Source organism: Globicephala melas, chromosome 5 (assembly GCF_963455315.2).
Source record: "Globicephala melas chromosome 5, mGloMel1.2, whole genome shotgun sequence".
Classification (NCBI taxonomy): domain Eukaryota; kingdom Metazoa; phylum Chordata; class Mammalia; order Artiodactyla; family Delphinidae; genus Globicephala; species Globicephala melas.
Window position 1 is genome coordinate 19,726,838 of NC_083318.1, and position 144,179 is coordinate 19,871,016.

The 144,179-nt window shown below is 40.6% G+C and overlaps 1 protein-coding gene and 1 long non-coding RNA gene across 2 annotated transcripts; one reads left to right on the forward strand and one right to left on the reverse strand.

Annotated features, from left to right (window-relative positions):
• Positions 1-24,243: 24,243 nt before the first annotated feature.
• On the reverse strand, positions 24,244-49,100 carry LOC115857334 (uncharacterized). Its single transcript, XR_004041224.2, has 4 exons — positions 48,261-49,100; positions 28,839-28,949; positions 28,291-28,347; positions 24,244-27,278 (listed from the first exon to the last, which is right to left on the reverse strand). It is a non-coding gene; the product is annotated as an uncharacterized lncRNA (long non-coding RNA).
• On the forward strand, positions 49,001-78,934 carry ANXA5 (annexin A5). The gene is made up of 13 exons (XM_030863951.3): positions 49,001-49,146; positions 49,332-49,379; positions 61,290-61,374; positions 62,680-62,774; positions 63,940-64,053; positions 66,041-66,131; positions 68,919-68,998; positions 69,436-69,492; positions 73,935-74,028; positions 74,935-75,030; positions 76,576-76,634; positions 76,842-76,964; positions 78,405-78,934. The coding sequence occupies exons 2-13, from the start codon at positions 49,371-49,373 to the stop codon at positions 78,462-78,464; spliced, it is 963 nt and encodes a 320-aa protein (XP_030719811.1). The 5' UTR covers positions 49,001-49,146; positions 49,332-49,370; the 3' UTR covers positions 78,465-78,934.
• Positions 78,935-144,179: the final 65,245 nt, after the last annotated feature.

A 144,179-nucleotide genomic window follows, 5' to 3' on the forward strand; every position in this document is an offset into this window, starting at 1 on the left:
TGTGAACATAGTGTTCAACCCATTCAGGTAAATACCAAGGAGCACAATTGCTGGATCATATGGTAAGAATATATTTAGTTTTGTAAGAAGCTACCAAAGAACATTTACAGATGAGGTAAGGTATTTAGCGGAGGTGTCTGTTTAAATCTTTTGCTCATTTTTAAATTGGGTTTTTTCTCACTGTTGAGTTTTAGGTGTTCTTTACGTACTTTGGATATAAGTTCTTTATTTGCAGTTACGTCTTTGCAAATATTTTCTCCCAGTTTGTGGCTTGTCTTTTTGTTCTCTTAACAGTATCTTTTGCAGGGCAGAAGTTTTTAATTTTAATAAAGTCCAACTTATCAATTTTTTTCCTTTATGGGTCATGATTTGGTGTTTTATCTAGATTTTCTCCTATGTTACCTTCTAGGAGTTTTATACTTTTGCATTTTACATTTAGGCCTATGATCCATTTTGAGTTGATTTTTGTGAAAGGAGAAAGTTCTGTGTCTAGATTCATTTTTTGCATGTGGATGTCTAGCACAATTTGTTGAAAAGTCTCACTGATTTTTAAAAAACAAAACATGTCATTGGAGGATGAATCCTCATCTCTTCATGCTCCAAAGTTCTACTCATTAAATTGCCTGTCTGTTTTTATCTCTTTTGCTAAATGATTGACATATTCTGAACCTAATGAATTATCAAGCCCTTACTGGATTAGACTGCTTGTCCTGCCTATTTCTCTCTTGCCTTTTGGTTGCAAGTAAGAGAAATCCAAGCTCAAACTGGTATAAGCAAACAAAGAAAATTTATTGACTGAATGACCTAGGGGTAGATTTAGCTGAGGTACAGAGATTCAAACAATGTCATTAAAATTGAATTTTTCCTTCAACTTTTAGCTCCATTTTCAGATATTTAGCATTCAGTCATATTTATTAAGTATCTACTTTGTTCCAGACATTGTTTTAGATGCTGTGGAAGCAGTGCAAATAAGACAAGGAAGGAAGTTCCCTACTTTCATTGGGTTTACATTCTAGTAAAAGTCTTGAGATTCACTCTGATTGGACTAGCTTAGGTCATGTGCTTACCTCACGACCCAATCACTTGGCCAGCAGTGGGCTGATCAGGCCTAAGCCTGGGTAATATGTTGCATCCCTAAAACTAGGGATGGGCCTGCACTGGACCACATGGACTAAGAGTGGGATAGGGCTGGATACCCAAATGAAAACCAGGGATGTTGTTGAGAAAAGGCAGAATGGATGCCGGGAAACAAGTGACAAATGTTCCTTTTAATTATGTCTTTGGGATGACTGACTATGAAAATTCTCCAAGAAGCTATTTCTTTAACCATGATTCTTGAGGGGCTAGGCTATATTAGGGCCAACCAGCTAGCTCTTACAACTTTAATATTTCTTGAGCCTCTATGGAAGAAACCTGATTTTTTTCTGAGTTGTACACGTGAGACTCCCTTGCCAATGAATTAAAAGCAAACATTGCTGGACAGTGTTCTCTCTTTAAAAGGAGAAAGTGCTAGGACATGCCCTATTGCCCTTTCTGCCTTTCTCTTTCCTATTGCTTGAAGCATGGTCACGGTGGCCTCCACTCCAGCAGTGCCCTGGAACATTAGCCCACCTTTATGATGGAAGCTTGTGCTGAGAATGACAGGTGTGTACGTATAGGATGGCTATAAGAAGAGTGCTTCTCATGTCCATCTATGTATGTATAATTTCATGTGGACAGAGTCTGTTCACCTCAATTTTTAAATGAGAATAGCTCTGTTCATTTCAAATTTCTCAGGTAACAAATGCCTAAATTACTCAACATATTTATCCCTCCTCCATACTATTAATGTATTGGTGTTTCTGAATTCTTCAAGATTTGGAAAAGATGAATTTCCAGTCAACATAGATGCTAATTGGATATGATTTATGCTAACAGTAGATTATCACAGTGTTAATTTTTATATGGGACCTGAAGTACATATAGGCTTTTTATTGGACTACCCATAATTATTCATAAAACCATGATAAAATTTGATAAGAATCATCTGAAATCACATTGTAATAGCCAAAATGGTTTTCTTAGTCATTCTATTTACTGAGTTCCAAACACTGCGTAGTAAACATGATTAGGATTTGGAGTGCCTTGAGGGACTCACTATGTGCTAAGGTTTCTGGGAAATATATTTGTTCCTCAACAGCATCCCGGGAGAACAAAGATTAAGCAGTCAGTGAAATTCTTTGGAACTAAGGAATAATTGGAGAGGTTTCTGGGAATGTAAAGTGGGCAATATAATGAGGTTTTCTTTTTAAAGTGTTTTTCTTTTGATGTTTCAATATGAGCTTTAAAATATGTTATTTAATTACGTGGCCATTTCAGTTTTTGTTGGCCTTGTACATGATTTTAATTGCTCTTATTTCTGTCCTAGAGCCTTGTACCCAGATGTGAAAGTACTTAAAAAGTTAAAATTGCACTCACAAATATAAGTTATCGATGTCATGACCATATCATTATCCTGCCGGTTTTTGGTCTGAGGCAATATCAAAAAAGGCATAATCTTTGAAGGAGAACAAATAAAAATAGGAATTTTACATATCACAAATACATATATGTTTGGATTAATTTAGTAATTCCAGTAATCCCCTCTCTGTTGCTCTGGATGACATTATCTCCTAAACTTATTAATTTTGTGTGGATCATAGATTTTCTTCAGCTGCTTCTAAGTTTCTTAAAAATTGTTTCATGTCCCCTCTGTTTGGTTGAAATTCTAACAAAGGGGACACAAACTCAGATTCCTTCAAAGGTCAGGTAGGTGGCATAAAGGCATAAAGCTATGTGTGTTTGTGTGTAGGTATGTGGTTATGTGTGTTTGTGTGTATGTATGTAGTTGTATATATATGTGTGTGTGGTTGAGTGTGTTTGTGGATTGTATGTGCAGTTGTGTATGTTTGTGGTTGTGTGTATATTTGTAGCTGTGTGTTTGTAGTTATGTGTATACTTGTAGTTGTGTGTGTATGTGTGTATGATTGTGTGTGTTTTTGGATTGTACATACAGTTGTGTGTATATGGTTGTGTGTGTTTGTATGGTTGTGTGTATTTGTAGTTTTGTGTGTGTATGTGTGTATGATTGTGGATTATATGAACAGTTGTGTGTGTATCTGTGATTGTGTGTTTGTGTGTATGTGTGTAGAGGTATGTGTGTGTGTGTGTGTGACTGTGCACACTCACATGTCGGTGAGGGGTGCACATGGGGTGAGGGGTGAAGACTATGGCTGGCTGCACGTACCGGCTCTACTTTTAGATGTGCTTGTCCACAAGTTTGTAAAATACCATGCTGGCCAAACAAAACATCATAGGAAACAAGTCTTTATGCTCAGACTAAAATGCCTTAGTATTGCAAGGCTGTTTAAGTTGTCCTTTATTTATTTATTTGTTTGTTTATTAAAATTTTTATACAGTTTCAAAGTTATTACAAAATATTGGCTTTATTCCTCATGTTGTACAATATATCCTTGAGCTTATCTTATACCCAACAGTCTGTACTTCCCACTCCCCTGCCCTTACACTGCCCGCTCCCACCCCCCCAACCTGGTAACCACTACTTTGCTCTCTATATCTGTTGAGTCTGCTTCTTTTTTGTTATATTCACTAGTTTGTTGTATTTTTTAGATTCCACATATATGTGATATCTTGCAGTATTTGTCTTCCTCTCTCTTATTTCACTTAGCATAATGCCCCCCAAGTCCATCCATATCGCAGCAAATGGTGAAATTCTGTTCTTTTTTATCTCTGAATAGTATTCCATCGTATATATACACCACATCTTGTTTGTCCATTCACCTGTTGATGGACACTTAGGTTGCTTCCGTATCTTGATAATTGTAAATAATGCTGCTATGAACATTGGGGTGCATGTATCTTTTTGAATTAGTGTTTTTGTTTTTTTTCCTTATATATTACCAAGAGTGGCATTGCTGGGTCGTATGGTAGTTCTGTTTTTATATTTCTGAAGAATTGCCATACTGTTCTCCATAGTGGCTGCACCAATTTACATTCCCACCAACAGTGCATATGTGTTCCCTTTTCTCCAAACCCTCTACAACACTTGTTATCTTTGTTTTTTTAATAATAAGCCTCCTAATAGGTGTGAAGTTATATCTCATAGTGTTGATTTGCATTTCCCTGATAATTAGTGATGCTGAGCACACTTTTATATACCTGATGGCATATTTGTATATTATTTTTTGGACCATAAATTGGAACCTACTCTGTATGTTGTTTTTCTTATTTGCTTTTCTTATATAACGATGTTTTTGACAATTTTTATTCACATTACTTTTTAACTTGGACCCTGTTATTTGTAATCACACCAGACGTTTCTTGAAAATAGTTTAATGAATAGCCTGTCTCAGAGAAGTATCAGAAAAGATAAGTTACTAATTATCCAATACAGCTCTTCATGTACATATTCTCACTCTGCTTCAAAAGTTATAGCTAATGCCATTATAGCCATGGCAGTCAAATAGCATGGCTTTTATCCTTTTGTAGATTCTTTTTAGGATAATAACAGTAAAATGTTCCCTATTCTAACACACTTGCTATAAATTTGTTCTGCTTTGATCTTCACCTTTACTTCTGTCTGCTGCTTTTATTAGCTTCACTATATAGCCTTGGTTGAAAGCAGTAAAATTATTAGCAGAGGTTATCATAGACCAAAATAGAGACTTTCAAACAGTTTTGACCAAGATTCACAGTAAGAAATGCATTTTGTCTTGTGACCCAGTACACAGACATGTACATGAAAATAAACACATTTCATTATAAAGTATACTTATGTGAAATACACTCTGATATTTTCTATTTTAATCTAATTCTCTTCTAGTCTCTTTTATGTCATTAAAAAATACTGCTTGCCCCTTCCCACTCTATCCACTAAATTGATTTCAGGACCCACTCCTGGGCCTTGGTCTGCATTTTATAAAACAGATTTAGAAGGTAACTTCTGCCTTGTTGGTAGAGGGAATCCATATTACCTATGAAAATAAGTCCAGTGCTTCTTAGAGATTGTTCCTATCCCAGCTATAATCTAAATTATTAGTGTTTAAAAGCTAACCTTGATAAGATCTTATATATTTAGAAAAAATGTTTTGAAACATAATGTATAAGAAATATGTCTTGATATTGAGAGAAAAGCTATTCTCATTTAAAAATCTTCCCTGAAGTTTTAAAATTAAGGCTGATCACCTTATATGTTTTTATTTTGAAAGTATATTAAAGAAGGTAATTATGTGATTGTTTAGATACCTGACCTTTCTCCACTTAATGGGATTCTTACTGCTTTATTTAAATCCGTGGTTGTCTGGGGGTCCTTCTTATCACCCTGACACTTCAGGACATGTTCCCATTTGCTTATCAAAGTGTTTTGTAACAGATTACTTTTTCTTCTTCAACTCTCAGCTTGATACTTTTCTTTTTAAATGGCACTCTAAAACAAGGTACAATAGTTAGTATAAAAAGCTGCAAATTTTTGTGCGTTTTAAATTCTGCATGCATCTAAATTTTGTTGTGTCCCATAAGCAGCAACATATGTTTTGATATACAATTTTGGACTAGTTAAGGTGAAATTCTCTGCATTTCCTTACTCCTTTGTCTTTGAACTGTCAAGAGTGGATGGCAGAAGCTAAACCTGTATTACGGAACTGTGGTAAGATCAAGGGAAACCAGCAAAGGCTGGTGAAGTTCCCCAAGCGTAGTGACAAGGGGGGGGCCGAAGCTGTTATCACCCCTAGGCCTAAAGAGTAAAGGGAAGTGTGGTTACTAGGACCTAGGAGTAGTGGCAGGACAAGGCCACTTAACAGAGGCTGAGGTCTTTGGAAGAGGGCCACAGGCACCAGGGGTGACTCAGCAGAGAGGAAACAGGATGAAATACTCAGATTGTACAATCTGCCCAACTATTCATTTCCTACCAGTTCCTCCCAGCGACCAAACCCAGCCAGAAGCCAGAGACAAGGCAACCCATTCATGCCGCTCCTGGGGCACCAGGCAGGGTGGACAAGGGTGAAAAATAGAGCTGGGGGTGGAGTAAAATGGGAAATAATCCAGCACACAGATCTACTTCAACATTTTAATGGCTACATGTATTCCATCATACCTAATACCATAATTTACATAACAAACTGTGCATAGATGGCAATTTAGATTGTTTTCAATTATTCATTAGTATAAATGAATGACTTTGGATGTCCTTATTAACTCAGTCATTGTGCATATCCATAATTATTTTCTTAGGATGAATTCCTAGAAATAGAACTCTTGAGTTAGAGCGTGTGCACATTTTGTATTTCTGTCATTGTTAGATTTATTTCCAGAAGGGTTATACCCATTTATACTCTACCCAACGGTACAGCAAAGTGTTCATTTCCTTACACCTTTGCAAAAAGCTTTTATTGGTTTTTTTATATATTTTCCAGTCTAACAGGTTGAAAAAAAACCTCTTACTTGTAGTTTAAAAATTATTGATGAGATTGAACATCTTTTCACAAATTAATTGGCTATTAGACAATTTTTATCTAAGACATGTCATCTTAATATCAGGGTGCAAATAAAAGCTGAGAAGTTATTACATTGTTACAACTACCTTATAAGATGGAGTCAGCTCCTTAGCAAACATGATACCAAAAAAGATAGGTTACTCAGTTGGTATTTTGTCCTATGGTCATTATGCAAATGATTTGAGTCATTAGTATCTTTAGGAACATGTAATAACATGGAATTTAGAACCAGGTGTGGGTGGACTTACTTGCCTTGTAGCTGTGTGTGGGAAAGCAGAACTTTACCCACACTAGAGATGATAAAGAATAATTTGAATTCTTTCACATGTGGGTTCTTTAAAATTTCTCTCTTCTAGATTAAACATCTGAAGTTTCTTTTAGAAGATGCCGTACTCTACCATTCTGTTTGCTCTCCTCTGGAAGGGCTCCAATTTGATAATATTCCACTTAAAAAGTGGTGTTGTTGGCATGGGTGTGGGTGAGAGAGTCCTCTCATACACTCTGGCAGGCGTGTGAATCTGAACAGATACATTGGAGGGCAACTTGGCAGTATCTACTAACATTGAAACTGCACATAAGCAGTAATTCTGCCATTTCCTTTCTCTTTTAGAGAAAGACATAGACATGCAATAGATAACACTGTGTGGGCCGTCAGTCCATTGACAATAGGTCAGTGGCTGGAACTAAAGGAAGCTGGACCAGTGGGTTAGAGCAAAGGGTAAGCCTCCAGGACACACTAGAATTAGAGAGGAAGGCGAAGCAACTGGGCTAGAAGCCTAGTCATAGGGTCTAGGCCAACACAGCAATGAGTAGAAATAGGCAGTCAATCCGAATTTTACTGGCTGTCCGGTCGGTGACAGAAGGACTGATTCCAGATTCCCCATTGCCAGCACATCCGGTGTGCTGAGATGGTTGGTACGCTTTCTAACCTGGCGGGCACAGTGGATTCTAGGCAGGAAAGGCTGGCGTTGAAGGAACAGGAAACCATTGATTTACATCTAGAATATTATCTTCACCCCTGCAAAAAGAGAAGTATGATTCAGTGGTTTTCAGATGGCTTCATTTCTAAATGCTCACAAACTAGGTTTTGAAATACAGAATTTTGATGTGGGTTGACATTAAACCTTCCTTCATAATTTACAGATTCCTCGCCCCAACCCACTCTGCCTGCTTTTTGAAAACAGGACCATTTTGCCTGCCTCCAAACTCAAAGTTTCCACCCTGTTCTTGTGGTTCATCTGCGCCCCTTGCAGTCTTGGTGTGAAACTGTCTCTGCCAACCTTGGCTTCTCGAACCCAAGCGGAGGAAGGGAGGGCATTTGGACAACAGCTTTCCGGAGAGCCGAAATTGCCAATCTCTACTACATTTATCTCGGTGCCAGTTTTCCGTCTGAACTAAACTGCATTATTATGTCTGGATGTCTGGCCGGGATGCCAATCTTATAAGAATTTCACTTTTCTCTCTCTCATTTTACTTCCAACTGAGATCATCTCACAATGATTCCACTCTGTAGCTTATGAATTTCTCTCAGCCCATATTGGATAGCTCTAATCTGTTAGAGAAACAGTGCTTAAAAACTTGGACACTGATGCCAGAGTGTTGCATTTAAATCCTAGTTGCATCACCTTTCTGTGCCTCAGTCTCCTGTCTGCAAAATACAGATAATAATACCTGCAAAATACCTTGAATATACGTGACCATATGTGACATATAGTAAGTGCTCGATAAATGTTAGCTAGTGTTTCTATTAGACATGATATACTCTTCCATCACCGAGTTCTAGCTGTTTGTCCCTTTTCACCATATCTTCTTTGTCTGACATAGCATTCCTCTCCTTTGGCTAAAATTTCAAGTTAACTTGATTCATAGCCTATACTTTGTTCATTTGTATATAGACATGTGAGGTCCTAGTACTGTTCCCAATTCAATTCCTTGTTTTCTGCCAAGACTTACCAGTCTTCTGTAACGTTGTTGTTCTTCTCATGGTATTCTCCGTATGAGTACAGTTTTATCTGGGCATTTTTCCTTCCCTGCAAATTTCAGGTTGGCACTTTTCTGCCAAACGTAGTTCTTCCAGCCATGCAAAAACACTCCAGCCTCTGCAGGAGTTCACTATCCCAGAAATCCATATTCATCCCTACCCATAAAGAAAGCTGGCTGGTCACTTCTCACATCCTCCTTTATCTTACAAAGACACAGCCTTTTCCTGGAAGGAAGATAAAAGCATATCTTGTGCCCTGAGGTCCTTCAGCTTCCTTCCTAGAACTTCAAAAATTCGCAGAGAGACATTTTGGACAGTTGTGGCTATGGTCTATAAGCCCAGATGAGCCATTAGAAGTTAGTACTAAAAGGATTTGATCAACAGCAGACTCTTTGTCTTAACCCAGATATAATCGAGAGCCAAAAATATGTGGGCACATAGCTAATGAGTATCTGAGTGGTCGGGGAGGAAAGAGATGCAAAGTTGGACTCTACTTCCAGTGTGAGCTCTCTGATGTTCAGGAGGGTCTGAAGGGTCATACATTCATTATGCTTGTGAGGTTTCTGCCCAGCAAGGTGCTGGAGACACTCCGAGTGTGGGTTGTGTGATGTAGAACAAGGGGAGCAAGGACTGAAGTGTTTTCACATTCATTATACCTAGAGATTTTATTCCATGTAGAGACTCTCAGAATTATAATCGAAGCCTGTTCCATATGTATAATCTTAACTGGGTCCTTTCTCCTGTGGGAATTTATGATATGTAACAAGATGTGAGCTCAGCCCTCAGATAAGAGCTTCTCTCCACATTCATTAAATTTCATCAAATTCGTAGTCTCACTCTCTGTTTTCTCATGTGAAACTTCTGTGCTGGGAGAGGGAGTCTACCTTCTGTATATCAGATCTGCCCTCGACAACCACAGTTCCCTTTAAAAGTGGAGTTTGGGTTAGTCTTTTATTTCCATGGGCTCCCACCACATGTCTTCATCTTAGACTAATGATAATAAAAGCATCTACTAATATTAAGTATTTACCATGTGGCAGGCTCTGTGCCGATGACATACAGTTACTCAATCCCGGCATCAGGGATTGAGGAGGGCGCTGTTTTCAGGCCCGTGTCACTTTCCCCGCACCTCCTTTCCTTTAAACACTGTGTGGCCACAGCACAGACGGCTCCCCCATTTGCCCTTAGCCTTGGGCCCTGGGGTCCACCATTGTGACCAGAGGACTCGGCACCCCCAAATATATTTTGGGGGACACATTGCCACCCTGACTGACCTTAACTCTTTATGTCCACCAGGTGGGAGTATTGAGATTTTAAAGAACCCTCCAGAAAATAGACTCAGCGTGTGAGGTGAGCCACCTCAAACAGGTCGCTTGTGATTTCAGTGGGTGAAAAGGCTTATCAAAATCAAAACCAAAACCAAACTTCTTTTATAAAAGCATATTTTAGCTATTTCAGTGATACCAGAGAGTGGGATATATCAGAAACACTGCATTGTTTTGAAGATTTTCTGGATGTAATAACTCCATACACATTCACCCTTAAGCACAAACATTCTTGGATTTACAGTTCTTGTTACTAGTTCTAATGGTTTCCATGAAAGCTTGGATTATCATTTCCTGGGCTGATGCTTCTCCAACTTGCTCCCAACGGCAGAGGAGAGAGAGTAAATGTGTACCCCAAGAACTACAGACTAGCATAAAGTGGCTCTTTGGAGAAAAGCAATGTCTTCGAAGTCCCAGGTTTCATTTTACAAGTTGTGTGGATTTTGCTTTCTATTTTTTAATATATGTAAGTGTTTTTAATTTCAAAACTAGCATTAAGTAACATGGCCATGACTGGGAAATGTGGCACGCTTAACCTCTGGTCAGTCTGGGAGCGTGGCGTTATTATTTCTGGAAAGGCAGGAAGGGACTGGACATGCAGTGTCCTTCAGTATGGAGAGCTCACCAATCTGTGTCTCCCTAGGGATTTTCCTGTGCTTATCTTCTCCATGTTTGACCCCTCTTTGCTGCTTAGATCATTTTTCATTCTGCATTTTGGCCCTCCGTATTTGTTTCGATTAACATTTTGATTATTTTTCAATTAAATGTGGTCTTGCAAAAACAGGGCTTCATTTCTGGCCTTCAGCAGTGCCCTTTCTTCCATACCTGAGGCTGCCACTTACTCATGATAACTCCCAGACTCTTCCCTGAATTAAACCTTTCTGATTAAACTTGGGTTTATCTTAATTCTTTCACACTCTCATTTTAGTACTGTTCACATTGTCAGATTTTGTTTTAAAAATAACTAAATAATATAGGTATGACAGCCTTACATCTTCTACCAGAACAAATTTAAAGTGATTCCTATAACTACATACAAAAGCATCACACATGGGAGAAGGAGAGAAACATGACTAATAAAAATTATACTATTCATGGTATCTATAATGATGATGATGATGGTGGTGATGGTGAATAAGAGTGGTAAACATAAGAAGCAGTGAGGGAGAATGTTAGTTCACATGGTCTTACTTAAAGGCCCAGTCTTTATCTTCAGACATCCCTCCTGAATGTTTGCCAAACTCAGAGTAGAAATGCTGCTGATGACTATAACCACGTTTGGGTGAATTTGGAAGTGTGTTGCTGCTTCACTGTTTTATTTATAGCTCTCTTTTACTGCCCTCATTTACCCCCATCCCCATCATCCTTTATTAAAGTTGAGATGTTGGAATTAGTAAATGACTGAAGGAAGAGTGTTGCTGAATATTTTGTCAGTTTGATTGACACAGGAACTTACTTTCATACAATTACAGTATAGGATTAACTCAGGGAAGCTAAACATTTATTAAAGATGTCAGATTCTGGAGGCCTTCCCTGGTGGTGCAGTGGTTAAGAATCCGCCTGCCAATGCAGGGGACACAGGTTTGATCCCTGATCCAGGAAGATCCCACATGCTGCAGAGCAACTAGGCCCATGCACCACAACTACTGAGCGTGTGCTCTAGAGCCCTCAAGCCGCAACTACTGAGCCCGAGTGCGACAGCTACTGAAGCCTGTGCGCCTAGAGCCCGTGCTCTGCAACAAGAGAAGCCACCACAATGAGAAGCCCACACACCACAACGAAGAGGAGCCCCAGCTCACCACAACTAGAGAAAACCCATGCACAGAAAAGAAGACCCAATGTAGCCCAAATAAATAAATAAATTTATTTAAAAACCCCCACAAGATGTCAGATTCTGGACCTTCCTGTTAGCAGTTGTGGTAGATTGTATCATTTCTTCAAAACATTGCCTGCCCCTCTTATTTTTTTTTGAATTTTATCTTATTTGTTTTTTATACAGCACATTATTATTAATTGTCCACTTTATACATATTAGTGTATATATATCAATCCCAATCTCCCAATTCATCACAGAACCACCACCCCCACCCCCGCCGCTTTCCCCCCTTGGTGTCCATAAGTTTGTTCGCTGCATCTGTGTCTCAGTTTCTTCCCTGCAAACCGGTTCATCTGTACCATTTTTCTAGGTCCCACATACGTGCATTAATATATGATATTTGTTTTTCTCTTTCTGACTTACTTCACTCTGTATGACAGTCTCTAGATTCATCCACATCTCTACAAATGACCCAATTTCGTTCCTTTTTATGGCTGAATAATATTCCATTGTATATATGTACCACATCTTCTTTATCCATTCGTCTGTCAATGGGTGTTTAGGTTGCTTCCATGACCTGGCTATTGTAAATAATGATGCAATGAACATTGGGGTGCATGTGTCTTTTGGAATTATGGTTTTCTTTGGGTATATGCCCAGTATTGGGATTCCTGGGTCATATGGTAATTCTGTTTTTAGTTTTTAAGGAACCTCCATACTGTCCTCTATAGTGGCTGTATCAGTTTACATTCCCACCAACAGCGCAAGAGGGTCCCTTTTTCTCCACACCCTCTCCAGCATTTGTTGTTTGTAGATTTTCTGATGATGCCCATTCTAACTGGTGTGAGGTGATTGTGGTTTTGATTTGAATTTCTCTAACAATTAGTGATGTTGAGCAGCTTTTCATGTGCTTCTTGGCCATCTGTATGTCTTCTTTGGACAAATGTCTATTTAGGTCTTCTGCCCATTTTTGGATTGGGTTGTTTGTTTTTTTAATATTGAACTGCATGAGCTGTTTATATATTTTAGAGATTAAGCCTTTGTCTGTTGATTCGTTTGCAAATATTTTATCCCATTCTGAGTGTTGTCTTTTTGTCTTGTTTGTAGTTTCCTTTGCTGTGCAAAAGCCTTTAAATTTCATTAGGTCCCATTTGTTTACTTTTGTTTTTATTTCCATTAATCTAGGAGATGGATCAAAAAAGATCTTGCTGTGATTTATGTCAAAGAGTGTTCTTCCTATGTTTTCCTCTCAGAGTTTTATAGTGTCCAGTCTTATATTTAGGTCTCTAATGCATTTTGAGTTTATTTTTGTGTATGGTGTTAGGGAGTGTTCTAATTTCATTCTTTTACATGTAGCTGTCTACTTTTCCCAGCACCACTTATTGAAGAGACTGTCTTTTCTCCATTGTATATCCTTGCCTCCTTTGTAATAGATTAGTTGACCATAGGTGTGTGGGTTTATCTCTGGGCTTTCTCTCCTGTTCCATTGATCTATATTTCTGTTTTTGTGCCAGTACCATATTGTCTTGATTACTGTAGCTTTGTAGTATAGTCTGAAGTCAGGGAGTCTGATTCCTCCAGCTCTGTTTATTTCCCTCAAGACTGCTTTGGCTATTCGGGATCTTTTTTGTCTCCATACAAATTTTAGGATTTTTTGTTCTAGTTCTGTAAAAAATGCCATTGGTAATTTGATAGGGATTGCATTGAATGTGTAGATTGCTTTGGGTAGTATAGTCATTTTCACAATACTGATTCTTCCAATCCAAGAACATGGTATATCTCTCCATATGTTTGTATCATCTTTAATTTCTTTCATCAGTGTCTTATAGTCTTCTGCATACAGGTCTTTTTTCTCCCTAGGTAGGTTTTTTTTTTTTATTTATTCATCTAATTTGCCGCTATTCCTCTTTCTTTTTTGTTTTTTTTTTTTTAGAAGATGTTGGGGGTAGGAGTTTATTAATTTATTTATTTATTTTTGCTGTGTTGGGTCTTCATTTCTGTGTGATGCCTTTCTCTAGTTGTGGCAAGCAGGGGCCACTCTTCATCGCAGTGCGCAGGCCTCTCACTATTGCGGCCTCTCTTGCTGCAGGGCACAAGCTCCAGAGGCGCAGGCGCAGTAGTTGTGGCTCACGGGCCTAGTTGCTCCGCGGCATGTGGGATCCTCCCAGACCAGGGCTCGAACCTGTGTCCCCTGCATTAGCAAGCAGATTCTCAACCACTGCGCCACCAGGGAAGCCCCCTAGGTAGGTTTATTCCTAGGTATTTTATTCTTTTTCTTGCAATGGTAATTGGGAGTGTTACCTTAATTTCTCTTGCAGATTTTTCATCATTAGTGTATAGGAATGCAAGAGATTTCTGTGCATTAATTTTGTATCCTGCAACTTTACCAAATTCATTGACTAGCTCTAGTAGTTTTCTGGTGGCATCTTTAGGATTCTGTATGTATAGTATCATGTCATCTGCAAACAGTGACAGTTTTACTTCTTCTTTTCCAATTTGGATTCCTTTTATTTCTTTTTCTTCTCTCATTGCCATGGCTAGGACTTCCAAAACTAGGCTGAATAATAGTGGCGAGAGTGGACATCCTTGCCTTATTCCTGATCTTAGAGGAAATGCTTTCAGTTTTTCACCATTGAGAATGATGTTTGCTGTGGGTTTGTCATATGTGGCCTTTATTATGTTGAGGTAGGTTCCCTCTATGCCAACTTTCTGGAGAGTTTTTATCATAAATGTGTGTTGAATTTTGTCAAAAGCTTTTTCTGCATCTATTGAGAGGATCATATGGTTTTTCTTCTTCAATTTGTTACTATGGTGTATCACATTGATTGATTTGCGTATATTGAAGAATCCTTGCATCCCTGGGATAAACCCCACTTGATCATGGTGTATGATCCTTTTAATATGTTGTTGGATTCTGTTTGCTAGTATTTTGTTGAGGATTTTTGCATCTATATTCATCAGTGATATTGGTCTGTAATTTTCTTTTTTTGTAGTATCTTTGGCTGGTTTTGGTATCAGGGTGATGGTGACCTCATAGAATGAGTTTGGGAGTGTTCCTTCCTCTGCAATTTTTTGGAAGAGTTTGAGAAGGATGGGTGTTAGCTCTTCTCTAAATGTTTGATAGCATTCACCTGTGAAGCCATCTGGTCCTGGACTTTTGTTTGTTGGAAGTTTTTAAATCACAGTTTCAATTTCATTACTTGTGATTGGTCTGTTCATATTTTCTATTTCTTCCTCGTTCAGTCTTGGAAGGTTATACCTTTCTAAGCATTTGTCCATTTCTTCCAGGTTGTCCATTTTATTGGCATAGAGTTGCTTGTAGTAGTCTCTTATGATGCTTTGTATTTCTGTGGTGTCTGTTGTAACTTCTCCTTTTTCATTTCTAATTTTACTGATTTGAGTCCTCTCCCTCTTTTTCTTGATGAGTCTGGCTAATGGTTTATCAATTTTGTTTATCTTCTCAAAGAGCCAGCTTTTCATTTTATTGATCTTTGCTATTATTTCCTTCATTTCTTTTTCATTTATTTCTGATCTGATCTTTATGATTTCTTTCCTTCTGCTAACTTTGGGGTTTTTTTGTTCTTGTTTCTCTAATTGCTTTAGGTGTAAGGTTAGGTTGTTTATTTGAGATGTTTCTTGTTTCTTAAGGTAGGATTGTATTGCTATAAATTTCCCCCTTAGAACTGATTTTGCTGCATCCCATAGGTTTTGGGTCATGGTGTTTTCATTGTCATTTGTTTCTAGGTATTTTTTGATTTCCTCTTTGATTTCTTCAGTGATCTCTTGGTTATTAAGTAGTGTATTGTCTACCCTCCATGTATTTGTATTTTTACAGATTTTTCCCTGTAGTTGACATCTAGTCTCATAGTGTTGTGGTCAGAAAAGATACTTGATATGATGTCAAATTTCTTAAATTTACCAAGGCTTGATTTGTGACCCAAGATATGATCTACCCTGGAGAATGTTCCATGACCACGTGAGAAGAAAGTGTATTCTGTTGTTTTGGGATGGAATGTCCTATAAATATCAATTAAATGTATCTGGTCTATTGTGTCATTTAAAGCTTCTGTTTCTTTATTTATTTTCAGTTTGGATGATCTGTTCATTGGTGAAAGTGGGGTGTTAAAGTCCCCCACTATGATTGTGTTACTGTCAATTTCCCCATTTATGGCTGTTAGCATTTGCTTTATGTATTGAGGTGCTCCTATGTTGAGTGCATAAATATTTACAATTGTTATATCTTCTTCTTGGATTGATCCCTTGCTATTATATATTGTCTTTCTTTGTGTCTTGTAACAGTCTGTATTTTAAAGTCTATTTTGTCTGATATGAGAATTGCTACCCCAGCTTTCTTTTGATTTCCATTTGCATGGACTATCTTTTTCCATCCCCTCACTTTCAGTCTGTATGTGTCCCTAGGTCTGAAGTGGCTCTCCTGTAGACAGCATATAGATGGGTCTTGTTTTTGTATCCCTTCAGTGAGCCTGTGTCTTTTGGTGGGAGCATTTAATCCATTCATGTTTAAGGTAATTATCGATATGTATATTCCTATTACCATTTTCTTAATTGTTTTGGGTTTGTTTTTGTTGGTCCTTTTCTTCTCTTGTGTTTCCCACTTAGAGAAGTTCCTTTGGCATTTGTTGTAGAGCTGGTTTGGTGGTGCTGAATTCTCCTAGCTTTTGCTTGTCTGTAAAGCTTTTGATTTCTCCATCGAGTCTGAATGAGATCCTTGCTGCGTAAAGTAATCTTGGCTGTAGGTTCTTCCCTTTCATCACTTTAAATATGTCATGCCACTCCCTTCTGGCTTGTAGAGTTTCTGCTGAGAAATCAGCTGTTAACCTTATGGGAGTTCCCTTGTATGTTATTTGTCGTTTTTCCCTTGCTGCTTTCAGTAGTTTTTCTTTGTCTTTAGTTTTTGCCAATTTGATTACTATGTGTCTCGGCATGTTTCTCCATGGGTTTATCCTGTATGGGACTCTCTGCGCTTCCTGGACTTGGGTGGCTATTTCCTTTCCCATGTTAGGGAAGTTTTAGACTATAATCTTTTCAAATATTTTCTCAGGTCCTTTCTCTCTCTTCTCCTTCTGAGACCCATATAATGCGAATGTTGTTTCGTTTAATGTTGTCCCAGAGGTCTCTTAGGCTGTCTTCATTTCTTTTCATTCTTTTTCTTTATTCTGTTTCGCTGCAGTGAATTCCACCATTCTGTGTTCCAGGTCCCTTATCCGTTCTTCTGCCTTTGTTATTCTGCTATTGATTCCTTCTAGTGTACTTTTCATTTCAGTTATTGTATTGTTCATCTCTGTTTGTTTGTTCTTTAATACTTCTAGGTCTTTGTTAAACATTTCTTGCATCTTCTTGATCTTTGCCTCCATTCTTTTGCTGAGGTCCTGGATCATCTTCACTATAATTATTCTGAATTCTTTTTCTGGAAGGATGCCTATCTCCACTTCATTTAGTTGTTTTTCTGAGGTTTTATCTTGTTCCTTAATCTGGTACATAGCTCTCTGCCTTTTCATCTTGTCTATCTTTCTGTGAATGTGGTTTTTGTTCCACAGGCTTCAGGTTTGTACTTCTTCTTGCTTCTGTCTGCCCTCTGGTGCCTGCCCCTCTTTAGTGGATTTATTTCTACAAAATCCCTCCCTTGGGAATGAGTTGTATTTGTCAGGCTTGGCCACATAACTTATTTCAGCCAGTGAGCTGTGAGCTGGAGTAACATATGCCTCATTCAGGAAGATGGTGTAAGAGCCATCCTGTGGTTTTTCCATTGCTCTTTCCCTCTGCTATAAGAACAACATGCCCCAGTGAGGGGGCATCTCCTTTAATGTGGATCCTGGAATGAGAAAATCATGTGAAACAGAGCTACAGTGTACCATTATGAGTGACAAACAAACCTCTTTTGTTAGCCACTGAGATTCTGAGGTTATTTATTACAGCAACATAACCTAGCAATAGCTGTGTGACGAGCCAGTGAAATCTTGTTTTTTTATAATTTAATTTATTTTTTATACAGCACATTCTTATTAGTTATCCATTTTATACATATTAGTGTATATATGTCAATCCCAATCTCCCAATTCATCACACACACACCCGCCACTTTCCCCCCTTGGTGTCCATACGTTTTTTCTCTACATCTGTGTGTCTATTTCTGCCCTACAAACTGGTTCATCTGTACCATTTTTCTAGGTTCCACATATATGCTTTAATATATGGTATTTGTTTTTCTCTTTCTGACTTACTTCACTCTGTATGAGTCTCTAGATCCATCCACATCTCTACAAATGACCCAATTTCATTCCTTTTTATGCATGCCAGTGAAATCTTATCAGGCAATTTTACCTAACCATGAGCAATAGTAGATGGTCCTTGATATAGTGTATCTATTATATCTTTAATATATTAGTCATGCAAGAACAAGTGTAGCTGGAGTCTATAGCCCTTGATTATTTTCAGCAAAATCCTTTCTTAAATTTTATTTTTTAATAAATAAGGACATGTACATTCTATTATTTTGGTATTCTTCCTTTTCCACTAAGAATTTTAGAGAAAACCCACGTATGAGCTCAGTGTACAGATATATAGTACATTGTCAAATGAACTGGTTTTCCAGGTACAATTATAAAGGATTGTTCAGTAGTCAAGATTCCTGGGTTTCAAGGGATGGTAGGTTGGGTTCCCTTGGAAGAAGAATCTGAGATGGAGATTAGTGTGCAGGAAATTTAAGGAGAACCCCTGGCGTCTATACTTTTGGAAGGGAAGGGAAGGGAAGAAAGTGTGACTGGGAAGAGAGGAAAGTTGGACTGCAATGCATTCTGGAGAAAGGACTCAACCAGCCTCACAGGGAGCTCTGAAGCTGGGCTGGCCCTTCAGAGTTGTCCCAAGTTGAGATGGGAGGCGGGTGTGGAACCTTTATACTACATTAACCCGTCTTGGATGTGAGCTTTCTAAGGGGGTGTTATCTTGGGCAAGGCAACTCTTTTCAGCTGAGGCAGTTCCCCCAGGGAGCTGACAGTGGAGTCCCCTCTGCTGACTGCACTCTCAGCTGCTGGGGGAATAAGTTCTTTTGTCCCAAAGGGTATCTGTGTGGCACATGATGACCTCCACTAAAGTCTTCCCCTTGTGCCACTCAGAGTCATTTCATTATGAAAGTTCTGGGAGCATATCATCCAGGATTTTGATGGGCTTCTTTTCCTGGGGAAACTTATGAGAACAAAATTGGTGGATGTGAACAACAGCACCTACTGCTGCCATTGGTCTTAGGGCTGCAACCAAAATCCACTGTCCCGCTCCCGTATGATCCATTCTAGATTGCTCTCACTCTCCACATCTCCACTGGTCTTTGTGGCCTCCCTAGCATCATGATTTTGCCGCTGGTAACCATGCCCTTCTCAGGCCATGGCTCATATACTTGTCCGTTTACTATCAAAAGTCGATGATGGAGTATGTGGAGGTGCCTAAGTGAATCACCAAATGTTGACATTTTCCTCCCTGGGCCCATTGTGTAACAGTAGCTGTTACCTCCTCCTGATGATTTGGGTCAGTTATCCCAGCCAGGTTGGTTCTCTATCTCTCGTCTGCTGGTCTCTTGGCAAGAGGAGCCTGAAACGCCCAAGAGGCAGCTGTAGCTTATGGGGCTCTTGCCATGTCCCCTGGAGGAACTGTTTCCCCTTTGTGAACCACGATCTCTAAACCCACAGAACCCAGAGTTAACAGGACAGGAAGCACAAATTCTCCAAGTATTGATAGCTCACTGGGGGTGATAGTAAACGGGCTGTTTCTGCTTCCATCCCTTGAATCCTAGGCTCGTGGATTCCGCCTACTGGGGAACACAGCACCACAGAAGTCATCTGATTTCCAATGTTTATTGCAGGATCCTGGAGGATGATGCCCTATCCCCGCAAAACTTTAGATAGTCATATGTGCTGATAAAAAATAATAACAATAATAAGGCAGGGAGGCAAAGGGAGTATAGGGTGGGATAGTTACAATTTTAGATAGGGTGGCCAGGGCAGGCCTCACCAAGCAGTGACATCTGAGTACAGATCTAAAGGAAGAGAGCAATTTAGGGTGAGATCATTCCAGGCAGGCGGAGCAGAAAGTGCCCTGGCCTGTGGCAGGAGTTTTCTGGGAGTGCTCAAGGCACAGTGAGGTGATCAGCATGCCAAGGGTAGAGAGAAAGAAGCAGAGAATTGGTAGATGAGGTCAGACTGGTGGTAGGTGACCATACTATGTAAGGTCTTAGAGGTCATTGTAAAACGTTTGCTTTTACTCAGAATAAACTGAGAAACCACAGGAGGTTTTGAGGTGAGAAGTGATATGATATATGTTTTACCAGAATCTCTGTGGCATCACTGAGGACAGACCAAAGGGGAAAAGTTGGAAGCAGAGGTACCAGTGATGAGGCTGCTACACAACTAGCAAGAGATGGTGATGGTGGGACCAGGATGGTGACAGTGGGGGTGATCTTACAGAGCAGGCTTCCAGAGGCACCTGTCACAGTACATTCAGTGTCAGAGGGGCCTCTTAGAATTGTGTAATGTGGTAATACCGGGTGAGTCAAATTTTGCTACAGTTTAAGGCAGGGGCAACCAGATTTGATGATACAGAATGTGAGAGGAAGAGTGGTGTGATGGACGGCTCCAAGGTTCTTGGCCTGAGCACCTGGGAAGTTGGGGTAGCCATCCATCGAGATGGAGGAGACAGTGCAAGGAGCAGCCTGAGAGATGGGAGCAATAATGGGAACTCAGTAGCGGACACATTAAGCTTGAGATGCCTGGGACTTCCCTGGCGGTCCAGTGGTTTAGACTTCGCGCTTCCACTGCAGGGGGCGTGGGTTTGATCCCTGGCCGGGGAACTAAGATCCTGTATGCCTTGCAGCGCGGCCAAAAAAGTTAAGCTTGAGAACCCTGTTGGACATCCAGTCAGCAACCAGATATTGAGCCAGGAGACTATGGCAGGCTTCAGAGTTATGCATTTGGGAATCATTAGCATTTAGGTGGCATTTGAAGCCATGAGAATGAATGAGATGGCTTAGTAAGTGTGGTGAGAATGTGTGAGATCACTTAGAAGTGAGAGTAGGTAAGAAAAAAAAAAAAACCCGAACCAAACCAAAGACTGGACCTCATGCACTCCATGGTCAGAGTGTGGGGAAATGAAGAGGATCCAGTAAAGAGATAGAGCAGGATCAGTCAGAGAGGTGGGAGAAATCCAGGCCAAAGAGCTATCCTGGATGCAAATGAAGAAGAGCTTCAAGAAGAGCCCCAGGAGGAATGAAGTAGCCAGGCATACGGTCTCAAGGATGTTCCCTGGGCTATTTGAATCTGATCTACATTAGCCAGCATCTAGACTTATGCCAATGAAGTATCATAGAATGTGCATCCTGGCATCCCTTCAGAATGTTGGCAATAAAGGTCCAGCTCATCATTTCCAAAGCAAGCCTGGTATTCTAGAGGAGGGATCCAAGGGTATAGAAGACGTTTCAAAGCATTTGGTCAGGACTGTAGTTCTTTCATTTCTATCTTTCTGAAAACGCCTATTTTAACAAGTTGTTTTTGGAGTCTTGCCTGGAAATCTAAAAAGAGCCGGAAGCTGCCTGTTGTCCAGAGCCCACAGCTGAGCACAGTACATGAGAGGATGTGTGAATATCCATCGCTGCGCTTGTGTTGAGGCACTGCTAGAGCCATGCCCGGAAGCGGCAGCAGCAGCTAAAACCACCCTGGAACTTCCATTTGTTACCAACCAACTTTGAGAATGCTTTTCTGTTTTCTTAAATAAGACTTTTGAGGAGGGGGAAGCGGCAATGGGAATTTTAAAACAAATATTTTCAGGAGAAAAAGGATTGTCATATTTTGTTATTAGTAACTACAAGCAGAAATGTGAAAGCACTTTTTAAAGATGTGGTGAAAACGACTCTTTTCTTGATAAGAATACAATATTTGGGGAGAACGTGGATCAGATATTTCCTCCTGAATTACTGCATCATAACAAATTCTGTATGATTTCGCTCATTTCAAATATATTTTAAGACAGGGAAATGGGGGAGAAGGAGTTAAATAAATGAATATCCAAAGCAGTTTGAAGTAATGAAAAGTTTCCTTTTCCATAGGATATAATATTTTTTTAAATGTTTACTTTTTTTAATGCTGTTCATTTCAAATTTAAATGTTATTCACAGGATAGCTATTGGAAAGTTTGTACCTCTGAGCAAATTTTTTTTTAAAGTTGGAGAAAACAAAATTGGGGTTTTTTGTTATTTTGCTTTTGAATAGCTTGTTAAGAGTAAGCAACTTTGTTAAGCAACTATCATTTATTTCTAGCATATTTTGGTTAGTTATGAAAATTAATGGTAACTAACTTCTTCAAACCCTGGGTTTAAGCATTATCTGAAATAACTCAATGTTACTGGATTATTGTCCCAACCTACACATTATTGGCCCCAAGTCCCTTCCCTAGCTTTCTTTAGTTTCTCAATGAGTCTCTCGGTGAAGGCAATGATTCTTCTCTTGCCCCATAAGAAACCACTTGGGGACGACATCTCACCACAGTCCTGGCTGCCTGAGCCCTGAGAAAGAGGTGAGTCTCTGACACCCCAGACCTTGGGTTAGAAATTGCGAGAAGGCAGCCCCCTGCTAAGCTGTTTCTCTTTTGCCATCTCTGCCCTGAGGCAGCTCTTTCTCTTTGTGAAAACAGTTCCTTCACCTGTTGCTCAAGGCTTCTTTCTCTATAGCAGGATTTTTCGAAACATGAGCTGATGAGTTGTGAAACCAATTTAGTGCGTAAGGAGGGAGTTATCAATAATTACATGGGGACAAGAGGCATAAGCTGGGACTGCCCTGGACAAAGCAGGACATGTGCTCACCCGCTAGCTCAAGATCAGAATTAAAGAAAGTGAAGTTGAATCGGAAGAGAAAATATCAGTGTGTCACATATAGAAAGTGTAAATAGTATTTTATGACACTTTAGCTGGGAGCAGGTCAAACACATTTCTTACTGGAGTCAAGGACAAAAACATTTGAAAATCACAGCTCTATAGGGCTGAGACTAGTCTGCAGAGGGGACTTTGGGTAAGGCCATTATGCTTTCCTTCTAGGTTGTTCTCCTCTACTCTAGCCTCCTTTTGCCCTAAATAAGGCTCTCAAACAATGCAAGTCTTACAACTAAACTCCTCCCACTTGAACCCCAGCACTGGGCCTGGAGTAAGCCAAGTTCCCTGAAACATCATGTCTTTGCTTATAGGATAACACTTTGCGTGTCTGAAATCATTGAGGAATGTAAGCGGTTCATCTATTATAAGGGTATCTAAATGCGAACTTTCATGGAATAGAAGCTGATATAAATATATTTTTTCTCTGCACGCTCCTTAAGGATAAGAGCCTTCTGAGAAAATAGCAGCACCCTGACAGGTAGAGGTCCTCAGTAACCGCTCATTGAACTTTGCTGGTCTGATGACTGGGTTTTCTCTCCTGCCCTGTCCTGTGGAAACTGATACCCACATGTTGTTTCTTGGGTGGTATAACTGCCCTCTTTGTGGAATGTCTTCAGTATTTTCTCTCATAACAAGGATAAATCTCTAGCAGGAGAAAATGTACACTCTGGAAATAATAGTGCACTGGGGAAAGGTTCAGTTAGAGAGTTCACATAAAGCAGTTGGCACAGTGCTGGGTACCCGCTAAGTGCTCAGTAATGTGGACTGTTGCCATTATTAAGTAAACAGTGTAAAGACAGAACAACACAGAAAAAAAATTGTTGGCTCTTTTGTCACTTCACAAGAAGAGCCAGGGCCTTTAGCACTTAGCTGGGTGGTTCTGTTTATTAAGTAACCATTAGTGAATTGATTTTCTTTTCTTTCTTTCTTTTTTTTTTTTTTTTGCGGTACGCGGGCCTCTCACTGTTGTGGCCTCTCCTGTTGCGGAGCACAGGCTCCGGAAGCGCAGGCTCAGAGGCCATGGCTTATGGGCCCAGCCGCTCCGCGGCATGTGGGATCTTCCCAGACCCGGGCACGAACCCATGTCCCCTGCATCGGCAGGCAGACTCTCAACCACTGCGCCACCAGGGAAGCCCTAGTGAATTGATTTTTAAGTGATACCATGGATTCTCAGGACCCCTGACCCCCCACTTTTGTATGTCTTCTCTGTGCACTCTCTTTACCCAGATAATGCAGAGCAGGCTTTCCACCAGGTTGTGAAGCAAGAGCGGGCTCATGAGCTCTGGTGCTGATTCCTCTGAAATTGCAATCTCTGTGGTTTTGTTCAGGGGGGCTCTTGCCCTGGACTTGGATGGTATTCTGAGACAGAATCATGGCTTCCCAAGCAGTTAATCAGGGATTCTCAACCTCAGCACAACTGACACTTGGGGCAGGATAATTCTTTGCTGTAGGGGTTAGCCTGTGCATTGCAGGATGTTCAGCAACATCTTTGGCCTCTGTTCACTAGATTCCAGTCGCATCTTCCTCCTCCACCAAGCTGTAACATCCAAAACAGTTTTCAGACATTACCAAATGGCCCCTGGGTTCAAAATGGCCCCAACCAAGAATCACTGAGCTAAATTAAGGACAAAAAGGCAAGATAATAGTCTTAAAATACACCAGTCTTAAGTGACTTTAATTAGTTACATATATTTTAGGACTTACCGAGTAGACATGCTTAAAGGACACTTTTGCAAGGTTTATTAGTATTGTGTCATGAATAACATAATTTAAAATGTCTCACCTTTTAAAATGCAGCGTGAATCAAGAAATCACTCAACCTGATTCCCTCACACTCCACGCACAAGCCTTGCCTTCTGCTTACAACGTACTTCCCTTTCTGGGCAAACTCCTACTCACCCTCCAACACCCAGCTCAAATGTCACATCCTTTTAAAGAATTCCATGTGTTCCAGTGGTATTTTATGTATATCTTCTACCACCATATTTACATATTATTATAATTATTCATAGGTCTGTCTCCCCAGCAAGGGTAGGAACTATGTCTTACTCACTTTTCCACCTCTAGCCCTTGGTACAGTGCCTGTCACAAAGCTTTTCCACAGCTGGTTGTCAGAGAGTCAGTGTGGAAGCTGCAAATCTGAGTTTCAATCCTACTCCGCTCCTTATTAACTATAGGACTTTAGACAAGGCATTTAACTCTCAAAAATGCTGTTTCTCCACCCATAAGATGAAGATAATAGTATTTACAACTTGATGGTTTTAGTGATTTCAAAACAATGTTGTGATTTAAAAACACCGAGTTACATCAATGCCTCTTTGAGAAATGAGCTGTGGCTGACCATGGGTTAGAATATATGAAGTCCCTCCTTCGAGTTTTGTAGCTGGGCAGAGTGTAGTTCAGACACCTTGGGGAAATGTTGTGCGTTATTACTTAATTATGATTGTGTAATAATTTAATAGTGATTTTCATTAATATATTTTTTCAAAGAATTGTGTACTTCAACTCCCAGAAATATATCCAAGGGGCTTCATTCAGGGCTGGAAGGAGGCCTAAGAACCACCATTATTTGTATGTTACTGTTCATGGGACCTCATTAGCACCACAGGCTGAAGAGGCCTGGTGACACTGGCTTATGTCCTCATAAATTGGGTGCTGCTCTAGGGAACATTAATCATACTCCTGTGATTCATCTGCTCTCTGCTTGTTCCATTGGAAAGCAACCAGGAACAGAAAGCTCATGGACTCTGGGGCCAGATAATCCACTTGTTAATGTATAATCTTTAGTAAATTGTTTAACCTCTCCAAGCCTCATTTTTCTCATCTTTTAAAAATGGGATGAAGAATAATTGTTCTCATAGTTGTTTTGAAAATGAAAAGAGGTCACATACAATGGATTTTTGGCACAGTGAAACTACTGTGTATGATACTATAATGATGGAGACGTGTCATTATACATTTGTCCAAACCCACAGAATGTACAACACCAAGAGTGAACCCAAGTATAAGCTATAGTCTTGAGGTGATTGTGATGTGTCAGTGCAGGTTCATCAGTTGTAACAAATGTACCACTCTAGTTGGGGATGTTGATAACTGTGGAGGCTACGCATGTGTGGGAGCAGGGGGTAAACTGGAAATCTCTGTACCTTCCCCTCAGTTTTGTTGTGAACCTAAAACTTCTAAAAATTAAACTCTATTAAAAAAAAAGAGGTCACATATATAAAACATCTAATACATGCCTGGCTCATATGAAGTACTTGCCCAATATCAGCTACATTTTGTTCACAGATGACATAGTGCATTTCAAACATCACTCAGCTGTCTGTCCACCATGTGGAATATATCTGGCTTGCCTCCTTACTGTCAAAGGCTCTGGTATAAAGAACTTGAACCCATGTCAGGAATTATTCCAGTATTAGTAGCGGTATTATTATTGCCTAGTAATAATAATCATATTAATGACGATATCAACCACAGTGAACAGGTATTAAACATTAGTGTGCCTACATTTTTCTACATGCTTCATACACACTACTCAACAAACCTATGCAGGAAGTTCTATTCTTAACCCCACTTAACAGATTAACTGAGGCACAGATGGGTTAATTATGCCATGTCTCACAGTTGAAAGGTGGGGCAGCCAGACCTGAAAACCACAGACATCTGCCACCAGAGTGCATCTTTTTAACCACTGGGCCTAACTGATGGCCGTTCATTGTTTTGTTCACTGGCTCAACAAACACACAGTGAACAGTTATTTTGCTCTAGGCACTGAAACTCTGGAGATAAATAAGACATAAGTCCTCAAAGAGTTCACAATCTAGTGTGCAGGACAGATATGTGAACAGATTTTCCATGAAATGGGATAGGAACAACAACAGAGGTCGATGTTACATACAGGGGAAGCACCCTAGTGGCAGTGGTGGGTTCTCTGGGTTATACCCTCCTGAGAAAGGGCCCCTGGAGTGGATTAAATAGAGGAACAGCCTGCCACAGCAATGAGTACTTGGCAGCTGGGGTGGCTGGTCAGACACAGGTAACCCCTGATAAACTTAGTCTGAAACCGACTTAGAGATAATGTAGCTTGTCATTAGTCACTGGGCCCATAATTTTACTACTTGGTATCTTTGTCTGGGAAAAGAACAATAATCAAATATCATGTGACTCAGAAGCTAGGCAGTTGCTTATATTGTTCTCATTATCAATGGAACTGATAAACTGTGAAGCAGGTACTCAACTTGTTCTATAGAAATAAAAAAGTGCTGTACTTTGACGTGTACGTTCTATGATGAGACTGTGTTTTCCGTGGTAGGCTGCAAAATGGTGATCTCAAGGTTTGTTCTGAGCAGGAGGGAATTAGAAAGAAATGTTTCAGATTATGTCCTTCCTCTGTGAGTGCTTGTTTTCTGAGTTGTTAGGGAAAATGTGAAATGGCAAGACTCCTCAGGAAGGCTGCCCCACCGAGCATATGTTTGTGCTCTTCTCATTTTCAGTGATGTCCTGGAAGAGAACTGTGACCTTGGAGAAAAAGCCATTGTTCCAGGAACGCCCATCTATAATGCATTGTGGCTTTCAACCAATACATCACTTAAGGGATGGAAAATCCGTATGCGTCCTCAGTGCCTCGGGGTTTCCAAATGAGCAGAGAAATGAGCTTCTCTGGATTCCAGTGTTGCAGTTTGGCAATACAGGCCTTTCCCTGCAAAAAAAAAAAAAAAAAAGAAAGAAAGTTGTGAATTTAAGGGAGACTTCTTACATAGATCTCCTTGGTAGCTGGGTTAAAATGTGGAGGAATTGTAAGCATTTAAAAACACCAATAAGAGCTAATTCCAAGCATGGTGAATTTGCCTTCATTATGAAACAATGTCTTGTGTTGTGAAGGGAGATATTACACAGGGATGTGATGGTGACTTGGAAAGAAGAGGGGCTGATGAGGGAACAGGAGGACTGCTGAGGGGGAAAGCCATGCAGAGCTGATGCTTTCTGTTGTAGCTACAGACTCAGCATGGCAAGGGGCTTTTTTTTTTTTTTTTTTTTTTTTTTGCGGTACGCGGGCCTTTCACTGCCGTGGCCTCTCCCGTTGCGGAGCACAGGCTCCGGACGCGCAGGCTCAGCAGCCATGGCTCACCGGCCCAGTCGCTCCGCGGCATGTGGGATCCTCCCGGACCGGGGCACGAACCCATGTCCCCTGCATCGGCAGGCGGACTCTCAACCACTGCGCCACAAGGGAAGCCCGGCAAGGGGCTTTTAAATGATCTGGACCAGTGCCGCTCCTCTTTTTTCTCTGCACCAAACACTTGACAGACACAAAATATTTGTAGTAGAAATCATTGCAGGGCTGGGTATCAGAACCGGGGTGGAGGTGGGCGCATTGGGAGGAAAGGGATGAGGTGGGGAAGGGAAGCAAGGCGGTTCTAAAAACAACCCAGCCAGGTGAGCGGGCACTTGCCTCCTGAGCCTCCCAGGAGTCATTACTGCTCCAGGGAGCCGCTCTCCTTTGGGACTGCTGTGACTGAGGCCACCACCCCTCAAGGGTTACACTGGGTCATACGTAGGCCACTCCTCCACGTCTGCTGGCCCTAAGTTCTCTGGAATTCCGCCAAACACACCTGCTATCCCTTCCTACGTGACCGTTCTTCAAATACCAGGAGTCAGATCCCTTCTAAGACTCCTTTTCTACATGAAACTTCTGCTATTTTTTTTTTTCTTACCCATCCTACACTCTCATCCCTCAGGACGCCGCTATGTGCCAGGTGAGGCCAGGTAACCTGAAAAACAAATCCATGAAACTGTGTCAGTCAGTGGTAATAAGTTACTCTTATGTCTACAATCGCAAAACAGGAAGAGGCCTTAGAGGTCAGCTCAACCCAACTCCACATTGATACGTGGAAAAAAATGGAGGTTCAGTTGTTGGTGGGTAAATTAGGACCAACATGCAAATTTCTGAACCCTCAGCATAGCAGGGCATGTGCCAGACCACATTCCCGGGAAACATTTTAACAGGCAGCAAATCAAAGTTTAAGGCGGGATTAACTAACAGCGCGATAAAGAATCCAGCCTGCTGTAGTTTTTGCCTCTTTCGGCACACTCCATATAATTTACTTTTACAAAATAAGATCCTCCCGAAACTAGTGGGTCTCCTAAGGATGTTTTTTTCTTACTATTAACCTGATAGTTTGTGGTTGTTACTGTTTTGTGGGTAAAATACTCACACAAAGTGAGTTGTTCTTCCCCTTGTTTTCGGTTGGTGGTATTTTACCTTCAAAGACGTAGCTCTATGGATGCAACTTATTTCCAAAATTGAAAAATCCTCAAAGGACCAAATAACAGTAAAGTGTGGGATTGTATTACGTAGCAGGTGTATCATTCCCTATGAAGGAAGGAGAGAGGAAAAAAATTCAAAGCAATATTATTGGTGTGAACAGTTTGCTGAAAATACACAAAAAGTTCATATAATTCTTTTAAATGAACTTTTAATTTAGAATAGTTTAAGATTTACAAAAAATTGCAAGGATAGTACAGAGAGTTCCATATAGCCCACACCCAATTTCTCCTATTATTAACATTTTACATTAATATGATACATGTAACACAATTATGAACTAATATTGATGCATTATTATTATTAACCAAAGTTCTTTCTTTATTCAGATTTCCTTTGTTTTTATCTAATGTTCTTTTTCCGTTCCAGGGTTCCACCCAGGATATAACATTACATTTAGTCATCGTGTCTTGGCTATGACAGTTTCTTAGACTTTCCTTGTTTTTGGTGACAATTGTGAGAAGTATTGGCCAGGTGGGTTTTTTTCCCCAACTTTTGTGGTTTTTTTGGCCACGTGGCGTGGCTTGCAGGATCTCAGTTCCCCGACCAGGGATTGAACCTGGACCATGGCAGTGAAAGCCAGGAAAAGCCAGGAATCCTAACCATGAGGCCACCAGGGAACTCCCACCGGCCAAGTATTTTCTGAGTCTCTCAATTGGGACTTGTCTGATTTTTCCTTATGATTAGAGTGGGATTATGGGTTTTATGGAAGATGATCTAAGAGGCAAAGCGCAGTTCTCAGCAATTGTATCAGGAGTATATGCTACCCACATGACATAGCTGTTGTTAATCTGGATCACTTAGCTGAGGTAGTATTTATCAAGTTTTTCCACCATAAAGTTATTCTTTTTCCCCCCTTTCCATACTGTACTCTTTGGAAAGAAGTTGCTATTTGTAGCCCACACATAAGGAATAAGGAGTTATGCTCCGCCTCCTATGATCCATTTGGAGTTAATTTTTGTGAAATGTATAAGGTCTTTGTCTAGTTTTATTTATTTTTGCATATGGATGTCCAATCGTTACAGCACTGTTTAAAAACTATCCTTTGAATTGCCTTTGTGCCTTTGTAAAAATCAGTTGACTATATTTGTGTGGGCAATTCATTTGACATTGAAGGTACACTTGAGAGTGATTCTTGAGAAAATTAGTTGACTTTGATTTTATTTCCACTAGTCTGTGTAATTTCATTTTATTAAAATCTTTTATCTCCACACAGGTAACTGTCATCTCAGCCTTTGCAAGTGGCTTCTCTTAATAAGAAACGAAAAATCTTCAATTTTCTCTTCCGTAGGTAAGATTAATAGAAAGGAATTTTAGAAAACCTCCACTCTCCCGGTATTGTTTATCTTTTGAGAAAAGGGAAGATGCCTGTGAATGACTTAAGATCAAACAGCTGGCAAGTGGTAGCACCACTAACCAATGATCAATGATTCATCGAGGACTCCAGCCAGGACTGTCACCCCGCATGGTCTCCTAATTTGAACAGAGGCTTCTGTCTCTTCAGATCATTTTCTCCAGTCATACTAATTCATAAATATACATACTTCTCAGGTGACTGAGTAAACAAATCCTCCACAAGGCTAACCAGAAAACTAGCCCAGGGGAAATCACCCTGGGAAGGTTGGTTAGAGCAAAGCACTAACGAGGCAACTCCTGAGTTCTTGCATCCCGGGAGACAGCTTATTTTTGATCTGCATCCAAATGGCACCTATAAAATCTCTTAAGTTTCTGGTCACAAAAGGAACTCAATGAGAAAATGCTGGATTTTATATGTGCCATCCACTACTATTATTGGGAAATATAGCTCAATAGCTCAACGGGCACATCCTGTGGATACTGTTAGGAAGATAATTTTCACATGAGAAAAACAATAGTGCACCTAACCTTGTGTGGGTGGGCATTATATTAGGTGAGTATTTTGTTCACAAGCAAATAGACATATGGAGAGATGATGAACCACTCAATAAATGGAAGGAGAAACTTGACATTTTGATTCCACAGAATTTCTTAAATATATTAAATAGATTTGTGAAGCTATGAATAGTTAGGTCTGTATGCTAAACAGTTAGATCACAAGATGCTTCCTAGTCTTTCATACATCATCCAAAGCAGCAAAAATGATCTTGGACGGTGAATGGAGGGGTTAATTTTATTCTTTCATTAAACTTTATTCAGATCTACTGCCCTAACCATCTTGCCAATTCTTTTAAAATATATTTGACTTTAAAACATTTCTCCATTATCTCCAAAATCATTATAATTAATTATAAAAGTCATCATTTGTTAACCCCCTACTGTGTGCATAATATTATCTTAAGCATATTTATGCTCATTAGTCGCATGCAGTCTTCACTTCAGTTCTATGAGGTGCATTACATCATTGTTTTCATTTTGAGTGATTAAGAAAACGACAACAACCCTGTAGTTTATGTTCAAAATTGTTTTGACTTGTGCTTACTGCGTCCCAGTCAAAACTCTAACTTCTTTATGTCCCTGATCACAGCTAGCTGCCCACGAGATTGAGTCATTTCAGTAATTCATACTACTATGAAAATGATGACAGATGTTTATCTGTATAGAAGATTTGGAGAAATCAAATCTAATGGTAGATTTTTATGTCAGTGAAAAGACATTGTTGGCAAAGGGAGTGCAGGAGACAGAGAAGGATTTCATACCTTCCTTTCAAATACACTTCTTAAATGTTTACCTGGTAAGATGGAAAACCAGGTATGTGTGTCTATCAATAAGAACAGCGTGTATTAGAGAATGAAGACTTGGCTTCTTCAGGGAGTACTGCTGGAAAGAGTAGAGACCTATGTATGTGGTGGGATTTTCTGTCAAGGGTTATCTACCCACAGGTGGGATAAGTGAATTAACTGTAGTTCTGCAGCTAAGAATTCACAGGTTACAATTATAATAATTAGAGCATGTCCAGGAAAAGGTTTACAAAAATAACTTAGGTGATGGTTAGTATTGGGTACTATTTTTGGTCAAATATACATCCTTGTTTTTATTTTCTATTTTTCTTCCACTTAAAATTAGACACATTTCTTCTTGGTCTTTTGTACTTTAGACAGACATTATTGGGCAGCGTGGATTCAAAAATACATCTCTATTCAGTTTAGGCTAAATTGGAACTCTCACATTCTTATGGTTTGGGGCTATGAGAAAACAGAAGAACATTTTGGTGACCTGAATAATTTGACCTGTCGGGATTCTACATCATTTTAACCAAAACATATACTATCTATGGCTACTGTAGTTGTACAAGACGCATACCGTATATAGTGTTGTGATTAAAAGTGAGGGCTCTGGAGTCGGGACTATCTGAGTTCAAATTCTAGCTCTGCCATTTACTAGTCATGTGACCATAAACATTTGTTTAACTACCTTGTACCTCAGTTTCCTCATTTGTAAAGTGAGAGCAATAATAGTACTTTTTTCATAGGATCGCTGTGAGAAATCAAAGAATCACTTAGAACAATGCTTGGTACAAAATAATCATTCATGTTTGTAGCCACATAATTTTGAAAAAGATGAGACAAATTATTAACAACAGGAAAATGTGATCGTGATGAAAGTGACAATAGGGCTTATAATTATGAAGGCAAGTTGTGGAGTTATAAAAATCTTTCCCTTATAGAATATTCTTGGTTTGGTCACATACACACACACATAAAAAGAGTTTGGTAAATTCCAGCTATAGTTTTTTCTTTAATTCAACAACTATTTATTGAGCATCTACTATGTTCAGGCATTTTATTAGGCACTGGGAATTCAGCAATGAAGAAAGCAAACTCCTGTCCTCATTGGAGATTATATATATTAAGGAGAGATATAGAAAATACAGACATGAATAATGGGAATTCCCTGGCTGTCCAGTGGTTAGGACTCGGCACTTTCACTGAAGTAGCCTGGGGTTCAATCCCTGGTCGGGGAACTAAAATCCTGCAAGCTGCACAGTGTTGCACTCCACAGTTCATATCTGTAGTTTTAACTAATAATATACATTCTTTTCATCTATTTTTCTTGAGCATGTTAATCATACTTAATATCTGGATCAATATCTCTTTGTATCTTTTGTTTGCTTTTTGATTTACAATGTTGTGTTAATTTCTGCTGTAAAGCGAAGTGACTCAGTTATACATACATTCTTTTTCATATTCTTTTCCATTGTGGTTTATCACAGGATATTGAATACTGTGCTATACAGTAAGACCTTGTTGTTTATCCATTCTATGTATAATATTTAGCATCTACTAATCCCAAACTTCCAACCTATTCCCCTCCACCCCCCTTGGCAACCACAAGTTGGTTCTCTATGTCTGTTTCTGTTTCATAGATAAGTTCATTTGTGTCATATTTTGGATTCCACATGTAAGTAATATATGGTATTTATCTTTTTCGGACTTACTTCACTTAGTATGATAATCTCTAGGTCCATCCATGTTACTGCAAATGGCATTATTTCATTCTTTTTTATGGATGAGTAGTAAACCATTGTATATATGTCCCACATCTTCTTTATCCATTCATCTGTCAATGGACATTTAGGTTGTTTCCATGTCTTGGCTATTGTAAATAGTGCTTCTATGAACATAGGAGTGTATGGATCCTTTCAAATTATAGTTTTGTCTGAATATATGCCCAGGAGTGAGATTTCTGGATCATATGGCAACTCCATTTTCAGTTTTTTGAGGAACCTCCATACTGTTTTCCACAGTGGCTGCAGCAAATTTTAAAATTAATTTTTATTGGAGTATAGTTGCTTTACAATGTTGTGTTAGTTTCTACTGTACAGCACAGTGAATCAGCTATATGTATAAATATAGCCCCTCTTTTGTTGGATTTCCTTCCCAGTTAGGTCACCACAGAGCATTAAGTAGAGTTCTATTACTATCTTTCTCTTTATGGTTTTAGTACTTGTTTCTGTGTCCTGCAATGCCTGGGAAATTTTGATCCAATTTGATCCAGACATAGTATTTTAAAGATTAGAGGGCTTTGGGGTAAAATCTTCCTCCAGAGAGGCTTTACCCCTTCTACTAGGGAGCTGATTACTTTAATCCAATCAGAGGTAGAACCAACTGCAGGCTGCATTACAGATTTTTATATTTAGACTTTATTTTTTAGAGCAGTTTTAAGTTCACAGAAAAACTGAGCAGAAAGTACTGAGTTCCCATTTGCCTCTTGCCCGCACCCTTGCATAGCCTCCTTCATTATCAACGTCCCTCACCAGAGTGATACATTTTTTTTAAATTTATTTTATCGAAGTATAGTTGACTTACAATGTTGCATTACTTTCTACCGTACAGAAAAGTGATTCAGTTATATATATACAAACATATATATATAAACACGTGTATATATATATATATATACACACACACACATATATATATATGTGTATATATATATATATATATATATACTTTTTCATATTCTTTTCCACTGTGGTTTATCACAGGGTATTGTATATAGTTCCTTATGCTACACAGTAGGAGCTTGTTGTTACCTATTCTACATATAATAGTTTGCATCTGCTCATCCCAAACTTCCTGTCCACCCCTCCCCCACCTCCACCCCCTTGGCAACCACAAGTCTGTTTTCTATGTCTGTGAGTCTGTTTTGTAGATAAGTTCATTTGTGCCATATTTTAGATTCCACAGATAAGTGATATCATATGGTATTTGTCTTTCTCCTTCTGACTTACTTCATTTAGTATGATAAACTCTAGATCCATCCATGCTGCTGTCAGTGGCATTACTTCATTCTTTTTTATGGCTGAGTAGCATTCCATTGTATATATGTACCACATCCTTTTTGTCCTAGAATGGTACTTTTTTTTTTTTTACTAGGGATGATTCTACATTGACACATTATTATCACCCAAAGTCCAGAGTTTATGTTAGGGTTAACTCTTGGTGTTGTACATTCTACAGGCCTTGACAAATGTATAATGACATGTATCCATCATTATAGTGTCATACAGAGTAGTTTCACTGCCCTAAAAAATCCCTTGTGTTCCACTTATTCATCTCTCCGTACCCCTAACTCCTGGCAACTACTGATCTTTCTATTGTCTTCATAGTTTTGCCTTTTCCAGAATGACATATAGTGCATTACAGTTTTTGTGAGACTCTTTTACATCTCTGATCTGTCCCTGTTCCTAGAGAGTAGCCCTCTGCTATAGACTGAATGTTTATGTCCACCCCAAATTCATATGTTGAAACCCTAACCCCCAATGTGATGGCAATAGGAGGTGCAGTCTTGAGAGGTGATTTGGTCATGACGGTGGAGCCCTCATGAATGTGATTAGTGCCCTTATAAAAGAGACCCTGCAGAGCTCCCTCATCCCTTCTGACAAGGGAGGACACAGCAAAAAGATGGTCATCTATGAACAAGGAAGTTGGCTCTGGCCAGACACTGAATCTGCCAGAGTCTTTTATTTATTTACTTATATTTTGGGCCGTGTTGGGTCTTCGTTGCTGTGCACGGGTTTTCTCTATTTGCGGTGAGTGGGGGCTACTCCTTATTGTGGTGTGCGGGCTTCTCATTGTGGTGTCTGCCAGAGTCTTGATCTTGAACTTTCCAACCTCCAGAACTGTGAGAAATAAATGTTTGCTGTTTAAGTCACACAACCCGACCCAACTAAAACACCCTCCTGGAGTTCCACCTGAGGACTTGGGGTGCTCACTGTAGCCCTGTCCTCCTGTGAGTCTTTTAAGTTTGCAAAATCTCTGTTCTACTTTATAGAGACTTTCTATTTAGTTTAACATCTTGATCCATGTAGTGTCAGAACCTGGGAAAACAGGTCAAGTGTCAGACTCGGTTTTCCAGACACCCTTCTCACTGGCATCCCAGCCTCACAGGATTCTGATTTTTCTCTCCAGCCCCACAAACTGCCGACAATTCTGCTGCCTTCTCTGCCCCTTGGTGATCTCCTGCCCAAATCTCTGGCTTAGATTCCTGGCCCCTTGCCAGGTACTCAGAACTGGCAAGTGCCCCCAAAGAAAACTCGACTGCAGAATGCCAGCACTCCTGTCCAAGTTTCGTCTTTCTCCAGAATCTTATTGCTCAAGTCTGAGTTTCCCCAGCAGTTCTTCAATGCCTTCAAACAGGTACTGTTCTGGGTATTTTGTCCAGCTTTTCTAGTCATTCTCAGTGAAAGCATTGGCTTTCATCTCAGCTGAAAGCAAAAGTCTTGACATACATTCCTGACAGATGCTTCTGTATTTTCTCATTTATTCTGTTAAGATTGACAAATAATAGAAACAGTTTAGCCAAGCAATCTACCTACATGCTTGATTTTATGGATGATTTGTCATTCACAAGTATAAATCTGTACTTTAATTTAGGATGTTGCTATATTATTAACATATTTGATCATCTGTTGTGTAAATACTTATGAATGTTTTCATGAATTTATAAATGAATATCTGGTGGTGAATAATCACCATATTTGTGTACTATACATGAATTTCAACTGACCAATAGAAATATAATTTTTTTAAACTGAGGTATAGTAGATTTACAATTTTGTATTAGTTTCTGATAATTTTATTTTATTTTTTTGTAACTCAAATTACTTTCAATCTTGAGCTTCATTTTACTTGGGTGGCAGAAACTAATCTCAGTCAATGTGGGGATTTCCCTAGGACTGTGTTTAAATAATGAGGGACTTACATAGTGTCAAACCATCAGGGATGGGCGGGATCTCAGTGTCATCTGTCCATGATGTATCTGCCACACGGGCATCATCTGTTCATGATGTATTCACTGACATGGCACCATCCTGTCTCCCCACTCAGTGGTCTACTCTGGCATTTCTTGACCTTCATTCTTATCTATGAGGCTCCTTTAGATCCACTGGCTCTCTCTGTTTACCTTGTTTTCATCCATGAATGCAAAGGAAACTTCCCAGGGCTCCTGAACCATTCCAGTGGGATGAAATGATCCCAACTGTCTAGACACACTATCTATTTTTTCTATAGGACTTTGATGCCTTCCTGGAGCTGAGCTCTGACTCTCTTTTGGATCAATCTTCCAGATTTATGGGAGAGATAGAGGTATGCTTCACAATGCTTTGCTCCAATATTTTGTTTATGCCGTAAGCCCTTTGAATTTTCCTAACAACCGAAACATTTGAAACTCAAAATCCTGGCAGAGTTTGCTTTCTGTTGTCCCATGCATTCCCTGAAGCCATAATAACAGATTAGTCTAGCTGAAAAAGGGAAAATGAAATACTGGAGAGAAAAACAAAGCAAAACATTGGTTACTATTTCAAAAAAAATTACCGTGCTACGTGTGTTTTCATTCCATAAACCCTTACTTTCTTACTGAGCACCTCATCTACGCCAGGCAATATGCAAGACACCAGACTATCATGATAAATGAGACACAGTCCTCAGCTCAGCTACCACCAGACGGAACACAGACAAGAAAGAGGCAATTTCAAGACTTCTGGTTAAAATATGGCAGAGTAAACATGTTTACTCACCCTCCCTCCCAAAATTACATAAAAGTAACAGTAAAGAGTTTTTTAAGAAACCATGAACATATAAAGACAAAAAATGAAATACTTGTAAGTAGAGTATATGGCAGCAATGGAATGTTGGAAACTAGAAAGAGATGGACTAGTGATAAAACTGATTAATAATTGAAACCAAAGCTGGCAGTAAGGAAAGCTAAGAAGAAGGCTAATTTGAACTACAGGATCTCGGAAATATTTAGAGATATTAGAGTAGGGGGTGCAGGTGTTGCTGGCAATGGGAGGATTCATTGCTGGTCTATAAAAGAAATGAACTGGCAGCCAAACTTCTTTTATACTTTCCTGGTGAGAGTGTGGTTGAGTCATCTGTGGGAAGCTAGCTAAAAACAAAAGCAAAGAAACAAACAAGAAACAATGTAAAACCTAGTCAGACCTGCTGTATAAAAAAAAAAAATTAAATTAAAAAATTAAAAAAAACAAAGAAACAAAAACCTAGTCAGATCACCTACAGGGATGTATACCAGTCTATTCCAGGCAGTTTTTAAAAATTGCTTTATTTTTAAATATGAGCAGACAACAGTGTTTTAAATTGTAATGTAGTCAAATGCATTAGTTTTCCTCTTATGATCTGTTATTCGTGGTCTTAATTTCTTTGTTAATGTAATGTCAAAACAAAGTAGAGTGAAACAATTGCTAAAAAGCACGTGTAGTATGTTACTAATTACATTGAAATGGAAACATATCAAGAAATACTACACATTGTTTTTCATTAGATACATGAATATATAAGGGATAATAACAATAGTAATACTATTCTGTGTCTACAATATTTTATTTCTTTATTTTAAAATCTGTTTAATTAAGGTATGAATTGTAACAAAGTTTAATTGGGAACAAAGTATCCCTTTTTACTTTTCTATAATTTGAGATATTTCATAGTTAAAAGAAGATAAATAGGCAGCCACAATACCCTGAGGCAAGGCTTACCATAGAGGAAGGTACTTGGTGTTGGGGAACCCATAGAAAGGCAGATTGCTGGGTGGCTAGGGAAGAGTTGGAAGGGAGTGATGGCATGCAGTCTACAACCCAAGGGAAACACTGGCAGTGCTGGAGCGGGGGAAGCGGGGGCGGGGGGGGGGGCACCAGGAGTGGTGGAGCTGTGTTTCCCTAAGAAAGTTAGGGGCATTTGTGGTATGTGTGTTGGGGGAAATAGTGAAGATCCTATAAAACCAAGTTCTGTGAGTCTGGATCTCATCCCCAGGAAAAGGTGAAGCATAAAGAGGGCTGAGCATCAGGGCCAGGGAAGGACCCTGGAGACCTAGTGAGGAACCTGGTGTCAGTATGTAATTGGCAGGAGCTCAAATTCTTTACAAAGGGGTTTTCCCCTAACATGATGCCTTCCTGTCTCAGCGGGCTATAGTGTTTTTGCCTTTTCCCCTTCCCCACAGCAGAGGGGAGGGAGGAGCCCTTGTTCCTAATTGCTTTCCCCTCGTGTCGCAGCCCCTGGCCTTCTAAAGTCTCCGCTAAGCGTGCCCAATGCTCCCTTCCTGTTCCATCAGCCGATCCCACCTGTCTCTCAGGCAGCCCCAGTTTGCAACTGTGAAGGCCTTGTCAATATGTTTTTTCTTTCTTAGTCTCCTTTCTAAGCCCAAACCCTTCCTCCTCTGTCCTTGCGGGGTTCCTGCACGCTGAGTCGCCCGCGGAGCCCTCTAATTCCTGCCCACTGCCCTGACTCCTTTGCTCTGCCTGCCGGCCTTTCTGCTGCATGGCAGATCCCCTTCCTGCAACGTGTGCTTGAGCAGAGCAGTGTCCCAAGTGAGCAGAGGTAGACGTTGATTTTCCTATCCAAGCCAGCTTGACAGACAAGGCAGGGCTTGTGCTATGAATCAGAGGGTATTTATCATGGCTCAGGGGCTGGGGTTTACTTTTCTCAAAGGTAATTTTGGGAAAATATTTGGAAATATTTACCTTCTTTCACTTGTGTGATGTGAAAGCTCTTTCTATTTGGTGTTCTGAATTCCCTGTTTACACCTTCTAAAAGAGAGGTTATCCATCCAAAGGGGAAACATGATTTGGTTTTGGTGTTATGCACTACTTTTTTTTTTTTTTATGTTGTCTTTTTTAGATTGAGGTAAAATTTACATATAGTAAAATGAATATAAGTAAATTGTGATTTTTAATCAATATCTACACCCATGTAGTTATAATCCAATCAAGATAGAGAAGCTTTCCATCCTTCCCAGGAAATTCTTTTGCTCCTCTTTTAGTTAACTTCACTCCTACAGCAAACTACTCTTGATTTCTCTCAGCTTAGCGTAGTTTTCATGTTCCTGAACTTCATAAAAATGGGATCAGATAGAATCTGTCCTTCTTGTGTCTTGCTTCTTTCTCTTTTGTTCAACACGTTTTTGAGATTATTCCTGTTGTGTTCTTTTTTTACTGCTGAATACCATCCCATTATATGAATATACCGCAATTCATTTATATATTCTCATTGTGATAGACATTTCAGCTGTTCCTATACACTAGTGTAAACTAACTGTGTAGAAAGATGTAGAACTTTTCTTTATAGTGGAGAGTGTTCTTTATAAAATCAAAATTACATTAAAATTACTTGTAACTAGTAGTTACAAGTGAGGAAAGTGGGAGGAGCAAGAGGGTAGGGGATTAAGAGGTACAAACTATTAGGTATAAAATAAAATAACCGGGCTTCCCTGGTGGCGCAGTGGTTGAGAGTCTGCCTGCTGATGCAGGGGACGCGGGTTCGTGCCCCGGTCCGGGCAGATCCCACATGCCGCGGAGCGGCTGGGCCCGTGAGCCATGGCCGCTGAGCCTGCGCGTCCGGAGCCTGTGCTCCGCAACAGGAGAGGCCACAACAGTGAGAGCCCCGCGTACCGCAAAAAAATAAAAAAATAAAAAAAATAAAATAATCTACAAGGTTATATTGTACAACACGCGGAATATAGCCAATATTTTATAACAACTATAAATGGAGTATAACCTTTAAAAATTGTGAATCACTATATTGTACACCTGTAACTTATATAATACTGTATAGCACCTATACTTCAATTTTAAACAATTACATCCCTAGCTGATTATCTAACATACTGGAATTAGAGTCTCTGTATCTTATAGACTCTTCTATTATTGGAAAAATAGAAGCTTGAATGTCAAGATCCTTGTGGCCCTACTCCCCAGTTTCCTGAGTCAGCTGGCTTCTGGGAGTTCCCTGGCGGTCCAGTGGTTAGGACTCCACGCTCTCACTGCCAAGGGCCCGGGGTTCAATCCCTGGTTGGGGAACGAAGATCCTGCAAGCCATGCGGCACGGCCAAAAAAAAAGAAAAAGAAATGTCTTGATGTTTCCTCAACTCCCATCCTGAGTCTTTAAGGCCATATTAAATAATAATAATAGAATTTTGAACTGTTACTCTGCATATTACTGTATGAACATTGAGTAGTTAATCCACTAAAAATATAATTAGTTTTACCGTGTTTCAAAAAGAAACTGGAGGAATAAAAGACAGTTCCTGGGTATTGTTTAAAGACCCCTGGAGGCTTGAGCTAGGAGGACTGAGCACCCCACACTTGAAACTTGGGTCTGGAATTTCGTTCATGCTGACCTTTGCAGGTAAACTGTTTGAACTGGTTTTCTATTGCTCTGTCACAAAGTACCCCAAAACTAACTTGGTGACTGAAAACAGTAAACACTTTTTATTTCATCATTTGTGTGGGTCTGAAGTTCAGGAGGAGCTTAGCCGGGTGGATGAGCTCAGGGTCTGTTGTGAGATTGCCGTCAAGGTGTCGGCACACGTGGCCAGAGAGGAGCCTTAAGAGAAAATTGAGAAGAAGATGCTTAGCGATGGGCCTTGAAGGAGGAACGGCAGCTCACCAGGGAAACTGAAAGAAAGAATGTGTTTGAGGCAGGCAGAGGCGGTAAATGCAAAATAAGAACCTTTTTTTTTTTTTTTTTTTTGTGGTACGCGGGCCTCTCACTGTTGTGGCCTCTCCCGTTGCGGAGCGCAGGCTCCGGACTCGCAGGCTCAGCGACCATGGCTCACGGGCCCAGCCACTCCGCGGCATGTGGGATCTTCCCGGACCGGGGCACGAACCCGTGTCCCCTGCATCGGCAGGTGGACTCTCAACCACTGTGCCACCAGGGAAGCCCAAAATAGGAATTTTTATGTGGTTCATTAGCAAGAAAGTAGAGAGTGCAGTAAAGTTGGAGGAAAAACTCAGGAAGGCCACAGTAACATCTTGCTAAAGAATTCTGAATATTTCCCGCAAGCAATTTGGATCTGCAAAAAATCTGTTGATTTCAAGCATGAAGTAACACAATCAAATGCGCATTTAGAAGACAAATTAGAGAGAGGGAAAATTAAGAGGCCAGTAGAAAATGATTGCAAAGCAAATGGGTGGAAGGGAGCCGGAACAAGACAAGGAAGGGTGTTATTAGAATCTACCGCCTTAGATGTGGTGGTGCGAGGGGCTGGCGAGGGAAAGTGAAGGATCCAGAAGTATTGCCGGGATTCTGCATCAGTGACTGCTTAACAGTGATGTCTTTAACCAGGACAGGGAGTGTGGAAGAAGCTGGTCTTGAAGGAAAAATGGTAAGTTCGGTTTGGGCATGTTGCTTGTGAGTTACCTGTGGCCCATCCTGGCTGAGACATGAGAAGCAGGCAGGGAGCATGTAAGCCTAGAGTGCAGGAGAGAGGTCTGAGCTGAAGATGAGGATTTGGAAGTGTCCTTTGTTGTGGCCGGGCCTGCTGGAGGCTGGGTGACACGGTAATGAATGAACATGGAGCTGTGGCTCAGCAAGGAACCCCTTATATAGGTTAGTGGTTCTCAGCTGGGGACAATTTTGCCCTGCAGGGGACTTTTGCCAATGTTGGGAGACATTTTTATTTCTCACAACAGGGGCGGTGGAGGGGGTACTACTGACAGTGGGTAGAGGGTGGAGAGGCTGTTACCAGAAAACTGGGTTTGCCTCTTGGTGGGTATTGAGCCAAAAGACACAATCAGCCAAAGAGCAGGAGAAAGAAAGATTTATTATTACTTGCAGCAAGTAAGGAGAACACCGGGGATCTGTCCCAAAGGTCCTGGGATATCCTGGGATATCTCCCAGGATAGCAAAATTGGGGAAGTTTTAAGCTAAGGGTACATGCAAATTAATGAAGGGGCTTGAGCAGAGGAGAATTCAGTGTAGAATTGGGGCAAAGGTTGACGGAGTCCAAGCTTTACTTGACTGAAGTCAGAAAACGTCAACATCATCATTCCATCCTCCGCCTGGGTGGGTGCTTTATTTCCTGCAGAACTCAAAGATATATATCGGATTGTTATGTGTATCCCTGGAGGAGGACCTAGGACTCTATTTCATGCTGAACTATTATTTCTTGTAGCCATGTTTTTGCCACAAGAAGAAAGCTGGTCTCTGAGAGAGGAAAATGAGACAGAGAGAGCTAAGAGTGTGTGATCAGTCATACTTTCCCTTTATTGGCATTTCTGTTTCTGTTTTTCTTTTTTAACTTCTATGAAATTAATGTGGGAAGGAAGGATCCTGCTTCCATAAAGTTGAAGTTAGCACTCACTTCCCAAGACCTTGAAGTATGACTGATGACATGCTCTTAGCTCTCTCTCTTTTTACCAAAACTAGCTTGAGCTGCGTTTCTGTCACTTGAAACTAAGAAAGTCCTGACTTAAACAGCTTTGTTAATTTAGCCTGAGAAGAAGCTAGTGAAAGGAAAAGATTTAAATACAGATGAGAATAAGATCATTATCCTGGAGGATGAACCTTAAACCTTGGGTAGGAAGAGGGTCCTCTCACCTTCTGAGTAAGAAAGAAGGAGGTAAGAATGGGCATGGGTGAAGATGAGTTTGTAGGTGTAGGGTGAGAATTCAGGGCAAGGAGACTGGCTGAGTAGGAATTAATGTCATCTGCTGGGAGAAAGGATGAGGGCTAGAATCTTAAGGAGAGCAGTGAAGATTAAAATAAATATGATGGAAAAAGAGCTGAGCAGGGACATATTAAAGGGTCACTAAGAAACGCCAAGGGCCCAGTTGAGACGGAAGACTCCAAATCTGTTTCATGGCCACTCTATGGTATGATTTTGTTGTGTCCAACTGTCCTCAGCAGCCTGCATGTAGGGGCAGATGATGATGGGGTAGCAGTTACTTGGATGTGTGAAGAGAGTAGACTGGAGGAAAGTGACAAGACTGTGGGGAAATGACTTACTCTATAGGCCATAGGTAGGATAGACAGGGAACGAAGCAGGAGAAAGGATGGGTGGTAGTCTGGGTGGGAAGAGAGGCTAGGGGTGGGTGAAGTCTGAGAGTACTAGCAGATGTGGCTGGAATGCCAGGAGAACATGGAGGAAAGGAGGGAGCTTCTGGGGGTGGGAATTAGTAAGGTTTTAGAGGAGGAACCGTGTAGAGAATGGCAGTGTTCAGGGTGTGAGAGAGCGAACCCTCATTCCCTCTCATCCAAATAATAAGGTTGCATAAAGGGGAAAAAAATAACACTACTTCCATCCATCTCGTGCCTTGATATCCCCGTTAGGCTGACTTCTGGGAAGGACACCACCCTCCTGCCCTCCTTCTCCCAGCCCTCCACGCTGCACATACACACCCACCCGGTGGCAAAGGCTTTCCTTGTTTAAGCCTACTTCCTACTCTTACCTCCTACCCTAAGGTTAACAGAATTCTGCTGTGTCATCTCATTTAATCTGCTAGACTGAGCACTGTAATTAGACAGATTCTATCTTTTCTTTTTTTTTTTGAATCACTGTATCCTGAGTGCCTATGACAGGGTGTGGCACACAATAAAGTTGTTGAATGAATGAAGATAAACTTCAGATAAAGAAACCAGTGCTGAGAGTACCATAAACTGGCCCCAGAAATGGGAGTGGGCTGGGGGTAGGGGACCAGTGCTGAGAAGCTGGCTGTTGATGGGTCAAGCCTGCTGCAGTGGAGCAGTGGATGCAGAGGGACTTAATTTGGGTTTTTAAGTGGGATGGGTGGGGACTGAATCATCAGCATGGAAGAGATGAGGGTGGGGTTTCGTGGTGAGAGTTTTTTGGAAGGAGAAAGAGGGATGAGAAATTGAAACCAGTCTTCCTGTTATTTTTAGGCATTAAACAAGTGAGCTCATCTAATCCTAGCCACCACCCCAAATTAGGAAAAATCAAATCATTGTCCAAGGTCACACACTACTAAGATCATAAAGCAAAACTTTACCCACCCGGGGATGAGTCCTCCCCAGAATTCAGAATCCCTGTCTGGGACTACATCTATTCCACTGGCAAAATTCTCTCTTACAAGGTTTCCTTTTCACTTTTTTTTATATCTTCCTAGTCATTTTGAATATCAACGGTTTGCAGTTAATAACCCACACCACAGTGGATTCAGTCAGCCATTCACGCATCCATTCAAAACATTCACTGCGCTGCTATGAGCAGGTACTGAGTGTTCCTAAGGGCACTGTGCTAGGTGTTGGGGACTCAGCAATGAACAAGAGAGACAGGATGCTTGTCCTTTTATAAACAGGCTGAGTAGTTTGGGGTTTCTTTTTACTAATTGCTCTGAAGATCTTAATCAAGCTTAAAAATCCTTCCTGAAAGATTCCTATCAGAAACTTTTTTTACCTAATTATTTACCCAAGACCTATATTCCAGTCTCCTGCTAGGGAAGCTGACTTACATGTTACTGGATAAACACAAATATTGTTTTGAATAAAAACAGTGGAAGGCCTTCTAAAGATAAAAATCTCCTGAGGAGTCTCTGCTTTTAATTTCTGGTGAGCACGTGGATCTCAATAAGGGGAGATTATTAAAGAGTCTCCTCATAATTTCACGCTGTTGGCTCAGGATGAGTTTCTGAAAGTAAATCTGGACCTATTTCTCCAAAGGACATTACAACCACTTTAAGTCTAAAGGGCAAGGTCGGGGAGTGGGGTGGGGGGGCACTAGAATGCTGGCTACGTTCCAGTATTACTTCTGGGAGGTAGAAGTGATGGTGAAAATGGACAGGGCAGAATCTGCAGAAGAATGAGGCCTCACCTTCTCACCCTGGGAGGTTCAGGGATGGATGAGATGAGGCCACGTAGACGGCTTGAATTAAATTCCAAATGGTGCTTCTGGAGTCTTTGGCCACATCAGATGGGGGCCGTGGGAGCCTGCATATGGAGAGGAGTATAGAGGGTGGGAGTCTCATTTTGCTGTACTTGATAGGGGCCACTGATGGGAGACTCTAGTAGAGGAAGGATAGGAGGGAACCAGGAAGCATCAGCTTGGCCCTGGAGAGTTGGGGCCTGCCAGGCCTGAGGGATTGGCTGGTGATAGGACAGGTCCTGATGCATGGGGCAGTGGGACCATCAGAGAGTAATTTGTTTTAAATGTGAGAGTAGGGGCTGAATCATCAGGTTAGGAGCCGAGAATGGTAGTGAGGGTTTTTCAAAGGAGGAAGAACTGTGGAGGAATGAAACCAATCGTCTTATAATTGCTAGGCATTTTTACAAATTAGCTCATTTAATCCTTAATTTCTTGCAATTCACTATCTTGTCTTCTTTTCTTCTTCTTTAAGTAATCATAATTTGTAACAACTATATTTATTCAATGAAATAAATTTAAAAAGAAGACTAATTGAGAATTTTATATTCTAAAAAACAAGACTAACTCTTCTAGAATTAGGGAAAATTGTTTTACTTATACAAAGCCTAATACTCATTTTTTTTCTCTTTATGCATCAGTATAATTAAGGGAAGCAGTAGGTCAATGAATATATGATGAAAATATTAGATTTGAGACATGTAGAAATTACAACACAAGGAAGCTAGACCTGTTTAGAATAAATTGGCTAGTTCCTGAATGATCCAAATAATTGAGGTAAAGAGGGAAATCAGGAAAGTCTCCAGTTTACAAATAAATTGAGGTTCAAAAATGTGTTTGGGGACTTCCCCTGGTGGTTCAGGGGTTAGGACTCTGTGCTTGCACTGCAGGGTACGTGGGTTCTATTCCTGGTCGGGGAACTAAGATCCCACAAGCTGCGTGGCTTGGCCAAAAAAAAAACAAGAACAAAAATGGGTTTGTAAATTAGTTATCTGAGATTTGGTACATTTCCCCAATGGAAAGAAAATTTTAGGTATGGCTGTAACCTGATAGCTGATTATCTCATCAGAAAATAGCTGAAATCCATTATTTGTACACAAGAACTGTACAGCAAACAAACCAAAATTATCACAAAATACTTAAAATTAATGCAACATAAAGACAACGCACTAAGAAGACTTTAATTTTAAATTCAAGAAAGAGAAAGTTTAATTAGGAGGTTGAAAGAGTTAACTGAAGAATCTGGTGGAGAGTCTGAGGATGCCCTTTGGACACTGAGTAGGGACTTTTGGGCTAGATGACAGATACTGTTTTTAAGACATAATAAAGGAGATTTTCTGAGTGCCCATCATTTATACCACCCAGTAGGTAAAAAACACCACTCATTCAAAATCCATCAATTAAATATACCATTCAAAGCAGAGTCTTTAGGTGGTAGTTTTTATGCACTTTGCACTCCAGCCATTTTAGAAATTCAATTCACACACACACAAAGGCACTCTCCTTCTTTTGGTTTTGCTGTTCACTTAACCAGATCACCCTTTCTCCTCTTCATTTCCTGACAAAATATCCTCCCTCGAAGCCTAATTCAAATGACACATCCATCAATTTTTTAAAATCCCTTGACAAAATATTAGCTGTCTCTCTTCTGAAACCAGTTGCATTTTGATTACATTTTATGCATCTCATTTATGATTTACAGTTTGTCTCCCATTGTAGTATTTGTATTCATGCTCTGTCTGTAATGTTAATGGGAGTAGACTCTTGTGTAGGCCTTCTCCACAGCTTCAGACCACCTTTGCAAAACAGTGTTCCCCTCAGCCTGATTCCCCAGCTCCATTTAATTTTTTTTATAGAAGACTTCATACTGGACATAATAGGTATTTTTTATTGTCTGTCCCCTCCCCCAGAATGTATGACTTATGAGGGCAGGGACTTTGTTTCATTTACTGCATTACCCTATCCCCAGTGCCTAGAACTGCACCCGGCCCACAGTAGGAACTGAATAAATCCATGTAACTGGAAGTGAAAGAAATACCAACTGGGGTATGTATATCAAAACACTGAGTCTAATAATTCATTAATTCTATCACTATTTACCTGCAGGACACAGCAAGTCATTAACCTGTGATGGGCATCATTTTCCTATAAAATCAACAACATCGTTAAACATAGGATTGCTGAGCTCTGGTGTCATTCCATTACTCTGAGAGTAGAAACTGAGAGAGATGATGAAGTAAAGGACTTCAAGTAAGTGGATGTGTGAGGGGAAAAGAATGCTCCAGGCCACACTGAAGGAGCTACTCTTGGTGAAGGTCAGAGAGAAAATGATAAGCAGAAGTGAGGAGAAAAAGATGCAGAGGAAAGGGCTGCCTTCAGACTCCTTTGCCTGTCAACAGTGCTCTGGGAGAGGTGCTCAAAGCAGAGAGGAGATGTGCTCAAACTAGGGAGCCTGAGGCCACGTAGAGAAGCCGGCTGCTTGGGAAGAGGCTTCCAGGGAAGAGGAAAGGCAAGATGAAAGGGGAGTGTGCGCGCGCGCGCGTGCGTGCGTGTGTGTGTGTGGCGAGCTCCACATGCTTTGCAATTTTGCCTTCTCTCCAGCAAACAATCACTCTGCTGTGACTTTGTCAAGGCCTGATTAAGCGTGTGGCTCATATGTGAAAGCAAATGAGAAGTTCTATCTATACAAAGAACACATTCGTTCTACATTTAATTTATGACAAAAGCTCTTCTTTATTCCCCAAAGCAGACTAGATTCTTATCTCTTACCTTGAATCTCCACAGCACTTTGCGCTTCTCATCCTAGAATATCTTACTGCGTCTAGGGTTGCCGGCTTCTGTCCTCTTGCTTCCCGGCGCCCGCCCGGTGCCGCCCCTCTCGCCACGCTAGTAAGTCTGAGGAGGGCACTGTCTTTCTGTCTTTGCATTCTCTGCACCAGCCTAGTACAATCTCCTGTAGTGTCTGTCTCCGTCTGTCTTTCTCTCTCTCATACTCATGTATTTTACGTTTAACTAATAATAGGGAATGGCTCAAATTTAAGTTATTTGAAAGTTCTAGGCTGGTTCTGAAAATAGGAACCGATCCCAGGCGGAGGTTTCTAAATTTCCCAAGCAAGTCACCATCGAGATATATACATTTAAGAGAAGGCCATCTAGGAAGCAACGATTGACACTTTTTTTTTTAAACAAACTTAAAAATAAACTTGGGAATTCTAAACCGTGGTCAAAGACGCGCTGTCCTTGCCCGCAGAGACTGTCTGGTCTTCACGCCCCTACACCGTTAAGGCCGAGCACCGGGTGAGGCCCGCGTTCCTGCGGCCACAGAGGGGAGGGAGGCCCCAGCGATCCCAAACACGGAGTCCTGGACAACTCCCCACGCCCTCCCGCTGCGCGAAGGCCAGGCTGTCCCCGGGGCCCTCAGGGAGCCGCGCCCCTCCCAGGCTGCGAGAACTCGGACCGGCCGGGCTCCACGCAGGCGCACTGAAGCCCGGGCAGGGGCGTGTCGGAGGCACGCAGGGATGGGCCGGCGGGGGCGGGGCGGGGCCGATGCCGTTTCCGTTGCCTGGAATCCCCAGAAAGCAGCTGCCTGGAGCGTTCTCTGCCCGCGTCTCTGCCAGCCCTCTGCGCCGCCGCTCTCCCGGAGGTTCAGGTCTGGGTGAGTGAGAGCGCGCCTAGCCCGCCGAGGGCAGCGGGGGCGCCGGGGTGGAGCGGACGCTCGGCGGAGGGCTGTCCCAGGAGCTGCGGAGAGGGCGGGTCTGCGGCGGCGCCCGGGGGGCTGTCTGGACGCCGCGGCGGCGAAGTCCCGCTCGCTGAACCCGCCATCTCTCTCTTCTCTTGCAGTCCTGCATCAGTCACCTTCTCCTGACCTGGGCAGTCGCCATGGCACAGGTAAGACCGTGCGCCCCCGTGCAGCGCTCGGATTTACGAACTTTGTAAACTGTTCAGGAGTTCTAGAATTTGTTGGAAAGCCAGAAGAGTTTAGGAGTAAACTGAATCTGTCTTCGGGAATTTCTTACACTTTCTGTTTCCCCTTTGTTCCCCTTCCTAGGGAGCGCCCGCCCGAACCTGCTCCCACCTGGCGCTGCAGCGCAGCCGCCGGTGACGTGGCCGGATTTGGGGGGCGCTCCCTCTTCGTGAGTGAATGTGTAAAAGGGAGCCTTCCTAAAAATCCAGAGAGTGGCTGAAATTAGAACCAGAGCAAGTACAACTCCTTGTGGTCATGTGAAGCGAACGCATTTCTTTTTTTCTTTTCTTCGCTTTATTTATTTATTTCGCCAAGTTTCCTGTATTTGAATACTATGAGTGGGCGTTGGCTTTTTCCAGTAGAGTTGTAGTGGAGCTTTTTCCAGTCGCTCAACCCAATTTAACTAAAAGGAACATTTCGTCGTTGGCACAGATTTTTTTTTCCCCCCCAAGCAAAAAGATTAAACCGAAGAGCTGCTTTTCCTAAGTAACGAACTCGCGGAACGAGTTATGAATTGAATCTGCCTTGGGACTGTTTCAGAATTTGATTACCTAATAACGGCTTTCTTTGCTGTTCTTAACATTTATCAAAAATGTAGGGAAGAGAAAATCATTTAATTTATATAGCACTCTTTAAAAATTGACTGTGTTGTACAATCTTTTGTGAATAAAATATCGGTGCTTACGACAGCTCCACCCCGAAACTAATTTTACAAGATCTCATCGATCTAACTGGCTTGTCAGAGTCCAGAAACTTTTTTTAAACAAGTGGTTCAACTCAAACAATGCCCTCTTTCATGTATAGTTCACTTAAAAAAAAATCAGATTGACTTATCAAAATTGAATAAGGTTTCATGATCCTTTCTAAGACAAGATGGGAGGATTAAGAGGAGTTGGTAATTTTATTAAATTTATACAGTACTTCCATTCTTACTTCCTCTTTTGCACTTAAGAAGTGTTACAAAAAACCAGGTCTCATATTACTTCAAGTGGAAACTTCGGTTTAGATTCTTCAACATATAAAAGGATACTTTTATATGGAATTAACTTTGCTGAGCATTATTTTTCCAATCTTGATATGCTGGTGTGGTGATGTAAATGATGATTTCGCAAGCATTAAAGAATAATTCTCTTTATCCTAGCTCTTTTGGCTGTTTCTCTTTTGTAAATTTACCCAGTGATTTCTGAAGTTTTTCAGTCAGTTCCTTTAATTATGTAGACTCTACCCAAGATAGCGTAAGTGAACACATTTCCCCAAATGTGGACATTGATAATTTCAAAGGATGAAAATAGTGTAAAAGCCCTTATATATACAAAACCTGGGAGAATGGTGGCTTGTATTATAGAATTTTGTACATGACCGCTATTACAATATAACCAGGACTGTTTTCTATCCAAGCCACAGTTTTTAGTTATCATAAAAGTTACAAGTACTATTAAGAAAGATAGTGTTGAATTTTACACTAGCTTTGTTATTAGTTATCCTTGGAAACCATGGAAGTAAAACATTTTGTTAAATATTTAATATTAAGGTGAAGTTTTGTTGGCTTTATACTTACATTTGATGGTGTGCAGAATGCCTACATTATGGAATTGCACTTTTACTGTCTAAAATTTCCTTTGGACCCCAGTGTAAGCTGAAGTACTTCAGTGTTGGGTTTCAAACAGTTTCCATGGTAGTACCTTTTGTTGACGTGCGGTATGGGCTTCCACTCTCTGGCCATCTGTAGAGTAATGGCATCATGGCTGAGTCTTAGGGGTGCACGTTCTGGCAATTTAAAATATGTTGTTAAATATTAATGTCTTTTATTTAATGAAAAGTGAAAATATAGCCTTCCACAAAAGTGATTCTTCATGTTTATGAGCTACATCTTCCATACCAGTGGTTTTCTCTTCTTACTTAACATTGGGACCACCCTGCAGATAACAGTTTGCAGATATCCAGGAATCAATTATCGCATATGTAGATCACGGGCACGACTGTCTTATTACAAATTTGATTGATCTTTGACAGATACATTGGAGTTTCTTTTTTTATGTAAACAAATATTATTATATTTTACACTCTTATGAATATTTATATTAATATATTTATAAGTAAATTATACATTATATTGTAATGAATGTACTTCATGTCAATGCTGCTCTTTTTTAAAATTTTTTTAAATTTATTTTTTGGCTGCGTTGAGTCTTCGTTGCTGTGCACTGCACTTTCTTTGGTTGCAGCGAGCTGGGGCTACTCTTCATTGCGGTGCGTGGGCTCTAGGCATGCGGGCTTCAGTAGTTGTGGCATGTGGGCTCAGTAGTTGTGGCTCGCGGGCTCTAGAGCACAGGCTCAGTAGTTGTGGCGCACGGACTTAGTTGCTCTGCGGCATGTGGGATCTTCCCGGACCAGGGATCGAACTGTGTGCTCTGCATTGGCAGGCAGATTCTTAACCTGCCTGGCAATACTGGGCAAATATTGGGAACAACATAAAAAGTGACTTATCATGTTAGGTAAATACATTCAGAGTTGGAGGCATTTGTTGGGTACCACTACTTGAGCTCTGCCCTTCTTCTGGTCCTAATTCTTATCCATTAGTATTGAAATATGTGGGATTCAACCAGTTAACGGTTATTTGGAGAGAAATAGTCTAACCTGAGGCTTCCCAGTTTTTCTCAAAGAGAGCACCCTGGTTAACTCTATCTTCTCCATGACATACAAGAATATAAATTACAGATATACCTGCATGTAAACAGTCCCTGGACAGTACTTTTTTTTACAGGTTTGAAACTATTCATTTGAATGGTTTTATATTTATCTGGTTTGAAACCACAGCATCCATGTTATTTTAGCATAAAAGGCTAAATGAGTAATAAATTATTATGATTATTGGATCAGTAACAAAATCTACTATGTTAAATTTGGGTACAAGCTAGTTGAATATATTTACTAAGGAATAGCCAAAGAGCTGTTAAAATTGCCTGAGTTATCTATATATAGTAAATATTTTTGAATCCCTTCATCTTTTTTCTCTCAACAATCAACTTCTGTTTATGTAAGTGTGAATTTTTCATTAGGTTTTAGGGTCATTTCTTTAATCTGACTTACAGTATTTTGGGTTGGATTTCTTAAATAGGCTTCTGACCTATTTCTCTCCTATAGCTTTACTTGCTTACACAGGTTTGTTTTTTTTTAAATCTAAGTATTTAGCTACAGCCAAATTATTTCATAGATATTCTAATTTATTTAAGTATTTGAAAGTACATTGTGTAGTTCTGTGTTCTTTGGTTTGAAAAAATCAAGAGTTGGCTATATTTCATAGACAAATGATCCATTTAATACATTTTAATTCAATTTAAGGCTTTTATGTCTTTAATTTTCTTTAGGATAATGAAACTTTAAAAAATTACATTTTGGGCAGTCTGAACCTCGTTTAATTTATAGTGTTGTTTACAAAGATTTAATGTATTCAGGGCATCAGGAATGTCATGAAGCAAAAGCAGGGTACATAATTTTTGACTAGAAACTTCATGAACATCATAGCTATCAGCCTGATACATATTTAAACTGTACAAAATTTGAAGAGAAATTTTTTTGGTTGGCTTGAAATCACTGCACTATGATCATTTACAAGGGCCCTGAGCAAGCAGGATCAATATAAATAAGGAAATTTGAGATGAGGTTCATTCCAGAGGAGTTGACTGGAGGTTGAGACAACTAAAGATTTGAAGCTAACTTATTTCTTCCCTTTGTCTAGGACCAGCCAAGTTCATTAGATTTCTGTCTCTCATTTAGATGCAAAAGGAAGTAAAGTTGTGAATCGATGCACACTCTTCTCTAATATGGGAAATCTGTAAACTTGATTGTTTTCTGAAGCATCGATGTGAATGAATTGGTTAGTGAAATAGCTTTTCACGTGCTATGTGCAAAATGGCCAATTCAACAACTAGGTAAAATAGCCCCTTTGGAGGTTAATACATTTGCCCGCTTTACCGACTCAAAGGTATCACCATTATTCACGGACAGTTAAACTTTCCACTTTATTAGTATTTGCCAAGGGAAGGCATTCTTATACTAGCAGGGAGGTAGCCATAGGAGCATTAAAGAAACACAACAAAAATCTAAATAATGTTGACAAAACCTTTATTAAGTTACTAAAAACTTTTCTACCACTGTGCACATAATGTATAAACTATTTTATAGTGATGCTTTTTTTCCTTACATCTGACTTTGAGAGGTCAGAGGTAGTTGGATGATTAGACAAAATGGAAAGAAGCAAAAATAAGGAGGATGAAAGGGAAAGGAAGTTATGTGAAAGTTAGCAAAAGTTATAGACCAGTTTGAATTTGAGGCTTTGAACTATAATTTTCACCTCTTTTGATGGGATTGAGCAACAGTGAAGATTAGGACTTGAGATCTTATTTCTGACGCCTCATGGTATGTGTTTGTGCCCCTCGGTCCTCTTGGAGGTTCTAGTTTTTTCTGATATTTAATTTACTTTGCATCTCAAATCACAATCGTGTTTCCCTGGCTTTTTCCTCCTTTCTTGCTCATCTCATTTCTTTCCTAGTACAGTGATTTTCAATTTTTTTTTTCTTTGCTGATCAGTGGGACCCATCATCAAAGGAAATATTAATGGGCCTGTTCTGTATTGTGTCCGTCAGATAAGACCTGAACTGCTCTGCCTGGAGAAGGAAGGCAGAACTCTGCCCTTGGCCTCCCCACCCAGCCCTTTCTTGGGGGAGGGGGGGAAAGACTTTGCGAAACCTGAGCCTCAGAAGAACCGTAGGTAAAAACCATTGTACAATGGCCATCATCAAAAAATCTAGAAACAATAAATGCTGGAGAGGGTGTGGAGAAAGGAGAACCCTCTTGCACTGCTGGTGGGAATGTGAATTGGTACAGCCACTATGGAGAACAGTATGGAGGTTCCTTAAAAAATTACAAATAGAACTACCATATGACCCAGCAATCCCACTACTGGGCATATACCCTGAGAAAACCATAATTCAAAAAGAGTCATGTACCACAATGTTCATTGCAGCTCTATTTACAATAGCCAGGAGATGGAAACAACCTAAGTGTCCATCGACAGATGAATGGATAAAGAAGATGTGGCACATATATACAATGGAATATTACTCAGCCATAAAAAGAAACAAAATTGAGTTATTTGTAGTGAGGTGGATGGGCCTAGAGTCTGTCATACAGAGTGAAGTCAGTCAGAAAGAGAAAGACAAATACCGTACGCTAACACATATATATGGAATCTAAGGAAAAAAAAATGTCATGAAGTACCTAGGGGTAAGACGGGAATAAAGACGCAGACCCACTAGAGAATGGACTTGAGGATATGGGGAGGGGGAAGGGTAAGCTGGGACAAAGTGAGAGAGTGGCATGGACATATATACACTACCAAACATAAAATAGATAGCTAGTGGGAAGCAGCCGCATAGCACAGGGAGATCAGCTCGGTGCTTTGTGACCACCTACAGGGGTGGGATAGGGAGGGTGGGAGGGAGGGAGACACAAGAGGGAGGAGATATGGGGATATATGTATATGTATAGCTGACTCACTTTGTTATAAAGCAGAAACTAACACACCATTGTGAAGCAATTATACTCCAATAAAGATGTAAAAAAAATAACAATAATAAACGCTTTACATGTTAATATTAAAAAAAAAACAAACCATTGTACAGCTGCTCAGCTGTAGTGTTTTGCTTAATGATTTCTGGCTCTTAGTTAGTAGTATGTGGAATGGTGGGTAGCTGTTTAGGTGTTGATTTTATTGAACTGGATGACAAATTTAAAGATGGTTTATTTCCTCTCTTAAAATGTTCCAGACCAGGTGATGTTTTCTCATCTTTAAATTTGAAGTGTTATTTCTGTATTATTTTCCTGTGCATTTAAATTCTGTGTCTAGAAAAGCAGCTCTTCACTTGTGTTTTGGTTTAATTTTATTCGTTTTATTTTGGCATAACTAGTCTTTGCAGGCAAAGAACTTTTTCATTTAAAGCAAACAAGTGAAAAAAGCCAACAAAATTATAGAGCCAAAAGAATGGATAATTTTGAAGTTGAGAGTTAACAGACCGAATTATATGTTTTGGCCACGTACTGTCTGAGCATATATAATAATTCCCTTGGTACGGCTCTGGTGGCAGAGGATTGAGGTAAATGAGGGTGAACTGAGGCTGGGTGAAGGGAACAGTAGCTACTTACGGTTGGAATTCATCTGGGGAAGGTGTACTTGTTGAACACCTTGAGGCCAGTGGCAAAGATGGGAAGCAGGGGAAGCCCTCTCTGTGAGTCATGTAGAGTCCCATTTGCCCAGTGTAGATGGTTTTGAGTGGGTGGGGATGGAGCTTGGACAGGATGTCCAAACAAGGGTTCGCTCTGTGTGAGTCATGTCCTGCGATTCACATCTGCTCCCTTACTACCGCTACATGGCTTTGCTAGCTTTCACAATGACTGATCAAATGGAAATGTAGCAAGAATGTTTCCCAATCTTTAGAAAGCTCTCAAAAATACAATCAGCAGTTATGTCTTCTTCACAGTAACTGAGACTCAAGGATACTTCTCTTCTTTCCATTGTTCACCTCATTTCCTTCAGGCTCAGGGGTCAGATGTCTCTTCTCTTTAAGGCAAATTCCTCCTGTCTTCTCTGTTCTTAACCTTTTCGCTGTTTCTCTATCTACTAGAAACTTCTTCAGAGCCTAAAAGCTGCAAAATATTTTTAAAGTGTGTGTTTTCTTTTACGTATTTAAAAAAAAAAAGCCTGTTTGTAAAATGGGAGTTCACAGAGATGCTCTGCCTCTCAATTCACTCTTTAGTGTCCTCCAATCAGGCTTTTACCGCCACCAAAGACCTCCTAGTTGCCAAATCCAGTGGACCCTTTTCCATCTTCCCGCTTACTTGATTGCCCTATGGTTCGGGCACTGCCTGTTCTTCCTTTCCTTGGAATACTTTTCTCCTTTGTCTTCCATTCCATCACCTTCTTTGGATTTTCTTTTTGCCTTTGGGAGGCTGTGTAGAGCCCACAGTTAAGAGCCCACAGTCCCATGGCCTGTGTTCAGGTGCCGGCTCTGCTACTTGCTTGGGTTACCTGGGTGATTCGCCAAACCTTTCTAAGCCAGTGTGTTTCTTTATCTGGAAAATGGGGTTTCACTGAGGTGGTCCATGTGAAGCTCTGAGCTCATTGCCGCCCTTAGCTGATATTAGCTGCCATTCCAATTGTAGGTGACCTTCCCTCCTCCAGCTCTTCTTTCCATTCCATTAATATTGCCTTTCGTGAAGCCTCCTCCCACAGCTCTAGTTATCACTTATGTGCCCCAGTAACTGACAAGCCTGCTTCTCTTTCAGTATGTGGAGAAGTGCAAAACCAGCCACCCTGTTCCTTATCCAAAAAATGAATCATCCTCAGTGGTTTCCTTCTGCCTTGGCCCTGTTCCTGTCTGCCTTTTCCTTTCCATTTCCACTGCTCCTGACTTAGATCAGGTCCTTTTTATCCTTCTTATGTTTAGTAGTTTTTAAAACAGTCTTTCTGACTCCACACGTGCACAGTTCTGTCCTTTTGTCTCCACTGCTGCCCTAGTGATATTACTGTGCAGAGTCGACCTTGTTCCTTGCCTGCTTGCTTAAACGCCCTCCAAGGGCTTCCTTTGCCAGCGGGGTGAAGGCTGCTCTTCTCAGCCTGGCTTCCAGCTGTCCTCGCTCCCCACTGTGACCTTTCCCTTGTTTTTCTATCCAATCTTACTGCTTGCTCTAGTCTGTTGAAATACTTAACCCTTTGTCCAAAGCACCACATTGTTTCCTTCTTCCATGTTTTTAATCCGTACTGAAATCGCTGCCTGCCCTTTTCTACTTTGCTGAGCCAGCCTGGCAAAATTACAGGCAACTTTCAAGACATTTTGGGGAAGTTTCTCTGATTTCTTTTCTTTCCACTCCTCCTGTCTCAGTCCCTCCTTTATGTGCTCATATTACCCTGAGGAAACCTCTGTGTGTATATACTCTACTGCGCTTGATTACTTACATGCCTATCATTTTCTCCTGACTTAAGAGATCTTGACTTTTTCCTAGTGATTAGTACAATACTTGGCAGTGGAAGGCATTCAGAAAATGGCTGTTGAGTGAATAGATAAGCAGACAGGTGAGCTAAGTCATTCAAGTTCTCACAGTGAGAGAACCCATGGTATTTGTTCATGTTTATGATGATACTGATGGTGTCTTCCTCATCAATCTGAAGTGGTCTTACTAAACAGAGAGGAACTGCAGTTTGCCTTGAGAGAAATAACTTTCCTAACCCATACCAATTTTGAAGGGCCATCTCCTCAAATCTTACCAGTTTCTCTCCCAACCTATTGCTCCTTTTAATTATGTTGAGCCATTTGAAGCTGCCGGTATTCAACCATTCACTTTCCTATGGTCAAGCTATAGAACAAATGGCAGGGAGTTTATTGGCCCTTATTGCATCTGTGCTTTTTAGATAGGGTGGAAATGGAGACTAGCCTGGCTTTGGGTGGATTTCTCAAAGGGTTCTGAACCCACTTCTAATGTGGGGTGTGGTTTCCACACACCAACAAGCAGTTCTCCTATACCAGATGGGTGTCTTGCTATTCAACTCAGTTCTGCCATTGTCTGCTGCAGATAGCATCAGCTCAGCCCACAGGCTGAGGGCTCAGTTCTGCAAGACCACCCCTCTTCATACTCCCACCCCCATTTCAGACGCCAGTTGCAAGGCCAGATTGTCACCTCTGATTCTGACTGACTGGCTATAGATCGGAGTTTCCAGTGACCCCATCATTGGCTCACAGAACTCAGAGAAACATTTTACTTACTAGATCACTGGTTTATTATAAAAGGACACAACTCAGGATCAGCCAGATGGAAGAGATGCATAGGGCAAGGTGTGTGGGAAGGGGCAGGGAGCTTCGGGGCCCACTCCGAGTGAGCCACTGTCCCTACAACGCCATGTGTTCACCAGCCTGGAAGCTCTCCAAACCGTGTCCTTTTGGATTTTATGGAGGCTTCATTACATAGGCATGATTGATTAAATCATTGGCCATTGGTGATTGAACTCGATCTCCAGCCCCTCTCTCTTCCCTGAGGTGGGGTTGTGGGTGTGGGACTGAAAGTTCCAACCCTCTAATCACATGGTTGTTTCCCCTGGCAAGCAGCCCCCAAGCCCCCATCCTTAGATGCTTCCCAAAAGTCACCTCATTAACAGAGTCAGGTGTGATTGAAGGGGGTTTGCTATGAATATCAAGCTCTTATCATTATGAAATTTATCACTCTTATCATCTGGGAATTCCAAGGGTTTTAGGAGGTCTGTGCAGGAAATGGGGACAAAGACCAAATATATATGTTTCTTATTATAAATCACAGTATCGCATTTTCCCACTTAGTAGAATGAAGAGCTCTGGCTTAGTTTCATGACCTCCCCATGAGATAAGTGAGGCTTCCCTGCCCCTCCTTTTCCTACTTGGCCACAATCTTTTGTTTGGCTGTGGGCGTGTGGGGGGGGGTGGCTTGAGGGGATGAAAGCTGCTACCAGTCAACACTCTGGGGCTGGGAGATGAAACTGGGAAAAAACACCTCTTTTCTTGGATTGTATGCTTTTGGCCACATAATTACAACACTAAGGTTTTCCTGTAGGTTCTCTCAAGGCTGACTCTGTTCAGAGGAAAGAAGAGTCTTTCTTCTTTCCTTGAACAAGAGGAGACTATTGTTAAAGCAAAAATTATTCTCGTACTTGTTAAATGGTAAAGAAGACTTTCAAAACTACTGCAGTAAAGGTCATGCCTATTGCAATGGAAGAGAAGAGATTGGGTTCAAGTCCAAGTATAGCAAAGGCAGCTGGGAACTTACAACCAGTGAGCAGGATGAAGGGGGTCAGTGGATGGAAAGTTACTAAGAGGAGACATTAAGGGTAGAGGGATTCTTGCTGAACTGGCCTAATAGGATTCTTGCTTAAGGCAGCCCATGGATTTATACATCAAAGATGGAGGATGAGGAACTTGAACAGATATTAAGGTTTGCGGGATTCTCTGTAAACTGACTTTAGCAGGATTCGTGCTACAACTGGGCTTGGCAGGCTAGAGACCAGTCCTAGTCAAAAAGTGTGCTCTGAGGAGCCTGTCTGAAGTTTGGTCAAGGAGAGAGTCTGTCTCCTGGAGCCCTGAGTGCTACTTTTTCAGGAGGCGGAATGCAGTGCCACTGAAGAGAGGTCTCAGAGCTGACCTCTGGTGCTTTGTCCCATGCAAGTTCTTCCCCATGGATATGTCTCTCTGTTGTCTTTTTTTTTTTTTTTTTTTTTTAATGTGGTTGGTGTTAAGATACTGTAGGCAAATGCAGCAGTTGGATGTTAAGGTGGAAGAGAAATTTTTTTCCTTGTAGGTGATCGTGCTTCCTTGCATTCATAATAAAACAGAAGTGATCGTAAACCAGACAAGTCTTCTCAGTCCCCAACCCTTATAGCTGTTTATTTCTCAGTTTTGGATGGAACCTTGACAGGAGTTGTGAGGTACTTCAGGAACATTTATTGGTAAAAATAAATCCTGGGAGCCTCCCTTTATCATAAGATAAAAATTTATGGCTCAGTATTAATAAAGCTTTCTGATTCTAAAGATTTATTGATATTACAAACAGTTTTTGGAGGTATTAAAATATTTGGATGATTAAAAGTACTAGATATGATAACATAAAATAAGAACTCTTACAAACAGTATCTTCTAATATATCTTTAAAAGTTCTAAATTCAGAAGTTTGTATTCTTCTGGCACATGAACTACTGAAAATCTTTTCAGGTTTTGCCAGGTTATCTTAAAATCCCTAAATAAGTATAAGGAAACAGGACTAGATTTATTAAGAGCATTGCTTAGAGTTCAGTGCCTAGGGTAAGGCCTCAAGTTTTTTTTTTTTTTTTTAACATCTTTATTGGAGTATAATTGCTTTACAATGGTGTGTTAGTTTCTGCTTTATAACAAAGTGAGTCAGCTATACATATACATATATCCCCATATCTCCTCCCTCTTGCGTCTCCCTCCCTCCCATCCTCCCTATCCCACCCATGTAGGTGGTCACAAAGCACCGAGCTGATCTCCCTGTGCTATGCGGCTGCTTCCCACTAGATAGCTGTTTTACATTTGGTAGTGTATATATGTCCATGCCACTCTCTCACTTCGTCCCAGCTTACCCTTCCCCCTCTCTGTATCCTGAAGTCCATTCTCTAGTAGGTCTGCATCTTTATTCCCGTCTTGCCCCTTGGTTCTTCATGACCACTTTTTTTTTTTTTTTAAGATTCCATATATATGTGTTAGCATACCGTATTTGTTTTTCTCTTTCTGACTTACTTCACTCTGTATGACAGACTCTAGGTCCATCCACCTCACTACAAATAACTCAATTTTGTTTCTTTTTATGGCTGAGTAATATTCCATTGTATATATGTGCCACAAAAGGCCTCAAGTTTTAATGCAGGCTCAGCATGCTCCCAGATCAAAGTGGCGAGAGACTTAACGGGAATGAAGCCTGCAAGGAAGTGCCCTCCGTGAACCAGGAGGTGCTGGTGGAGCTTGATCACTGGGGCGATGCCTGAAGGAAGAGGGCCTTGGAAGCCAGCCTTCCCGCTAATGGTATCGCAGGTGGGCCAGGAGAGCTCGTGCACTGAATTGGTGCACTGCTAATCCACATTGTAATGGTCTGTTTCCCATTTCAGATGGGGTTATATTGATATATCTTATCAAATGATAAGTTTATGTAAAGTCTGAACATGAAACAGAGCAAGCAGCTTACTGTTTATGTTTATCGTAGTAGTCATGCTGTGAATAATATTGCTGTTTTCCCTGTGTCAGGCGCTCAGAGGCACTGTGACTGACTTCCCTGGATTTGATGAGCGGGCCGATGCAGAAACTCTTCGGAAGGCCATGAAAGGCCTGGGTAAATTCAGCCTTCTTTTTGTTCTAAAAAAAAATGTGACATTTGTTTTTCTGAACAAAAAAGTCATTGTTTTACAGTAAGATTAACTTTAGAATATTTTGAGCTGAACATATATAGAGAGAAACATTAAAGGAACAAAAAAAATGACTGACCACCCCTAGTATTTAGTCTCTAGAACCAAACAGGAGTTAAATTCAGCCTCTTTGTTTTTTTAGCTTTTCAGCTTTACCCATACGGTAGCTGACTGAGTAGATAAACAGGCATTCCTGAGGGTGATCAGCTGTGCAGCCTTTTGCTCTCAGTGTCCAATCAGATATCCGGTTCTATCAGTTTCTTACATCCCACTGTCTTCACTTTCTCAGCTTTCCTTTTTTGCAGTTTAAAAACCTCTCTTCTTGAGGACTTCCACATATAATTAATCCTCCTGTCCTCAGGCTCCTTCTGTACCAGTGTCCATGTGAAGGGATTCATCTTCCTCAAACTTGGCTCTGACCCCATCACTCTCCATTCTGAACATCTTGTGAGATTTCCTGTTGTAGCAGGATCGGGTGCAGGCTTTCTGGCCTTGTAAGGCCTTCCCTGGTATTCCAGCCCACCTTGTCGGTCTCAGCGCACATTACTGCCTGATGTGTCCTCTGATCCATCCATGCCAGGTGATCTGCTACTCAGGAAAGCTCTGTATTTTCCTACTGTTGAGCTTTTCCTGGATTCTAAAAGCCTGTCTTTCTTCCTTACATCACTGCCTGTCAAAATCTTTTCATCCTTCAAGACTGTTTTGGGTGGGTGTCACCTTCTCCATGAAGCTTTTCCCAAAACTGTCTTCCGCTGCCTTTCAGCTACGAGAACCTCCTCTGAACCCCATTTAACACCTGGACCTCTCCTGAGGCCCTTGTCACATTCTGCCTTACCTCACACAAAAAAATTTGTATTTTTTACCCTAAATTGTTCATAACTTGAAACCAAGGTCTATATCTTTTCTCCTTTCTCAACCCCCTGGAACACCCAAAACATCATGCCTTGTGAAGAGCTGTTATTTGAGTAATTATTTGTTGCAAGAAAAGCTAGGTGCACTCAGTTTTTAAAAAGTCAGGAGAATTTTTGCGTCTCCTTCACAATGTGTAGGGGTAGTACGTATTGTTGGAAACAATAACATTTTGATATTGTAAATTTTATAGTTTAATAAATTATTTAATAAAATATATTTTATGAGGCAAGGAATTAAAGTGACTGGGGAGCTGGTTACAAAGGTTATTGAGAGAGTGGGCATGTGGGAGCCTGGATGTAATGGTTGGAACATAATTGCAGGCACCGATGAGGAGAGCATCCTGACTCTGCTGACATCCCGCAGTAATGCTCAGCGCCAGGAGATCGCTATGGCTTTTAAAACTCTATTTGGCAGGGTAAGACTGTACTTCATCCCAAGGTGGAATGTGAGAGCAGCTTTCTCTTTTAAGACTAGTTTGAAATCTACTAATATTCTTTTGTAAATATCATTAATCTTATGATTCTGACTTTTCCTCCTTTTTTCTTTTCTAGTTTGTTTCTTAGTTATCAGCTGTTGGTTAAAATGCTCACTCAACTTATCCTCATATGATTGTTTTTCCTCACTTGACACTGTATAGGTGCTGAAAGATCCCAATGGGGATAACTGCCCTTCTTTCCTTCTGTGTTTCCCACTCAGGATTGTTGTATTATTTTCCAGGTGTAAACCTGTATTGCAATATGTTTTGCTCTGACACAGTCACAGTCTTGGTTCCTTTTGGAGTGATATTTTAATAAATGAGTTTTTAATTCATTGATTTAAATGTTCTTATTTGATTAACAATTCAAAGTAAAAATTAAATTTGTCACTAAATGAATTAGTACAGACATGAAAAACTTAAATGTAGTTTTATTCTGAAAATTTTTGTTCATTATTTCGAGAAACAAATGCAAAGAAAAAAAAAGCATGTATTTTAAACACAAATTCTAATTGCCTGTGTGCTGAAACTGAAATGGATGAGAAATACTGCTTTTATCTTTATAATTATGCAAGTTCCCCATAATAGCAGCTGTCCTGCAGTAGTCAGGGGCATAGTAATGAACATAATCTATTATGTATGTATTAGAATATTACTAGATATGGAGAGAAAAGAAAACATTGTTTTGTTTAGGTATGATAGGCCAAATTTTGTCCTTTGTAAAAATACATTATGATATTTTGGGGAAATTATTTTTTTGAGATAGACATGTTTCTCGGAAGAGTATTTTTAAAATATTTTAGGCTTATTTTAAAATATTTTAAGATAAATATTTTTTATAAAAAGCATTCATTTTTTAAAAACTCTGAGATTAAGAAAAACATCTTAAAAACAAGTACCTTGACACATGAGTGGCTTTGCTTTAGCTTAAGGTCAGATGTCAAAAGTACATTATTAAAAGCCACAGGGTGTTGTTTAGCTCATGTGTCTTCTACTTGGAGATAGCAATGTAAAGAATTCATTAGAGCAAAGGGCTATCGTTCATATTTAAGAACCTCCTTAAAATTTCTGCATGGTTAACCAATTTATATTTTCTGTGAGTTAGGACCTTCTGGATGACCTGAAATCAGAACTGACTGGAAAATTTGAAAAATTAATTGTGGCTCTGATGAAACCCTCTCGGCTTTACGATGCCTATGAACTGAAGCATGCTCTTAAGGTGAAAGGATGAATGCGAGGAATATTCCTGTCATGTGTATAATATTATTTTGTGTTGGTAATTACTATATGGTATTTTTATTTTTATTTATTTATTTTTATTTTATTTATTTTTTATTTTTTTGGAACATATAAATCATCACATCAGTCTATTACAGTCATTAACATGACAATTAGCTGTTTTAACAACTATTTCTTTTTTTTTAATTTTATTTAATTTTTTTTATACAGCAGGTTATGGTATTTTTATATTAAAACAAATTGAATTATTTCACTGAGGGTTTCTTGAAGGACAAAACTGCATAGGAGGCAATAAGAAAAGGAGAGAGGAAATGACAAGTGTGTCATTTAGTCTTTTTGTGTAGTTAACTCAGTAGTAGTGGGTTTTTAAAATTTTAGTGTATTTTACAGCCTTTTGTACTTTATTTTTATGCTTGTTTTCTAATTTTGAGATTTTTTTTTTTGTTTGTGTTTTTTTTTTTTGTTTTTTTTTTTGGCGGTACGCGGGCCTCTCACTGTTGTGGCCTCTCCCGTTGCGGAGCACAGGTTCCGGACGCGCAGGCTCAGCGGCCATGGCTCATGGGCCTAGCTGCTCTGCGGCATGTGGGATCTTCCTGGACCGGGGCACGAACCCGAGTCCCCTGCATCGGCAGGCGTACTCTCAACCACTGCGCCACCAGGGAAGCCCTGAGATATGTTTTTAAAATGTTACAGATTAGGTATTTTATCATTTAGTTTAGAAAGTTGCCTGATTAGGGAACCAATAATACTGTTAATCGTTTTAGCATAAAAGATGAAGCTTTGGAGAGAATTTTGAGATAAGAAAGATTTTCTAATACCCTTTCCTTTTTTCCTGTACTTCTAAATACTAAAATGAAGCAGCTGGTAAACTTGATATAATTTCATTGTAGCAAGTAACTAAATGTATATTCCCTTGTCTGGTGTTTGCAATGTTGTATAAATGTGATTACATTGAATCATTTGTTTAGACTTATGGGACAGGGAATAACTCAGTCACTAGTAGTTAGGTTTTGAATGGACAAACTGAAATTAACAACAAGGAGATGATGTAGCTCAGGTGGAGGGAGGAGAGGGTTTATCAAGTTAGGAACCTTTCTGTGCTTCTTCATTTTCCTACAATGATTCTTCGGAATAAATAAAATCTTAGGTTATTGGAAATGGGCATTTTTGCAGCCTTCTGAAATATTAGCAGTGGCTAAAATTCTGCCCGAGCATAAACCTAGTTCTTTCAGTGTTTGATTTTTTGGTAAAGCAACAGAAATATAAGGAAATTAAGGCTTAAATATGCTATCTTTTAAAGTTAAGTTCAGCTATGTCATTGCTTGTATCTTCTAATTTAGTAGTGTAGATATGACTTATAATCAGAAAAAGGAAAACCAACTACAATTATTCTTTAAAAATCCAGAAAGCAAGTCCTAATTCCTTTATGCTGATCCAATAACTGATTCCTAATAACCAAGCCATGCTATATTTATTTTTACCTGTGTTGCAGAATTTCCCTGTGATCCATAGAGAACTTAATTTGAGGGCAGGGTTGTTTATGTTTTGAGGTACATATTGTTTAAGTATCAGTGTTCTTCCATGTAAATTTATGTAAAGTTTTCATTTTTACTATTTCAGCCTTTTTATTATTTCCTGTTTCATTAAAATGTTTCCCTTTAAAACTATTTAGAATTAAACTAATAAAATTACAAATTTATGTAATCTGTTATATGTCATATATGTAGACACATTCATACAATCAACATTTTTTTCATTAGGCAAAAAAGGATAAAATTGTCTTTGGAAAGAAAACTAATTTGAAATTTCGTATTTCTATAACTAATAGAACTCATATAGAAAGTGAACATTATGTTGGATAATATATATATATTTATGCAGTTGGGGTAACATCTGTTCTGGGAAAATCACTTTCTTTTTAATCTTATTAACATGTTTTTTTCTTTTAAAAATAAATCTCCAAACAGGGAGCTGGGACAAATGAAAAAGTCCTGACAGAAATTATTGCTTCAAGGACACCTGAAGAACTGAGAGCCATAAAGCAAGTTTATGAAGAAGGTAACTGTTTCGAAGTACATCTCCCTTCACTTCCGCTGTCACTTTGTCATTTCTCTAAAGTGAATGGAGTTCTTTGGAGTTATAGGAGGGCAGGCCATACGTGATTTCTGGATGAGTGAAGGAATGAGTAAACAAATAAGCAACCATTCAAGCTAGTTTCTCTTTCAGTAGGGAAGAGACTGCCTTTTTCTATACCTATAACTACTTTGGTATTTGTAAGAAACTTCTGTTGAGGATGGGACTTATTTTCATATAGGATTTACAGTCAGTGTTGGGATATACAGGTTGTCTCTTTCACTTTACATTTAAGATGTAAGTGGTTTTTCTTCCTTAAAAATTTCAGTTTTATGTTGGTAGAAGTTAAGAATTACTAAAAAGGAAAAGAAACCTTGTCCAAATCAGAGTCGATAATGTCTGTGTAAATGTATGTCATTCTAGCTAAGGGGGGTGCTTGACTACTCTGCATTTTGACTTTCTTTTTGGTGTCTTTTCTTTTGCATTTTTAAATTTTTTGTGTGTGAAAAAAACCCTATATTTCAATCTGAAGCATATCCTGTTAATGGAACCAAGAAAATGTAATAAAAAGCAAAAGTAGGGAGTTCTTTTCTCATCAGATTTTCTGTAAAAGACTCTGCCCTCTGCGTGACTTAGGAGGATCAGACTGTCCAGATGGTCAGCTCAGTCAGCAGACCTCCAAGCCTAGTGCTTGCAGCTAGGAAAATGGGTCCCTATCTTGGCATTAGTTGGTTAATCTTAGAAATGACCCTGTAACCCAGCAAGTTAGAATGGTGTGAAATTTATGGCCACTAAACAATTACCTTTTTTTTTTTTTTGCGGTACGCGAGCCTCTCACTGTTGTGGGCTCTCCCGTTGCGGAGCACAGGCTCCGGACGCGCAGGCCCAGTGGCCATGGCTCACAGGCCCAGCCTGCTCCACGGCATGTGGGATCTTTCCGGACCGGGGCACGAACCCGTGTCCCCTGCATCAGCAGGCGGACTCTCAACCACTGCGCCACCAGGGAAGCCCAACAATTACCTTTTGAAGCGCTGGAATCTTTCTTTCCTGCTCCTCTTTTTGTAGTTGGATAGGACCCAACCACTAAGGCAGAGGTGATACATGTATCTCAGCTGCAGGTGATCACGCTTGAGTTTTTACCTGATATAATATTCACATATCTCCTTCTGGGGTTGTTGACATTGATGAATGAGCCTTTGTGCTGCCGGGTGACAGATGGGGTGCCACAAGAGGTATAGTAACTGTGTGTGGTCCATCCAGTCAGCCGTGCTGTTGTGCACTAGCTATGTGTCCAGCAGCGTACTGGCTGTCATGAATGATGCAGAAGATGCACATAACAAAGCTCCTGTCCTCAAGGAGTTTGCAGTCTATTTAGGGATGACATGACTTAGAAAAAACTGCAAGAGTTACAGGATAGTAAAGTTCAAACATCGAACATGTTTAATGAAAGAATTCATTCAGAGAAGAGAGGTCATTTTGGCTTTGGATGTCAGGAGAGACTTCTTCACAGTGCAGTCAGACACTGAGCCAGGGTTTCAAGACTAGATAGGTTTCGAGTGGGTGAAGAAGGCATTTTTGGTCAAGGTCCACCCACTGTCTGCCATGGCATGGAGACCAGTTTGAGAAAAGTATACTGAGGGAACAAAGAGAATGTGACTGTAGTGGAGGGAATGTGCATGTCCATTGTGGAGATAAACTGAATAAGTGCAGTTAGGCTCTGTTACACATGGTTTTGTATGACTGGATTAGAAGTTTGGACTTGGTTCAAAAGCACTGTAAGCTCCTGAATGGATAGTAGAGTATTAAAGGGACAATTGAGGTCAGGAAGAACGTTTGAATTAAGAGGCTGATTAGTTAGCTGTGTTGGAAGAGGTAAGCTGGGCAGTTATGGCTCAGCCTAGGCTGGTGGGAGGTATGAGGCAAATCAGAGAGAGGAGAAATATAAATGGATTTGATGGTTGATTATATATAGGTGTTGGAGTAGAGGAAGGAATAAAAAATTCCTTCAAGGTTTTGTATTTGAGCAACTGATTGAAGTAGATATGTATCTTTTGTATTTTTAGAAGTGTCAAACTTTTAAACTTTGTCTCCTTTCAAATAATGATGAAATGTTTAAATGCCTTAGAGTAATACCTCCTTTCCTTCAATGGCAGCTGGTTGTGAGACGGTGAAAAGTGCCTGTAGACTCTTGTAGATCCTGGTTTTCCCCTTTGCTGTGGCTTTATGTCTGTCGAATAGCTGGAAATGGAGGGGAGAAGGGCATATTTTAAAATATCACTGCTGTCTCTCAGAGTTAACTTTATTTGTTGCAGAGGAAAAATATCTTATTAGGAGAAGGAATGCCCATGCCCCAAAGGAAAAAAAAAACTCAGAATATTTGAGAGTGGAAGACCTTTCGAGATGAATCATGTAAAACATTTGAAAGAAAGGGAAACAAAGTTTAAAATTAAGATTGATTGTATTTTAGAGACTTTCCAGTACGATCATGTATCTGATTAATAACAGATTAATAACTACATTGGTTGAGAGCATTTCTAAATGGCCGAGTCATGATTTAGGTTTGAACTGAGTGCTTTTGGGAGACTTTAATTTCTTTTCTTCCAGCCACTCACCACTTAAAACATTTGCCTTCAGTCTTCAGAGTGCTCAGAGAAGCATGAACTATTATGCTAATCAGATATTTCTTATGTCTCTTCCATTTGATTAATGGGGCAAGATATCCTTTTCTAGTTGAAAGAAGCTGTAAATAAGTGTGAAATTATTCTGTTGCAGAATATGGCTCGAGCCTGGAAGATGATGTGGTGGGGGACACTTCAGGGTACTACCAGAGGATGTTGGTGGTCCTCCTTCAGGTATTGGGTGGAGGCTCTTTGTGGTTTAAAAAATCTGAAGCCGGACTGGTCTGAATCTAGATAAGTCAAGTCACTTAAAATTCTTTTATCTATTTCTGGTACTTGCTTGATTCTGGCTGTGTGGTGCCAGTGTGTGTTTGTGTTTCAGAACATCTGACCTGAACTCGTAATAGCTAACTCATAGTTTTTTGTTTTTTGTTTTTTTGTATATCACTGTCCTCTTTTATTCATAGATTTTAAAATCAAGAGGGTCAGGTTGGTTTTGGACAGTGTTTGTGTGATAATGTAAAAATATTGTAGGATTGATAAGATCTTAATTAATGCATATTATTCCTAAGAGAAAAAGCTTTATGTGCATAACCATTAGGTGGAACCGTTTTTTCTTTAGAACAAAAATACTCATGTAATGCAATAACATGACATATTATCTCTTCTAGGCTAATAGAGACCCTGATGCTGGAATTGATGAAGCACAGGTTGAACAAGATGCTCAGGTGAGTGAGACTTAATCTGTGATGACTTTATTATGACATAAATGAAAAAAGAATCCATGCTAATGGCAAATCATAATATGTTGTAATAGCATCTAAAAATAGTCTAACGGGTCGTTTACAAATCATAAGACCCATGTAAGTAGATGGCCAACAAAATGTTTTATCCCAAGGCTGAAATGAAATAAAATAAATTACATGTAAATAATGAGTTCCACCTGGATATGTTATTTTCCTTTAGATTATGGGACATTCTCAAAATAGAGAATTTTACAAGAAAACCAGGTGTTATGGATGGTACTGCCAATGTGGCAGTCTCTTCGTAGAAAAGGATAAAGAAGAAAAAATACTTTAGTGGTAAATGGTGTTTTATTACATAATAGATGACACGTTATTGTAGAATTTGAAAATGCCTCCACCTTTCCTTTGATAGACTTCTAAACAGGATTGTTCTTTTGTCAGTTGCTCTTTAGTCACTCCCTAATGAAATTTTATGCTTAAGTGGCTTTTAAATTCCATTATTGTCTCAGTATGGTTTATAAAGTAGTCAAATGTAGGAAATAAGTGTTAGGAAATTTGAAACATGAGACCTGAAAACTGGAAAATGGTAATAAAGCAATTACTTGGGTTCCTAGAATCACATAGCGTAGTCCTGTCTCTCTGGTCACATGTTTCCAATATAGGCGTACCTTGGAGATATTGTGGGTTTGGTTCTAGACCACCACACTAAAGTGACTATCACAGTAAAGCAAGTTACATGAATTACTTTGGTTTCCCAGTGCCTATAGAAGTTATGTTTACACTATACTTCAGTAACTATGCAATAGCATTATATCTAAAAAACAGTGTACGTCCCTTAAATAATTCCTCTTCAGGGGTCAGTCCTCAAATTAGCTGCTTTTCAGGTCTCCCTGCCTGACCCCCAGGTGTGTGTCAGGTGCTCCTCACAGGGGAGACTATAGCATCTCAAGCTTCCTGCCACAGTTCTTGCCACCTAATATGGAAGCTGCCTATTTACTTGACTGACCACCCAGGGCGCTCTGAGCTGTCAGTTCAATCTGTATCCTTTGTCCCTAGCATATGGTTAGCACTTAGTAACTATGAGTTGCTGACGAGTGACCCAGTGCATAACTCTAACATAGAGGGGATCATTTCTGTCTTCTAGATAAGGAAACTGAAGCTCAGGGGTTCGAGAAACAAGCCCATGGCCCCCACTGAGTGGGAATGGAGCTGGAATTTCCACCTGGGCCCATCTGACCCCAAAGCCCTTCCTCTTTCACTAGACAACAGTCTTGGCGTTCTTACCTGTTAGCTCCTTTCTCTCCTTTCCGCTATGGTAAAACAGGCTTAGTAAGTATAGATTGGAAGGAAAGATCTCGCTTAACCCTGCCTGCTTACAAACCCGTCCTCCCAAGCTGTTAGGGGCTTTGCTCATTGCTGAGCCGAGCCTGTTGCTTTCCAGGCTTGCACTGTCTGTGGGTCTGTAGGAGATGTGCTGGTTCTCACACTCCTGCTCTCAGGACTGGGACCTCTGGATGCTTTTCAGCGGTCGTGGTCACGGTGAAAGGAGCAGCTTAATAGTCTCAGACGACTGCAGTGAGGCCTGCATTAGCGGGCGGTGGGCAGATTTCCCAGCACAGCTGGTGGTGTGACGAGAGCACTGCTGCAGTGTGAGGCTACTGAACGGGAACAGTACATTTGTACCTCGTTTTCATTGATTTCTCTGCTTGGAGCACTCACTGTGGAGCAGTGCTTCTCAGACTTTAATGTGCCTATAAATCCTTTGGGGATCTCCTTAAAGTGCAGATTCTGACTCAGTAGGTCTGGGTGGGGCCTGGGATCTGCATTTCTAACAAGCCCTCAGGTGATGCCCGTGCTGGTCCTGGGGCCACACTTGGAGTACTGAGGCTATATAGGCATCACTTAACCTCTGCTGCAGGGGATATGACCATTCAGAACCCTGAAGGGGAAACTTTGTACATCTGAAAACTGACTTACGAAGTTACTTTAACCTACCCCTGAAATAGTATCCAGGCTTTCTTTACCTTTTCAGTGACCAGGGACAACACAGAATACAGGCTGGCTGTTGATCTTTGATTCATAAAAATCTTATTAATTAATTCAGCCTGTTGAAAACAATTACCCTTTCAGCATTATAAAAAAGGAACACACCCATTTATACCTTGTAGCAAGGGTACCTGGGCTGTTATCACTGATGGGAATTTCAGATTTCTTAATTGAGAGTCATCCAACTAAGGGGCCCTTTTATAAGCATTTGAATTTTTTTCCCTACTGATACCTGGCACTAAGAGGAGTCCTGTTATTTCAGGGATTTGATAAGCCTCAATGAGTCATTCACCTGGGAATTGAACATTTTGTAGTTAATTCACTTAACTTTTTAACATTTTTGATGCGTTGAACTGATTTTTCTTTCTCCCCTACCAAATCCTTGTGTTATGCTTTCTCTGGAGAGAAAGTTGAACTCTTAAGGAAGGAGGGAGAAGGGAGTCAGTGCTTATTGAGTACCTGCTATTGATTGCCTGACACTGTTCAGTGCATTCATTATGTGAGTTATATAATCTCCATTAATAACTCTATAGAAATATTATTCCTACTGTGTAGGTGAAGACACTGAGCCTCAAGAAGAGATTAAGTAACTCATCTAAGACTCACAGATAGGACAGGACCAGTTCTGTTTTGATTCCAAAACCTCTGTACTTTGCACTGAACCAGAGGTTATCAAACTGCTTGGGCTAAACTGTAAAGCCCCCTCTGAGGGAAGGGGGAGGGTGAGGAGGTGTGAGGGTCCCTCATCCAGAAGAGCTCCGTGGATATTGGGCAGCCTCATTTAACCCTTACATTAAGACAAGACAAAACAAAAGACTTTTAAATATTGCTGTATATGATGATACCGTCATTATTATTGCATATGATTCAGTTAGTAGTAGTTTTAGACTAGGTAATGATCCCAAACGTAATTCTTCCAAGAAAATTAAGAGATTATAGTTAAAAGTAGCCATCTCACCAGGTTTTTCCATACAACTGCTACAGCTACTAGAGAACATCCCTAGAAATAGAGAACAATTGGTAAGAAAGGAGGCTTCAGCAGCGCTTGCAGTATTGTACAGGATGAGCCCTTCACCACTTTTAGGCATTAATGTATACGTATATCTCATCTGTGTGTGGAAAACATACTAGAGGTAGTAGCCAGTATCTTTGGGATGTTGATATTCTTGGTAATTTAAATTTCCTTATTTATGTTTTTTTCTCTGTTTTATAAAATTTATCAATGAACATGTGTAATTTTTGTAATTAGATTAAAAAAGTTATCTTAAGAGAGGTGTACAGCACCCTGATATAGTTCTAAGGTTTAGATACTTGCACGACTTTCGTAGTAACACTCTTTTTAGTTTTGAAGAGCATGCTCACATGACCAGGATTGATGTTGTGTATTCTTATCATTAAAATAAATTAATTTCAATATTGAGCGTAGAGATGATTCTCTGGAAGTGTAATACAAAATAGATCTGTAGTAGCGTAGTCTATATTCTTAAACATACTGTGATCAAAATTCCTACATCCAAACACGTGCTTTGATCACCTCGTATCATTTGTTTTGCCACTTGTGGCCGTAAAGGCAGCTCGGAGTAGTAGTCTCAGCAAATTGCATTTGGCTTGCTTTAATAGGTATACTTACCTTGAAATGATTAAAAGGGTAGTATAGACATTTTAAAGATTGATGCTTTGGGTTTTAATAAATAAGCTACAACCCAATAAGTGGACTCAGAGTTAATGATGTTTGTATATAATTTTTTCAGCAATGATATGGACATTGGAAAGCATATATTCTTTTCCATGTAAAAAGGTAAATGTAGACACTCAAACTACTCAACAAGTATATGTTAAGTGCCTGCTGTATGCCAAGCACTGTGCTGTACTCACAATGTTTTAAAAATTCGTTGTGATCTCTTAAAAATGGGAAAACTTTTTGTAGCTAGCATTGGTTAAATTTCAGCTGTAAAGAGAGAATATGGAGTTTTATCATGTATTACTGAACAGCTACAGAGCAAGCAAAACAGAAAACGCAGACCCCTTAGCTCCTAGTTAAACTTTCCCAGTCTGTAAATGGATGTATCAGCAGTGAGGTAGGTAATCAGAACTTTCCACCAACCATATCATTGCTCCTGGAAGTCATGGTAGACATTTTGGGAACATTTAACCTGGCACCATCACTCTGCTTTATTGCTTTGCCACAGTTTAGTGGCAAGCTCCCAAGTAGCCCCAGACTTAGTGAGCTGAGTTTCAGAGTAGGAAACATCAGAACTGAAAAACGTAAGATGATGAATCAGGCAAATTCATATTCAGGGAGTAAAACCCAAGTGTGATTAAGAACCTGGACATGAGATGGGAGAACAATTTATTAATTGAGGTTGAAATTTTCACAGGCTTTGTTTCAGGCTGGAGAACTTAAATGGGGAACAGATGAAGAAAAGTTTATTACTATCTTCGGAACACGAAGCGTGTCTCATTTGAGAAGGGGTGAGTGATAAAAATGTGTATGATACGTATGGTACTTTGATTAATTTTGAAAGTACGGGAGTCAGTATGCCAGAATACCTGCTGCATAACAGGCCCTTGCTGAATGGATCAGTTTTTAAATTTCTTCCTTTTGGTGACCTTGAGAAATCTCATAGTTCTCTGCTTCTCTTGTAGCTTTTACAAAACTTAGAGATCCTTAGTCCACTCTTTGCTATCAGGGTGATGAGGGAGATAGGCCTCTAGATTGTTACTCATAGTGACAAATCACTAAGCTGTAGCTCACTACAAGTATTTCCTCTGAGATAGTGGTACCTAAGAGCTCACTTCTGGGTATTCATCAGTACTTGTGGTATCAAGTGGGAATAAGTTCACTGACAAGTGACAGAAAACCCTACTAATAGTGGCTTTAATATTGGGCTTTCTGTAGGTAAGATTCCTTGGCTGATTTGGCAGGACGTAGGCTCTTTCTGTTTTCCTTCTCCACTGTCCTTAGCGCTTTGGTTCTCTTTCTCATCTTCGGTACCTCATTGTCACACGATGACTGCTGTTGCTCCAAACATGCCAACCATTTTCACAGCAAGAAGAAAAGAAAGGGGTAAACTCACCATATCTGTCTATTACTTTTAATTGGGAAAGAGAAAGATTTTTCAGAATCCTCTCCCACAGATTTCCCTTTAGATCTCATTGGTTGTAACCAGTAAGGAGGGGCTGGGAAATGAGTGAACAAAGAACACTTAGAATCCAGTGTTTCGGGCTTGGCACGTTGAGGCTCTGAACAAAATCAAGGTCTGTCAGCAAGGAGAAAGGGGAGATTTGTGTTTGGTAGGACAGTGCCTGGTTAGAGGAAGTATCTTTCTGGAAAGAGTGATTCTTATGTGATTCATAAATTGTTGTCCTGTTTTCTAGTGTTTGACAAATACATGACTATATCAGGATTTCAAATTGAAGAAACCATTGACCGAGAGACTTCTGGTAATTTGGAACAACTGCTCCTTGCTGTCGGTAGGTAATTTTATAATGTATGTAATATTCATGGTGTTAAGAGTTAAAGTATTTTATTCAGTTGAAGCTGTATCTGAAAATAACCATCTATTTCTTTATTAAAAAAGAGCTTATCATGATATTTGGGTGAAGCAAACTCCTAAATTTCCAATTCAAAATCTGTCTTGATGTTGGAAATACGTGAACTATCTGGTTATTTCATTTAATCTTATGGAAACATTAAGAGAATTGTTTAAAACTCATTTTGAAGCTGCATTAAAAGCATTACTGTTTCATTGTGAACCTGAAATGTGGGCATTGTAATCTCAGGCTTGTAAATGTTACTTCTGATATCTGTGGAATTTTATTTTTCTTTAGAATACCATCCTCACAGTTTTGAAGCAGACTGAGAAATTGGAATCTGATTTAGAATAAGTATCTTTGACATAGTGGAAGATGTGTGATAGTGGTTATTTTTCTGAGTAAATAGTTTAGAATTTTATTTTAGCTAAATATTCAGAATAACCTGGAAAAATTGGAGAAACGAGTTTGTGCAGTTTATTGTCGTATTACGTACTCACCAAATTCCAGGGAGAATCTAGTTTGTGAGTTCCCTGTGGTCCCCGTTTTCATATGGATTTGGAGTGAACCTCTGTCTGCTGTTTGTTCTGAGTATCTGGTGTTGAGCTGAAGCTTCTGTGCTTTCTGTCTTCTGGAGAATAAGCTACATGTGTGCATGTACCAGCACTAACAGTAACCTTTCATTTGAGTCCACAGTTAATGCATTTTAACAGAAATCTTTTAGATGACCCCTTCATAATAGAATACACATAAAAGATATGACAGATTTAGTTACTGGTGGCTGTTTTCTTAAGCATTGGAGAAGAACACACCGCCCCCAATCAAGGATTTGTTGTTTTTGTATATTAGGGAATTTTTATGATAGTTTCTGAAGCTAAGCAGACTGAGTTCTGAGGAGCCCTAACATACAATAGATATGTGCGTGTTCGGGGAAGATACTCTTTTCTGTTACCAGTTTATCTGGATGTTTCTACCAAAATGGGTGAGTCTCGTGCTGCTCTGTGTGAATCATGGGCGTTATATCAATAGAATACCTATATTAGGATTACAGACAGTCTAAGGTTTGTCAGATTAGATGGGGTAGTAATCTTACATTATTTGCTTGAATATATTGGAATGAAAACTCCCAGGAGGTTTGTAATAATTTACTGGGGATGAAGAAGGTTGTGGCATAACAGCCCAGGCTGCCAAAACTGTTACAGCAAAAAGGTGCTCATAGAAGAAAGGGGCACTGAAAAACTTGCAGCCCCTGTCCTACGTGCCTTTCTGTGTGGAACTCAGAACTCTAAGGAAAACTCAAGCCAGTATCTATGGAGATTCTCTGTAGTCAGATCAGAGCAGCTTGCAAATGAGCAGCTCTTGAGCCTGTGTTACTTTCATACTGTATTTAAGTAGAGCTATAAGCGTCAGGCAGCTTTGATTTTAATTACTTTATCCTTTTCACATCAGAATAGCACGTGACCATTATATTACTTATTTTTGTAGTGAAATCCATTCGCAGTATACCTGCCTACCTTGCAGAAACCCTCTACTATGCTATGAAGGTAAGTGCATGCCTTGAGTCTTCTATCTAATTAATTTATCTCTCTAGTATGTTTTAGATGATAGACTTTGAGGCTTTTTTCCTCCTTAAAACAGGTAGTTCAATTCTACTAAATGGTTTTACTTGATTGACTCACCCCAACTCAGGGGAGTTTGATGCTATAATTGACATTTTTAAACATGTGCCTGTCTTTTGTTCTTTTTTAAAGGGAGCTGGGACAGATGATCATACCCTCATCAGGGTTGTGGTTTCCAGAAGTGAGATCGATCTGTTTAACATTAGGAAGGAGTTCAGGAAGAATTTTGCCACCTCTCTTTATTCCATGATTAAGGTAGTGGAACCTTTCTTTAAATGTTGAGAAATCCACAGCTGACCAGTGCATAGCTTGCAAGACATGGGTGGGAGAACCTAATTCCTGTGTTAAGTTTAGAGTTTTAGGGATGTGATTAGAGCCGTGAGTTACAAAGTTTGGCATCATGTCCCCTGAAGTATGGGTGATGGCTCCTGAGTGAAAGACTGGCTCTCGGTGAAGGCCGAGGCTCCTGGTGAGCTTAGAAGCATTATTTAGTAGTGGTGACAGATGACTCACTAAACCCAGTCTTGTCCACGGTAATAATATGTTGGTTCTTTCTGCCTTTTATCAGTTCCAGCTGTCTTGATTAGTTTCTCCTTTCTTTCATATCAGTGTTTGCTTTCTTTATTGTCTGTTATCACCTTATCTCTGGTTTTGGTTCATAGTTCAGGAAAGAACCAAACAGGTCATATCAGGAGTAAGTAAAGAGCTTAAGTATTACTGTCATTTTCATCCTTTTAAAAGCAAGGGACACTGTGGCCTATAATTAAATTTGGCTTAAAGCCTTTTGACTTCCTCATTCTTTCTTTTCCTCTCTCCCTCCCTCCCTCCCTCCCTCCCTCCCTCCCTCCCTCCCTCTCTCCCTCTGTCTGCCTTTCTGTCTTTTTTTGTCTCTCTGTCTTGGTCTTTCTCTTTGATAAAGGGGAATGTGGGCTGTGTGCAAAGCAGCATCTCAGTTGAGAAAGCATTGAACTTTGTGCGTCGTGTGCTGGGCTGAAGGGTACTAGAGAGTTCTCCCAGTGACTCATAGCTTGAAACGTTAACTTATCCCACACATCTGTGCATGACACAAGCAGAGGCAAAATGTACCTTACCCTTCTGTCTCTGAGGCAAAGCCATAACAGCCAGGCGGTCCCAGCATTGCCCCCCATAGCCAGCCATATGCTATGTGATAAGACAGGGGTCCCCAACTCCCGGGATGTAATGCCTGATGATCTGAGTTGGAGCTGCTGTAATAATAATAGAAATAAAGTGCACAGTAAATGTAATGCCCTCAAATCATCCCGAAACCATCCTCTGCCCCCCGGTCCTTGGAAAAATTGTCTTCCATGAAAACAGTCCCTGGTGCCAAAAAGGTTAGGGACTGCTGTGATGAGAGACTTAGAGTTTGTTTAGAAACCTTGACTTGAACATGGTTGTAAAAGCTTCCCTGTTCTCTGCGTTACTAGAGGGAAGAACATACTTCACTGTCTTAGGTAGAACTGTGCTTTTAAGGGGTAAAATTAGAAAGTTAAATATCAGTTGCATCAGTAGGAAATTCTCTGTAAAGCATTCCTGTTGTGAAAGGCACTCACAGAGAGATTACCCACATGGGGGAAACGCCATGTGAATAAAACCTGTTGCCAGATATGTCTTAGTTTTTTATTTTCTTTGGCTTCTGTGAGTCATGGGGGTTAACGGAATACATTTGGGTTTCAGGGGGACACATCTGGGGACTATAAGAAAGCCCTCCTGCTGCTCTGTGGAGAAGATGACTGATGTGCGCCTGGAGAGAGACCCTGCACCGTGCCTGCCACCGTCACCACTGCCTTCCTGCAGCGCATCTCACTGCACTTCTTGCACGCCAGAGCGTGGCACGTTGCCTTATTCATGCCAGCATGCTATGACCAAAACATATATGTTGTAGAAGAAAATAGTAGTGCTCCTTTCTGATCTTCGCTTAAAATCCTTCTCCTTGACTGTCGTAGTCCTGAAGTGTACTTATGTTACTAAGACTAAAGTCTGGATCATTTATATTTTCCTTTAAGAGATCAGACTGCTTTCAGCCTTTTTTAAAAACTTCATTTATATTAAATTGATAACCGCATTACCTTAACCAGAACCTTAGCCTTGAAATTGTGAACTCCTGGAAACGTTATTAATCAAGTTTGCTACTAAATTAAACCTGAAACATTATGGAGGTTGCATTCAAAGGGTTAATGAATAATAAACGTTTCCTTCCTCCTGAATTACGTGTGGGTGTATGTCTAAAGAAAACTTATTTAATTTACCTACTTAACAATGATATGTTTTTTCAAGCTAGTCGGTTGACAGTGTTGTCAGTTGACAACTGAATTTATAGTTGGCTTTTGGGTGAAAAGCTTGAAATACAACATGCAAAATGAATTGTCTGTGCAGTGTGGAATGAGGGAAGAGTTGAAGGGGGTCTCTGATTTATTGGTGGCGTGTTTATGTGGGCATCAATTAAAGCAATGCTTATGTTAGTTGCTTACTAGAAAAGCTGATTTTAAAACTTAACCTAAAATTTCAGAGTGTTACTTTTCACTTTCCTGTTATCAACTTGTTTTTCCTGTTTTCATCTACTACCTTCTTTGAGATAAAAAAGCAGGCAATATAGAGGCAAAAAGAGAGAAGTGGCTTCTTTCTTCTAATATTTACCTTTCAGTTTTCTGCTTTCAAACTGCTTCTTGAATTGGTGTCAACTTCCTTTTTTCACTTACTCCCTTATAAATGTGTGTTTTTAAAAGCAAGTGATTGCTATTAATAAGACATTTTAATAAATGGACTACTCTCCTACTGGAAACTCTTAATTAGTGATATTGTTCTTTTCACAAGCTTGGCTGGTCATCAGAATAACCGTGAGAGCTTTGAAAATTATGTGTGTGTATATATGACATGCTATTTTTTTTTTTGCAAAAGCTCCGTAGGCAATTCTAATGCAGAGCCAAGTTGAGAATCAACTGCCTCTACTGCCCCCAGCCCCGCATGCTGAGATATAATTGACATACAACACTGACAGGTTTAAGGCGTACAGCATAACGGCGTGACTTAGGTATGTTGAAAAATGATTATCACAGTAAGTTTAGCTAATATCTATCATCTCATGTAGATTAAAAAAAAGAAAGAAGAAAACGTTTCTCCTGGTGGTGAGAGCTCTTAGGGTTCTCTCCTAACAAGTTCCAAAAGGCCAGACAGCAGTGTTAAGTATAGTTACGTTGAACGTTACATCCCCAGGACTTACTTATCTCATAACTGGAAGTTTGTACGTTTTGTCCACTTTCTTCCAATTCCCCACTCCCCACCCCTGCTTCTGAGAGCCACAAATCTGACCTCTTTTTCTATTAGTGTGTGTTTGTTTGCTTTTTAGATTGTACATATAAATGAGATCGTGCAGTATTTGTGTCTCTCTGACTTATTTCACTGAGCATAATTCCCTCAAGATCCATCCACGTCGTCCCAAATGGCAAGAGGTTCATTTTTACGGATGAATAATATTCTGCTCTGTGTGCGTGCGTGTGTGTGTGTGTGTGTGTGTGTAGCTATCACTTTTTCTTTGTTCATTCATTGATGGATACTTAGGTTGCCTCTATGTCTTGACTACTGTAAATAATGAACATGGGGGTGCATATGTCTTTCTGAGTTAATGTTCTCATTTTCTTTGGATAAGTACCTAGAAGTGGAACTGCTGGATCATATGGTAGTTTTAATTTTTTGAGGACCCTCCATGCTCTTTTCCATGGGGGCTGTACAAATTTACATTCCCACCAACAGTACACAAGGGTTCCCTTTTCTCCACATTCTCGTCAACGTTTGTTATTTCTTGTCTTTTTCATAATAGCCATTCTAACGGGCAAGATGATATCTCATTGTGGTTTTGATTCACATTTTCCTGATTAGTGACGTTGAGCACCTTATCATGTACCTGTTTTGGCCATCCGTATGTCTTTTATAGAAAAATGTCTATTCAGATCCTCTGCCCATTTTTTCATTGGATTATTTTTTGTTATTATTATTTGAATTCTTTATATATTTTGGATATTAACCCCTTATCAGACATATGATTTGCAAATATTTTCTCCCATTCTGTAAGTTGCCTTTTAATTTTGTTGATGGTTTCCTTTGCGAGGCAGAAGCTTTTAGATTGATATAATCCCACATGTTTATATTTGCTATTGTTGCTTTTGCTTTTGGTGTCCAAAAAGTCATCACCAAGACTGATGTCAAGGAGCTGACGACCTATGTTTTCTTCTAGGAGTTTTTGTGGTTTCAGGTCTTACATTCAAATCTTTAATCCATTCTGAGTTAATTTTTGTGTATGGTGTAGTTTAGTGGTCCAGTTTCATTTTTTTACATGTGGCTGTAAATTTCCCAGCACTGTTTATTGGAGAGACTGTTCTTTTCCCATTGTATATTCTTGGCTCCTTTGTCAGACACTAATTGACCATATATCCCTAGGTTTATTTCTGGTCTCGATTCTGTTGCGTTGATCTGTGTGTCTGTTTTTATGCCAATACCAGACTGTTTTGGTTACTGTAACTGTGTAATATAGTTTGAAATCAGAAAGCATGTTGCCTCCAACTTTGTTTTTCTTTCTCCAGATTGCTTTGGCCATTCGGCGTCTTTTGTGGTTACATACAAATTTTAGGACTGTTTGTTCTATTTCTGTGAAAAATACCATTGAAATTTTGATAGGGATTGCATTGAATCTGAGGATTGCTTTGGGTAATAGGGACATTTTAACAATATTAATTATTCTAATCTATGAACATGGAATATCTTTCCATTTATTGTGTCCTGAATTTCTTTCATCAATGTCTTGTAGTTTTCAGTGTAGAGGTTTTTCACCTCCTTGGTTAAATTTATTCCTAAGTATTTTATTCTTCTTGATGCAATAGTAAATGGAATTGTTTTCTTAATTTCTGTTCCTGATAGTTTGTTATAGGTGTATAGAAATGTAACAGGTTTATGTATATATATTTTTTATCCTGTAACTTTACTGAATTCATTTATTCTAGCAGTTTTTTAGTGGAGTCTTTAGGGTTTTCTCTTTAGTATCATGTCATCTGCAAAAAATGACAGTTGTACTTCTTCCTTTCAGTCTGCTGTCTGTGTGCTGTGCCCTGAGTAGGGGTAACCAGTCAAGGATTATTTGTTTGTAAGAGTCCTGTGGGACATATGAGTGCAAGCCCCGCTGGCCACCAGAGCCAGGTAACCACGAGATGTCTCCTGATCAGTAGCTGCAAAAATTGTTGCATCATACAAGTGCACAAGCTCCTTCCTGGGAGAGACTGGCAGTCTGGAGCGAGGCAGAGTGAGTGTGCAAAGATGTCACCCACGGGCATCCTTCCCCAGAGAGCACCTCTACAGGTCTCTATAATTGTGCCAAACCAGAAGCCTGCCCTCTTATCAAAGCTCCAAGATAAGCAGATAGGCCTCTTACGCAGAAAGACTGGGGGTGTGTTTTTGTCTGCTCTCTGTGAAGTGCCCTGAGAGTGGCAGTCTGCCAAGAACTATCCCCACATTTGTTACAGCCTCAGGAAGGCGAGCAGCGCTGACCACCAGAGCCAAGGGATCAAGGGGTGTCCCCTGGGCGGCATCCACAAAAACCAGGGCACCAGACTAAAAACTGGGGCACCAGATATGTGCCCAAGCTCCCCTATGGGAGATACCGGTAACCTGGACCGTGGCAGAGGGAGAGCACGAAGATAGTGCCTGCCCTCCAGGGTCTCTGGAGAGAATTACAGTTAGCTCTAAGCTGTTGTGTTCAGTTAGAAACCTGCCCCTCAGGATGCAGCCAGGAAGATATAATAGGCCTCTTTCACAGAGAGACTGGGTGCCTCAGTCTTTTGCATCTCTGCTGTGCGCTGCGGGTAGCCAGTTAGGAGCCCTTTCACCATTTGTTACAGTTCCACGGGACCTGTGCATGTGAGCTGCGCTGGCCGCCAGAGCAGGCGATTTAGATTTGGACACATCTGGGCAGCAGCCGCAACACCTGGAGCACCAGATGAGTGTGTAAACTCTTTTCTGGAGATACCAGTGGCCTGGAGCGAGGCACAGGGAGAGTGAGGTACGGTGCCTGCTGGCCTCTATCTTTGGAGAATATTTCAGGAGGCCTTTAGAGGTGTGTTCAGTTAGATGCCTGCCCCTCAGGCTGACACCTTAAGATATTCACACAAGTTTCTTTCACAGAAAGTGTGGGTACTTTTCAGTTAGCTGCCTCTGTGCTGGGCCCTGGGTGGGTGATCTGTGCCAGCCTTTGAAGAACTGTTTCTCACTTTGCTGTAGTCTTGTAGGTCTCATGGGTATGAGCCCTATTGGTTTTCAAAAGCCAGATATTTTGAGGGTTTGTCAGGGGTAGGTGTTAAAAATCGGGGTGCCTGGTGTATGGTTCAAACCCTTAGCTCCTCAGGGAGAAGCTTGGGGTTTTGAGTTCTGTCCCCATTGTGGGGTGTCGCTCTGGGGTGGGGTTTATGGTGAGACTGTGTCTCAGCCTCTCCCACCTGCTTCGCTGTGGGGTTTTTCCTCATTTGTTTGATGTGTAGGAGTCACTCAGCTAGGTGTTTTTTTTTTAACCCTACAGAGGAAATTGTTCCCTATGTAGCTGTAGATTTGGTGTGTCTGTTAGGGTGAATTCAAGATCCTCCTATGTTGCCATCTTGAACCAGACTCTTGTTTTTTCTTCTTTTTCTATTGATAAGGTGAATTACATCAACTGATTTTCAAATCTTGAACAGTCTTGCATTCCCAGGATGAACTGCACTTTGTCATAATGCTTTATCACTTTTCTATGTTGCTGGATTTGTTTTGCTAATATATTTTTGAGAATTTTTGTTTCTATGTTCATGAGAGATACTGGTCTGCGGTTTTCTTTTATTGAAATATTTTTTTGTCTAGTTTTGGTATCAGAGTAACGCTACTGTCATAAAATGAGTTGGGAAGTATTTCTATTCTATCTTGTGCAAGTTTGTGTAGAACTGGTATGAAAAATTTCCTTTTATGTTTGGTACATTTTCCAGTGAAGCCTGTCATGAGCTTTTTTTTTTTTTTTTTTTTGGGAAACTTTTAAACTACAAATTCAAATATCTATCTATCTGATTTTTATTTTTTTATTTTTTAGCCATGCCGTGTGGCATGCAGGATCTTAGTTCCCCAACCAGGGAGATTGAACCTGTGTCCCCTGCATTGGAATCGTGGAGTCTTAACCACTGGACCGCCAGGGAAGTGCCACTATCTGATTTTTAATATATAGACATCACATATTTATCACAAACTCAGTGGCTTAAAATAACACAAATTATTATCTAACTGTTCTAGAGGTTGGAAATTCAAAAGCATTCTCACTGGGCTACAATAAAGGCGTTGGCAGGACTGTGCTCCATTCTGGAGGCTCTAGAGGAGAATCCATCTCCTTGTCTATTCCAGCTTCTAGAGGATGCCTGGATTCCTTAGCTCTTGGGCCCTTCCTGCCTCTGCAAAGCCAACAATTAATTCATTGCAATTTCTGCTTTCTGACCTCACATCTTCTCTGTCTCCGACTTTTCCCCTTTTTTAAGGGCCTTTGTTGTTTACACTGGTCTTGCCTGGGTAGTCCAGATGCTCTTTCCATTTCAAAGTCACATCTGCAAATACCTTTTTGCCATGTGAAGTCACGTACTCACAGATTCCCGGGATTAAGACATGGATTTTTTTTTTTTTTTGAGTGGGAGTGGGGGCATTTTTCCGCCAACCACAGATGGTTTCCAAAAAATGTTTTTGTGGTATACAGAGCATTTTCCCTTTATTAGGGTAAGAATGATGCTCTCTATATATAAGTATATATATAAGTATAAGTATATGGTATAAGTGAAACTTCCAAATAATATATACCCTTAGTTAATTTAGCTGACATAAATGGGGAAAAACATTTTATTCCTGGATGTTGAATGTATACTTAATTTTAATGATCAAAAACCTCTGAGAATGTTTTTCCCGCCTTGAACATATGTATGTACACATGCGCTTTGAAGAATCTCCCACCAAGTCTGTGGTAGTCTATCTTGTGACAGTGGGTGGTGCTGTTGGCACAAATTTACTTGCATCACATAAAACTGCACTTCTACTTAACTGAACTTGTTGATTTTTCAGCAGCAGAGGGTATTCCTACACAATCTTCCTCACCCCAACACTCAGACAAAAAGTGAATTTAAAATTTACTTCCCTACTTGGTTACTCATCTGTCACTTGGTGGCTTAGAATCATCTTGTTTTCCCTGGTTTAGGATGTTCAGTGTTTTCTGAAGCACTGGTTTGTCTTTTGCCCCTGAGATGTTTGGTAGTTAAGTCCCACCTTCTCTTCTGCTCCCAGCCCTGCAGTGGAGCATGGAGCACGTCGCCTTCCCTGTAAAGTCTTTGGATATTTTCTGTGGATGATGTATATTTCTCTTCATTTTTCAACCTGACAGCATTTAAGATACAGCCAGAGGTGCACATAGAGAGAAAAAATCCCCTTTTGCAGAATGAATTTGTCTTCTGGGTTTTGATACTTGAAATGAACGAATATTTTAAAAATTTAAATTCACTTTTTTAAACCATTGTCTTTTCATACACAAATGTCTAAAGCTGTATTCATCACACATTCCCACAGACAACTTTGCCCTCCCAAATTCCCTGTTTTTGGTAGTAGCTCTAAAATTCTTCTAATTATTCAGTCTCAAAACTTTGGGACTATTTTTATATCCTCCCTTTCTGTGTCTTTCATGTTAAACTAATTATCAATCAAGTCCCAATAATTCTTCCTTCATTATGTCTATCACATCTGCCCCCTCCTTTCCATTCCTGCTACTCCCCTATTTCTAGAACTAACTTATTACTACACAAATGACTTCCTTTTATTAAAGAAACATTTCTTTATTTTTTATCAAAGCAATAAATGCACCAGGTAAAAAAGTCAAAAAATGTGGAAGTATAAGGAAAAGAAGTCCTTATCCTCTCACTTCCCAGCCTATTCCATTCCCCACTGGGGTGGGTGTCAAAAGCCTTAAATAGCCTTAAAGCCTTAAACGTTTTTATCACTTTCCATTTAAATTTTTCCAGGAAGTTTCATCCATCAAATATATATATTTGTATGTAATACTTGTAATACTACTATGTATATATACTACTCTTTCCTCATTTATTCAGTTCAAGGTTTTCTGTTGGTTCTGTGCCATAGTAGGTGGTGATCAAGCTCATCTACTCCACTTTCCTTTCATCTTCTCTTCTCCCTCCTCTCAGTGTTCTTATGTTGCTCTTTTTTGTTCCTCCCAGGTTACCTATGTACCTTTAAACAATATATTTACATTTTCATTTTTTGTTCCCACAACTGTCAAAGAATCTCTAGAACCCTCATTTGGAAGGTAAGGGTACTGGAGACACTTCACCTCTCCTCTCCCCTTTTCATCTTCCAACTCTTGTCAACTGTAATTTTGCTTTGTAAATGGTCAGGGTTAATGCTATAAACACTCTGGTCTATGATCCCAGTTAAGTCTTTTGTCAGTATATTGATTCTACAATTTGAAATGCAAAAGTTCAGATTATTGACTAATCTCTAACCTAGGTGTGTTCTATGATTTTATTTCCCTCCTGGTATACCTTTTTTTTCACACACACACACACTGTATTTTACTTTTACAAGAGATAAATAAACTGACACCACCTGGTATACTTTTATCTTCCAACCTCATGATATCTGCCTTTATTTTTTCTTAAGTGTCTGTAATATCCAAGCATTGTGGGAACTCTACGGGACCTTCCCCACATTTTTCCTCCTGGGCTTTCTTTCCTGGAGCCCCCATCCTTTGATTGGACTGATTTCTCTCTAGACCTGCTGCATACTGGGCACCTCCAAATCTCAGCATGTGCGTGGCTTGGCTCTGAGTGTGGCCGTACTCACTATCCGACCTGGTTCTCCTTAGACATGCCCTGCAATCTTTTTAAAAGATCTTCCCTCCCCTCCCCTCCCCTCCCTGCCTCCCTTCCCTTCCCCGCTCCTCTCCCCTCTCCTCTCCTCTCTGTTTCCTTCCTCCCTCCCTCCGTCCTTTCCTTCTTTCCTTCCTTTCTTGTTTTGTGGCTGGGGGTAGGGGTAAGGAGGTGGTGAGAGGGGTTCTGAGCTCCAGGGCATTGTGTGTGTATGTGCCTTGTTTCATATACAGATTTTCAATTAATTCTTCTGTTTTAGGCCCTGCATGCCTTTCTCACCTCCATGCTACTTGATATTTGTGAGTCACAATCTTTTCTGGGGTGCCGTGGGGCAGTCTGTCTTTCTCATTGTGTGCAGCCTCTTTTCTGTGTATTTTTGGTTAGGGCTTCATCAGACAACACTTGTCCTTCCCTTTCATTTCCCAGAAATTTGATGACATTTCTCTTGCGCTGATGGCTTCCCCACCCACCCACCCCACATTCTTTCTTTTGTGAGATTTTTAACGCCTTGATACTCATTCTTAGAGTCCAAGGTTCATAACCACTCAGACTGCCACCTAGAATTGCATGTCTTGAAATGACTTTGTAAGTGCCCGTGCTGGTTAGAGCCTCTTCTGCCAGTCCTGCCAATTTCCCGTGCCCTTGCTCTCCTACTTCCCTTTGCACCAGGAGTGCGTCTCCTTTGCAGAAGCCTTGACCCTGTTCCTAATGCGCCAATCAGGTTGATGTAAAGAAGACGGTATCTAAACTGCTTCCCTACCTCCCTCACGGAGGATGGTCCTGCTGGGCAGGATTCCTACTGCTGATCTCTGGGTCCCAGATTTGTCTGAAGACACCACTTCTTCTGCCCCTTCTGCCCCAGGCTCCCAGGACTTCACTTCTGCTTCATTCCACTTTCTAGCAACCTTGTCTTGTGTCAGCCTCTTCTCTCGCCTGTTGGCAGTCTTGTGAGTTGGCCACGGTGTAGCACATCTCCAGGGCGATCGTGGCTGGCAGGCCCCAGTCACCATTTCGGATGCCCTGGTACTATGTTCCGTCTGCCTCGTTGGGCCTCTTGCCTTCTGGAAATCCAGCCGCAAGCTGCTGCCCCATCTGCCCTGAAGTGGCACCTCTTTGAACCTTTCCTTGTCCTCCTGGTTGCCCTTCCTGCTGTTAGCTCATTCTGCCGCCAGATAGCGCTCGGACCTAACACGTTTTCTCTCATTAGGCGCCAGCTTCTCCCTTTCCTTGCTTGCTTAGGTTGCTACGAGGAATACAAAAATACTTTGTACTCCCATCTGTTGATATATCACCCTCCAGTCCTACACATCTTACAGTCTATATATATTCTCAGTGGGGGAAATATCACCCCTAAGAGGGTGAAAGTTGGTTCTTGGGGGCTGAAAAAATTTACTCTTTTTGTGTGTAAAGCATAGATATATACATACAGTACATAAACAGATAAGCAATATATCTGTGGTATTAAAAATTCATGAGGGCTTCCCTGGTGGCGCGGTGGTTAAGAATCTGCCTGCCAATGCAAGGGACATGGGTTTGAGCCCTGGCCAGGGAAGATCCCACATGCTGCAGAGCAACTAAGCCCGTGCGCCACAACTACTGAGCCTGAGCTCTAGAGCCTGCGTGCCACAACTACTGAGCCCACGTGCCACAACTACTGAAGCCTGTTCGCCTAGAGCCTGTGCTCTGCAACAAGAGAAGCCACCACAATGAGAACCCTGCCCACCACAACAAAGAGTAGCCCCCGCTCACCACAACTAGAGAAAGCCCGTGCACAGCAGCAAAGACCCAACACAGCCAAAAAAAAAAAAAAAAAAATCACAGGGAGTGGTGATTAGGGGAAAAAAATGCCTGTGAAAGCTGCTTGTTTGTGTGTTAGGGGACAATAATAAAACAAAAGTTAAGGAACGCTGCTATAATCTTTGCCAGTTCACTTTTTAGGTCTCGTTTTCATCATGTCTCCACTTGCCCAGAAGCCTTCAGTAGCTTCCTGTGGCCAACTCTATAAAGCCTGAGTCGTGTTCTGTAGTTCAAAGCTCTTCCTATTTGGCCCCCAACCATCTTTCCAGTCCTGGATCCCATGTTCTCCTTACATAGATCATCCACTCCAGTTAGATTGCTGTTCATAGCCTCCTAATCACAGCCTCTGCTCTCCTACGTTGCTCTTATCAGCTTGCATGGTTGGCCTTTGGCTGGCATCTGGGAACTTGGGTTTTGAGAAGGTTCTCATCATGGCTACAACTGATAAAAGCAGCTCACTGGATTTGGCTTGTGCTGAACCCCTGCTTTCCTTCTGGGAGTCTGGAATTTGGGTATGTGCTAGGCAGAGAATGCCTGCGTGACCAGCCCCCAAGGAAAACTTCGGGCAGTGAATCTCTGATGAGCTTCCCTGGCACACAACTTTTCACATGTGTTGTTACAACTTACAGCTGGGATAATTGAGTGCATCCTGTGGGACTTCACTGGGAGTGGGCTCTTGGAAGCTTGTGCCTGGTTTTTTCCAGACTTCTCTGCATACAGCTTTTCCTGTGCTGATTTTGCTTTGTATCTTTTCACTGTAATACATCTTAGCTGTGAGTATGAGTATATGCTGAGACCTGTGAGTTCTAGAGAAAGATGGAACCAGGGGTGGTCTTGGGAACCCCTGCAATAACATGACTAGTGGTTTCCATTGTCCCTTTGGTTCTCAGCCAATCCTTCATGAAACGAGAGTGATAGGAGTCTTGTTGCCCAAAGATGTACAATGAGGCTTAATAGCTTTGGAAGGAAAGTAACGGGCAGGACATACGTCCATGGCCTGTGGTGGATTGTATTAGGTTAATTTAGCTAAGCTGAAACTGTGTTTTCCAGAATTCCCTTTCCGGTATGGTTCTGGGTTAGCATAGGTCATGAGAGAGATTTTGCACAGGATTCAGAAGGCAGAAGTGGAACAGCAGTCAGCTTGCTTTTTATTCTCTAAAGCTTAGTGAGGCGCTGTTACAGATAGTGAGTGCTGTCATTTATCCACTGGCTCGTCTGGTTGGCATGGACAGCAGCTGGGCTTGTATCAACTGCAGCTCCTGCCTCATCCTCCTTCAGGTGCCCCCTACCCCCAACTCCTGGGCTTAGGTGTGTGTTTAGCTTTAAGGTGAAGGGCACTGGGTCTCTTGCAGGACACACCCATCATCAAAGTTGGAGACTTGGAGGTGGTGAGAGACAGAGGCAGGTTCCAGCCCATCCATATTGTTCAAGCTCAGCCTCCCAGGAGCGAGGGAGGCAATCCACCATGGGCTAGGAGTGTCCACTGACGTTCTTGTTGGGAGAGCCGAGAGAGCAGGTCTCCTCCTACTTGGACATTTCTCAGGGCTGTGTTTACAGCAAGCCCACCTTGAGGGTGAGATAATATCTTACTTACAGATAAGAACACGTTTGCTTACTGCTTACTACAGTTACTTATTTTGGTGAATTTTCCAAACTCAGAGTGTCTCAGCTGGGATGCAAATTCACTGTATGTGCAGCATTCATCTGGGACCCTCTGCATTGCCCCCATGGGACTTGGGGGACAAGGGGACCCCAGACAAACCTCATGGTCATGCTGCTTGTTGTACTGTGAGTAAACAGTAAAAGGCTAACTTAGGAGCTTGTTAGTAGGTTAAACTCCTAGACTCTGACAGCAGGTTCTGGTTTGTCCTTGCTTCTTCCATTCTGTTTCCATCTTCCCTTCCTAACTGTCGGCTCTGTGGACTTCAGGCACCAGACACAGAAACACAGACTCACATAGATTATTTAATCAGATCCCACAATTGTGTAGGGATAAATCCCCCAAATAAATACCTATTACATATATTCCTCAGTGGATCTGCTTCTCTGATCAAAACCTGATTATTACAGTTCTCACAATTAGGCTAATCAGTTTCCTGAAGTTTCATATTGCTTCAGGTTCTGTGTAAATATAATATTTAATATAAATATCAATATTTAATTAAATATTATTTAATGGCAGCAGAATATTTCACATTGGGTATGTTAGCCATAATTTATAGACCTGAATTTTTGGCACAAAAAATATTTGGGCAGTCTAATTATTCTAAAAAGAAGAGGGATTTGTGAAATTGAATTAGATTTTTGAAAATAACCTTTATCTTTCTGCATTATTAATTTTGTGTAAGTATTGGAATGCTCTGTTGTGTACTATTCTGGTATTTGTTTTTCATCTGTTTAGATCTGTACCACCTGCAATGTAACCTTGGGAGAGAAGAAGAACACTGAATTACAATATTCCAGGCTTTGGGACTACGTTCTTGTTTGATAGGGGGAAAGGTTGCTAAAGGAGAGGGTAATGAAACCCAGGTCAGTTAAGGCCCTCTATAAACTCCATGAACATTTTCATGTACTTACTTGCTATAAGAGTTAATTTTAAGGTATAGTCAACACAAAAACCAACCTGATTCTTGGATGTAAGGCAGTATGAAAATGTGTTTTGTGACAAACAATATCTGCATTTTTTTCCAGTTAAAAAGTTCAAATGACTCTGTTCATTAAATATGATCTTTAAAGAGGGAGAAATCATTATTTGCATTTCCTGGCAATGAAAATGACTGTTATTTTGCTCTGTGCGGTTCTGCTTCTGCGGAGGGGAAACCAAAGATCTTTCGTAGAATAATTCTTCTGGCAGTGTCCCAAGTATAAAAATGGCTTAACTATCCTAACATTGCTGGAACATGATAACACCTATTTTTTTTTTTTTTTTTTTTGCGGTATGCGGGCCTCTCACTGTTGTGACCTCTCCCGTTGCGGAGCACAGGCTCCGGACGCGCAGGCTCAGCGGCCATGGCTCACGGGCCCAGCTGCTCCGCGGCATGTGGGATCTTCCCACACCGGGGCACGAACCCGTGTCCCCTGCATCGGCAGGCGGACTCTCAACCACTGCGCCACCAGGGAAGCCCCCTATTTTTATTTTAAGTGGACAGCAGATATGAGAAGAGATTCTTGCTTAATGTAGTAGGAAGAATGTGACCCAAGAATGATCTTTTCTACTGAGAATGGAACAGAAGTGAAACACTAGACTGCAGGTTTTTTTAAGGAAGTGATTACAACTGTCTGATTTACTGCTATATTCTTAGAGCCCAGCACAGTGTCTGGCACAAAGGAGGTGCTTACAGATTATTTGTTGAATAAATGAATGAAGAGGAACTCAGAGAGAGACTCATCAAGCTTTACCCCTAGAGGGCAGAACCCTCCTGAGTACAGATAATCCAACTAAATTCCTGAATTTGGAATTTAATTCCACAAAGGGCTTATCAGTCTTACTATATATGATTTCCTGATATTAGTGTTTATTATTTTGACTTATTCTTGGTCAGTATATATTCTATGAGTTTTTTGAGCAAGGATGTTTGTGAAATATTTTTAATATCTGTGCATATCTGTGAATGTCATTTTGTTGTCTTCTGCATGAAAAGCAACTTGGTTGGTTGTAAAATTTGTTCTTGTTGAAAAGCTATAGATGTTTCTTTTTTTCATTTAGCACTGTAGAAGAAATTTTTAAAAATGAGACCAATCTGTTACTTTTCCTTCTCCCTTTACCTCCATCAGACCAGAAGTTTATAAGATTTTTTTTTCTTTCTTGTTTTAATTTAAAAATTTTACCAGGCTGTGTCTAATGATGAATTTCTTTTAGTTGGCTTTCCCTGGAATGAGGTGAACTGTTTTAATCTGAGACCCCAAGACTCTTTTTAAAATTTAGAGGATTGCTTAATTATAGGTTTGATTTTTTTCCAATTGTTTTAGTTGCTTCCTGAGAGAAAAATATAATTCTTCGGTTAGATCTCTCTTCTCTCCTTTCCTTGGTTTTCATTTCTTTATCATTTTTCTCTATGCTTTGAGACCATGTCTCAAATTTGTCCTTTCCCTCATGGTCTCAAGTTTTTATAATGTGAATTCTGATCTTTTCTTCTCCCGAAGTTAATTATAAGTGTTATTGAATATTTACTTTCTCTGCAACCCTCTTATCTGGTTCCTTTCCTGTCTTGCCATTTTATTTCAGGATCTTATTTCTTTATGCAAGCTGTACCTTTTCCATGGAGGTCCTGAAATCTGACTTCTTATAGAAGATGCCAAAATGTTCATCACTTTATAAAAAAAAAAAAGTGTATTATTTTCAGAATACTGCTAAGTCTTATTCCTATTGACATAGGCAGTTGCCTCAAGAAGAAATTAAGAAAACAAATGGCAGCTTCACAAAAATTATTCCTTGCTGGCATTAATCCTGCTACCACTAAAACGTGCTGAATAAATATTGGTGAAATACAGTTTTATAAGGGTGCCATGTTATTAGTCTCTCTAGAAGATGCGTATGTTTTATAATAGCCTGATCCTAAAATTATATGTGGTAGGAAGCAGAACAGGACATCACGGTACTTATGTAATTATTTATATCTATAGGTTGTTGAGGTTACATTCTGGAACTTGAGAAGAGGTTTATCGTTTGGAGAAGCTTGAGGAGTCCCTGTGAGTGAGACAGGCCCCAATCATTTACTGGAGATAGAGGGCTGAGCCTTCTCTGATAGTCAGTCTTGGGCAGAATAGAGAAGCTCTGGATATACCGGAGGCATTGGCAGAGTGGAGGTAGGCGTAGGAACTGGGCAACTTACAGGGGACTGGATGCCTGTTCTAGTTAATTGAGGTGGGTCGAAGACTAGGGGGGAAAGAATGAATACGTAAGTGATTTTTGATAAAGGTGGGTCCAGGTGAATGTCAATCTCCTGAAACTTCTGAGTAAGGCTTTTGAGGTCTTTATTATTTCTTTCAACAAAAATACTGTGCCCTTACTCTATGCAGAGCCATCAGTGGTCCCCAGTTGTCTAAGATGTGGTCCCCACAGCCACCAAGTGGTTTGCAGTTGAGTTGCCTTTACTATCAAGTCTTTTACTGTGAGTCAGTTAATGGCGTGTAACTGAGAACCCTGCAGGAAAAGGGCAGGCTGGGAAGCTCCTTGTCCCAGGCAAGCATTTTTAGAATTTATGCTAAATGTTTATGCTAGCATTTTTAGAATTCCATGGAATAATGGCACATTATAATACTAATAACATTTCATTTGTCTTCTGCTTTTAAAAACCTTTTAAGGGTAGCATATTTTGAAAAATAAGAAAGGGAAGCAAAGAAAAAAGTCCTTCAAAATAATAACAACCAGAACAAACCACTCTTAACATTTTGGTGTACAACACTCTCCTTCTGAAATAGCCATTTACCATATTTTCCAATGTGAATAGTTTTACAAAATATGATATATATTTAACTTGCCTCTTTTTTCCCTAAATATGTGAGTCCTTAATTTTGAAGTCAATGCAACTAAATTATAAGTAAGGATGGGACTAGAATTAAAAATACAAACTATTACAGTCCACAGATGACATGAAAACACTATCATTTGTTGGTTCACCAGTTCAGAGAAGAGTTAAAAATATTGTTACATGATTAAACATGTTCATAGTAGAGATATTAGAAAATATGGATATGACAGAAGATATAAAAGTCATTAGTAATCTCAGTGGTAACTGCAATTAATATTTTGTGTTGTGTTCAAAGAGAATGTCTTTCTTGAATTTTTTATGAGTGCAGAAGCATTTTTTTACCAAAATGGGAATCGTAGTTTTACCAAAATGTTTCATAGCTATTTTTTTTTCACTTTTCAAGTTCCTTGCAGTCAATACATATACTTTGACTATGTTTTCTTCAACAACTGCATGGTAATTCCATCATATGACTATATCATAATTTAACTATATAAGACAATTAAATTGTTTCCAATATTTCATTAAGAATGCTGAAAAACATATTCTCTACATACATTTGCCTCTCATTTTTATTTCCTTGATAATAAAATAGGGTTTTAAGGTGATGGAATATATCTGTCAGAATACAGAAAAAATATGATTGATGATTTTATGTCAAGATGTTATCACTCACTGTGTACTGAAGATTGAAAGCTGTTTATCAAGTGGTGTAAGAAAAAATGACAGAATAATCATCTATACACAAGGCTGATACATAACTTGGGAAGTGAGACAATGTGGAAGGACTTCTGCCAGACAACTATATAATCTGTTCTTACATAACATCAGTTAACTGACACTCCGACCTTGGTTTTGAGTCTGGTTACTCCTTAGTTGTTAGAGTTTGTTTGGTCAAAGGTTATATAGGGTTTGCAATATTTAGACCAGCTACCAGATTTCAACATATAAGTCATATAAGAAAGAAAGAAAAGGAAGCACAGAAACTGAATAGAGGGCTGTACTGACTGAACTAAGTGTATGATATAAATCTTGTTCAAGATGGGAAGAAACAGCTACAGTTGGGGATAAATATCTGATGAACATAATAGAACATTATGTTTTTGAGGCAGTAAGTTAAGACTATAAAAACAGTAGTGAACAGTATTACATCTTAGAATTTTACCAGACAAATCCAGTAAATGATGCAGAAATGAGCTGACTCAAGGACCCAGAACCTGGATCCAGACCTCCAATGCTGGAGATGGGCTACAGTGTGCAGCTGTGCAGTACACGGACTCTGACATAGGAGCTGGGACTAAGTTCACCCCAGGAGGATGAGAATGTTTACAAAGCGTTTGGTAAGAGACAAACAGGTAGTACAACAGAGAGACTGTATTATTTTTTCCCCAAATTTTATTGAGATATAATTGACATACAGCACTGTATAAGTTTAAGGTGTATAGGATAATGATTTGACTTATGTATATCGTGAAATGACTACCACGATAAGTTTAGTTAACATCCACTATCTCATATAGATACAAAAAAAGAGAAAAAGAAAAAAATGTTTTTTTCCTTGTGATGAGAACTCTTAGGATTTACTTTCTTAACAGCTTTCATATATACCGTACAGCAGGGTTAGCTGTGGCCATGATGTTGTACATTACATCCCTAGTAGTCATTTTCCTTTAACTAAAAGTTTGTACCTATTGGCCACATTCATCCAATTTTTCCTTCCCCACCTCCACCTCTGCTCTGGTAACTACAAATCTGTTTTTCTTCTATGAGTTTTCTTATTTTTTTTTAAGATTCCACATATAAGTGAGATCATACAGTGAGATCATCATACAGGGAGATCATACAGATCTCATCATACAGTGAGATCATACATGGTCTTTCCTTGTCTGACTTATTTCACTTAGCATTATGCACTCAGAGTCCATCCATGCTGTTGCAAATGGTAGGATTTCCTTCTTTTTTATTGCTGAATAATATCATATATACCACAATTTCTATATCCACCCATCCATTGATGGAACTTAGGTTGTTTCCATGTCTTGGCTATTGTAAATAATGTTGCTATGTACATGGTTGTGCAGATGTCTTTTTGAGTTAGTGCTATTGTTTCCTTTAAAGATATTCCCAGAAGTAGAATTGCTGGATCATATAGTAGCTCTATTTTTAATTTTTTGAGGAACTTCCATACTGGAAGTTTTCCATAGTGGCTATACCAATTTACATTCCTACCAACACTGCACAAGTGTTCCCTTTTTTCCACATCCTTGCCAGCATTCGTTATCGCTTGTCTTTTTGATGATAGCCATTCTAACAGGCATGCAGTGATATCTTATTGTGGTTTTGATTTGCATTTCCTTAATGATTAGTGATGTTGAGCACATTTCCATGTACCTGTTGGCCTTTTGTATATCTTCTTTGGAAAAATGTCTATGCAGGTCCTTTGCCCAATTTTAACTGGATGATGATGATGATTATTTTGTGCTGTTGAGTTGTATGAGTTCTCTATATTTTGGTTATTAACCCCTTTTCAGATATATGGTTTGCAAATATTTTTTCCCATTCTGCAGGTTGTCTTTTCATCTTGTTGATTGTTTCCTTATGCAGGAGACTTTCAGTTTGATGTAGTCCCACTTGTTCATTTTCGATTTTGTGGCTTGTGCTTTAGGTGTTGTGTCCAAAAAGATCATTGCCAAGACCCATGTCAAGGACCTTTTTTTCTGTTTTCTTCTAGGAACTTTATGTGATGAAAATGACATTTATATCTATGGTCTTGCTCCTAAAAATCTGTAACTCCAGTCATGAGAAAAAACATCAGATAGATTGCAATGGATGTGTATCCTATAAAATACCTGACCAACACTCCTCACATTCGTCAAGAAAGTTTGAGAAACTATCACAGTCAAGAGGACCCTGGGGAGACAAGGCAACTAAAGGTACTGTAGTATCCTGGTGGAAAGTTAGTAGGTAAATACCAAGGAGATCTGAATAAACAATTGACACTGTTTAATAATATATCGAGGGGCTTCCCTGGTGGCGCAGTGGTTGGGAGTCCGCCTGCCGATGCAGGGGACACGGGTTCGTGCCCCGGTCCGGGAAGATCCCACATGCCGCCGAGTGGCTGGGCCCGTGAGCCGTGGCCGCTGGGCCTGTGCGTCCGAAGCCTGTGCTTCGCAACGGGAGAGACCACAACAGTGAGAGGCCCGCATACCGCAAAAAAAAAAAAATATATCGATATTGGTTCATTAATTGTGCCATGTACCAAACCAATAGAAGATATTAATTAAAGGGGAAACTGCGTGCAGGATATATGAGAACACTATACTATCTTAGCAGTTTTTTGGTAACTCTAGAATTATTCTAAGATAAAGAGTTATTAAATATAATAAACAGATTTAAAAAATTTTTTAAGTACCAGAGTCAGGAATGGAAGAAGAGCAAGTTTGGTTGAGATGAAACTAGTAATAGGCAGAGGACTGGAGATAGAGCAGATGTTGTACTAGCACCTGACCTGGTTAGGAGGCCTATCTGGCTGGTGGTTGTAATTGTTGTCAAAAACAGTGGCCATTTGAATGCAGTAGCATCAGTGACAAAGTAGATTTTCTGATGCCATTTACGAAATTACTATATTTATATTTTATTAAGCTCTTATCTAGAGGAGGACAGTGGTCCATTTTAACAACTTATTCCTTGAGGGGACTGGCTCTTCATTCTTTTAGAAGCTTTAAACACTTAAAAGTTATCACTTTAGGAGTAGATAAATGTATGAGAAAAAGTTTCAATCAAAAAGAATTCACCTGTGTTCACGCACACATGCAAAATATATACCTATTTAGTCTACAATAGTGCTTACTTCTCCTTCTACCAAAAACCCCACAAAATATCCCAGACTGAATAATGGGTTAAAGAATTATGTATAAAGGACGGAAGGTGTAGTAGATGCATGGATTCTTGCCAAATACAGTCGACCCTTGAACAGCACCGGGTGGGGCGCCGACCCTCTGCAAAATCGAAAATCTGCAGATACTTTATAATTGGCTCCACAGGAGCCTTGTGGGCAGCTTCAACCAACCAGATCATGAAGTACTGTAGTATTTACTCTTAAAAAAATCTGCATGGAAGTGGACCTGCACAGTTTAAACTTGTGTTGTTCAAGGGCCAACTGTAATGTAGTTATGCCTTTGCAGCAGCTTGGTTTCCGTAAGTGCATTATAGATCAGAGTCCTGGATCTTATGGTGTCTCCTCCCCTCCCCGCCCCTCCCCTCCCCTCCCGTCTTCTCTTCCCTCTTCCCCTTCCCCCCCTCCCCTCCCCTCTCCTCTCCCCTTTCCTCCCTCCATCTCTCTTTCTTTTCTTTCTCTTTTTTTTTTTGTCATGGTGCTGTGACCATATATAGAAACCTTTAGACACCCAATCAGAACAAGAAAAGTGGACATGCATAGGGTCTCTAATTCATCCTTGCAGTGATGAGAAAGGCCCCGGGCCTCCACCCTCCTAGCTTATCTCATGTAGTCTCATTACATAAATACTCTCCAGGTGCTGGTTGTATCTCTCGCTCTGACCTTCCCACTGAGATTGAAAGCATAGATCCACCTGCCTACTCGTCATTCCCACTAGACCACTTCCCTCCAACCTACCCCTCTCTCTTACCCAGCCCAGTAAACAACATTCCTACCCCATCTGTATCCATTTGCAACAGATCAGCCAGGGTAAGCTTTTAAAACACAATCCCATCATGCCACTTCACTATTTAAAAACCTCCCAGTGGCTTCCCCTACCATTAAAATAAAATACAGTCAGTTCTACTGTAATGCTTTTTTGAAGAAGTGACTGCTATGTGTAAGGAACAATTTTAAGCATAATGCGAGTTTCACATTTGCTTATGTGTGAAAAACACCAGGTGAATGCAGGAACTGCCCCTGGTGAATGAGGCACACGTGCCCGCACCTCACACACCCAGCAGCCACCGCGGTTCACTGAGGATTGTGAGCCACACCTGTGCACAGCAGGTGTTACAGCTCTTCCTGGGTTTCAGATAACCCTCCTTCCGCCACTCCAGAAGAACTCGGAGCTGCAACCCTTCAGACTCCCGCTTCCACCAGCAAACTTCGGGTCTTTTTAAAGGTAAAGTGCCGTGGTTTTTGTAGTATCTATGTACTTAATTGTTAAAAAATATGCTGCTATGTTAGGTTTCTATCATTTTTTAAGTGTCGCCAAGTTTTTGAGTCTTTTACCTTTAGCCCTTTGTTTTCCCGTGAGCCGTGTGTTTTCACTGTAGGATTTTGCATAGCTCTGTGGTTTTCAGAAATGTGTATGTTGTAGTATAGCAGAACTCACTGTACAAATTCCTTACTTATAAAGACCTGCGTGTTGGCCTCAACTTGTCTCTCCAAGCTCGTCTCCTACCACCCTTCCTTTGGCTCATACCGCCTCAGGCTCTCCTCCAGACTTGTTCTTTCTGCCTGGGAAGTTATCCTACCAGCTTGTCATGGCTGGTTTCATTGTTTTCTTCAGGTTTTAACTTCAGTTTCACATTTTTAGAGTAGCCTTTGTCAACCACTTTTTCTGATGTGTCACCCCCCAAATCTCCATCCGATATCTCTATCGTATCACCTTGTTTATTCCTTTTGTTGAATTTGTCACAATCTGAAGTTATATGAAATATAAGATTATTTACTTTTTCTGTTTACTAAATTGTAAGATCCTTAGGGTTACTTCTTTATATCTGTCAGCTTTAACAAGTTCTGGTACACTTAATTTTTTTTTTTTTAAACCCCACATTTGTTTATTTATTTATTTTTGGCTGTGCTGCGTCTTCGTTTCTGTGTGAGGGCTTTCTCTAGTTGCGGCGAGTGGGGGCCACTCTTCATCGCAGTGCGCGGGCCTCTCACTATCGCGGCCTCTCTTGTTGCGGAGCACAGGCTCCAGACGCGCAGGCTCAGTAGTAGTGGCTCACGGGCCTAGTTGCTCTGCGGCATGTGGGATCTTCCCAGACCAGGGCTCGAACCCGTGTCCCCTGCATTAGCAGGCAGATTCTCAACCACTGCGTCACCAGGGAAGCCCCACTTAATATTTTTTGAATGAATGGATGGAAACAAATATTTCATCATCTTTTTGCTCTACCATAAATGCTTTCACGAAAAACCCTTATTTTTCTGAAGTATAAGATCATGTCAGAAAATTTTTCATGTACTGAAAATCTTTCTCCAAAGGGAACTGTAGCATTTTACTAGAGTGAATAAACACTGGGAAAAAGGAAATACCCAGACTTTTGAAGGATTACTACAAGGCTCTGAATTGATGCTAAATCCAGGGGAACCAAAATGCCACTGTTGTCCACTAGTCAAAGTAGCGTGTATGGTGGTCAAGTGATACATAGGGAGTTTTTGGCCTAAATTTGAATCACTGTGGCCTCAATAGATCTGCAGACTCCTGTTATTTCCTAAGTTACTGACTGCTTAATTTGAATAGACATACTTGTCAGTTGGAAGGATCATCACACAGCTTTCCTGACTTATGAAGTAAAGACATTAGATACAAAGGACCACGTGGATGCCCCTAGAACTTCCCCTTCCTGCCAGGATGGTAAACAAAAGCAATACTGCATCTCTGGAGAAATTGCAGGGATTGTTGCCACCATCAAAGACTTGGAAGATGCAGGTATAATGATATGGGTTGCATCTCTATTTAATTTGCTTGTTTGGATCTGTAGAAGTAGGATGGATCTTGGAGAATGACTGTGGAATAGTGTACATTTAATCAGGTGTTGAGTTTAATTGCAGCTGCTGCTCAAGATGTGGCACCTTTACTGAAGCAGATAGTAAAGCAAATCACAACCTGGCATCTGGTGTGCAGCTATTGACCTGGAAAATGCTTTTTCCCCTCCATATTAATTTGCAAGAACCACAAAGGTAGTTGGTTTTGCATGGTAGGACCTATAATAAACTTTCGTGGTCCTTCCTCAGCACTACATTAATTTTCTTGTTTTCTGTCATAATATCTTCCACAGAGAATACCTTGACATTTTAAACAACATTACATTTCCCCACTGATGGTAGAAGTGATGCGTTATTGATGATATGCTTATTGTCTCTGATGAACAGGAAATAGCAAGTTATTTAGATGCCTTAGTAAGACATATGAGAAACAAAGAATGGGTTATAAACCCATGAAAATTTAGAGACCCGCCAAACCAACTCAGCGAAATTTCTGAGGTACCACGACAAGGGTGAGAGACAAGTTGCTGCACCTTGCACTACCAAATAACAAAAAGAGGCACAATGCTTGGTAGGCCTTTTTGGATTTTGGAGGCAACGTGTATCGTATCTGAGTGTTTGATACCTCCTACTGAGTAACTGTAGGCTGCCACTTTTGAATGAGAACAGCAAGAGAAGGCTGTGTAGCAAGTCCAAGTTGCAATGAAAGCTTCTTTTTCACTTAGGGTTTATGATCTGATGGTACTGAAAAGCCTGTGGAATCTAGTGATGCACTATGAGGGCTTTGACAAGCACTAATAGGAGAATTATAGGGCAGATAATCTAGAGCTTTTGAGCAAACCCATGCTCTCTTTTACAGATAGCTATTCTTTTGAGAAATAGCTCCAGATTTGCTACTAGGCCTCAGGAGAGAGTGAATGTTTAATCATTAGACATTAAGTGACTAGATGATCTAAGATTTCTGTCATAAATCAGGTGTTCTCTGAGCCACTGAGCCCTAAATTTAGGTATGAGCAATAGCAACCAATTATCAAATGGAAAATGGCAAATAAATTCAGCTGAGCTTGTGCTAAACAACACAACAAGGGAGTTGCATGAGCAGGTACCTCAGGCTCCTTCAGCACTAACTGCTGGTGTATTGTCTTTTTCTTTCTTCCATACCTATGGCTTCATGGAGAATTCCTTATGAACTTATGACTGAGAAGGAACAAACCTTGGGTAGGCCTGGTTTACAGATGGTTTGGTGGTCTTGGTTCCCAAGGGGGACACCACAGTGGTTCTGTTGAACTAAGTGTTGAGACTGCCACTTGAGTCCTCATGTCATTGAACTAACAGGTCAAGAAGGAGGTTATTCTACTGCTTGATTCTAATTTCCAGTGGGGAACTGGATTCCTGCTATACAATCGTGGCAATGAGGATGTCTTAGTCTTTTTGGTAACAAAATACCATATACTGTTTAGTTTAAAAAGAACAGAAATTTATTTCTCACAGTTCTAGATACTGAAAGTCTGAGATCAGACAAGGATGGTCTCAGACATGGTCAGGTGAGGGCCCTCTTCAGGGCTTCAGACTTCTTGTTGTATGTAGTCTCATATGGTAGAAGGACAAAAGATCTCTCTGGGGTCTCTTTTATAAAGGCACTAATCCCATTTGTGAGGGCTCCATCCTCAGGACCTAATCACCTTTCAAAGGCCCCACTTCCCAATACCATTACCATGGGCATTAGGTTTTCAACGTATGAATTTTGGAGGGACATGAACATTCAAACTACATCAGAGGAATATGTTTGGAACCCAGGAAATTTTTTGGAGATTTCTTGGTACTTCCTGTTCAAGAGCAAAAGTTAATAGGAAACTACAGAAACTAAAAAAAGATAGGACAACTAGAGATTTAGAGCCTTCAGAAATAAAGTTTTGGTCTGCATGTAGGGTAGAGAATCCTGACCACCTGAGGCCCTGCCTGAGGACAGAGAAAACATGAATGGGATGAAGAAGAAAGGGGTTATAAATATCAGCAAAGGCTGAAATGAGGTCTGCAGCAGCTATTTATATATCTTCTTTCTTGTCGGTGTATGTGTGTACATACACATATACATTTTCCTTTTCTTTAGAAACTTATGCAAGTTTTGTTGGAGGCAAACTTTACAACATCATCTTTAGATAACAGAATATTTACATATGGCTGTGACTGAATTTGAGGTGTAATTAACATAGCTCAAAGAGGGATACAATGATAGTTGGGACTTTGCATCTCCACATTTTGGGGAGAGTAAGAATGCCTTCACTTGTCTAAAGAATAGTTCCATTATGTTAGGTGCAAATACGGAGTTCTTCTTGTTGTTGTATGAAAGTTCAAATATATGTAGAGTAAGTGTGAATGGATGCTGAGTACCAAAGGGGTAGATTGCATCAGTTATGCAGCTTGTGAGATTGAGCCTGAAATTGTGTCTCAGGTCCAAATCCATCCTTTATACTCTGCTTTGTGATGTTAGGGCTGGATTCTGCAAGTAAGATTTTCTTGTCAGTTAGCTTACTGTTAGACCCTGACAAAGGGGGCATCAGCGAGAACTACAAATCTGGAGGAGAAAGAAGAAAGGAGGTTCTTCCCATTCTTCTGGTCAGCTTGGTTTCTCCTCAGTATCACTCTCCGACAGTGGCACTTAATTCGCATAGAAGCAATTGAATTCAGTTTGCAGATTTTCTAACCTTTGCAGAATTAAGTTTCATTGTGTCCCTCTGGGACACCAGCAGCTGTCATTAAGCATCCCCTCTGAGAAGTCTGAATCCCTGCCCCATGGGGTCCCTCCTCCAAACTCAGAGACACCTGCTACAGCTGAGGAACATCTTTTCTTCAGAGATCTGAATATCAGCTCCATGGGGCTCCTTGTTCAAAGTTCTAATTTTAATAGTTCCAACGTCTTCCCTTTGTTGTCCTAACCCTAGAGGTGGTAGCTGCTTCCTATGGTTGTTAGTTTCATGACACTTTATTGTTCTTTAATTTTTTTTGAATTCTTAGTTTTTCAGTTTTTCATTCTTTTACTTAGTTTAATTCTCTCTTTTTAGACATCTTTATTGGAGTGTAACTGCTTTACAATGTTGTGTTAGTTTCTGCTGTATAACAAAGTGAATCAGCTATACATATACATATATCCCCATATCTCCTCCCTCTTGTGTCTCCCTCCCACCCTCCCTATCCCACCCCTTTAGGTGGTCACAAAGCACTGAGCTGATCTCCTCGTGCAATGCAGCTGCTCCCCACTAGCTATCTATTTTACATTTGGTAGTGTATATGTCAATGCTACTCTCTCACTTCGTCCCAGCTTACCCTTCCCCCTCCCCGTGTCCTCAAGTCCATTCTCTACATCTGTGTCTTTATTCCTGTCCTGGCCCTAGGTTCTTCAGAACTTTTTTTTTTTTTTGATTCCATATATATGTGTTAGCATACTGTATTTGTTTTCCTCTTTCTGACTTACTTCACTCTATATGACAGACTCTAGGTCCGTCCACCTCACTACAAATAACTCAGTAGAAAGCCCAGAGTTTAATTCTTTATACTAAATTCTCTCTGCTAAAATAATTTATGTGATTTTTGTCTCCTAACAAGGATCCATCAGTATATAAAAACCAATACTGTATTCACTGATTTTAACACTGAGTAGAATTCTTAAAAAATTCAGAAACCTTAATTGAACAGTTCTTGTGAATTTACATTACTCATAAACCATTTGTTATTCTTTGTACATGCATCTTCCCATTGTCGTCCCCTTGGAGATACATGCTATTCATTATCACCTGGTTTCCAAGCAAAAGAGAATTTTAATTGATATCGTTGTTCTAAGCTCTCTCTTTTAAATCTTTTAGATTTTCCAAGGGTAATCATTCAAAATGAACTGAATTAGAGTTGGGCATATGCTGACTTAGGTCAGGCAAGAAACACGCTAATCTAATGTATTGCTGAACTTCGTTTTTGATCTTTTAGAACAAATAGAATAACACAACATAAAAGTTGCTTCTGAGAAGTCAGGCTAATAGAATAACGTTGTTTGAAACCCAAGAACAAGGTTTTCCTATATTTACTTCATCTTGATCAGCATTATTAAAGCAAGAGACCCAAAGCATGCACGATGTTAAGTACACAGACCAAGCCAACATGATGGCGGGTAGAGGAGCCTTTCAGTCACTGATGGGCTGAGGATTTAGACATTCTCTTCTTGTGTTTATGAGTAGGAGCATTTAGAGATGTCATCTGCAAGGGTCTAGGAAAGGCAGGAGCTGACACTCTTCAAGGTATTAACTAACAGACAAGGTCAGAAGCCCCAAAGCTGTGCTATTTGAGGAAATTTCTTTGCTAGCCTCCAAACTGCTCTAATTGTCTTATCAGCTAGTGTGTCTCTATTTTATAGCTCCTATATATCAGGCCTTCTAGATGCTATGGCTGCTGGAGCACAAAGACAAGACATGAATGCTACTTCCATGAAAATTGCACTAAAATGTACCTAAATACGTGGGTAGCAATTAACGTCAAATTTGGTCTGTCAGTTTCTGACTCATCTTTAAAATTATAACTGAAAATTGAATGCGTGATAGGTAGATGATTTATTAATTTGTGCTTCTAGCCTGCATTCCTCCTTACCTTTTCCTGCCATCTCTCCTGAAGAGTTTAGTCTGTACCATCCAGACTCTGGACTTGTGAAGCAGAATCATGGAAATTGGGGGAAAAGGATTGGAGTATCTGAAAGGACCAAGGAAGGTAGCAGAGATTTTTAAAGAGACACAGGGGCAGAGATTAGAGAATGTGGTGGAGTTTGGCTATGAGAGGTGGAGCATTTGTGGAATGAGAAAGACTTGGGGAGGGGAGGGAATGGGCATTTGAGAAGTGTTATTGTGGGTTATAAATTCAACCTCACTCTACATTCTTAGAGAGATGCATGTAAAGATGTGAATTCCTTTTAATACGCTTTTGGTTTTTGAACTGTGCTTCTCTGAATGTGATTTCATGCAAGAACTGGACTATATGGGTACTGACTTATTTCTGGGCTTCATATAAGTTACAGTTAACTCAACTTGTCCTCCTACAGTATCATGTTAAATCAGGCAGCACCAGCATGTGCAATTTCTATTATTTAGGGAACATTATTCAGTTGTGGTTTAGGTTTCAGTTGTGGCTCAGTGTCTCTTTCTCTTTCTGCTTCCAGTTCACTGTAATACAGATAGGTTCTCTGAGAACATTTGGTCAAGTTAGGACAAGGGTTTTGTATACACACTAAGCAGGGATTTTTAGGCTTTTTGAAATCTACAAACCAATATTAAGTGGCTTGTAAACCACTGTTCAGGAGAGTCCATGGACTCGGTCCTAGAACTTCACATGGTAGCAAGGCTCTTTTGCCAACCTCTGATATTCCCAATGATTTTGTCATTTTCTGGCAAATGGTCTTTTTAAAATAATCCCCTGTGTTAATGAATATCCAGATTCTGCCTTGTCCTCAGTTTAAATTATCTGGCACTTTTATGGCTGTAGCTGCTATTACTGCTGCTGCTGATTCTATTATCTAATCTGGTTGACTAACTCTTTTTTTTTAAACATCTTTATTGGAGTATAATTGCTTTACAATGTTGTGTTAGTTTCTGCTGTATAGCAAAGTGAATCAGCTATATGTATGCATATATCCCCATATCCCCTCCCTCTTGCGTCTCCCTCCCACCCTCCCTATCCCACCCCTCTAGGTGGTCACAAAGCACCGAGCTGATCTCCCTGTGCTATGCGGCTGCTTCCCACTAGCTATCTATTTTACATTTGGTAGTATATGTAAGTCTATGCCATTCTCTCACTTGTCCCAGCTTCCCCTTGCCCCTCCCCGTGTCCTCAAGTCCATTCTCTATGTCTGCATCTTTAGTCCTGTCCTTCCCCTAAGTGTGTGTGTATTTTTTGTTCATGTCCACAGACTTTTAACCTAATAGTCTCAGTGTTTTTCTAAATTATTTGGATGATATCAGGAGTAACCATTGTTTGTTGTAAATTTTCCCAGTTCAAAAGCCTTTTACATAATTTTTATGCAGTTTTAAAATTTCATGTTGTCAAATTTTCTTCCTTTTTCTTTTAATTTTTAAATTGCTTTTAAACTTAGAAAGTCTTTTCTAGACATGCATGAGATACTACTTTGTATTTCCATTGAGTTGTGTTATGGATTTTTTTTTAACATATTTCATTCTATCTACCTTTTAATATGGTGAATGATTTGGATTGAGATGCCAAATGAACTTTTTCCCAAATAGTTAACCAATGGCCCCAGCAATATTTATTGACTAATCCTGCCCTCCCAACTAAACTGAGATACTCTTTTTATCATGTATTAAATGCTTGCATAGACCTGGGTCTGTTCCTGAGTCTCCGTTCAGTTCCGCTGGTCTCTTTTTGTTGTCAGCATCACACTTTGTAATTTTCTTTTTCAAAAACGCTGAAAACCATTTTAAACTATTTGTTGTAACAGAGGAATTTTAGAATAAGTTTTCCAAGTTCCAAAGAAAACCTATTGGTGTTTTTGTTGAAATGCTTAAACCTATACATGAATCCAGCCTTCTTCAAGATTCCAAGTTAATTTTTATTTCATCAGTTCATGTTATGATCAGAATTATTGATTCATAAATAAAACAGTAATATAAATTTTCAGATCACTTGGTGCATCCCAGTTGTTTGCAAAGAACTCTAAAATGGAGTGTTTCAAGTTCCCTAGAATTTCAGTTATTAATTGATCATTAATGACAAAGTCTGTCTCTATATTAGACAGAACGTAGAAACTGGTTGAATGTAAGTCAGTGGATGAATGAATGAGATTGCAGATGGGCCATGAAAAACGAAAGATCTGGCTTACCAGAGGCCTTCAGTGCCATCTGGGCAGAGTGACTGTTACTTGTAAATCCCTGATACTATCTACCCGTGGTTCCCCATGTATGATACAGAGATTGGAAACTAAATATTTATTGAACTATGCTAGGCATTTTGCTAGGTGCTTTTCATCTGTTATCTAGAAGAAAATAAGGTAGAAGAAAGTAAGAGACTTTCCAGAAGTCATGGAGTTTATAAGAGGTAGAGCCAGACACAGATTCGCCTCTCTCGGTCTCTAGAGTCTTTGCAATCTGTTTCTGTTGCTATAGCCTATGCATGGGCAGGTCAAATGAATCAGTTCTTAAAGAAGGTTATTTCGTCTCTTCTAATTTTAATGTGTCAAAAACAGCACAGGAAGTAACATCTTAGAAATAGAGTCCCACTGATGACTATTTATTCTTGGAAAAGGCCCAGAGATTAATCGTCTGTCCCTATTACATGGAAGTAGACCCACAAAGACGCGGGTCACAAGTCTACCGGAGGTGTGCTTGGGGACCAGAGGAATTTGCATAGATTAAAGTCCAGTCCGTATCAATTGTGATTGCATAGACATGTCTCATGAAGCCTTGACCTGGCATCTAGTCTTAACAAGAGCAGACCTTCTTTTATCTACTTTCCACGCTGCCACTCTCCATCCAGGGAAGATAGTCTACTTATGGCATATGCGAGTTTATGAACTGTGGTTTACTCTTCTAAAAAAAAAATGCATTAATGTTGCTGTAATCATTCTTTAGCTGCATGTATTAGAGATTCCTCCCCCAGAGCTCTAAACACTTTGCAAATACGATCTCATGAACCTACATGCCAGCCCACCGTGGTAGGTCAACCGTCTTGGCAGCATTCGGGAATTGAATTATCCAAAGAGTAAGTGGTCTTTTCAGAGCTGCCTGTCATCTGGGGATGGGATCAAAACGAGCAAGGAATCTTAGAATTGTACAGGGCTCTAGGTATCACCTGGTCCAAAATTCTTGTTAAATAAACAGGAAACTGAGGCTCAGAGGGACCCTATCACTAAAAGCCAGGATTCTCAATCATGGCTGTTTGTTATCATCACCTGGGAAGTTTTAAAAATAGGTACCCTTGTCCAGGTTCCCATCCAGACCAGTTTAATCAGTGTCTTTGGGACCTTCCTGCATGAATGGTTTTAAAAGCTTTGTAGATGATTCTGAGTAGCCAGAGTTGAGATTTAGGTGGACAAAAGCAAACCCAGGGCTAAAAAAATGCAAAACCAAAACCAAAACCAAAAAACCAAAAAAAAGCAACACCAGGCACAAAAGCAAACCCAGTCTAGGGATCTGTCCATGGGGTCCCTTTTTCATTCTACGTCATACCGTTTGGCTTATGGCAAAAGTTCCTGAGGTTTTAACAATCCAGGCTAGCATCTTTGAAATGGGAAATATCTGTAGTAATTTCATCGCCTTTCACTTCATTTCATCAGCAGAGACACATTGCAAAGCTGTGGCAACATGATGCTGAAGTAACTGTGTTATTCCACCGAGCCAGTCAGTCAGTCAGTTCACTGGATGAAATCAGTCAGATCAGTCGGTTGGCTGACTTAGGCATTTCAGGTAGAATGGTCCGGCTAGTTGTCTAAGTGTAGACATTACTTTTCTAGACCTTGCCTTTTACAGGAAGGTGTGTGGATATTATATTCATGTGTTATATTATTTTCTGTCGTAAACTCTGTTCTGGGGAGCACTGGAGAGGCTCAGCATTAGCCTTGTAAAGGAATAAATGAAATCCTATCCTCTGGCATTATAGGGATTAGAGATTCAAGAATTCCTCACTGTGCCCACAGTAAGTGCTCGATAAATGGTAACAATTTTTATGCTCACATTGCCTTGGGATATTGTAGCGACCTAGACCTAGTTCCAGATAGGCAGACGTGCACGTGAGCTTGCACGCGCACGCACACACACGCACACACACGGTGCACCAGTATGGAGCATGTTTTTAGATTTAGCTATTTGCAAACTTGGCTAAAGTTGAAGGTGGGAGGAAGAAACAACAATCTATTCACACTTTCACCTCCAGGAAAAAAGCAGCCCTACAGAAAGTGGCACCGAAGGGGGAACTGGAAACGCAAACAACCTAAAGCTATGTCTGAATCAGACAGTGCAGTTCCTCTTACCTTTTAGCCTTGTGTGAGGTACAGCTCTTGTGGGTCCCTTAGCTCCAGCTCCTTAGCTCGCTGGCTCCTGAAGCCAAAGTCCCTTGACCCTGGAACCTGGGATCACTGTTGTCCCTCAGCTCTGTAGTTCTGCATGTCCTTTTCAGTTTTATTATTTTTGACGATAAGCCAGTCTCATTGAAGTCCTGCCCAGTCCTTCCGTGACCTGAGTCTCACTATGTTGCCTGTGAACCATCTCCTCTCTCTTATTCAGGAACTGAGCCTTGGTCTACTTCTCTCCCTTTTCCTTTGAGTCCCCGAGTCCCTGTACAACCTTGGTTCTCCCCAGCCTCTGCATCACACAAGCAACAAAAATGCTCCCAGTTCCTAAGGCAGGCTGCTGGGGATCTGTCTAGACCTCTCTGGTTTCAGCAGCTGGACCTCTTCCTTCCTTCCCTGATGAAGTCTGTAACGTTCACTTGTCCACTGGCACATCCCCTCACTGCCTGCCTCCCACACACTCTAGCCCTTCTTGTCTCGAAACCTGTCATGACAGGTGCTGTGGCACATGGCCAGGTCATGAGCCATGTCCCTGAGGCACTCAGCAGGTTATCACTAGCCTCCTTAATCTAAACAGCTGTTTCACTGTCAGATGGTTGGAAGAACTGAGACGACTGAATTCGCGGTCCTTGAAGACAGGTCACAGCCTAAAGACCAGGCAGAGGCTCTGGAGCACGTCTCTTATTGACTGTAATCACTGCTCGCTTTCCAGAAACTCTCTTACCTTCATAGAAGTCCTTAATGTCTGCAGCAAATGATGATGTGTTTCCATTCCTACAACTATGCTTACATGGCATGCCTAACCAATACTTTCATATACCAACACTTTCAATAAAGGCATGGACTTTGGTCTCACTTTAGTGAGATTAATGTTTACAGAAGAGTACCAAAGAGGATCCTTGGTGACTTTGATCCCATTCTTTGGTATAGGGCAGAGTTGGTTATGTAGTCCCAGATACCTTTTCAGCATCATTTCCTGCCTCTTCTTCAGAGAACTGAAGATGTTCCCCCTTATGGAATTCACCCTACTCTCTCACAGCTCCATATCTTTACACTTGTTGCTTCTTTTCTCTTGAATGTCCTTTTGGCATTCTCTTCCTTGTTAATTTTTACTCATCCTTCAAACCTCAACCCTAATGTCAACTCCTTCCCCATGTCTGAGTGCCTTTTGTATACATCCCACGGATCATATTTCTTTGAGCTCTTCAAGGAGAAGCCTGAGCATCATTTAGTTTCACATACATGATGTGCACAGTATGAGTGAAATAGGTGTTTTGGCACAAATGAATAAATTTATGTGCAAAGTAACAAACATGGGGCCTTGGATGGCCATCTGTTACTTCTTGATCAGTTGTTAAGTGGCTTGAGGAATGAAGCCCTGATTAATTCAGCTTTGTATCCTTCACCCAGCACCTAGCACTGTGTCTAATACATAGTGGGTGCATAATATATATTTTCTAGATGAACAAACCATTACCAGATGGCTCTCTGTTGTGCCAATATGCCCAACCTAAAAATGATACTTGCTTGGGTTAGATTGAGCCTGACATGAAACATGCAGGAAACTGGACTCCAGGAAACTTTTTTTTGTTGAGTGAGTTTTGATCCCTTTTTGAAGGCTCCCAGGGCAATCCTAGGGACATTTGTCTCTGCAAACTCAAGAAGCAGAGGGAGGAATGGAAGAATTTACATTTCCATTTATTTTTCACCTGGATTTTGGCCTCCCACCACCTAGACTCTGACCTCCTCCAGTCTGGGAACTGTGTGTTATTTCCCTTGAACTCTAATTTCCTAGCCCAGGGCCTAGTACACAGTCAGTGTTTTGTAATTATTTATTGAATGACCACGCGGTGATCTCTGCATTACTCAGCAAGCCCTCTAGCACCATCTCTCCTAACATACTTCTTGGTTCAACATCAGTCGTTATGGATGCCATTTCCTCTCTAGGTGAAGTTATTTGTTCAACTGCAACTTGCTTGCCTTTGGACCGTCCTCGAAAAAGAATCTCTGATGGTTGTGCTGATGTTTAGTTAAATGGAATGAGGTGCTTCCATTTTCATAATGTTGGGAACTGCCGCTTGCGTTGGCTCATGGGTAATGGTGAGGACCAGGGAGCAGCCCTTGTCCTTTTAGGGCTCTATAGAAGTTTCAGATAATGCAAGGGAAAGAAATAAAAGATTGGATGGAGGAAGGGGAAAAACTAAGTTAGGCAAAGAAAACGAATATGAAAAAACTTCTCCAAAGGACACATTCATCACATTGGTGACATTCATCATTAAAAAGAGGAGCATCAATCACTCTCAGTTTCATTTTTATATTTATTTATTGTTTTGCGGTACGCGGGCCTCTCACTGTTGTGGCCTCTAGCGTTGCGGCACACAGGCTCCGGATGCGCAGGCCCAGCGGCCATGGCTCACGAGCCCAGCCGCTCCGCGGCATGTGGGATCCTCCCAGACCGGGGCACGAACCCGTGTCCCCTGCATCGGCAGGCGGACTTTCAACCACTGCGCCACCAGGGAAGCCCCTGTCAGTTTCATTTTTATTGTGTATGTGAGTGAAAGCACAAGTGGAAATGACAATATAAATAACTTTTAAAAGCCACTTTATCCAGGAACAGTGAATAAGGAAGATATTTAGTTCCAACCTTGCATATAGGGTAAAAAAGAAATCTATCAAATCTAAAATGTTCCTGGGTGGATGAAATTCCTCTAAACGTTTCCTGTACTTCCTAATATAAAGGGAGTGGAAGATAAGGAGTAGTCAGAACCCATAGGGACGTGGTGATGCGGAAACCAGAGTAGGGGCCAGTGGTGGTTCATGGCTGCCATTCATACTAAACTGTTTTTCCTGCTGCAGGATTCATTTTTAGTCTCATCTGCTTTCTCTCTGGGTCTTAGCCTCGTGGCCTGCACAAATTCGTTTGCTTTGCTTCTTCATTTACACGTTTCCCCATATCACATGGACTCATACCCGTGTAACTCTTCTTTGTTAATGCAAGGCTGTGTGAAAGGGTGTGGACAAATGGAACTTTTGTAAATCTAACCATATTTCAGATGTACTCAGGAGCTTTCTGTTTAACAGGAGTCAGGCTTGAGTCTTGCACAAAATGGTAAAGACTTTAGCAATCCCACTCACATACTAGTTTGTCTTCACTGAAAGGTTCTTTTTTTTTTTAATCATGAATTTTCTTAAAGCTCTGCCTGACTCTCCTGAAGCAATGAATAGGTGTCTGCAGTTTGTAGGACCTTGGTGTACTCTGCTGAAAGAGCTCTGATCTCCCCACTCCCCTCACTTACAACCCTTGCTTGTATCCCACACCTTTTACCTAACAGCACAGGTGGACCCAGGTATTCTGCAGTACTTGGAGGGAGGTAGGGCAGGTCGGGCTCATGCACAGCCATTCAAGAAATTTGTGGCAAGAATCTAGATCCTGCTTTCCTGATTTCTAAGCAAGTGCTTGTCTCTCTCTTTGCTACACCATCTCCCTATAGTAGGATTCACCCTACAATGTGATACTTCTTTTTTTTTTTTTTGCGGTACGCGGGCCTCTCACCGCCGTGGCCTCTCCCACTGCGGAGCACAGGCTCTGGACGCGCAGGCCCAGCGGCCATGGCTCACGGGCCCAGTCGCTCGGCGGCACGTGGGATTCTCCCAGACCGGGGCATGAACCTGTGTCCCCTGCATCGGCAGGCGGACTCTCAACAACCTCTCTTCCCTGCGCCACCAGGGAAGCCCAATGTGATACTTCTTGTCAATGATTTAGAGCATATTCACCTTGATCCCTCCTTTTTCCATCAGAGGCACATTCAAAACTGCTTTTGGTTGAAGATGCTGCCTTCTTGGACTCTTCAAGGATCCTCTACTTGAACTACACTTTATAAACTAAAGCAGAAGAGAGCACTGGATCTGTTGCTAAACAATTGGGAGAATGGTTTAGGAGGCAGTATAATGTAGTGGGAAGGCGGGCTTGGGTTCTTGGGTTCAATCACAGTCTAATTAATTAGTAGCAGTGCGAACTTAGACCAGTTTCTAAACCTCTCTGAATCTCAGTTTCCTCATCTGTAAGATGGATATATTAATACAACCTCAGAAAGTTGTGAATATTAGAGAAAATGTATATACAGCACGGTAGGTGCTGAATAAATAGAAACCATCGTTATCCTTAGTGTTTACTAGAACTAAAGTTGCGTTGACCTCATCTTTGTTTTGTCCTTACCTCCCCACTTCGTCTACCCTTCTGTTTCCTGTTACACGGCTCTTCTGGTTTTCTGTTTTCTGTCTCCTCACTCCCTAATTTCTTCCCCTCTCTCTTACTCTCTCTTACATCTAACGTTATGGTATTCCCATTCTCTCTTCCATCTAAGGGTCATCAAATTTCAAATCTAAAACAGCTCTTGGGTATTCTTGGATCCAGCTCCTGTGTGTCAGATGAGAAAACTGAAGCCCAAGGAAATTGACATTTATACAAGGTCACCAGGTAGTGGAACCCTGGAGAACTTGGGTGCATGCTTAGCCTACCTGCTCCTTTATGACTCTGTCTCTGGGGGTGAACACGTGAGGGATGACTATCCCCAAGGAGCCTAGTGGGGACAGGGATGTTACAGTGCTAAGTCTCCCTAGAGGACAGTGTTCTTCTTCTTTCCTTTCTTACCCGTCAGGAGCATTTTATATTTCAAAGTTCTTTGATAAAACAGCTCTAAACCAGCTCATCTCCCAGGGTAGCAAAACTCAGATGAGATTTCTCCTGAAACTTCCTTGTTGTTGAACTGGGAGTATTTAAAAACTTTTTTAGTCATTAAAAAAATCTACAGTTTCTCATCAGGGATAGTACATCATGAATGAAAAGTAGTGGACCTTTGATCTAATTTTGTGCGTGTCTGTTTTCTCAATAATAAATGGGCTTTTGTTATGAGACAAGTTGACACTGAGTTTGCTTTTCATTGGTCTGTGGTGAATTGGGAGCAGCTGAGGCTGTGTTCTCTTTTCTTAGTCCTATAGCAAGACTGTGACTTGACACCTAATTGGACATTTTTGCTTAAGCCCTTTCAATATTCCAGGCATTGAAGAGAGAAAATTGTTTCCATCCAGGAGAATAACATCCAAACTAAATGTCAGGTGACAGTGTAGCATAGTGGTGCCTCATATGATCCATTACAAAGGAGAGGTGAACTATTGATTATGATGCTGAAAAGAGAAAAGCACATCCCCGAGAAAAAAGGAAAAAATGGGGAGCCTAGAATGTAGCAGCTACCTTTAAGTCGGTGCCCTTGAGGAATGATAGATGTCTTGCACTGGCTCAGATTTCTTTGAATCAGCCTGGAAATGGAGCCCAACGCCTCTACCACCAAAGGCAGCAGGAGTGATGATGTTAAAGCTGTTTTGAGTAATGTTAATGTTGAGGAGAATGGCTTACACAACAGGGCATCCATCTAGAATGTGGTCATAGGACATTGTGCAAAAGGGTCTGAGAGTAAGGACTTGGGGATCAGAACTGGCATAAACACATCAAGAAGGCTTATTATTATTATTTTTTACATCTTTATTGGAGTATAATTGCTTTACAATGGTGTGTTAGTTTCTGCTTTATAACAAAGTGAATCAGTTATACATATACATATGTTCCCATATGTCTTCCCTCTTGTGTCTCCCTCCCTCCCTGCCTCCCTATCCCACCCCTCCAGGTGGTCACAAAGCACCGAGCTGATCTCCCTGTGCTATGCGGCTGCTTCCCACTAGCTATCTATTTTGTGTTTGGTAGTGTACATATGTCCATGCCACTCTCTCACTTCGTCTCAGCTTACCCTTTCCCCTCCCCATATCCTCAAGTCCATTCTCTAGTAGGTCTGTGTCTTTATTCCCGTCTTACCCCTAGGTTCTTCATGACCATTTTTTCCCCTTAGATTCCATATATATGTGTTAGCATATGGTATTTGTCTTTCTCTTTCTGACTTACTTCACTCTGTATGACAGACTCTAGGTCCATCCACCTCACTACAAATAACTCCATTTCTTTTTATGGCTGAGTAATATTCCATTGTATATATGTGCCACATATTCTTTATTCATTCATCCGATGATGGACACTTAGGTTGCTTCCATGTCCTGGCTATTGTAAATAGAGCTGCAATAAACATTTTGGTACATGACTCTTTTTGAATTATGGTTTTCTCAGGGTATATGCCCAGTAGTGGGATTGCTGGGTCATATGGTAGTTCTATTTGTAGTTTTTTAAGGAACCTCCATACTGTTCTCCATAGTGGCTGTACCAATTCACATTCCCACCAGCAGTGCAAGAGCGTTCCCTTTTCTCCACACCCTCTCCAGAATTTATTGTTCCTAGATTTTTTGATGATGGCCATTCTGACTGGTGTGAGATGATATCTCATTGTAGTTTTGATTTGCATTTCTCACAAAGCTACAGTAATCTATGGTACTGGCACAAAAACAGAAATATAGATCAATGGAACAGGATAGAAAGCCCAGAGATAAACCCACGCACGTATGGTCACCTTATCTTTGATAAAGGAGGCAGGAATGTACAGTGGAGGAAGGACAACTTTTGAATAAGTGGTGCTGGGAAAACTGGACAGGTACATGTAAAAGTATGAGATTAGATCACTCCCTAACACCATACACAAAAATAAGCTCAAAATGGATTAAAGATCTAAATGTAAGGCCAGAAATTTTCAAACTCTTAGAGGAAAACATAGGCAGAGCACTCTACTACATAAATCACAGCAAGATCCTTTTTGACCCACCTCCTAGAGAAATGGAAATAAAAACAAAAGTAAACAAATGGGACCTAATGAAACGTCAAAGCTTTTGCACAGCAAAGGAAACCATAAACAAGACCAAAAGACAACCCTCAGAATGGGAGAAAGTATTTGCAAGTGAAGCAACTGACAAAGGATTAATCTCCAAAATTTACAAGCAGCTCATGCAGCTCAATAACAAAAAAATGAACAACCCAATACAAAAATGGGCAGAAGACATAAATAGACATTTCTCCAAAGGAGAAGGCTTATTTGTTTGTGTTCTCAAACAGGCGAGGTGAGCGGCAAAGGCACATGGAAGGCTACTCTGGGGAGCGATAATTGTGTTTGGAGACTTTCACTCCGGTGCAGGTCACTGGTTCAGTTCAAACCCAAACTGCAGGAATCATTACGACTTGATGGGTGATGGGAAATCAGGTCCTGGCTTTCAGTTCGCTTCCTAAAAGTAGTCCCTGTAATTGGTCTCCTTTCCTAGAAGACTGCTGAAGGCTGGGAAGGGCGACAGGCACAGTACTGTTCTGAGGCCAGGAGGGGGTTCTGCTGGGATGGGGAGGGGAGTACATGCTGGGTGGGCACAGAGAGGAAAGGCAGTGCAGTGGAGGGAGGAAAATGCTTTACTCCTCTGGTCCCTGAAAATGCAAATGTTGCTGGGATCCTGAGGCCAGGCTGTAGGCAGACCAGCTTGGGGACATTGGACAGAGAGTTGGACTGAGTCCCATGAAGAAACTATGTCTGACCCACAGGCCTCTTTGTCTCTCTCTAGTTCACCTCTAGCACAATTCCAGAGAGTCCTAATCTAATTTCAGGGCACGAGAGTATAACTTGTGAGCTAGCTTCCGAATCCCTTGTTTAAACCTCCAGCCTTTCAGGTTTTAGGCTGTTGCAAAGCCTAGGCTCTTGCAAAGCAAAAGTTTTTGTTCTTAGATTTCAACTGCTTTTCTTGGTTTTTCTACTACTGTCACCCCTTTCCTGATGCAGTGAATGGGGAAAGGTGGGTATCAATAGGTAAGAGGAAATATATGGAATAAAAAGCCCATCAGTTATTATCTCGAACTGTCATCCTGCTGCACTTCATTATGTGTTTCTTTCACGAATAACCCTATTCCTGGGCTTTTGAAGCCCGCTCCCAGGTCAATCGGTGGACCCGCCTATGGGTCCGTCGGCTTCTTGTCAAGGAGAAATTCTCCCTGTGGGCCATTCACAAATCCAAAAAGCCCTGCAAAGGTCTATTTTGTAGAGTGAAATAGGGGACAGAGGAAAGAGCCCATGAGAAACCTGGCTGGGTCTCATATTCTATGGCTTACAACCTTTTGGTCACAGGATAGGAGATGAGGGAAAAAACTCAGTACAGCTCATCACCCATCATAATAAGTAGGCAGTGTCATTTTTGTATAGATGAGAAAGTTTATTTGTTTGCTTTGCATATCGTAATGATTTCATGTCACTTTGCAGACGATCTGTTTCTAAAAAGTGTGCCTAGCGTGTCAAGTGCGTGATCTTGGGCACATTCTCTCTCCTCCCTGGAGATGGGAGCCTGGCCCATGGGAGAGTGGGGAGGCTGGTGTGCTCTAGCTATTGGTAAGCTTGGAAGAAGCCTAGAGAGTGGTTTCCACCTGTCTCTGCAACACAGGATTTGTGCAAAAGCTTCCATGCTGGGGTATATTTCTTTGGCCCTGCCAAGGCAGAAGGTGGGATGGAAAACAAGGGTCGTGTTCTCCAGAACAAGTTGCCACATTTGTGCTCAGTCCCAGAAGGAGGTGGATGTGTTTGAAGTATTTGTGTGTATGTTTGTCCTTCATTACACCTTGGACTCCCTGGGGGTAGTATCAGAATCATCTCCGTTTCCTTCATCCCTGGTGGCTGCCAGACACATAGTAGATACACAGAAATTGCTCTTGTTTTAAGAGTGAGTAAAGGGGGAAAACAGAGCATGGGGTAGATCTATCTTTACTGAACATGATGCTTGGCTGCCTTGACGTATTTTTAGTCAGTTCCTACCTGGCCTGCTCTTCAAACTACACTTAAGCATCTAGAAAGTCATCAAAAAACATTTTGCTGAGTACACAAGAAACAGATTTTAAAAATTAGAACTTAGGTTTCCATGTGATGATAATGGAAAGGATGTTGGATGTATTTGGAGAATCTCTCGCCATCATCACCTTCCTTCTTCCTTGTGGCATCTGTTCCCACTGCAGTCCTTGGGTTGTGCTAACGTGAACCATTCACTTCAGCCGAGGGTGGTGCTCAGATCTCCCCTGGGTGTCCAAGGATTATCTTTCCACACGTGGCTCCCTCCTGCACGCTCCTGACCCCACGTGAGCCTGTCATGTTGCAGTTGGGCCCAATCAATAGACTTTTAAAATAAGCTTTGCCCTTTGAAAACCATTCCTAAGCACTTTGCATTCCTTTCCTGTTTGAAAAGTTCATTTTTGTTCTATGCTTAGTTCTAAAAATACCCAAGTGTGTGGGAGGCCCAAGCCACGCAGTTCAAAGCTGTTCTAGTGGGTGAGGGTCTTGAGGGCTTGACAATGAACTCATTGAGGTGAACCCATCCCCTTCACAGCTTCAGGAAATGAGTTTTGTGAAGGACAAAGTAGGAAAGTGAGCATTCCATCACCTGGCAATCTCAACTCAGTGGAAGACAGGAGGCACCGAACAAGATCCTGAACGTTGTTGAGATGCCTGAGTTGAAAAGGGCTGTCACATGGCTTGAAGTTGTTTTTCAAGATCGATGCAGTGTTTAGACAGTATTGACTGCAAGTCAATTGATAATCTTCAGTCTGTGTTTCTGAGTGTGCATGTGGAACTCAGGAGTCGATACCCATTGTCTTCAGGGCTGGGATTCTTGATCCACAATTGATGCTGGTTATTAGTTTCTCAGCATTCCCAAGATCAAGGAGTCCTATCCAGAAGCCCCATAAATGAAAGACCGTTTCTGGGTGTGAGTGAAGTGATGTACTTGTCCCCTTTACTTAGAGTTGTGTCAAAGTGGGTAGCAGAGGCCTGATCTCTGTTTTGACTCCACGCCCTTGGAGAATAAAGGCACGGTGAGATACGTGCTGTTCAAACACTAAGCTTTTTACGCTCTGTTTATCTGATTCTTCTGTCTAATTAAAGTTACCTCTACACTTGATTGGTTTTTAAAGCCCAATATTTGGCAATTAAACCTTCTTTGTTCTAACAACCGGGTGGTACTTCCCTGAGTGATTTAGCACGTAATGGATTATCTGCTAAACCAAGAACTGGCTTCCTTGGAGAGCTTCTCTTGCAGAATTTAATGTTTGGGTGGCCGCTAGGAACACCCACTGAGGAATCTGTAGACAGAATTGTGTGGATTCACTCAGGAGTCCATGGAGCAGGTGTGGGGGGATCCTTGACTTGGATTAGGAATCGGGAGACCTGATTTAATCCCCAATGAGACCACTTTTCTAGGGCTCCCTCAAGGTCTTCGAAGGTGTGCTTTATCCTTGTCTACGAGTCATACCCAGAGAAGCAGGGCGGGTGTTGGTAGGGAAGCTGGCCTGCCCCCACCATCATAGAGGGAACTTAGCCCTGCCAGCCCGGCCCTGAGCTAAGCCTCTCTGGTGTGCAGAGTGCTTGATGGGAGGATGCTGGCAGATCATCTCCACTTGGTCCTTCCTGAGAGCCCACCACCAGTCAGACCACCACAAGGCTTTCCTTTATTCCAAGTCCTCTCAGACAGGAAGACCTGCGATAGGACATGCAGGGAGTGGAGGGGTGCCAACGTCGTAATCATAACCTCTCCCTTCACCTCACAAGAGTGGACTCTATTTCCTAGTCACATTTGTTAGGTTTTTGAAGGACAGAGTTTGAGTGTCATCTTTGCCAGGGAAAGAGAGAGGAGGCTGTTAAGGAGCTGGCAGCCGTTTTAAAGAGAAAGGATCAGCGTGTTTACCTCTTCCTCCCGGCCTTGCTCCTGCTGCCCTCCCAGCAGACACACACACACACACACACGTGTGCTCATACCCCAGTGGAAACACCTGCACACACATACATGCAGGCACACGTGCACATACATACAACCTTGCGTCTTCAAAGCCAGTGAATCTGAGCTGTCCGGAAAGGCACACGTGCTGTCATTCTGGCCTGTTCTCACTCTGGTGGGAGCAGGTCTTCTCCAAGTCTAGCATTTGTGCCGAAGGTTATTCAGTGATAGTGGCCCTTCCTGGGAAGCCCGTCCAACCACAAAAGGCGTTCTTTATTTGTTTGGGAGTGATTTCAGTCTTTTATCCTCACATATGAGTCCACAGTGATGCTTAAGGGAGGCTAAATTACTGCCACCAAGCTGATCTGATTCACTGGACACCAAGGACTATGGGGCACATCTACATACAAATATGTATTTCCTGTACTGTGAATGCAAATGATTTAGGGTTTTTTCCTAGACTTTTTATCCTTTGCTGAGGACTCCCCTGGGGAGGATAACTGAAACCATTGAAGACCCAGTGTAGTCATTCTGGCACATTTGTAAGCTTCCTCTGTGACACCTCTGTGTACTGGAGCCCTTCTGTACCTGAGTTCACTGTTTCCACCAGGTGGAAGACCGGGCTGGTGTGCGGCAATGGCATGGAAAGCAAGGGGCCTGTAGGAATGACCCCTGAGATTCTGTTGTTCTGGGAACTTCTGGCTGGGTTGGTTCTGGGTGAGCTCACAAGCTCAGGGCAGTCAGAGCTGGAAGGATGTCTAGTCCCTCCCTACTCAAAGTGTGGCCTGAGGACCAGAGAAACGAACATGATCCAGGTGCTTGGTAGCCTGCAGTATCGCAGCCCCCAGCCTAGGCATGTCGAATCAGAATCTGCATTTTCACAAGAGCCCCCAGTGATCTGTAGGCATGTAAAAGAGAACGGCCAGTCAGCTCCCTCATCTTATGGGCTATTCTAATAACTGTCCCTCTGAGATATATTGTACTGAGAAAATGTCTACATGGGGAATGGAAAGGAAGCAAGGCAGCAGAAATTTACAGCATGGAACTCTGACTCTGGGGTCTCTGGGTGGCAGAAGGACCAAGGAACCCAGAGGTAGGCAAAGAGATAGACAGTGGCATGAGAGGGCACAAAGGGAAGGTCTGAGTGGACACAGACTTCCTTGACATCCCTTTCTCCTCTCCTCTTCTCCTTCCCCATAAAGTCGCTGCCACTAACCTCATGGGTGCCCACTTCTAGGCTGGGTGATGATTTTAAGAGACCTTGGTCTCTAAGAGTTTTATGGTGTGTTCATTTGTCCACTCCTGCCAGAGAACTAAAAGTAAAATAACAGTAAGCTGTAAAACAGGTATAAAAAGTCTAATGAGGGGCTCCCCTGGTGGCACAGTGGTTAAGAATCCGCCCGCCAAGGCAGGGGACATGGGTTCAAGCCCTGGTCCGGGAAGATCCCACGTGCTGCGGAGCAGCTAAGCCCGTGCCCCACAACTACTGAAGCCCGCGAGCCTAGAGCCCATGCTCCACAACAAAAGAGAAGCCACCACAATGAGAAGCCCGAGCACCACAACGAAGAGTAGCCCCCGCTCGCCGCAACTAGAGAAAGCCCATGCGCAGCAATGAAGACCCAACACAGCCAAAAATAAATTAAAAAAAAAAAGTCTAATGAAATTCTTGTTCTCCCATCGATGAATACTTTGATCTGTGCTTTAAAATAGCAAATGCAAGTTGCATGTGTGAGCCCCAGCTTTGCTGGTGCCCTAGGCACATCAATGGGGAGTCAGACCCTGACCAGTGCACCCTCGTCCTGCCCTTGTAGTGGTTTGAGGAGACTCATTCCTGACACTAGATGAGGAAAGGTCCCAGCTCTGTGGCTCCCTCCCAGTGACAGAGCCACTTACCAGTAGATTGGGGACCAGAACCTGGTTTCTGGGTTCCACCTGTTGAGGCATTTCTAGTCAGGTCACCAGCAATCCTAGGTCCACCTCAGCACAGCTGGTGCTCTGAAGAAATAATGAAAATAATGTTAGCTTCCAAGGCTTGGCACAAACTAGGATCTGATTTGAGTTTATCCACATCTTGGTGTCTGGGAGTTCTCTAGTCTTTGAAAATCATGTGACTTTCAAAATGATCTAGAATTTGTGAAACACCCTATGAGGCCAACGCTTTTCTTGCTGTAACCTTTATGGTTCTCCTTCAAGGCAACACTTTCTCACTAAAACTTTGAATTACAGCAATTGCTCATTCTCATATTCATTGGATTGTTACTATATTCCAGCCAGGAGGCTAAGCAGCTCTACTTAATTAATTTAATCCTACAGTAGCCTATGGGTCAGTACTATTATTATCCCCATTTTACAGATCTAGTAACTGTCTCAAGGTCACTCAGTAAGTGGGGAAGCAGAGATTTGAACACAAAGAAATCTATCTAGATGAGCCTAAGCTATTAATCACTGTGTTATCATCCATTAAAGGTGTATGCAGCCCTTCTCTCTGTTTTTTTTTTTTTTTTTTTTTAAACCTCTGCTTTGGCTTTTTTGCAAGGGAGGGAGACTACTCATATCCTACCTGGTGGAACTGGTTTCCAACTATGAGTAAGAGGTTTGGGATATAACATCTCAGTCCTCCACCTCATTCTTCCATGTGGTATTCCGCTACTTGGGAGAGGTTTCCTTCTCTCCTAGTGGCATGACTATCTCCAGTTTCTTTGGTTAGCAAAATACCAAGACTATATCACCTTACTAGGTCAAGTGTTTTGGTAACGGAAATAGTCAGCTTCAGTGAAACATTTCCCCGACCTCCAAGTTAGAGAATGGTTTTGCTCAGATTTCAGCAAGACCTGAGGGTTAGAAAGGAGTTTAAAAGCCCTGTTGTCCAAATTCCTATCTAATTTATGACTCCCCTTTATAACCTTCCACGAAGCATCATGTTGTGTTTTGGTTTGTCTTTTAATCAGTCAAAGGTGGCCTTGTGCTTATTGACACTTCCAATGATTAAAATAAAAAATCTTTTCTTTCGCCTTGTTCTGAATCTTCAACCTGGTTTTCTTGTCTCCATCTTTTTTCTTCTTCGAACCTAGTTGTCTGCTTGATGTGAACATCCAAGTTAATTACATCTGGAAATAAATCCCTTCTTTCAGTTATAGAATGATTAACTGTGTAAATTTAAATTAACCCAGCACCAAGTCAGAATTTTGAAATCATCTTTTTGGCAACTCTTTGGTGAAGCTTGTTTCATCTACTGATTTTTCTTGGGGATACGATTAATACCGTCCATTTTCAACGAGAGGCCATATACACACAATGGAAGTCATTTAATTGTTGTCTCTGGTTTTTATATTTCTCTTCTGGCCTGAAGAGCTGTACCTTTTGTATTTTATTGGGAGAAATTTATCAGTCACGTGGCATTCTATTTTTATCTCTTAGGCTCACCTCAGAGTCCAAATGTCAGCATTTTTGGAAAAAACACTGGGCTAGAAGCCAAAACAACCAAGTGAATCCTAGGTTGGACTCTTCCCTTAGTCAAGGTATTAACCTTTGGGAATCCTGGTTTTATCCTCAGGAAAATGGGCATTCTGCCAGCTCTGCCCTTGTCATAGGAATGTTGAGAGGCTTGAAATAGGGAACGTATGTAAGAGCACTCAGTAAACTGTAATACAGGATGGAAGATAAAAGGCCAAAGCCCTGGGTTCACAGAATGGTTATGAAGTGGATAAGAATGGAGATGGGGAGCCAGAGAGCATGAGAACCCCAAACTCTCAACTTGACAGTTGATTTTTATCTATCTGGAGTGTGTGTCTGCAGATGTCAGGGAGGGGGTGAGATTAAGTTGCCTCAGAGCTGAGCATTCCTTTCAGTGAGAAATGTGTCTGTCAGGGCATTTCAAAGCAACACAGAGAGAGTGAGTGGACAGTCATTGTACCAATTTAATGAACACTAATTAAGCACCCTGTTTGTAAATAGCGCTGAAGATAGTATAAGGTAAACCTTACCTGGCCATTTCAGGAGGTGTCATTAACCAGAGGTGTGTTGTTCCGGCCACCACTGTGCACGGCTCTCAATGGCTCTGAGCATCGTCAGGCACCTGATTTACATCTTTCAGACATTTTCATCAACAGGATTAGCTCTCGGTTGGATATTATCCCACCAAATTGTATTTTTCCCAAGATTTTTATAACTCCAGTGCCATCCTAGTTCTAAGACCTTCTCTTTAAAGAAGTCTTCACATTAAAGAAGTAGTCACAGATCCTCTTTCTTCCCCTGTTCCTTTCGAGATTCTAAATTAATTTCTTCCTCCTTTAAATTCTTATTTTTTATGATGCTTTTTGAAAATAATATAATTTTATGAGGAAATCCATGAAACAAAATTCAGCCCAAAACGCACGTAGTGAATACTTAATGCAATAAATAATTCAGCTGTCATTTCCACCATCCATCCCAATGGATAAATGTTTTACTTGTATTTCTTTGAAAAATAATGAGTCTTTCAGTTAACAATAATTCTTAATTTTATACCAAAGAAACCCATCATTATGTAGTGAGTTTTGCCTTCTATGGGCATCAATGGCAATGCCTTTTGAGGGAATCTACCAAGGTAGTAACAGGTGAACTCAGAGCTAAACCCTGCCAAAGGGCAGAGGCTTCCTCTCCCAAGTCATAAAGAACAAAGGGGACTGGAGGAGATGTCGGTGGCAGGGGGAAGCTTTGGAGCCGTAGAGGAGAGCGCAGCAGCAGGGGTACAGAGGGCAAATCGGAGATTCCCGCACAGAGGATCGGTGCCAACCAGCACTCACCAGCCCAAGAGGCTTGTCTGCTCATCCGCCGGGGCAGGCGGGGGCTGGGAGCTGAGGCTCGGGCTTCCTAGGATCCCAGGGAGAGGACTGGGGTTGGATGCGTGAACACAGCCTGAAGGGGTTAGTGCACCACGGCTAGCTGGGAGGGAGTCCGGGAAAAAGTCTGGAGCTGCCGAAGAGGCAAGAGACCATTGTTTTGGGGTGCGTGAGGAGAGGGGATTCTCTCAACCACTGCGCCACCAGGGAAGCCCCACATGACTCTTTTTGAATTATGGTTTTTTCAGGACATATGCCCAATAGTGGGATTGCTGGGTTGTATGGTAGTCCTATTTGTAGTTTTTTAAGGAACTTCCATACTGTTCTCCATAGTGGCTGTATCAATTTACTTTCCTACCAACAGTGCAAGAGTGTTCTCTTTTCTCCACAACCTCTCCAGCATTTATGGTTTCTAGATTTTTTGATGATGGCCATTCTGACTGGTGTGAGATGCTATCTCATTGTAGTTTTGATTTGCAGTTTTGATTCTCTAATGATTAATGATGTTGAGCATTCTTTCATGTGTTTGCTGGCAATCTGTACATCTTCTTTGGAGAAATGTCTGTTTATGTCTTCTTCCCATTTTTGGATTGGGTTGTTTGTTTTTTTGTTATTGAGCTGCATGAGCTGCTTGTAAATTTTGGATGATAATCCTCTGTCAGTTGCTTCATTTGCAAATATTTTCTCCCATTCTGAGGGTTGTCTTTTGGTCTTGGTTATGGTTTCCTTTGCTGTGCAAAAACTTTTAAGTTTTATTAGGTCCCATTTGTTTATTTTTGTTTTTATTTCCATTTCTCTAGGAGGTGGGTCAAAAAGGATCTTGCTGTGATTTATTTCATAGAGTGATCTGCCTATATTTTCCTCTAAGAGTTTGATAGTTTCTGGCCCTACATTTAGGTCTTTAATCCATTTTGAGTTTATTTTTGTGTATGGTGTTAGGGAGTATTCTAATTTCATACTGTTACATGTACCTGTCCAGTTTTCCCAGCACCACTTATTGAAGAGGCTGTCTTTTCTCCACTGTATATTCTTGCCTCCTTTATCAAAGATAAGGTGACCATATGTGCGTGGGTTTATCTCTGGGCTTTCTATCCTGTTCCATTGATCTATATTTCTCTTTTTGTGCCAGTACTATACTGTCTTGACTACTGTAGCTTTGTAGTATAGTCTGAAGTCAAGGAGCCTGATTCCTCCAGCTCCAATTTTCGTTCTCAAGATTGCTTTGGCTATTCAGGGTCTTTTGTGTTTCCATACAAATTGTGAAATTTTTTGTTCTAGTTCTGTGAAAAATGCCAGTGGTAGTTTGATAAGGATTGCATTGAATCTGTAGATTGCTTTGGGTAGTAGAGTCATTTTCACAATGTTGATTTTTCCAATCCAAGAACATGGTATATCTCTCCATCTATTTGTATCATCTTTAATTTCTTTCATCAGTGTCTTATAATTTTCTGCATCCAGGTCTTTTGTCTCATTAGGTAGGTTTATTCCTAGATATTTTATTCTTTTTGTTACAATGGTAAATGGGAGTGTTTTCTTAATTTCGCTTTCAGATTTTTCATCATTAGTGTATAAGAATGCCAGAGATTTCTGTGCATTAATTTTGTATCCTGCTACTTTACCAAATTCATTGATTAGCTCTAGTAGTTTTCTGGTAGCATCTTTAGGATTCTCTTGTATAGTATCATGTCATCTGCAAACAGTGATAGCTTTACTTCTGCTTTTCTGATTTGGATTCCATTTATTTCTTTTTCTTCTCTGATTGCTGTGGCTAGAACTTGCAAAACTATGTTGAATAAGAGTGGTGAGAGTGGGCACCCTTGTCTTGTTCCTGATCTTAGTGGAAATGCTTTCAGTTTTTCACCATTGAGGATGATGTTGGCTGTGGGTTTGTCATATATGGCCTTTATTATGTTGAGGAAGGTTCCCTCTATGCCTACTTTCTGCAGGGTTTTCATCATAAATGGGTGTTGAATTTTGTTAAAAGCTTTCTCTGCATCTGTTGAGATGATCATATGGTTTTTCTTCTTCAGTTTGTTAATATGGTGTATCACGTTGATTGATTTGCATATATTGAAGAATCCTTGCATTCCTGGAATAAACCCCACTTGATCATGGTGTATGATCCTTTTAATGTGCTGTTGGATTCTGTTTGCTAGTATTTTGTTGAGGATTTTTGCATCTATGTTCATCAGTGATATTGGCCTGTAGTTGTCTTTCTTTGTGACATCTTTGTCTGTTTTGGTATCAGGGTGATGGTGGCCTCGTAGAATGAGTTTGGGAGTGTTCCTCCTTCTGCTATATTTTGGAAGAGTTTGAGAAGGATGGGTGTTATCTCTTCTCTAAATGTTTGATAGAATTCACCTGTGAAGCCATCTGGTCCTGGGCTTTTGTTTGTTGGAAGATTTTTAATCACAGTTTCAATTTCAGGTCTTGTGATTGGTCTGTTCATATTTTCTAATTCTTCCTCGTTCAGTCTCAGCATGTTGTGCATTTCTAAGAATTTGTCCATTTCTTCCAGGTTGTCCATTTTATTGGCATAGAGTTGCTTGTAGTAATCTCTCATGATCTTTTGTATGTCTGCAGTGTCAGTTGTTATTTCTCCTTTTTCATTTCTAATTCTATTGATTTGAGTCTTCTCCCTTTTTTTCTTGATGAGTCTGGCTAATGGTTTATCTATTTTGTTTATCTTCTCAAAGAACCAGCTTTGGTTTTATTGATCTTTGCTATCGTTTCTTTCATTTCTTTTTCATTTATTTCTGATCTGATCTTTATGATTTCTTTCCTTCTGCTAACTTTGGGGTTTTTTGTTCTTCTTTCTCTAATTGCTTTAGGTGCAAGTTTTGTTGTTTATTTGAGATCTTTTCTGCTTTTTTTTCTCTTTTTTTGCGGTACGTGGGTCTCTCACTTTGTGGCCTCTCCCGTTGCAGAGCACAAGCTCCGGACGCGCAGGCTCAGCAGCCATGGCTCACAGGCCCAGCCGCTCCGTGGCATGTGGGATCCTCCCGGACCGAGGCACGAACCCGTGTCCCCTGCATCGGCAGGCAGACTCTCAACCACTGCGCCACCAGGGAAGCCCATCCTGCTTCTTAAGGTAAGATTGTATTGCTATAAACTTCCCTCTTAGAGTTGCTTTTGCTGCATCCCATAGGTTTTGGGTCATCGTGTCTCCATTGTCATTTGTTTTGTAGGTATTTTCTGATTTCTTCTTTTATTTCTCCAGTGATCACTTTGTTATTAAGTAGTGTATTGTTTAGCCTCTATCTGTTTGTATTTTTTACAGATCTTTTCCTGTAATTGATATCTAGTCTCATAGCGTTGTGGTTGGAAAACATACTTGATACAATTTCAGTTTTCTTAAATTTACCAAGGCTAGGTTTGTGACCCAAGATATGATCTATCCTGCAGAATGTTCCATGAGCACTTGAGAAAAATGTGTATTCTGTTGTTTTTGAGTGGAATGTCCTATAAATATCAATTAAGTCCATCTTGTGTAATGTGTCATTTAATGCTTGTGTTTCCTTATTTATTTTCATTTTGGATGATGTGTCCATTGGTGAAAGTGGGGTGTTAAAGTCCCCTACTATGATTGTGTTATTGTCAATTTCCCCTTTTATGGCTGTTAGTATTTGCCTTATGTATTGAGGTGCTCCTATGTTGGGTGCATAAATATTTACAATTGTTACATCTTCTTGGATCGACCCCTTGATCATTATGTAGTGTCCTTCTTTGTCTCTTGTAATAGTCTTTATTTTAAAGTCTATTTTGTCTGATATGAGAATTGCTACTCCAGTTTTCTTCTGATTTCCATTTGCATGGAAAGACTTTCAGTCTGTATGTGTCTCTAGGTCTGAAGTGGGTCTCTTGTAGACAGCATATATATGGGTCTTGTTTTTGTATCCATTCCGCCAGTCTCTGTCTTTTGGTGGGAGCATTTAGTCCATTTACATTTAAGGTAATTATCAATATGTATGTTCCTATTCCCATTTTGTTAATTGCTTTGGGTTTGTTACTTTAAGTCTTTTCCTTCTCTTGTGTTTCTTGCCTAGAGAAGTTCCTTTAGCATTTGTTGTAAAGCTGGTTTGGTGGTGCTGAACTCTCTCAGCTTTGCTTGTCTGTAAAGGTTTTAATTTCTCCATCCAATCTGAATGAGATCCTTGCTGGGTAGAGTAATCTTGGTTGTAGGTTTTTCTCCTTCATCACTTTAAATATGTCCTGCCACTCCCTTCTGGTTTGCAGAGTTTCTGCTGAAAGATCAGCTGTTAACCTTATGGGGATTCCCTTGTGTGTTATTTGTTGTTTTTCCCTTGCTGCTTTTAATATGTTTTCTTTGTATTTAATTTTTAATAGTTTGATTAATATGTGTCTTTGCATGTTTCTCTTTGGATGTATTCTGTATGGGACTCTCTGTGCTTCCTGGACTTGATTAACTATTTCTTTTCCCATATTAAGGAAGTTTTCAACTATAATCTCTTAAAATATTTTCTCTCCTTTTCTTTTCCTCTTCTTCTGGGACCTCTATAATTAGAATATTGGTGTGGTTAATGTTGTCCCAGAGGTCTCTGAGACTGTCCTCAGTTCTTTTCATTCTTTTTTTTTTATTCTGCTCTGCAGTAGTTATTTCCACTATTTTATCTTCCAAGTCACTTATCCGTTCTTCTGCCTCAGTTATTCTGCTATTGATCCCTTCTAGAGTATTTTTAATTTCATTTATTGTGTTGTTCATTGTTGTTTGTTTCCTCTTTAGTTCTTCTAGGTCCTTGTTAAATGTTTCTTGCATTTTCTCTATTCTATTTCCAAGATTTTGGATCATCTTTACTATCATTATTCTGAATTCTCTTTCAGGTAGACTGCCTATTTCCTCTTCATTTGTTAGGTCTGGTAGATTTTTACCTTGCTCCTTCATCTGCTGTGTGTTTTTCATTTTGCTTATCTTACTGTGTTTGGGGTCTCCTTTTCACAGCCTGCAGGTTCGTAGTTCCCGTTGTTTTAGGTGTCTGTCCCCAGTGGCTAAGGTTCGTTCAGTGGGATGTCTAGGTTTCCTGGTGTAGGGGACTATTGCCTGTGTTCTGGTGGATGAGGCTGGATCTTGTCTTTCTGGTGGGCAGGTCCACGTCTGGTGGTGTGTTTTGGGGTGTCTGTGACCTTATTATGATTTTAGGCAGCCTCTCTGCTAATGGATGGGGTTGTGTTCCTGTCTTGCTAGTTGTTTGGCATAGGGTGTCCAGCACTGTAGCTTGCTGGTCGTTGAGTGAAACTGGGTGTTGGTGTTGAGATGGAGATCTCTGGGAGATTTTCGCCGTTTGATATTACGTGGAGCTGGGAGGTCTCTTGTGGACCAGTGTCCTGAACTTGGCTCTCCCATCTCAGTGGCACAGCCCTGACACCTGGCTGGAGCACCAAGAGCCTGTCCTCTACACGGCTCAGAATAAAAGGGAGACAAAATAGAAAGAAAGAAAGAGGATAAAATAAAATAAAGTAAGATAAAATAAAATAAGTGTATTAAAATAAAAAAATAAAAAGAAAAAATGTTTTAAAGTAAAAGAAAAAAATGGACGGTCAGAATCCTAGGACAAATGGTGAAAGTAAAGCTATACAGACAGAATCTCACACAGAAGCATACACATACATACTCACAAAAACAAGAAAAGGGGAAAATATAATCTGTCTTGCTCCTAAAGTCCACCTCCTCAATTTGGGATGACTCGTTGTCTATTCATGTATTCCACAGATGCAGGGCACATCAAGTTGATTGTGGAGCTTTAATCTGCTGTTTCTGAGGCTGCTGGGAGAGATTTCCCTTTCTCTTCTTTGTTCGCACAGCTCCCGGGTTTCAGCTTTGGATTTGGCCCCGCCTCTGCATGTAGGTCGCCTGAGGGCGTCTGTTCTTCTCTCAGACTGGACAGGAGCAGCTGATTCCGGGGCTCTGGCTCTCTCAGGCCGGGGGGAGGGAGGGGTACGGATGCGGGGCGAGCCTGCTACGGCAGAGGCCTGTGTGACGTTGCACCAGCCTGAGGCGCGCCGCGCGTTCTCCTGGGGAAGTTGTCCCTGGATCCTGGGACCCTGGCAGTGGCGGGCTGCACAGGCTCCCCAGAAGGGAGGTGTGGATAGTGACCTGTGCTCGCACACAGGCCCCTTGGTGGCGGCAGCAGCAGCCTTAGCATCTCATGCCTGTTTCTGGGGTCTGCGCTGATAGCCGCGACTCGCGCCCGTCTCTGGAGCTCCTTTAAGCAGCACTCTTAATCCTCTCTCCTCGCGCACCAGTAAACAAAGAGGGAAGAAAAAATCTCTTGCCTCTTCAGTAGCTCCAGACCTTTTCCTGGACTCCCTTCCGGCTAGCTATGGCACACTAGCCTCGTCCAGGCTGTGTTCACGCAGCCAACCCTAGTCCTCTCCCTGGGATCCGACCTCCGAAGTCCGAGCCTTAGCTCCCAGCCCCGCCCGCCCTGGCGGGTGAGCAGACAAGCCTCTCGGACTGGTGAGTGCTGGTCAGCACTTGTCCTCTGTGTGGGAATCTCTCCGCTTTGCCCTCTGCACCCCTGTGGCTGCGCTGTCCTCCATGGCTCCAAAGCTTCCCCTCCGCCACCTGCAGTCTCCACCTGCGGAGGGCCTTCCTAGTGTCTGGAAACCTTTCCTCCATCACAGATCCCTCCCACTGGTGCAGGTCCCATCCCTATTCTTTTGTCTCTGTTTATTCTTTTTTCTTTTTCCCTACCCAGGTACGTGGGGAGTTTCTTGCCTTTTGGGAGGTCTGAGGTCTTCTGCCAGCGTTCAGTAGGAGTTTTTCCACATGTAGATGTATTTCTGATGTATCTGTGGGAAGGAAGGTGATCTCCACGTCTTACTCTTCCGCCATCTTCTCCACCAAGATTTCCTTCTTTTTTATGGCTCAGTAATATTCCATTGTTATATAGTTTATTTATATATATATATAATATATCCAACGTCGTCTTTATCTTCGTTTATCTATCGGTGCTTGTCTTACTTCTATATCTTGGCTATTGTAAATAATTCTGCAATGAATATAGGAGTGCATGTACCTTTTGGAATTAGTGTCTTTGTTTTCTTTGGAAAAATACCCAGAAATGCAATTACTGTATCATATGGTAGTTCTATTTTTTTTTTTTTTTTTGAGGAACCTCCCTACTGTTTTCCATAGTGGCTGCATCAATTTAACATTCCCATCAACTGTACGTGAGGGTTCCCTTTTCTCCACATCCTTACCAATACTCGTTATTTGTTATCTTTTTGATATTAGCCATCTGACAGGTGTGAGGTGATACCTCATTGTTGTGTTTGCATTTGCTATTTGCGTTTTCCTCTTCGGATAAATGTCTGTTCAGGTCTTCTGCCCATTTGAACTTGGGTTGTTTGTCTTTTTGATGTTGAGTGTATGAGTTCTTTATATATTTTGTATATTAACCTCTTATTAGATATGTCATTTGCAGATATTGATATTTTCTCCCATTCAGTACATGGATTTTTTGCCTTATTGATAGTTTCCTTTGCTGTATGAAAGCTTTATTGTTTGATGTACCCATTTATTTATTTTTGCTTTTGTTTCCCTTGCCTGAGGAGACATATCAAAAACATATTGCTAAGATCAAGATCAAAGAATATACTGCCTATGTTTTCCTCTGGGTGTTTTGTGGTTTTGGGTCTTCGATTTAAATCTTTAATCCATTTTGAATTTATATTTGTGCATGGTGTGAAAAAGGAGTCCACTTTCATTCTTTTGCATGTAACTGTCCAATTTTCCCAACACCATTTATTGAAGAGAATTTTTTGCCATGTATATTCTTGCTTCCATTGTCGTAAATTAATTGACCATATACACATGGGTTTATTTATGGGCTCTCTGTTCTGTTCCATTGATCTGTGTGTCTGTTTTTGTGCCAGTACTATACTCTTTTGATTATTGTGGCTTTGTAGTGTAGTTTGAAATCAGGGAGCATGATACCTTCAGCTTTGTTCTTTCTCAAGCTTGTTTTGGCTATTTGCTGTCTTTTGTGTTCCATACACATTTTAGAATTATTTGTTCTAATTCTGTGAAAAATGTCATTGTTGTTTTGATATAAATTGTATTGAATCTGTAGATTGTCTTGGGTAGTATGGTCATTTTAACAATATTAATTCTTCCAATACATGAGCCCAGTGTATATCTCCATTTGTTTGTCATCTTCAGTTTCTTTCATTAGTGTCTTATACTTTTTTGAATACAGGTATTTTACTTCCTTGGTTAGAGTTATTCCTAGATATTTTATTCTTCTTGATGCAATTTGTAAATAGGACTGTTTTCTTAATTTTTCTTTATGATAGTTCATTGTTAGTATACAGAAATCTGTTGCTTTTTTTTTTTTTTTTTTTTTTTGCGGTACACGAACCTCTCACTGTTGTGGCCTCTCCCATTGTGGAGCACAGGCTCCGGACACGCAGGCTCAGCGGCCATGGCTCATGGGCCCAGCCGCTCCATGGCATGTGGGATCTTCCCGGACTGGGGCACGAACCCATGTCCCCTGCATCGGCAGGTGGACTCTCAACCACTGCGCCACCAGGGAAGCCCTGTTGCATTTTTATACACTAATTTTGTATCCTGCAAATTTACTGAGTTCAGTGATGAGTTCTAATCATTTTTTGGTGTCGTCTTTAGGATTTTCTATCTATAGTATCACGTCAGCTGTAAAAAGTGACAGTTTACCTTCTTTCCGATTTGGATTCCTTTTATTTTTAGTGTCTGATTGCTGTGTCTAGGACTTCCAATATTATGTTGAATTAAAGTATCAAGAGTGGGCATCCTTGTCTTATTCCTGATTTTAGAGGAAATGCTTTCATTGTTGATTACAGTGTTAACTGTGGGCTTGCCATATATAGCCTTTGTTATGTTGAGGTACGTTCCCTCTGTATCCACTGTATTGAGAGTTTTTTTTTTTTATCATAAATGGATGTTGAATTTTGTTAAAAGCATTTTCTGTATCTATTGGGATGATCATGCAATTTTTATTCTTCACTTTGTTAATGTGGCATATCACATTGATTTGTAGATATTGATTTTCATCCCTGGAATAAATCCCACTTGATCATGGTGTATGATCCTTTTATTTTATTGTTGGATTCAGCTTGCCAATATTTTATTGAGGATTTTTGCATCTATATGTTCATCTGTGATATTGGCCTGTAATTTTCTTTTTTTGTGATTATCTATCTTGTTTTGGTATCAGGGTGATGCTTGCCTCATAGAATGAGTTTGGAAGCACTCCTTTCATTGCAGTTTCTTGGAATTATTTGAGAAAGATAGGTATTAACTCTTCTCTAAATGTTTGGTAGAGTCACTTGTGAAGCTACCTGGTCCAGGAATTTTGGTTTTTGGGAATTTTAAAAATTACTGCTTCAATTTCATTACTGGTAATTGGTCTCTTCATATTTTCTATGTCTTCCTGATTCATTCTTAGGATACTATATATTTCTAGGAATTTGTCCATTTTATTGGTGCGTTTTATTGGTGCATAATTGTCCATTTTATTGGTGCATAATTGTCCATGTAAAAAGTGCAGTGCACTTTTTACACCTGTGGTTTTGGTTGTAACTTCTCATTTTTCATTTGTGATTTTATTTGGGCTCTCCTTTTATAGATGAGTATAGTTAAAGGTCTACCAATTTTGTTTATCTTTTTAAAGAATCAGCTTTTAGTTTCATTGATCTTTTCTGTTGTTTTTTAGTCTCTTTTGCATTTATTTCTGCTCTGAACTTTATGATTCCTTTCCTTTTACTAATGATGAGTCTGGCTAAAAGTTTATCAATTTTGTTTACCTTTTTAAAGAACTAGCTCTTAGTTTCATTGAGCTCTTGTTTTTTCTAGTCTCTGTTTCATTATTTCTGCTCTGATCTTTATGATTTCTTTCCTTTTACTAATTTTAGAGTTTGTTTGTTCTTTTTCTAGTTTTTTTTTTTAGGTGTATGAGTAGGTTGTTTATTTGATTTTTTGTTGTTGTTTTCTCCCGAGGTAGGCTTTTATCACCATAAAATTCCTTCTTAGACCTGTTTTTGCTGCATTCCATAGATTTTAGTTTGTTGTGTTTTTCTATTTTCATTTGTCTCCAGGTATTTTTTATTTCTTCTTTGATTCCTTCACTTATCTATTGGTTGTTTAGTGGCATATTGTTTAGCCACATGTTTGTGTTTTTCGCAGTATTTTCTTGTAGTCTCATAACATTGTGGTTGGAAAAGATGCTTGGTATTATTTCAGTTTTCTTAAATTTGCTGAAACTTGTTGTGTGGCCTAGCATCTGATCTATCCTGGAGAATGTTCTATGTGCACCTGAAAAAAATGTGTATTCTGCTGCTTCTGGGATGAAATATTCCAGGTATATCTGTTAAATCCATCAAATGTAAGTGTTGTTTAAGGCCAGTGTTTTCTTATTGATTTTCTGCCTGGATGATCTGTCCATTCATGTAAGTGGGATGTTAAAGACCCTTATTATTATTGTTATTGTCAGTTTCTCCATTTATATGGTTTTTTTTCCATTTATATGTTTTAATATTTGCTTTATGTATGTAGGTTCTCCTGTGTTGGGTGCATATATATTTATAATTGTCATATCTTCTTCTTGGATTGATCCCTTGATCATTATGTAATGAAATTCTTTGTCTCTCATTACAGTCTTTTTTTTTAAATCAATGCTACCTATTCTTTTTTTTAAAGATAAATTTATTTGTTTTTGGCTGTGTTTGGTCTTCATTGCTGCAGGCGGGCTTTCTCTAGTTGTGATAAGTGGGGGCTACTCTTTGTTGCAGTGCACAGACTTCTTATTCCGGTGGTTTCTCTTGTTGCGGAGCACCGGCTCTACTTCAGTAGTTGCAGCACACGGGCTCAGTAGTTGTGGCTCGTGGGCTCTAGAGTGTAGGCTCAGTATTTGTGGCACATGGATCTAGTTGCTCCATGGCATGTGAGATCTTCCTGGACAAGGGCTTGAACCCATGTCCCCGGTACTTGCAGGGGACATCAAACCACTGCGCCACCAGGGAAGTCCCAAGTTTTTGTTTTAAAGTCTATTTTGTCTCATATAAATATTGCTACCCTAGCTCTTTTTTCATTTCCATTTGCATGGAATACCTTTATCCATGCCCTCATTTTTAGTCTATGTGTGTCTTTAGATCTGAAGTGAGACTCTTGTTAGTGAGCTTATATATGGGTCTTTTTTTTAATCCATTCAGCCACTTTTTGTCTTTTCTTTTTTTTTAGGTGACTTTGGGTCATTTATTTTTTATTTAAAATAACAACTTTTTTCACACTTATTTTACTTTTATTGGAATAAAATTGCTTTACAGTGTTGTGTTAATTTCTGCTGTACAATGAAGTGAATCAGCTATATGTATACCTATATCCCTCCCTCTTGGACCTCCCTCCCACCCCACCAATCCCACACATCTAGGTCATCACAGACCACCAAAGCTGAGCTCCCTGTGCTACACAGCATGTTCCTACTAGCTACCTATTTTACACATGGTAGTGTATTTATGTCAAACATAATCTCCCAATTCGTCCCACCCTCCCCTACCCTCCTGTGTCCACATGTCCTTTATCTATGTCTATGTCTCTATTCCTGCCCTACAAATAGGTTCATCTGTACCATTTTTCTAGATTCCTCATATATGTGTTAATATATGGTATTTGTTTTCTCTTTCTGACTTACTTCACTCTGTATGACAGACTCTAGGTCCATCCGCATCTTTATGAATGACCCAATTTCGTTCCTTTTCATGGCTGAGTAATATTCCATTGTATATATGTACCACATCTTCTTTATCCATTCATCTATCATTGGACACTTAGGCTGTTTCCATGTCCTGGCTATTGTAAATAGGGCTGCCATTAACATTGGGGTAAATGTGTTCTTTTGATTTATGGTTTTCTCAGGGTAAATGCCCAGTAATGGATTGCTGGGTCATATGCTAGTTCTATTTTTAGTTTTTTAAGAAACTTCCATACTGTTCTCCATAGTGGCAATTTACAGTCCCACCAACAGTGCAAAAGGGTTCCCTTTTCTCCACACTCTCTCCAGCATTTATTGTTTGTAGATTGTTTGATGATGGCCATTCTGACCAATGTGAGGTGATACCTCACTGTAGTTTTGATTTGCATTTCTGTAATAATTAGTGACGTTGAGCACATTTTCATGTGCCTCTTGGCCATCTGTATGTCTTCTTTGGGGAAATGTATGTTTAGGTTTTCTGCCCATTTTTTAATTGGGTTGTTTGTTTTTTTGATATTGAGCTGCAGCAGCTGTTTTTATATTTTGGAGATTAATCCTTTGTCCATTGATTCATCTGCAAATATTTTCTCCCATTCTGATGGTTGTCTTTTTGTCTGGTTTATGGTTTCCTTTGCTGTGCAAAAACTTTTAAGTTTTATTAGGTCCCATTTGTTTATTTTTGTTTTTATTTTCATTACTCTAAAATGTGGCTCAAAAAAGACCTTGCTGTGGTTTATGTCAAAGAGTGTTTTTCCTGTATTTTTCTCTAAGAGTTTTATAGTGTCTGGTCTTACATTTAGATCTTTAATCCACTTTGAGCTTACTTTTGTGTATGGTATTAGGTAGTGTTCTAATTTCATTCTTTTACATGTAGCTGCCCAGTTTTCCCAGCACCACTTATTGAAGAAGCTGTCTTTTCTTCCTGTATACTCTTGCCTCCTTTATCAAAGATAAGGTTACCATAGGTGCATGGGTTTATCTCTGGGCTTTCCATCCTGTACCATTGATCTATATGTCTGTTTTTATGCCTGTACAGTACTCTCTTAATTGCTGTAGCTTTTTAGTATAGTTTGAAGTCAGGGAGCCTGATTGCTCCAGGTCCGTTTTTCTTTCTCAAGATTGCTTTGGCTATTCAGGGTCTTTTGTGTTGCCATATAAATTGTGAAATTTTTTGTTCTAGTTCCATGAAGAATGCCATTGGTGGTTTGATAGGGATTGCATTGAATCTGTAGATTGCTTTGGGTAGTAGAGTCATTTTCACAATATTGACCTTCCAATGCAAGAACATGGTATATTTCTCCATCTGTTTATGTCATCTTTGATTTCTTTATCAGTGTTTTATAGTTTTCTGAGTACAAGTCTTTTGCCTCCTTAGGCAGGTTTATTCCTAGGTATTTTATTCTTTATGTTGCAGTGGTAAATGGGAGTGTTTCCTTAATTTTCTTTTTCCAAGTTTTTATTGTTAGTGTATAGGAATGCCAGAGATTTCTGTGCATTAATTCTGTATCCTGCAACCTTACCAAATTCATTGATTAGTTCTCGTATCTCGTATTAGTTTTCTGGTGGCATGTTTAGGAATTTCTAGGTATAATATCATGTCATCTGCACACAGTGACAGTTTTACTTCTTCTTTTCCAATTTGTATTCCTTTCATTTCTTTTTCTTCTCTGATTGCTGTGGCTAGGACTTCCAAAACTATGTTGAATAAGGGTGGCGAGAGTGGACATCCTTGTCTTGTTCCTGATCTTAGTGGAAATGCTTTCAGTTTTTCACCATTGAGTATGATGTTTGCTGTGGAGTTTGTCATATATGACATTTATTATGTTGAGGTAGGTTCCCTCTATGCCCATTTTCTGGGGAGTTTTTATGATAAATGGGTGCTGAAATTTTTCAGAAGCTTTTTCTGCATCTACTGAGATGATCATATGGTTTTTATTCTTCAGCTTGTTAATATGGTGTATCATATTGATTGATTTGCATATAATGCATAATTCTTGCATTCCTGGGATAAATGTCCCTTGATCATGGTGTATGATCCTTTTAATGTGTTGTTGGATTCTGTTTGCTAGTATTTTGTTCAGGATTTTTGCATCTATGATCATTAGTGATATTGGTCTGTAATTTTCTTTTTTTGGCATATATTTGTCTGGTTTTGGTATTCAGGGTGATGGCCACTTTGTAAAACCTATTTGGGAGTGTTCCTCCCTCTGCAGTTTTTTGGAGGAGTTTGAGGAGGATGGGTGTTAGCTCTCCTCTAAATGTTTGATAGAATTCACCTGTGAAGCCATCTGGTCCTTGACTTTTGTTTGTTGGAAGATTTTTAATCACAGGTTCAGTTTTGTTACTTGTGATATGTCTGTTTATATTTTCTAATTCTTCCTGTTTCAGTCTGGGAAAATTTTACCTTTCCAAGAATTTGTGCATTTCTTCATGGTTGTCCATTTTATTGGCATATAGTTGTTTGTAGTAGTCTCTTATAATCCTTTGTATTTCTGTGGTTTCATTTGTGATTTCACCTTTTTCATTTCTAATTTTATTCATTTGTGTCCTCTCCCTTTTTTTCATGATGAGTCTGGCTAAAGGTTTATCAATTTTGTTTATCATCTCAAAGAACGAGCTTTTAGTTTTATTGATCTTTGCTATTGTTTTCTTTGTTTCTATTTCATTTATTTCTGCTCTGATATGTATGATTTCTTTCCTTCTACTGACTTTGGGTTTTCTTTGTTTTTCTTTCTCTAATTGCTTTAGGTGTAAGGTTAAATTGTTAATTTGAGATTTTTCTTGTTTCTTGAGGTGACATTTAATTGCTATAAAGTTTCCTCTTAGAACTGCTTCTGCTGCGTCCCATAGGTTTTAGGTCATTGTGTTTTCATTGTCATTTGTTTCTATGTATTTTTTTTTTATTTCTTCTTTGATTTTTTCAGTGATCCCTTGGTTATTTAGTAGCACACTGTTTAACCTCATGTATTTGTGTTTTTTACTGTTTTTTTTTCTGTAATTGATTTCCAACCTCATAACATTGTGGTCAGAAAAGATGCTTGACATGATTTCAATTTTCTTAAATTTTCTGAGTCTTGATTTGTGACACAAGATGTGATCTATCCTGGAGAATGTTCCATGTGCACTTGAGAAGAAAGTGTATTCTGCCACTTTTGGGTGGAATGTCGTATAAATATCAATTAAATCTGTCTGGTCTATTTTGGCATTTAAAGCTTGTGTTTCCTTATTTTCTGTTTGAATGATCTGTTCATTAGTGTAAGTGGGGTGTTAAAGTCCCCTACTATTATTGTGTTACTGTTGATTTCCCCTTTTATGGTTGTTAGCATTTGCCTTATGTATTGAGGTGCTCTTATGTTGGGTGCATAAATATTTATAATTGTTATATCTTCTTCTTGGATTGATTCCTTGATCATTATGTAGTGTCCTTCCTTATCTCTTATAACAGTCTTTATTTTAAAGTCTATTTTATTTGATATGAGTATTGCTATTCCAGCTTTCTTTTGATTTCCACTTGCATGGAATATCTTTTTCCATTCCTTCACTTTCACTCTGTATGTGTCCCTAGGTCTGAAGTGGGTCTCTTGTAGACAATGTAAATATGGGTCTTGTTTTTGTATCCATTTAACCAGTCTATGTCTTTTGGTTGGAACATTTATTCCATTTACATTCAAGGTTATTATTGATATGCATGTTCCTATTCCCATTTTCTTAATTGTTTTGGGTCTGTTTTTGTCGGTCTTTTTCTTCTCTTGTGTTTCCCCCCTAGAGAATTTCCTCTGGCATTTGCTGTAAAGCTGGTTTGGTGGTGCTGAATTCTCTTAGCTTTTGCTTGTCTGAAAAGCTTTTGCTTTCTCCATCAAATCTAAATGAGATCCTTGCTGGGTAGAGTAATCTTGGTTGTAGGTTTTTCTTTTTCATCACTTTAAGTATATCCTGCCACTCCCTTCTGGCCTGTGGAGTTTCTGCTGAAAAAATCAGCTGATAACTTTATGGTGATTCCTTTGTATGTTGGTTTTTGCTTTTTCCTTGCTGCTTTTAATATTTTTTCTTTGTATTTAATTTCTGTTAGTATGATTAATATGTGTCTTGGTGTGTTTCTCCTAGGGTTTATCTTGTATGGGACTCTCTGTGCTTCATGGACTTGGGTCACTATTTCCTTTCCCATGTTAGGGTAGTTTTTCTCTATAATCTCTTCAAATATTTTCTCAGACCCTTTCTTTTTCTCTTCTTCTGGGACCTCTATAATTGGAATGTTGGTGAGCTTATTGTTGTCCCAGTTGTCTCTGGGATTGTCTTCAATTCTTTTCATTCTTTTTTCATTATTCTTCTCCTCCACAGTTATTTCCACCATTCTGTCTTCTAGCTCACTTATTCGTTCTTCTGCCTCATTTATTCTGTTATTGATTCCTTCTCGTATATTTTTCATTCCAGTTATTGTGTTGTTCATCTCTTTTTGTTTGTTCTTTAGTTCTTCTAGATCTTTGTTAAACATTTCTTGTATTTTATCAATCCTTGCCTCCATTCTATCTGAGATTCTGGATCATCTTTCATTACTCTGAATTCTTTTTTGGGTAGGTTGCCTATTTCCTCTTCATTTATTTGGTCTTGTGGGTTTTTACCTTCCTACTTCATCTTTCACATAATTTTTTGTCATCTCATTTTCTTTTTTGATGTGTGGGATTATGTTCCTGTCTTACTGGTTGTTTAGCCTGAGGTTTCCAACACTGGAGTTTTGTAGGCTGTTGGGTAGAGATGGGTCTTGGTGCTGAGATGGGGACCTCCGTGAGACCTCACTCTGATGAATATTCCCTGGGGTCTGTGGTTCTCTGTTAGTCCAGTGGTTTGAGCTTGGGGATCCCACCGCAGGAGCTTTGGCCTGACCTCCAGCTCATGAACCAAGATCCCACAAGCCACGTGGGACAGGAAAAAAAAAGAGAGAACAATAACAAAGTAAAAAATAAAATTAGACTAGGAAAGTAACAGATATGTTAGAAAGAATATAAAAATAAAAATATAGATGAATCAACAACCAGAAGGTAAAACAGTGTGACAATAGTAAAAAAGAGGAGGGGAAAGAAAAACAAAAAAGGTGGGGGGTGGCCTTGGTTATGGCATGTGGGACCTAAGCAAGGGTGAGATTTGGGTGGTGGGTGGGGCCTAAGCTTAGAACCCACAGGGCTGGAAAAGGCTGTCAGGACTGTGGAGGTGAGGCTTAGGCTCAAGAAACAGAGGAGCCCAGGTGTGCCCCCCATCCCTGGTCTCAGAGGGTGGGGGACCTCACCTGGGAGCCCAGCAGGCTTCCTGGGCTCGAGTGGGTGTGGCAAATGCCCTCCACTCCTCTCCCTCTCTTCCCTGTTGTTTCCTCCTGCTTGCCTCTCTTGATCTCCCTGACCTCCCTCCTATACCCGCAGGACCAATGTGGCCAGGGTGGCCTTGGAGGGCAGGGGACTGGCCTGGAAGCCCAACAGGCTTCCTGGGCTCGAGTGGGCAGCACAGATGCCCTCCAGTCCTCTCCCTCTCTTCCCTGTTGTCTCCTCCTGCTTGCCTCTCTTGATCTCCCTGGCCTCCCTCCTATGCCCTCAAGAACCCATGTGGCCTGAAGAGGGCTTTGGAGGGCAGGGGACCAGCCTGGGAACTCAGCAGACTCCCCAGGCCCAAGTGTGTGGGGCAATTGCCCTCCACTCTTCTCCCACACTTTCCAGAGGGCCCCTCCTGCCTGCCTCTCCTGATCTCTCTGACCTCCCTCCTATACCCGCAGGACCAATGTGGCCAGGGTGGCCTTGGAGGGCAGGGGACTGGCCTGGGAGCCCAGCAGGCTTCCTGGGCTCGAGTGGGCAGCACAGATGCCCTCTACTCCTCTCCTGCTCCTCCCAGAGGACCCCTTCCACCTGCCTCTCCTGATCTTCCCAGCCTCCCTCCTATGTCCCCAAGGATCCACGTGGCCTGGAGGGGACTTTGGAGGGCAGGGGACCAGCCTGGGAGCTCAGCAGGCTCCCTGTACTCGAGTGGGCGGGGAAAATGCCCTCTTCTCTTCTCTGGCTCCTCCTAGTGTGCCCATCCCACCTGCCTTTCCTGATCTCCCCGGTCTCAGGGACACCAATCCTGTCTGGCCTCCAGTTCTCCTCCTCCCTCAGTCCTCCCACATCCTACCGGTTCATTTGGGGCTTCATCCCATCTCCTTGGGCATCAGGGCCCCCCACCAGCAGCCAGCAGGCACCCTAGTTGTGGGGAGATGCTAACTCAGCGTCTTCCCACACTGCCATCTTCTGTGTGCTCCTATTCTTTTTAATTTTTATGTTCAAATTTCAGCTGGCTCTGTGTTCAGGAGAGAGGAGGGTTGTGTGGAGAGAAAACCAGGGGTAAAGCATAATCTTACATGGCTTTCTCCCAAAGCTTAAATCCCACTATGGAAGAAAAATCTCAGGTGCAGACAAAAGCTCTTGGCTGAGAACAAAAAAGGAAGGCTTTCCCAGAGTTTAGAAAATACTCCCTTCCAGCTGGGAGGAGGAAGATGAAGGCAATGGTGGGACCTGTAGGTCTGGAGGGGCCAGGATATGTGTCCTGCTCCCCTGGAAGAGCCCTGGAGGGGAAAACTCTGGGCAGAATGGCCAGATTGTGAGTCCAGGGACTGTTGGTATGAAAGGAGCTTTGGCATAAAATATTGAGATCTGGAACCACCGTTCTTAGACTGCAAAACAGCTCTCTGCAGCTGGTATAGAGGTTCCTCTCATAAGCTAGGACCACGGAGGATTTAAAGCCTCATTGGCAGGACTGGGCTAACTACAGGTCAGACTGTGCTGTCTCCAAGAAAGAACGAATGCTTTTCTTGGCAGGTGTATTATGCTAGAGCTGCTGTAGTAGAGAACCACTAGCTGGGTGGTTTAAGCAACAGAACTTTGTCTTATAGTTCTGGAGGATGAGGGTCTGAGATCAAAGTATTCCCAAGGTTGGTTCTTTCTGAGGGTGGGGAAGAAATCTGTTCTGTGCCTCTCTCTCAGCTTTTGGTATTTAGCTGGCAATCTTTGGCGTTCCTTGCCTTCTGGATACATCTCCCTGGTCTCTGCCTCCACCTTCATGTGGCATTCTCCCTGTATGTGTGTCCTTGTGTCTAAATATCCCCCCTTTTCTTAAACGAAGACACCAGTCAAATTGGATTAGGGACCTCATGCTAACTTGGTTACTTCTGTGAAGACACTGTCTCTAAATATAGTCCAAATAAT

What these genes read in the sequence shown, in the direction of transcription:
- ANXA5 (XM_030863951.3), top strand. An exon ending in GAAGGCCATGAAAGGCCTGG is followed by an intron (nt 61,375 to 62,679) that starts GTAAATTCAGCC and finishes ACATAATTGCAG; the next exon opens with GCACCGATGAGGAGAGCATC. An exon ending in CCCTCTACTATGCTATGAAG is followed by an intron (nt 76,635 to 76,841) that starts GTAAGTGCATGC and finishes TCTTTTTTAAAG; the next exon opens with GGAGCTGGGACAGATGATCA.